Source organism: Salvelinus namaycush, chromosome 34 (assembly GCF_016432855.1).
Source record: "Salvelinus namaycush isolate Seneca chromosome 34, SaNama_1.0, whole genome shotgun sequence".
NCBI lineage: Eukaryota > Metazoa > Chordata > Actinopteri > Salmoniformes > Salmonidae > Salvelinus > Salvelinus namaycush.
Genome location: NC_052340.1, coordinates 9,053,283 through 9,176,468, shown reverse-complemented (window position 1 = coordinate 9,176,468; position 123,186 = coordinate 9,053,283). Strand labels below are relative to the sequence as shown.

The 123,186-nt window shown below is 43.9% G+C and overlaps 5 protein-coding genes and 1 non-coding gene across 10 annotated transcripts; all 6 read right to left on the bottom strand.

The window, feature by feature from the left end:
* Nucleotides 1-38,975: 38,975 nt before the first annotated feature.
* On the bottom strand, nt 38,976-44,957 carry dlc (deltaC). The gene is made up of 9 exons (XM_038973744.1): nt 44,670-44,957; nt 44,331-44,570; nt 43,712-43,772; nt 43,220-43,477; nt 42,464-42,825; nt 42,147-42,363; nt 40,855-41,557; nt 40,466-40,583; nt 38,976-40,343 (listed from the first exon to the last, which is right to left on the bottom strand). The coding sequence occupies exons 1-9, from the start codon at nt 44,718-44,720 to the stop codon at nt 40,338-40,340; spliced, it is 2,016 nt and encodes a 671-aa protein (XP_038829672.1). The 5' UTR covers nt 44,721-44,957; the 3' UTR covers nt 38,976-40,337.
* Nucleotides 44,958-53,619: 8,662 nt separating this feature from the next.
* timm50 (translocase of inner mitochondrial membrane 50 homolog (S. cerevisiae)) lies at nt 53,620-83,491 on the bottom strand. 3 transcript variants are annotated; one of them, XM_038973950.1, is made up of 11 exons: nt 83,282-83,491; nt 82,107-82,266; nt 81,522-81,553; nt 73,473-73,494; nt 66,514-66,572; nt 65,382-65,501; nt 64,368-64,472; nt 63,093-63,191; nt 55,335-55,491; nt 55,109-55,215; nt 53,620-54,868 (listed from the first exon to the last, which is right to left on the bottom strand). In XM_038973950.1, exons 1-11 carry the CDS (start codon nt 83,489-83,491, stop codon nt 54,770-54,772), a joined length of 1,170 nt encoding a protein of 389 aa, XP_038829878.1. In that variant the 3' UTR covers nt 53,620-54,769. The 3 variants fall into 3 exon arrangements, with proteins under 3 accessions (XP_038829878.1, XP_038829877.1, XP_038829879.1); XM_038973949.1 differs by having other exon boundaries at nt 73,473-73,539; nt 83,282-83,482; XM_038973951.1 differs by lacking the exons at nt 66,514-66,572; nt 83,282-83,491 and having other exon boundaries at nt 53,621-54,868; nt 82,107-82,213.
* A 1,314-nt stretch (nt 83,492-84,805) lies between these two features.
* Nucleotides 84,806-86,598, bottom strand: LOC120028852 (ras-related protein Rab-1A-like). The gene is made up of 6 exons (XM_038974100.1): nt 86,585-86,598; nt 86,056-86,128; nt 85,683-85,778; nt 85,466-85,561; nt 85,217-85,348; nt 84,806-85,030 (listed from the first exon to the last, which is right to left on the bottom strand). Exons 1-6 carry the CDS (start codon nt 86,596-86,598, stop codon nt 84,806-84,808), a joined length of 636 nt encoding a protein of 211 aa, XP_038830028.1.
* A 283-nt stretch (nt 86,599-86,881) lies between these two features.
* Nucleotides 86,882-90,626, bottom strand: LOC120028932 (myb-related transcription factor, partner of profilin-like). Of its 2 annotated transcripts, none has more exons than XM_038974203.1 (5): nt 90,429-90,626; nt 89,254-89,471; nt 88,575-89,039; nt 88,401-88,454; nt 86,882-88,309 (listed from the first exon to the last, which is right to left on the bottom strand). In XM_038974203.1, the coding sequence occupies exons 2-5, from the start codon at nt 89,390-89,392 to the stop codon at nt 87,831-87,833; spliced, it is 1,137 nt and encodes a 378-aa protein (XP_038830131.1). In that variant the 5' UTR covers nt 89,393-89,471; nt 90,429-90,626; the 3' UTR covers nt 86,882-87,830. The 2 variants fall into 2 exon arrangements, with proteins under 2 accessions (XP_038830131.1, XP_038830132.1); XM_038974204.1 differs by having other exon boundaries at nt 88,698-89,039; nt 90,429-90,625.
* Nucleotides 90,627-90,924: 298 nt separating this feature from the next.
* On the bottom strand, nt 90,925-90,997 carry trnar-ucg. The gene has a single exon. It is a non-coding gene; the product is annotated as a tRNA-Arg (tRNA).
* Nucleotides 90,998-91,035: 38 nt separating this feature from the next.
* Nucleotides 91,036-97,622, bottom strand: LOC120028933 (synaptosomal-associated protein 25-like). 2 transcript variants are annotated; one of them, XM_038974205.1, is made up of 4 exons: nt 97,286-97,622; nt 96,241-96,378; nt 92,104-92,248; nt 91,036-92,008 (listed from the first exon to the last, which is right to left on the bottom strand). In XM_038974205.1, exons 1-4 carry the CDS (start codon nt 97,501-97,503, stop codon nt 91,943-91,945), a joined length of 567 nt encoding a protein of 188 aa, XP_038830133.1. In that variant the 5' UTR covers nt 97,504-97,622; the 3' UTR covers nt 91,036-91,942. The 2 variants fall into 2 exon arrangements, 1 of the variants encoding a protein (XP_038830133.1); XR_005473547.1 differs by lacking the exons at nt 96,241-96,378; nt 97,286-97,622 and adding an exon at nt 92,587-92,827.
* Between the last annotated feature and the right edge of the window lie 25,564 nt (nt 97,623-123,186).

Genomic DNA, 123,186 nt, shown 5'->3' with positions numbered 1-123,186 from the left:
ATTTTATTTTAGGAATAAGGCCTGTTTTTCTTTTGAAGCCAGAAGGAGGCTAGTATCAGCTACATTTATGCCTTTACTAGACTATGGGGATATTTTATATATGAATGCTTCCGCTCAGTGTTTGAGATCAATTGACACTCTTTACCATGGCACTTTGAGATTTATTTTAAACTGCAAAACCCTTACGCACCACTGCACTTTGTATACCAGGGTTGGCTGGCCTTCTCTAGTCACTCGTAGGCTCAGTCACTGGTATACTTTTATTTACAAAGCCATTTTGGGTTTACTACCTTTTTATTTGGGCATTTTTATTGTTCAGAAATGTGGTGGGTACTCTCTTCGTTCACTGGACTTTATCCTGCTAACTGTTCCAAATGTCCGAACTGAATTTGGTAAAAGGTCTTTTATGTACTCTGCGCCATCGTCTTGGAACACCTTACAAAATAATTTTAAACTGGAAGAACTTGTCCCGATTGGTGTTTTTAAATCACTGATGAAGGATTTTGAGGCTGATTCCCTGACCTGTCAATGTTTTTAATTTGCTGTTTTTGATATTGTTATACTCTTGTGAATTCATGAATGGTTTTTACTAGATTACTTGTAGTTTTTCATGTTGTCTGTCTGTAATTTTTTGTAATGACTTGGTGCTGCCTATCTTGGCCAGGACGCTCTTGAAAAAGAGATTTTAAATCTCAATGAGCCCTTCCTGGTTAAATAAAGGTTAAAAAAAAAAAAAAAAAGGAAGAGAGAAAGGGGAGATGAGGGGAAAGGAGAAGAAAGGTGAGAGGAGAGAAGGCAAGGAGAGGAGGAAAGTCCTTGAAGTGGTTGTGAGAGAGGTGCTGCTGGGGAGGGGTTTGGGCAAGGTTGCTTGGTTACACTAATTTCCCAGTTTGAAGAAGTTTCTCTTCCCTGTGCCAAACGATGGATTATAAATCGACTCCTCCTTCCTCAACACAAACGCACCTCAAAGTCAAAGTGCTTAACATAACTGTGACGTGTACAAACCCAGCTACCCCCTCTCTGAGGGGACGGTTCAGTGCCAGGCTGAGATTCCTCTTCTCATTTGGAAGTTGGCGCTTAAAAAGTGTTAAAGAAACTGATGCATAATAGAGCTGAGGAGAGAACAATACGGAGCGGGCTCCTTGCTTGCCACGCTGACAGATGGCGGGGGAGGAGAACGTTTCTTGGAATAGGACCAGCTCTTAATTACTGAGCGTCTGAATGGAAGACGCTCGGCTCATTAGTGAGGAGCAGGCTGACATGGACCCTCCCCGCGCTGCGCTGGGGGCTGACAGCCCTGCCCTGACCCTAATTGCGCAAATTGCTGGAGCACCGTCACTGCCAACCCACCTCCCCACCACCACACTGGCCTACTGCAGAACGGGAGGTGTGTGTTGGAAGATGGGGGGGGGGGGGTGATGGTGGTTAGGGGGGGGGGGGTTAGAGTTACGCCCTTGTTTCCCCACAGGAATCAAGCCCTGAAGAAAAAGAGACGTTACAGAAAGTGATTGACCCTCAACTTATGTAACTTTAGGCCTTGAGTGTGGGATACTACTGGGTCAAAGAAGAGACAATATTGGATAAATGAGTTACGTTTGGAACCCAATGGGAGAGACAGCAAAAGCTGTGTTGCTCCTATAGTTTTGGTTCAGTCTGTTTAAACCAATGATTTATGCGCACATCATTGGTTTTAACACTGGCTAGCTTTCTGTGGCATGGTTTGTTCTCCACTAAAGGGCAAACTAGCGTGCGAAGCCCATTTCCTTCTGCTTTTCTAATCACTTAATTGTTGTTGTGTGAATAATGTATTAGGCGGGAATGAAACAATCCTCAAAGAGAAGAAAGGCCACTGATCAGCATTGCATCATGTTTAACGTCACTGTAAAACGGCCTCAGACTTCCAGTGATCTATTTCTTTCCAGAAATGTTTCCGGTCTGATTAGGCCCTTATCCAAGTCAGCCCTCCTCCATGGGCCAGATTGAATTACTAAACTAATGATCTACTCATCCGTAACCACTATATATCTGAGTAAATAGCATCTGTTCTTCATCCAATACACTGGCATTCCTTGCACTCTGGATAATTTCCCATGTCTGGATTGCTCCATGTCAGCACAGTACTGATATTCATGTTTGTTGCTCTCATTTGGATGTCTCAACGTTTCTGTAAATGTTTCAACACATTCTCAAAGACAGGTCCTCAATGTGGCCGAAGAAGCCCCTACAATCCCATCCACATCATTGGGTATTTGTGGTAGCACCTAGCATGTGGCGGACGTGGGTTTAGATCTGATGTTGAGCAAAGGTATTTGTCCCTTGATCATAGTACTGGGAAACCACAATGTTCCTTTGTAATGAGTCACACTGTGTATCTATCGTAAATTACACAGGTTTTTCCTGTTTGGGGCTTTTGGACACAATTAACATTGCTTCCACGTCATTTCAATGAATTTATGTTAAACCGATGTGGAACAGACGTTGGATTCACGTCTGTGCCTTGTGGGTGGGGACTGTATGTCAAAGACTTGGTCATATATGTTCTATTTTCTATGTGAAAAATGCATTTACAGTCACAACTTTGACCATCAAGTCTGGAAAAACCTATACTTAATTTTCAGCAAATATGTAAGCATCGACCAAGTAAACAGCGGAGTTAATGGCTTACATTTGAATGACAAAGGAGAAGTGTAGGTAGGATTGCATGTACTAGGGTCTGGTTTCAATCCGTAGCACTGAAGAGCTGCTCTACAGGGTGATAGAAGTTAAAGGCAATGTTCCAGCGTTAGCGGAGACTGCGTTCATGGTAAACGATGCACGTGTCGGCTCAAATCTAAAATGACCTTTACATTTCAATAGTGCGAGAGCGCTGAACATCAGCGATACGGATTGAATCCAGCCATAGGTCTTGATATTTTCTTGAGTTAGTGTATGTGAGTTTCTTATGATTAGGCATCTGACTTGAAGAGGTATACAGTCAGCCACATCTAACAGTGGGAGGCTACCGAAGCCACGAAAACGTACTTCCATATAGAGGCATGAAAACTTCTCTTCCTTTATCATCTACACATCAACCTGTTTAAAAAAAACAACCGACCTTACGAGAGGGATTTTCCAAGTCCCTTCAGATGAAACTGGTTTCTTTATGTAACGCTCTCCAGTCAGAGCTGTGGTTTACAATAAGTAGTAATTACGGGATACGGTTAGGAATCAAAAAACAAATGTGTTTGCAATGTCTCAGAAGACTAAACAACAACTTCCGGTTTAACTTTCTCTATGACTCCGTCAGCATTGACTCACCAGACTCTTTCCATCTAACAGTGGATGGGGAAAAGGACGAAAGCCCAGGGCAACGGGTGTTAAAACGTTGCTAAAGTGGTGTTGTTGAGGAATGGTTGTCCTGAAGGAACATGTCAGGACTGAAACTGAGACGCTCAGATTTCCTGCCAAGACTTCCTCCTCCAAGGAGAACTCAGATTGTTAAGATATTCTCTAAACAAGCTGCTGAAGGGAACATACTTAACCTAGACCTAATGAATACATTTGGCCACATTAATAAGTAATGTTGTTCCATGTCTGTTTAGTTGTGCCATACTATCATTACCTATGGCACTGTGTAACTATTCAAGCATATCATAGGGATTTCGTTGGACATTTAGTCCTACTAAAACAGGTATACAGTTGAAGTCGGAAGTTTACATACACTTAGGTTGGAGTCATTAAAACTAGTTTTTCAACCATTCCACAAATTTCTTGTTAACAAATTATCGTTTTGGCAAGTCGGTTAGAACATCTAATTTGTGCATGACACAAGTAATTTTTCCAACAATTGTTTACAGACAGATTATTTCACTTATAGTTTGCTGTATCACAATTCCAGTGAGTCAGCAGTTTACATACACTAAGTTGACTCTGCCTTTAAACAGCTTGAGACACTCCAGAAAATGATGTCATGGCTTTAGAAGCTTCTGATAGGCTAATTGACATAATTTGAGTCAATTGGAGGTGTACCTGTGGATGTATTTCAAGACCTACCTTCAAACTCAGTGCCTCTTTGCTTGACATCATGGGAAAATAAATAAATAAATATAAAAAATTGTAGAACTCCACAAGTCTGGTTCATCCTTGGGAGCAATTTACAAACGCATGAAGGTACCACGTTCATCTGTACAAGCAATAGTACGCAAGTATAAACACCATGGGTGTCACGTTCCTGACCTGTTTTCCCTTGTTTTTGAATTTGTTTAGTATGGTCAGGGCGTGAGTTGGGGTGGGCATTCTATGTTGTGTGTCTAGTTTGTCTGTTTCTGTGTTCAGCCTAATATGGTTCTCAATCAGAGGCAGCTGTCAATCATTGTCCCTGATTGAGAATCATATATAGGTGGCTTGTTTTGTGTTGGGGATTGTGGGTGGTTGTTTCCTGTCTCTGTGTTTGTGTTCTGCACCAGATAGGACGGTCTCGGTTTTCACGTTTGTTGTTTTGTATTGTTGTAAGTGTTCACAGTTCGTTATATTAAACATGTTGAACACTAACTGCGCTGCATTTTGGTCCACTCCTTCATCCCAGGAAGAAAGCCGTGACAATGGGACCACGCAGCCGTCATACCGCTCAGGAAGGAGACGCATTCTGTCTCCTAGAGATTAACATACTTTGGTGCGAAAAATGCAAATCAATCCCAGAACAACAGCAAAGGACCTTGTGAAGATGCTGGAGGAAACAGGTACAAGGTATCTATATCCACAGTAAAACGAGTCCTATATCGACATAATCTGAAAGGCTGCTCAGCAAGGAAGAAGCCACTCCTCCAAAGCCGCCATAAAAAAGCCAGACTACAGTTTGCAACTACACATTGGGACAAAGATTGTACTTTTTGTAGAACTATCCTTATGTCTGATGAAACAAAAGCAGAACTGTTTGGCCATAATGACCATCGTTATGTTTGGAGGAAAAAGGGGAAGGCTTGCATGCCGAAGAACACCATCCCAACCGTGAAGCACGGGGGTGGCAGCATCATGTGGGGGTGCTTTGCTGCAGGAGGGACTGGTGCACTTCACAAAATAGATGACATCATGAGGCAGGAAAATTATGTAGATATATTGAAGCAACATTTCAAGACATCAGTCAGGAAGTTAAAGCTTGGTCACAAATGAGTCTTCCAAATGGACAATGACCCCAAGCATACTTCCAAAGATGTTTCAAAATGGCTTAAGGACAACAAAGTCAAGGTATTAGAGTGGCCATCACAAAGCCCTGACCTCAATCCTATAGAAAATTTGTGGTCAGAACTAAAAAAGCATGTTTGAGCAAGGAGGCCTACAAACTTGACTCAGTTACACCCGCTCTGTCAGCAGGAATGGCCCAAAATTCACCCAACTTATTGTGGGAAGCTTGTGGAAGGTTACCTGAAACGTTTGACCCAAGTTAAACAATTTAAAGGCAATGCTACCAAATACTAATTGAGTGTATGTGTCACGATCGTCGTAATGAGGCAGAGTGGACCAAGGCGCAGCTTGATAGAAAGACATCTTCTTTATTATGAAGACGAAACAAACGAACAAAAAACAGACGACCGTGAAGCTATTCAAACAAATAGTGCTGACACTAAACACTACACATAGACAATTACCCACCATAGCCTACTGCCTATGGCTGCCTTAAATATGGCTCCCAATCAGAGACAATGAATGACAGCTGTCTCTGATTGAGAACCATTCAGGCAACCATAGACTTACCTAGACACCTACACTCAACACAAACCCATACACTCTACCAAAAACCCCTATACCATACAACCACCCAAGACGAAACAAATACACACAAACATCCCACCTGTCACACCCTGACCTAACCAAAATATTACAGAAAACAAAGATAACTAAGGCCAGGGCGTGACAGTATGTAAACTTCTGACCCACTGGGAATGTGATCAAAGAAATAAAAGCTGAAATAAATAATTCTCTCTACTATTATTCTGACATTTCACATTCTTTAAATAAAGTGATGATCCTAACTGACCTAAAACAGGGAATTATTTACTAGGATTAAATGTCAGGGATTGTGAAAAACTGAGTTCTAATGTGTTTGGCTAAGGTGTAGGTAAACTTCCGAATTCTACTGTATGCAAGCCAGACTTCATGCTAAGCTATAATCCTCTGCATCTCAGTTTCACGATGAGGCTGAATGTTTTCAGTGTGGCATGGTATTTTACCTCCTCGCTATCTTAACAGCTATGTTTATGTCATGTCATGTTTAATGGATATTTACAAGCACAGGGATGCAGTGTCTTTGTCTCACATAAACGATTTCTGGATTTTGACCAAGTTATGAGTCAGCAACACATTACTTCCTGTTTTCTACGATAAGTTACAAATTTGCATTGTGATAAGATCCCCTCCCTTCCCTTTTCTGGGAAGACCCTTACAAGTATTGGATTTTCCAGACACAATGTCAACATAAATGCCCTGCAAGCCATCACAGTCATTACACCACTATTAAAGCTATATGGTGAACCAGATAACTTTGAGGAATATTTGAGTAATATTACAGTATGTAATAATCACCTATTACACATCTATTAAGGATGTTTTAGCATTAATAGATGTAAAATGCCTGTTTTCGCAACCTTTATGCAGTTCAATGACACATGATATAATCAACCTTTACCGACACAGAAAATAAATGCAGCGCTTTGGTGCGATTTCTTCACTGTGACACGCAGGGTAAAGAGAGAATAGCGGAAAGTTAGTAGTACAGTCAGAGAGAAAACTGAGATATCAAGGAGCTCGGTGACAACCCTTCGCCTGTGGGCGATGTCTTTCCAAGGAACAATCTCAATGATGGATGCACTCTAACCTCTATCTCTCCATATCTGACTGGTTGCATATTGCAGAGGTGTGCTTCTAAAACTCAGGGCTATGTGTGAGGTAGCTGAGAACAGGTGAGGAGATGAAGAACGATGTTTTGAATGGCCATTGGAACAGAAAGGATATTAGGACTTAGATTGAATGATCATACTAGGTTACATTACATAACATGCAAGAGGCCATTACGGTACGTGGTTTGGTTTGGTATGGTATGTCCTCAGCTCTGAAACACACTCCGAACGCCTAAATAGATGATTCCCCTCAGTGGTCATCTATTTCATGACAGCATTTCGTGGGAGAAAATCACCAAAGTGTTTGTTTATGCCAAGCCTATCTGGAATTTCTGGATCTTGAAAGTAGAGGCAAGGCGTAGAACAATCAGAGTAATTACAAGGAACTTAACGCTGCTTGATATCAACTCGTAGGGCTTCACTGTTCTCCAAGACCAAAGGGTGAACCAAACAACTTATGTCACATCTGACTGTAGCCTATCTAGTCTTATCTGAATATATGCTGTTGTTGTTGTTTTGATAAGAACCACTAATTGCAACAACTGTGGAATTTAGATGATTCCCACATTGGCAGAGTTATACTGGTTGAACTATATTTAGAAATATTGTCCTGAGATTCATGATCCACATGGCGATTAGGTATTTAGTTTGTTTTTAAATGCTTGTCATGCCCCATATGCAAAAGTTAAAGAACATGTCATTGCATTAGGCTACTTATATGAATTACCTGGTTTATGTTAGATCAATCATCAATATCTAATTTATACAGTTGTTATTACCTCAAAAGTTGTTTCTTTACTGCTTGCATCCTGTAGGCCTAATTGGCAGAGTAGGTTATATGCCCAAGTTTACGGCCGTGGTTATGCCATAAAGAACTGTTGAGACCAAGGCCACAGGAAAACCCAATCCCAAGATCTCGAACATGGAATGTTTTTGAAATATATTGCCCTACCCTACACTTTGTTTAGGATGATTTCTGACACGTGTTATCTTCCTTGTTTATGTGACTCACCTCTGGCACGCGTGGTATGAAGATGTATTCAACAGAAGTGGTAAATTCACCTTGGCAGCTCCAACACAGCTACACCTCCGACACCTCCAAAACATCAGCTATGTGCATTATTCTACCGAACTACATGACCTTTGTTTTAGAGGTGTTCAGAACAAGGTTAAGGGCAGAGAAAGCTTGTTGAACATTAAGAAAACTTTGTTGTAGAGCGTTTAACACAACATCCGGGAAGGGGCCAGCTGAGTATAAGACTGTAACATCTGCATATAAATGGATGAGAGAGCTTGTTGTTGATTTAAATTGAGAAGAGCATGGGGCCTATGTTTGAGCCTTGGTGTACTCCTTTGGTGACAGGCAGTGGCTGAGACAGCAGACGTTCTGACTTTACACACTGCACTCTTTGGGAAAGGTAGTTTGTAAACCATGCCAAAGACCCCTCAGAGACACCAATATTCCTTACCCGACTCACAAGAATGGAATGGTCTACCGTATCAAAAGCTTTGCCAAGTTAATAAAAATAGCAGCACGACATTGCTTAGAATCAAGGACAATGGTGACATCATTTAGGACCTTTAAGGTTGCAGTGACACATCCATAACCTGAGAGGAAACCAGATTGCATACCAGAGATTACTATAGACATCAAGAAAGCAAGTCAATTGATTATTTACAAGTTTTTCCAACACTTTTGATAAACAGGGCAAGATATAAATTGGTATGTAACAGTTAGGATCAGCTTGATCTCCCCCTTTAAATTAAGGACGCACCGTCCGGATAGTCCATCTTCAGACTATCCAAATAAAGTGTGACCATGCGCATTCCTCTACTAACTGTTAGTAAAGGAACGCGCACTAACGCCCTGGACCAGAGCTATGGTCCATCCAGACCATACCAAGGAGAGGGCCTGTGTGCAACACCTGCGGCAGCTTCCCTGCATCTAGGAAGTAACTATTCAAACATGTTTGTAGGAATTGTTTAACAATCACAAAAGCATACATGAGAGTTTAGGAGACTATTGAAACACCAAGCAAAGACTGCTCTACATACAAGAGAGCCTGGTGGTAGTGTTCGGAGTAATAACAGTATAGTTGTGTTGGGAACTATAATAGCACTGGAATGGCTATAAGCAGCACCATCAACAGCCTACGTTTAAATAATCGGGTTGTGTCCACGTCCATGATTTATCAGTGTCGCGTCGTTAACTATCATTAAATGTGAATACTGTATCTTATCAAATCAATTATTTATGTGTAATTTAGTTACGCGATTAAACTAATTATGTAACTTTAATTAACTAGGAAGTCGGGGCACCACGGGAACATGTTGTTTATAGAGTTTAAATTCCCGAATATAACTCTTCAGATATTTTCTTATCTTATCGAGTACAGTCTTGTGTTAATGTATTATTATTACCTCATCAGTCATATTATTGAACATCGCAAACCCTTGGATTTCTGCACAAACCCTAGCCTAAATCATGAATCAGCGATATACAAATTGGTTCAATTATTTATTTACTGACGAACTTAATCAATCACAGAATTACATAATCACACACACAATTAGTTATACATTGGGTGCTACATGATACAAAGAAAAAGTCCATAGCAGACGAAACCGATATGACGGCTTGGTAGACAAAGGAAAGGGGGTGGGGACCGCTTAAGAGCGGGAAACTCATAGCTGATAACTACACTCACAGAAATTGCTAATCATTTGAATATGAACAACCTCTCATTTGAAAATAAATTGCAATTTACATATTTACGAGCTTATGTCTTGTTGTCTCTCTCTGTGGTTGCCGGTCCATCTGCTGGAGAGATTCGACCGAAAAGTATCTGGTTGCGTTCCCCAGGAGACACAGTCTGTCGTAGTTAGAATGGATACTTCAGAGAACCATCCGGAATTGTCCATAGAATCAGATGCATTTACCAGACTGAAGTATTTAAACAGCTGCAGTCTGAATAATTATTCTTTAGTTTGTAGATTTCTTCGCCATTTCAACGTGGGAATGATCCCTACGTTCTTTGGTCTTGTCCTTTGGTAGAGTTGTAGTTCTTAACCATTTCAACATGTAGCGTCAGCTCCATACTTTTCTGGTCTTGTAGTTTTAAACCATTTGTCAGCCGTGTAGCCACCGCTGCACGCTGTCTGGTCTTAGAAATTCAACTATTTGCAACCTTAGCTTACACCGTGGTTTGCGTGGTCTGGTGTGAATTGCGTCATGGGGGCTTTTATACTTGGGTAGAAAAGGGGCCGTCTCATCATGTTTGTGCACACCTGGGCGTGGCTACTGACTGTGCATAAGTTACCATAAAACAACCAATTCTCATTTAGAAGAGTAAATCACATTGTTATCTTTTCAAAAGTATTCTTATATTTATTAATTCATCTTATTCAACATTCAGATGTAAACCTGACTGCTGGGAAATGTACACTTTAAGAGATACAGCTATGTGTGTTTGTCACGCCCTGGCTATAGAGAGGGTTTTTATTCTCTATTTTGGTTAGGCCAGGGTGTGACTAGGGTGGGCAGTCTATGTTCTTTTTTCTAGGTTATTGGTTTTCTATGTGTTTGGCCTGGTGTGGTTCCCAATCAGAGGCAGCTGTCTATCGTTGTCTCTGATTGGGAGCCATATTTAGGTAGCCTGTTTTTCATTGTGTGTGGTGGGTGGTTGTTTCCTGTGTTTGTACCATATGGGACTGTTTTGGTTGTTTGTTTGTACTTTTGTTATTTTGTTCAGTGTTCTGTTGATTTATTAAATATCTCATTATGGGCACTTACCATGCTGCACATTGGTCCGATCCTTGCTACTCCTCCTCAGACGAAGAGGAAATCCGTTACAGTGTTTCCTGTCCTTCATGAGGTCACCAAATGAAACACACTCGACATGACTGTCCCTTAAGTGTCCACGGACCATTCCTACATTCTCAACAATAGAAATATTATATTTTCCCATTTTGGGGATTAGGCAAGAGAAGCTCTTTGTTCTCCCAGAGTTTTCTTTCCCCCCATATTCCATGGTAGAAAAGAGAGTTTCTACCAGGAATTTATGACCGTTGTAACACCTGAGGTGGAAGAGGGGGGAGCCACGATATACACCCAAAAGGGCCACGTCGTGACATCCGTGTTCAGAGGGTTCATAAAGACCGAGAAGCTAAATATGATTGGTGCAATAATAATTGAATAGTTCAATCAAATCTGTTACACCATTTCATGTGTTAGACCTTATTTGAAAAATAAAATTGTATCAAACCAACAGACCTGTAGATACAAAGTTTGCAAACAACATTCCCACACATAGAGGCTCTCATGGCTGCATGCGAACACTATTGAGACATTTAAACAAAACCCCGGGTTACACCTTCGATATCAGTGCCATTGCAATAAGAGATAGCTTGGAGTACGGAATGACAAAACAAAGCGGTGATAAGGAATGTTGCTGTATCAACAACCGTGTGTAATTGTTTCTTTAAAGAGCGCATGCAGGTTAATTCAGTGTTCCTCATTACAGACCGTTATTTTTCTAGAATTCAATGTTTTTTGGATTAATGGGATTTCAACAGCAGCAAACACATACATTGCTATGATTGACACGTGGTACATATTTCCTCTGACCTTTCCTTTTAGCCTTTTATCTCATTAGATTAGGTAAATATTGATAATGATAGGGGTCATAAGGATATAATGTGGTTCAACAATACTTAACAAGTTTGAACAGGTAATCAATTAACAAGCAACACCATCATCCTCTTCCTAGATCTGTAAAGGAAAAATAAAAGCATTGGCACCTGTCAATGTACACTGAGTGTACAAAACATAAGGAACATCTGTTAACATTGAGTTGCAACCCGTTTTGCCCTCAGAACAACCTCAATTCGTCGAGGCATGGACAAGGTGTCACAAGCGTTCCACAGGGATGCTGGCCCATGTTGACTCCAATGCTTTGCACAGTTGTGTCAAGTTGGTTGGATGTCCTTTGGGTGGTGGACCATTCTTCATACACACGGGAAACTGTTGAGCGTGAAAAGCCCAGCACCATTGCAGTTCTTGACACACGCAAACCGGTGCGCCTGGCACGTACTACCACGTTCAAAGGCACTTAAATCTTTTGTCCTAAACATTCACCCTCTGAATGGCACACATACACAATCCATGTCTCAATTGTCTCAAGACTTACAAATCCTTCTTTAACCTGTCTCCTCCCCTTCATATACCATGATTGAAATGGATTTACAAGTGATGTCAGGAGGGATCAAAGCTTTCACCTGGATTCACCTAGTCAGTTTATGTCATGGAAAGAGCAGGTGTTCCTAATGTTTTGTACACTCAGTGTATAAGTAGGCCACAGAAAGGGACAGTGCAGTATAACGTTCCAATGGCTCAGACCTGAAAGCTTCTCCCGACAGGAGTTGCATCAATGAGTGATACCTGGAGATGATCACCTAGTGTTGTATGTCATTGTCTACATACTGTTCCCACTCAAGACCAACATCAGTATGTGGCTCTCCAGACTGTTTCTGTGAGAACGGAGGTTATCCTTAGCTGGGTTAATAAGAGGGATCCTACTAAAGCTCTGGACACATGGCCACTGTCGCAAATCCCTTGTGTTCAATTACCACAATCAGATTAGGGACCCTAGGGCGAGAGTGGGGATTCTCCCTCCGTATACTGTCACTCATCCTGTTGACTGGTTCCCAGACTTAAGGCACATGGAAATACGGAGCTGTCAGATTGGTGCCAACTGAGGAGCAGTGGAGCAGTAATCCACTTACTGAACATATCCACCCTGCAAGCTACGAGGGAATGATTTACTCTACATAGCGGCTACTATACCTGCTTGTGATTTCCTTTGTTCTCAAGAACCAGTATAATAAATCAACTGTATGGTCATTTTATTGTTAACAGATGGAAACCGGGAGCAACACAGGGACGTTAGGTTAATAATTATTCCTCTTCTGGTCTTTAATCAGAAGAACCACTTTCACTTTGACACTTTGCCCATTTAAACTGTTACCAAGGACATAGTGGCAAAGTAGAACAGAAATATGCAAGGCTCGGATTTTCAGCATAGGTATCTGTATTGTGGCAATGCATAATAATTCCACTTAAATCATTTGCTGTCAGACTGATCGTTGATGTCCATCGATTTCCAACACAGCTGGGTGATACATGATGTAACGGGACCTACCGTTCATGTCATAAGATGACCACACAAAAGAGGACATGGGGGATGTAGTGTGATGTCATAGGCCCAATACTGATGTCAAAGGATGTTGTACTAGGTCACAGGATGGTCCATGATCATCTGCCATGTCTGTGGGTCTATAGGGCCAGAGTAGATGGCTGGGCTGGTGCAGGGTACGGAGTTGCCCTCTATCGCTGACAGGAAACGAGTCAACAGGAAGAGACCGCTTCCCAGTTTCTCTTCCAGTCCTATTTTAGGCCCCCTCTGCAGTGACAGGATAGAGACAGGTAAAAACTCTGTTAACCCTCTTTCCCGTAGTCTCCCTCCTAGAGAGAGCAAGTCTCCAGCTTCCTTTTTCTGACTGTTTTTTTTTTTTTTTTTTAACTAGGAAAGTCAGTTAAGAACAAATTCTTATTGACAATGACAGGCTACGCAGGCCAAACCATAATCCAGGCAGAGCTGGGCCAATTGTGCGCCGCCCTATGGGACTCCCAATCACAGCTGGTTGTGATACAGCCTGGAATCGAACCAGGGTCTGTAGTGACGCCTCTAGCACTGAGATGCAGTGCCTTGGAGCACGGCACCACTCGGGAGCAGGTTGTTTCAGCAGAGGTGGAAAAGAAAGTGAACCTCTTTGGTGGAGGAGAAAAGGACAAGAGGAGATAGGGGACAAAGAAAATTACACTTCCTATTGGCATGGGAGTGAAAACAAATAGTGTCGCATTCCTTTGTGTTCTGCCGTAGAGATATAGTAAAGCAAGTTACTGCATTGAGCTGCATAGCCATGTTTAATTATCGCCACAATAGCATAAAAAAATCATATATGAGAGTTCTCAAAACTAGTTGGATATGCTTATAAATCTCTCAGATATGTACGCACCTTATGTCTGGAACAAGCAGCAAGGTATCTCAGTGGATCAGAGAACAAACGCCTACTTGGTCCCTTGTTTCCACCCTTGAACGTCGCATTCACGTGGTATATTAATTTCTGAAACACAGCATGAACATGGCTATTGGAAATGTAGTACCTCATCCCACATAAAGATCAGTGTGAGAGATGAATGTTTGGAGTGATAAAAGCAAAGGAAGTCAAAAGGATTCGATATCCTTGTTCAGTGACGAAATCGCATCAAATCTATTGTAGGATACCTCCTTCCCATGGCATACCATCTCAGTGTATTTCAACCAAGTAGCTGAAATCATAGAAATTGTATTACTCTAATGGATATACACTTTCAAGTCAACATTTCATGATGGGTGGGTTGGCGGCCATATTGAGTGTACCACCCATGACGATGTAGTCAAACTTCCATGGTTCTAATGGTTCTATTTCTATGGAAACCCACTCAACAGCAGCATCATTAACTCCTATCCATTAGTACGGACCACTTCCCACCTATTCTGTCCTCCAGCCTCCACTGCCTCTTGTTATTTTTCAACATGCATCCTGTTTTGCCTGTGTGCGCCGAGGCTATACACATTCATGCAGGAAGCTGTAGGATGGGGGCTCTTTTCTCCTGTCTTGCCTGTGGTCTTCAGTTGCGTCTGGGGAGATGGCCAGTGGCCAACACAGCAGCCGCCGGGGCCTTTGCTCCACGAGCACATTCTCTGAATTCCTGTCTTGTTTGTGCTGAAATGACTGAAGGTCAAGGCCAAGTGGGTCTGCTGCTACACTACAGGTGGGGACAGGGACCCTTACTGTAGCAATAGCAAGGGCATGATGATTGTGAGGCTTCAACAGCTTCATAATAGTCGGCTATCAATAATACTATGCAGTGTGTCCTACCTTATCCGTTTTGGAAGAGAGAGGCTACTTAACCTTTCACTGCAGTGGGCTAAATCAGGGTCACACAAAGTGTTTCTTGGTAGTCTACAACAAATCTACTTTGAAATAAAAGTATACACCTCACACACATGGTTATGGGCTTAAAACATAGAAAACACCTGTACCAGATATAGAGTTGAAATGTATTCAATTTGGAGTTTGCATCCCAATATAATACTTTATACATCACAGAAGACTTAAAGAAAACTAAATTGTTTGACATAGAAGCATTGGATTTTCTGATTTAAAAAAAATCATGTTTAATCATTCTCAAATTCTGAAAAATATGAACAACATTCCACCCCTGAGGCCACTAAGTCATTTGAAAGGGCTAGTAGTTATACGTTCTGTGTGTGTTCAAGGTAATCTGGCACCATACGTGCCAAAAACATCCCAAATTGGAGAACTCACTGTCTGCTTTCCCAACATGTGTTTCTCAAGCAGTGAAACACTGATTGCTGGTAGATTTCCAATTTATTTTCAAAGAGAAATACGTGTTGCCTAATCCGCTGTGCAGAGGCTCTTGAGATAAACCGGTGTTTTGTCAAAGATCACTTAGACGTTGGGACAGTACTGGCGGTGTGTGTGTGTGCACGTGCGCTACGTGCGTGCGTGTTGTATATTTCTGTGCATGCTATGGACAAGCTGAGAAACGCACTGGGAGAGGATTTTAATCAGAGCTGCCATCTCTGCAAGCCCGTGGAATTTTATATTCTATCCCAACGGAAGTGTGTGACGCTCATATCAGACGTGACGAACAATGGCTTCCTGTGTTCTGATATCTATGCACCTGTCAAACGAGGGGGATTGCCAGCAGCCAAACCAGTTTAAAAGAGGTCATAATCAAAGGCAGGCAAGGTTACTGTAGGATATACTATATGTCTAAATGTCATTTCAATTCTAATCGAGGTAGAGGGCAGATGTGGTTCCTTCCGTGTGTCACCACACAAGCCCAACCGTATGGAAGTTGAATTCCCACTTCAACCCTCATTGGACCTAACAAAGTCACCTTCTTTCACCTATACCCATTCACTTCAAACCTGTTGATCGTGAACTCACTTTTGTTTTGACATTGAGGCTTATAATGTGCTTGTATGACCATTTCCTGTTCACTTCCTAAGGTCATTGTCCTATCATGTTAGTTTCGTATTGAGTCTAAAGAATACTGGCTTTAAATAATGGGTGTCGTAACGCCCAATAAAAGCCCATTATGTTGAAATCCCCCTTTATTCTATGTTTACTCTGGAAACTGAAGATGGAGTCCCCTTTCTCACCTTTCTCTTTCTAGCTGCTGTGTGTGCAGGATCCTGAACCCCAAGAGGATAAATCGCTTCCTCTGACTCCCGACGAAAGTTGGCAGCTTAGCACCCTGGAGAGAGGTCAGAGGTCACAGGGCTCTCTGTATGGCCCTGGACTGGCCAATCACAGCGCAGTGAGAGAGAAGCAGCTGTCAGGACTCCCGTTAGATTTTTACTGAGCGGGAAGGGCCTGTTTCGGGCCTGAACCCCCCAGCAGTGGTGGAAATGACCCCTGCTTTTCCTGTTATTAATCTCACAGATAAGAGACTAGGCTGCCTGGTTCTGTACTGGAGAGAGAGAGGCCACCTAAACTCTGTTGCTGCACTAACACTATGAGCCACCAAACAGGCCTGACTTATCATAACTTAGCCATGTCCTGAGTATCATAGACCGCAAACGATGATCTGGCCAAGCTCTGCTACTAAAGTCATGGCCATACAGCAAACCAAGTGTCATGACTGACATCTCATCCACTCTCACTGGAATGGTGAAAAAGGAGTGAACATTGTATTTTATATCGAATTACTGTAATATAATTACGTTTCTTATACTTTAACATCTTCTTGGGTAATTTGCATGATGTCAAATAGCTGTCAGTGTGATTTCCTCTTCCAGATTTACAAGCAGCTAGAGACTGAACCAACCTGCGATTTGAACCAGAGAGGCTACCTTATTACAAGCCTGTTTCCCAAATGTCTCATCATACTGCTGCTGGAGGAGATGATGTCATCACTACCTCCTGTGAGGTACAGGAAGGGTTCAGAGGAGTGGATTATGGGAGGAGGCTCCATAGCACTTGGTCAGTGTCTGCACCCCCTAATGGCTTGGACAGAGACTGGGGAAATAGGAGCCTTTCCGTTTCCTACAAGCCCTAAATACAAAGGATAACTTACGTTTTATAGGTTAGAGACCACAGGATTAGATTTCTGTGATCTAGGCGGCAGATAGCCTAGCGGTTAAGAACAGGTTAATGGTTCGAATCCCTAAACCGACTAGGTGAAAAATCTATTGATGTGTCCTTGAGCATGGTACTTAACCCTAATTGCTCCTATAAGTTGCTGTGGATAAGAAAATCTACTAAATCAGTGGTTCCCAAAATGTGGGGTGCACCCCCTAATGAGGGGTTGATGGGGGGGAGGGGATAATCGTGTCTGCTAAATTACTAATATGTTTTTTTTTAAATAGGTCGGGGATGAGAATGGGAATTCTGAAGCATGGTTTTACATAAAAAAAGGTTTAATTTCATTTTAGTCATTTATCAGACGTTCCTATCCAGAGTGACTTAAAGGAGCAATTAGGGTAAAGTGCCTTGCTAAGGGCACATCGACCAATTTATAACCTAGTCAGCTTGGGGATTTGAACCAGCAACCTTTTGGTTACTGGCCCAACGCTCTTAACTGTCATTGATTAGTGGCACCAGATACCAGAAATCATTTTCAGGTACAGTACCAGTCAAAAGTTTGGACACACCTACTCATTCAAGGGTTTTTTCTTATTTTTACTATTTTCTACATTGTAGAATAATAGTGAAGACATCAAAACTATGAAATGACACATATGGAATCATGTAGTAACCAAGAAAGTGTTAAACAAATCAAAATATATTTTAGATTTTTAATTCTTCATAGTAGCCACCCTTTGCCATGATAACACATTTGCACACACTTGGCATTCTCTCAACCAGCTTCACCTGAAGGCTTTTCCAACAGTCTTGAAGGAGTTCCCACATATGCTGAGCACTTGTTGGCTGCTTTTTCTTCAATCTGCGGTCCAACTCACCCCAAACCATCTCAATTGGGTTGAGGCCGGATGATTGTGGAGGCCAGGTCATCTGATGCAGCACTCCATCACTGTCCTTCTTGGTCAAATAGCCCTTACACAGCCTGGAGGTGTGTTGGGTAATTGTCCTGTTGTAAAACAAATGATAGTCCCACTAAGTGCAAACCAGATGAGATGGCATATCGCTGCAGAATGCTGTGGTAGCCATGCTGGTTAAGTGTGCCTTGAATTCTAAATAAATCACTGAGAGTGTCACCAGCAGAGCACCACCACACCATCAAACCTTCTCCTCCATGACGCACGGTGGGAACTACACATGCGGAGATCATCCGTTCACCTACTCTGCATCTCAGAAAACACAGCGGTTGGAATCAAAAATCTCAAATTTGGACTCATCAGACCAAAGGACAGATTTCCACCAGTCTACTGTCCATTGCTCATGTTTCTTGGCCCAAGCAAGTCTCTTCTTCTTATTGGTGTCCTTTAATCCTTTTTGGGGCGGCAGGTAGCCTAGTGGTTAGAGCGTTGGGGCAGTAACTGAAAGGTTGCTAGATTGAAACCCCAGCTGACAAGGTAAAAATCTGTTGTTCTTCCCCTGAACAAGGCAGTTAACCCACTGTTCCTAGGCTGTCATTGAAATTTTCCGGATTGACTGACCTTCATGTGTTAAAATAAAGTTGGACTGTCGTTTCTCTTTGCTTATTTGAGCTGTTCTTGCCATTATATTGACTTGGTATTTTACCAAATAGGGCTATCTTCTGTATACCACCCCTACCTTGTCACAACACAACTGATTGGCACGAACGCATTAAGAAGGAAAGATATTCTACAAATTAACTTTTAACAAGGCACACCTGTTAATTGAAATGCATTCCAGGTTACTACCTCATGAAGCTGTTGAGAGAATGCCAAGAGTGTGCAAAGCTGTCATCAAGGCAAAGCATGGCTACTTTGAAGAATCTCAAATATAAAATATATTTTGATTTGTTTAACATTTTTTTGGTTACTACATGATTCCATATGTGTCATTTCATAGTTTTTATGTCTTCACTATTATTCTACAATGTAGAAAATAGTAAAAATAAAGAATGAGTAGGTGTGTCCAAACTTTTGACTGGTACTGTACATTGAGAGGAACACAATCGAAGCCGTGAGCATTGGGATTCTTTAACATTGTGGACTTGCCCTGTAATAATATTTTATGGTACAGATTCCAGAAGACATGGAACATGTGGGTTCATAGCTGACGTGCTTGGCTGTGCTTTCCTCCCATGAACAATGCCCATAGCAGGATATCCTCTGGGAGCCCTGAACTTTCCCTAGCAACAGCTTGTTAAAAGGATTGAGGAGCCATATCACTCTGCAAAGTCCCTTCAATAAAAAAAATGTCTCTCTCCTTCTCTCTCTATATCGGTTTCTTCCTCTTTCTTATGGTCTAATATGTGTTGAAAATGTAGAACTGACAACCTCAATAATCCCTCTCTCTCTTCTTTCTCCTTCGTTGATGGTACACAATCAAGTCCTTGCGGCAACAGTGTTTCAATACTCTACATTTAAAGCCCAACCAAACTTTTGAACACAATCAGGTAGGCAAGAAAGGGAAAGTGTCTTAAATAGCAGCAGCAATGATGGGATTAGTTCGCATGCTAAATTAACATCCATTACCATGACTTGTATGTGTTTTAAAAGACCCTCTTTATATATCTTAGCTAAACTTCGCCATTACTTCTCATTTGAATAGCCTTTTGTATTTCTTCACACAGGCTCTGCTGCCTTTGAAGTTGCAGGTCTTTCCTCCATAAAGGGGCTGTGTTGGCCTGGGAAACAAGTTGTGGCTAAAGCAGAATACTGGATGAAGCCCTTTGATGTGGACAAGAGGTGATTCGCTTGCCCCCCCATTCTCTCCCCTTTTCCCATCATCTATGAGAATCACTAACCCCCCTCTTACTACTTGTTACCCCCGCCTCCCCTTACTCTTTGCCCCTGTTACATAAAAGGAGCTCCTCAGTCCTCACCTTAGGACCGAGGCTTTTGGGCCTGGCTCAGGAGAACTCAGCGTGAGAGAGCTGGCAGGAGTGTGTTGACAGCAGGCACACTTCATTATTTTCTTTAGGAATGTAGTGAAGTAAAAGTTGGCAAAAATAGAAATAGTAAAGTACTTAAGTAGTACTTTAAAGTATTTTTACTTAAGTACTTTATTCCACTGCTCAGTAGCCCAGTTTCAATCACATTTCCTGTACAGAAAAGGGGAAATTAGTTATATTGGCCTTCTGGTAACCACTTTGTCAGTTGCATGTAAAACCACAAATTATTGTATTGTCCCATGACAGAAGGAAGCATGTCACTGAAAATGTGTAGTGTACTCTTACCAGCACAGACTGTGTTGATTCTGGTGAACAAATAACCACAGTTTGCTTCCTGTTAACCACAACTGGCAGGCTATTCTTTGTTGAAAAGTCAGCCGATTTGTGGGACAAACCCACAACACTCAAACAAGTAAATGAAATAAAGAAAAAAAAATAAACTCGTGCTCTTGTAGAAGGTGACATTTGTCCTCTCACGAGAGGCCGTTCTGCTTGGGTGTTGCCGTCTGGCTGGCCTCCAGAAGGAAGGACAGAGGCACAGACTGGCACACTTTCACACAGTGCTGTTGATGACTGGCTGTGGCTAGCAGGAGGCCCCCAGACTCTGTGGTGGGGCCCTTTGAAGTCTCAGAAGGAGAGGAGGAGCGGTGGTGGCGCACATTGCTCAAACCTCTCCTTCCTCAGGCGCAGGGCCAAGAGGTAGCCTACCTCCTCTGTGATGTGTGAGTGTGGGACTGGGGACAGACAGGCAGATGGAGAACAAGGGGCTGCCACTGTGGGAACTTCTCCACCACTTCCCCATCGGGCTGCTATACAGCCACGGGAACACACTCCTGTCTGACCGTAATCCGCCAGCTGAACAAAATGTCTACGAGTGATGGGCTGCTGTCCCCTTTCACCTACATACAGTAAAACCGAACCTCTCTGCCATAGCAGAGGAAGTGGGGTGCAGTGCTCCCTTACAGGCCAAATCTACAGTATGGCCCCTGATGTTTACAGATTCACTGTCCAATTAGTGTCATGATACTATATGCCTTTCCCTTATTGGTCCAATGGCATAAGAAATTACATAATTTAAACTAATGCCTCTTTACAAAATTACTTGACTATTTTTGTTGAAAGTTGTAGTTTTTCCTACTGGTAAAACTCAATGGAGATAAGTCAGCCTGCCCTAATCACATAGCAATCCCCCATTGCCTGCCCATGTGAAAACGATCAACTCTGCCTTAATCTGACCTGGGATTGACAGCAACAACGTACATTGCGTTCATGGACATGATAAAATATGCTACCACCACACCTGTCATCCTCTCATGGACGACAAAGAAAATGGTGGCCATCATCACTCAGAGAGAGAGGCCGCATTCTCCTTTAGAGAATGGTCTGAGGCCGAGCTTGGCCTTGTACAGGAAGTGACCTCTCACCCTGGCGTGTGGGCTGTCAAGGGTGGCCTTCATAGACCAGGAGAGAGAGAGAGAGAGAGAGAGAGAGAGAGAGAGAGAGAGAGAGAGAGAGAGAGAGAGAGAGAGAGAGAGAGAGAGAGAGAGAGAGAGAGAGAGAGAGAGAGAGAGAGAGAGAGAGAGAGAGAGAGAGAGAGAGAGAGAGAGAGAGAGAGAGAGAGAGAGAGAGAGAGAGAGAGAGAGAGAGAGAGAGAGAGAGAGAGAGAGAGAGAGAGAGAGAGAGAGAGAGAGAGAGAGAGAGAGAGAGAGAGAGAGAGAGAGAGAGAGAGAGAGACAGACAGACAGACAGACAGACAGACAGACAGACAGACAGACAGACAGACAGACAGACAGACAGACAGACAGACAGACAGACAGACAGACAGACAGACAGACAGACAGACAGACAGACAGACAGACAGACAGACAGACAGACAGACAGACAGACAGACAGGTGTCACCATTGAGTAACTGAATCCTGGTCTGATGTGAGGGAGGTCAGTCCTCCCTGTCCCACTGTGTGTTTCCCCCTGGGAAAAGCCTCCTGCTCCTTTCTGCAGATCTTTATCACCACCCTCTCCCAGCGCGAATGAAACCAACTTCCTTCCTCCTTTCCCACACTTTGGCTCCTATTGTGCTGCGAGACGGAGCTGTCCATCATCGAACCGACTGCCCGTCGACAACATTTATCAAAGGTCGGGCGGTCAGTCCGCTAGTCTACTCAACCAGCAGGATACGTTCAGCAGAGGTCGATGTGGAGCGGGTCAGACTCACTACCGCCATCTCTGACTGGGGCAGCCTGGCTGGTACACAGGGCTGTCACATGGGAGTACAATACAATTATTTACATGACAAACTCCAGAGCTGGTTTCAAAGAGCTGATACAAAAACTGCCAATTAAATATTGGAACAGTCAGTCTGTGGGTGGTGTGTGGAAATGGTGAGTGCCATTGAGTGCTCTGTTGTTGAGTGTCACCGAGTATACTGTACATAAAGCAGCTGGACCCACTGCAGCAGGCTATTCCATCACCACCACAAGCAGCATTCTCCTAGCACTCTTACAGAACATTATAAACACAGCTATTCATTGTGACTCAATGAAATGTTGAAATTCATAATGGATCAAAATGGAGGAATTGCTTGAGAATCAATTCTGTCTGTTGGTAGTCATTTTCCAAGCAAATAAGACTCATAACAGTACAGATACAATATCTGATGTCATGTCAAGTACAGTAACAATGGCTGGTAGTTTAATCAGCTGCGGATGAGTGCTCTCTCTATAGGCCCTAAACTGAAGCAATGTTACCCAATACTCCTATGTGATTTCTTGCTTGTCCAGGTTTGCCGTGAGCCTTGTCTGCACATCTCTAAACCCCTGTGACCAGCTAAAAATGGGCACTCACCATTTCCCAGGGCATATGATTGATTACCCACAACAAATCCACCTTGTCATCTCCTGTTCCTATCAGGGGTGTCAGGTTTCACCAGTGCAGCTTCTGTAAGAGAGATGGGTGGGAGACAGGAGGCAATGGGGACTGTGTGGGTCTTTACCCCAGCAGTAGCCCATCCACTGCCCATCCCGCCCTCCCCCTCCTTGGGAAGCCTCAGTGAGAAGAGTCCTGTTAGAGCAGGGGGTGGGGACAGGTGTGGGGCAGGTCTGCTAGAGTCATCTGCACTAATGCCCAATGGTCACGCAGGTTCTCTCCTCGCACCCTTTCCCACGCTGCCTAGGGTCAAAGGGGAGTGCTTAGCCGGATGTGGGGTTCCCAGTCTAAAGCCCCCAAACACCAGACACTGGCCTCTACAGTCATACTCACCTCCGTATAGGGAACTTTCTGAGCCACCACCACATGAACCACTACGTAATATGTCATGTCAGTCCACTTAGAGACAGGGATCATCAACTAGATTGAGATGCGGGACCATTTTCTCTTGAGTGGATTATCAAGCCCGGAACATAATATAGAAATAATTTGTAGACTGCAAATTGACCAAGGAAGCCCAAACAGATATAATCCCTGACTAAAGCTGAATCAATTCAAACCTTGCTTACTTTGTATACGATCACGTATCTCTTAATTATGTGTGGGAATACTTGGAAACAGATTTACAAAATGTTTGTCACTTGGAGCTGATCTCCTTGTGTTTTTACAGTCTTTTATGTCCAACAACAACACTCCCACAAAATGTTATTTTAATTTTTTGGGGGGGTTTTGCGCAAATAAAACCACGGGTCGCAGGTTGCGGAACGTGGCTTAGACCATCTCTTATGGATGTTTCAAGTCTCCAAATGTATTTCACTCATATTTGTTCCTTGTCTCAGAAACCAGTGAGGACATTCTACACTGTGTGTTGTGGGGTGTGTGTGATGGTGTGGGATTGAAACAGTCATTTAAAACGGATAGAGAGCACATCTTGCTGCTGTTGTGTTGCTCTGCTTTGGCCTTGGGTAAGTGTTCAGTGGCACATAACAATGTATGCCCCTTGCGTCTCTAAGGTTAGGGCTGGGTTGAAACGGGTCTGCTACAGTGTTATCCTGCTGTTTAGGTTTTGTTTTCTGTGTGCGAGCAGTTCATGCTGCTATTGTTTTTCTAGGGAGAGCGAAGGAGGAGAGCCCAGGAGACAAGAACCTCCCATCTGTTCCACAGGGGAAGGAGGAGAAGTGTTTATTTTCCAGCTACGTGACTTGAGAAACCCCCATTAGTCCAAACACAAACCTCTCATGTCCTCTATGATTGATGGAAATGCTGGGAGATGATGTTCCCTACAGCCCCAACAATAGGCTGAGGCCTATGAACATGCCTCTATGGTTAGGTGATTCATCAATGCATCCTACTTGGCACCAAGTAGAAAGTCAACGGGGTGAACAAGCAGGTTACAAACTAACGATGCAGCCACCACTCGTTCTTTTCAAATATGCAAACCACTTGGCAAACGCCACTAGTTTGAATGGCGTTCTTCTTCAACCCCTCAATGAATGTTCTTAGGTCTATTCCCTTTATGTGTGGTCTCTCATGTGGCATATACCACCAGGCTTTGATAAATCTTCCACAAACATAACAGTATGTGTTAGAAGCAGATACTCTATTTTTGGGCTCCATAACCACACAGACAGAAATAAAGAAATTCACATGGACACAAAAACAAAAGCATGTAAACATGGAGGCTACATACCGTGCACGCACACACAGAGACAAACGTTCAGCCGTGCATACAATAGTAGTCTACAGGCTGTTTTGTTTTCATTTTTTCTGTAGATTTCACGAGACAAACAGTCTGGAAAGCCCAGGGATCTCAGCTCCATACAAAAGAATGCAATCAGAGAGGAGAGGGGGAGGAGAGGGGGAGGAGGAGGAGAGAAGATGCTCCGATTAGCTTGTTTTCCCTCTAATTGATTTTTGCTGGTTCGTTCTTTTGCTGTTTTGTTGTTGCAACTGCCTTGTCTCCTTCATAGCCTTCGCTTGAAAAACTCCCCCCCCGGTTACATCCACATTGAGAATCACCCCTGTCTGTTATATCTACATATTTGTGTTGGTCACTTCCTATTTGTCTTGACCTTTGACCTACCAGTCCTCAGCAGCTGAGGGGCAGAGGGTGGTGTCAGGGCCTGACCTCTTAAATAGCTTGGAAGGAGAGAGGGAGAGAGAGAGAGAGCGCGTGAGTTGGTGGGGCCCCGGCTCTACGCATTGCCCCACCAACCTACCACCCAGACTACAAGAAACACCCTTGGAAACGTGCTGTTTATTATGAAATGTTGTTTATCACAATGATGATGCTGTATGAAGGAATTTCAGCACATGTATATTACATACCAGTGATAAGTCAAAAGGAAATGGAACATCTTCCTGCCTGGCCACACACACACACACACACGCAAACCTATGCACACAAAACTTTGTGTGTGTGTGTGGCCAGGAAGACATTCCATTTCCTTTTGACTTGAAAATAAAGAATAGAGGCTGAGGAGTGACGCGTGTGTCAGAACAGGGTTCACTTCCCTTCCCATGTCAGGGCCTATAAATACATGGAAAACAGGAAGCTAACCGGGATGAAATAGTGGGCCGACTTCAATCCTAGATACCTTTACCTCAACACTAACACCTAACATTCACATCATACAAATACAGATATACACCCTATGCCCCTATCAAACAATAAAACAAAAACACATGCAGGCTCCTAGTGAGTGTGTCAAAAGATTAAGCTACTTCACCAGTGTTATGTGCAGGGCTCTTAATAAATACAAATAATTGTAAGTAGCGCTGCAAGATATGGCCCCAAAAATGTAACGATTATTCTAATTCTATGATTGTAATTTGGCATGATAAGAAATGAAAAATCCAGTTAGGAATTATGAATTATGAGTAGGAACCAAAGTTTTGGTCAGTGTTTAACAGGGGCCTTAAATCGCCTCGTTATCGTGAGATGAACGCACTAGCTGTGGGTCGCTCTGGATGGGAACATCTGCTAAATGACTAAATTGTGATGTAAATGTAGTGCTATGTATATTATACACACTATAAATAAGAAAGTATGTGGACACAACTTCAAATTAGTGGCTTTGGCTTTTTCAGCCACACCTGTTGTATAAAATCGAGCACACAGCCATGCAATCTCCATAGACAAACATTGGCAGTAGAATGGCCTAGCTGAAGAGCTCAGTGACTTTCAACGTGGGACCGTCATAGGATTTCACTTTTCCAACAAGTCAGTAAGTCAGTTCGTCAAATGTCTGCCCTGCTAGAGCTGCCCCGGTCAACTGTAAGTGCTGTTGTGAAATGGAAATGTCTAGGAGCAACAACGGCTCAACCGCGAAGTGGTAGACCACACAAGCTCACTGAACGGGAATGCTGAGTGCTGAGGCACGTAAAAATTGTCCGTCCTCGGTTGTAACACTCACTACCGAGTTCCAAACTGCCTCTGGAAGCAACGTCAGCACAAGAACTGTTCATCGTGAGCTTCATGAAATGGGTTTCCATAGCTAAGCAGCCGCACACAAGCCTAAGATCACCATGTACAATGCCAAGCGTCGGCTGGAGTGGTGTAAAGCTCGCCGCCAATGAACTCTGGAGCAGCGGAAATGCATTCTCTGGAGTGATGAATCACTCTTCCCCATCTGGCAGTCCTACGGACAAATCTGGGTTTGGCAGACGCCAGGAGAACGCCACCTGCCCCAATGCATTGTGCCAACTGTAAAGTTGGAATAATGGTCTGAGGCTGTTTTTCATGGTTCGGGCTAGACCGTTTAGTTCAGTGTAGGGAAATCTTAACGCTACAGGATACAATGACATTCTAGACGATTCTGTGCTTCCAACTTTGTGGCAACAGTTTGGGTTAGGCTTTTTCCTGTTTCAGCATGACAATGCCCATGCACCTCCCAGAAGAGTGGTGGTTGTTATAGCAACAAACGGGGGACCAACTCCATATTAATGCCCATGATTTTGGAATGAGATGTTCAACGAGCAGGTGCCCACATACTTTTTGTCTTGATGTGTATTCTATGTATATTATTTGTTGTGTTTAGTTTCCTGTTTGGACCCCAGGAAGAGTAGCCACTGCCTCTGCAGCAGCTAATTAGGGATACTAATAAATAATACTACTAAAAATCACTTGTGAATTGATGTTTAATTGGATTTTCTTTTAGTCGCACTGGTTCTCCCAAAATAAAACTCCAGGTCGCATAGCAAAATATTTAATCGCATATGCGACCAAATTGGTCTCACTTCAGAGACCTGGTTGTGTCACACAAGCCACTACTGTCCAAAGAAAGCATTGCTGCACGTCAGAAGTTTGCGAAAGAGCACCTGGAAGTTCCACAGCGCTACTGGCAAAATATCCTGTGGACAGATGAAACTACAGTTGAGTTGTTTGGAAGGAACACACAACACTATGTGTGGAGAAAAAAAAGGCACAGCACACCAACATCAAAACCTCATCCCAACTGTAAAGTATGGTGGAGGTAGCATCATGGTTTAGGGCTGATTTGCTGCCTCAGGGCCTGGACAGCTTGCTATCGTCAAAGGAAAAATGAATTCCCAAGTTTATCAAGACATTTTGCAGGAGAATGTAAGGCTTTCTGTCCACCAATTGAAGCTCAATAGAAGTTGGGTGATCCAACTTCTAACAGGACAACGACCCAAAACACAGAAGTAAACCAACAAAAGAATGGCTTCAACAGAAGAAAATACGCCTTCTGGAGTGGCCCAGTCAGAGTCCTGACCTAAACCCGATTTGAGATGTTGTGGCATGACCTTGGGGGGGTTCACACCAGACATCCCAAGAATATTGTGGAACTGAAACAGTTTTGTAAAGAGGAATTGACCGTTGTGCAGATATGATCTGCAACTACAGAAAACGTTTGGTTGAGGTTATTGCTGCCAAAGGAGGGTCAACCAGTTATTCAATCCAAGGGTTCACATACTTTTCCCACCCTGCACTGTGAATGTTTACACATTGTGTTCAATAAAGACATGAAAATTGTTTGTGTGTTGTTAGTTTAAGCAGACTGTGTTTGTCTATTGTGACTTGAAGATGAAGATCAGATCAAATTTTATGCACTCACTGTATATAGACTTTTCTTTTTCTTTTTTTTCCTACTGTATTATTGACTGTATGTTTTGTTTATTCCATGTGTAGCGCTGTGTTGTTGTATATGTCGAACTGCTAGGCTTTATCTTGGCCAGGTCGCAGTTGCAAATGAGAACTTGTTCTCAACTAGCCTACCTGGTAAATAAAGGTGAAATAAAAAAATAAAAAATGATGACCAATTTATGGAGAAATCCAGGTAATTCCAAAGGGTTCACATACTTTGTCTTGCCACTGTAGATGTATACTGACTCTACACACACCCACTCACATGCAATCACTATATAAGCTGCTGGCTATACATACAGTGCATTCGGAAAGTATTCATACTCCTTTCATTTTTCCACATTTTGTTAAGTTACAGCCTTATTCTAAAATGTATTAAATAAATAAAAAATCCTCAATCTACACACAATACCCCATAATGACAAAGCGAAAACAGGTTTTTAGAAATGTTTGCAAATTTATTACAGATAAAAAACATTTACATAACTATTCAGACCCGTTGCTATGAGACTCAATTTAGCTCAGGTGCTTCCTGTTTCCATTGATCACCCTTGAGATGTTTCTACAACTTGATTGGAGTCCACCTGTGGTAAATTCAATTGATTGGACAGGATTTGGAAAGGCATACACCGGTCTATATAATGGTCCCACATTTGACTGTGCATGTCAGAGCAAAAACCAAGCCATGAGGTCGAAGGAATTGTCCATAGAGCTCCGAGACAGGATTGTGTCGAGGTACAGATCTGGGAGTGTACCAAAAAATGTCTGCTTCATTGACGGTCCCCAAGAACACAGTGGCCTCCATTATTCTTAAATGGAAGAAGTTTGGAAACACCAAGACTCTTCTTAGAGCTAGCCGCTAGGCCAAACTGAGCAATTGGAGGAGAAGGGCCTTGGTCAGGGAGGTGACCAAGAACCCAATGGTCACTCTGACAGAGCTCCAGACTTCCTTGATGGCGATGGGAGAACCTTCCAGAAGGATAACCATCTCTGCAGCACTCCATCAATCAGGCCTTTATGGTAGAGTGGCTAGACGGAAGCCACTCCTCAGTAAAAGGCACATGACAGCCCGCTTGGTGTTTGGCAAAAGGCACCTAAAGGAATTTCAGACCAGGAGAAACAAGATTTTCTGGTCTGATGAAACCAAGAATGAACTCTTTGACCTGAATGCCAAGCGTCACGTCTGGAGGAAATCTGGCACCATCCCTACGGTGAAGCATGGTGGTGGCAGCATCAAGCTGTGGGGATGTTTTTCAGCGGCAGGGACTGGGAGACTAGTCAGGGTCGAGGGAAAGATGAACGGAGCAAGTACAGAGAGATTCTTGCTGAAAACCTGCTCCAGAGCGCTCACGACCTCAGACTGGTGCAAAGGTTTACCATCCAACAGGACAACGACCCTTAGCACACAGCCAAGACAACGTAGGAGTGGCTTTGAGACAAGTCTGAGTGTCCTCGAGTGGCCAAGCCAAAGCCTGGACTTGAACCATATCCAACATCTCTGGAGAGAACTGAAAATTATTGTGCAGCGACGCTCCCCATCCAACCTGACAGAGCCTGAGAGGATCTGCAGAGAAAAATGGGAGAAACTCCCCAAATACAGGTGTGCCAAGCTTGTAGCATCATACCCAAGAAGACTCAATCCTGAAATCGCTGCCAAAGGTTCTTCAACAAAGTACTGACTAAAGGGTCTGAATACTTATGTAAATGTGATTTCAGTTTTGGAAAAAAATATGTGCTTTGTCATTGTGGGGTATTGTGTGTAGATTGATGAGGGAAAAAATTATTTAATCCATTTTAGAATAAGGCTGTAACATAACAAAATGTGGAAAAAGTCAAGGGGTCTGAATACTTTCCAAATGCACTGTATATACACATCTACCAATCCAGTACCAATCTACCAATCCACATTGTGAATATGGTACTGGAACTGACCCTGTATATAGTATGCTTACTTACCTTATTTCTATATCTTGTGTGTTTTTGTTCAACCTTGTTATTTAGAGTTTTACATTGTTATTGATTACTACATTGTTGGGGTTAGAGCTTGCACGAAAGGCATTTCACTGTACTTGTGCATGTGACATTAAAACTTGAAACTTAAAACTTGATCATGCTTTTTAGTCCATGATTAGGCTTAGTCTGTGTCCGGGAAACTGAGATACCTGATAACCGTTTGGCCTTCTTACTCCTATGCTGCAAACATGTCTTAGCGTAGGAGACGAGATGACAGTCCCTGAGCACCTTAGTACCATCCCATATAATGGTGTCTGTCTGGAATGGAGCGTAGCATGTGAACGCACGATGGAAATCTCATTTGGAGCTGAGAAGGTAAGTGTGTATACAAAATGGAGGTCTTGATTCATGTCTTTTAGCCTTCCTGCTCCGCTTCCTTTTCTCGGTCACACAGGACTGTAGCCAGACACGGTGTAGCCAAAATAGGCGGAGAGGAAGAAGGGTCAGGCAAGTAATGATGTAGTGATGGCAGGTGTGTCTTTCATCTGTGTGTGTTCTTCACTCTCCCTCTCTCCTTGTTCCTCCTCCCCTCTCAATGCACTCTTCCATGTTTCTCCTTTTCCTCGCTCTCCCTCGTGTTCTGCCTCTGCTCCCTACCAACCAAAATGTCAAATGTTCTGATATCATCCACTGAAACAAGATGTTGCACAAAACATTGTATTTCTAAACATGTTCAAGCTGGTGAGAGGAAAATGATGGAGACATTGCAAGGCCTAGAGGGAGTTGCCATTTTTATGGATAACATTTTGGTATATGCAAATACCATGGAGGTGCACGACGAGCGACTAAAAAGACTACTGCAGAAGATAGTCAACCGGACTAAAGTTGAACAGGAAAAGTGTTTCCTCAGGGAAAAAGGACAGACACACACACGTGCGCCACAGCAGGCGGCGTTCCTCAGGGAAACACAGCTACGCTTCCTGGGACACCTCATCAATCCATCAGAAGTTAGGCCGGATCCAGAGAAAGTGGAGGTCATCAGGCAGCTATCCCCACCAGAGAACTTGCAGGAGCTGAAGAGAGTTCTTTGGATGGTTAACTACCTAGGGAAGTATGGCCCCGACCTTTCCACCCTGGGCCAACCACTGCATGAGCTCCTGAAGTCAAAGACAGCGTGGACATGGGACTACACACAGCAGGTGGCGTTCCAGTGCCTCAGAGCTTCCCCCGTCCTGACGTTCTACGACAGCAACAGAGCCACCACAGTCTCAGTAGACGCAAGCAGCTATGGTCTTGGCAGTGTACTACTATAGCTCCGTAGAGAGGAGGGGAAAGCCAGTGGCATACTGCTCTAGGTGGCTCACAGAGGCAGAAACCAGATACGTGCCGATCGAAAAGTAGCGTCTGTCGACTGTTTGGCCCTGTGAGAAGTTTGAGAAATACATGTACGGCCTGGAGCACTTCAAATTAGTGACAGACCACAAGCCCTTGGTCCCACTAATGAACAGCAAAGACTTGGATAATGTGGCTTTACCATGCCAGAGACTACTCATGCGGTTCATGAGGTTCAAACCCACAGCAGAGTATGCACCAGGAAAAACCTTGGTCGTGACGGACACGGTCAGGGAGTCCGTTGACACGCACAAAAAAAGGACAGACACACACACGTTGAGCGTTACGTCGCAGCTAACATCAACAACATACCTGCTACACAGACAGAAATGGAAAACATCAGAGTTGCCCTCGCAGCAGATGATCAAGTAAATCAGGTCAGACTGGTTTGAGCATGTGAGTAAAACCCCAGTCACAGTCAGTGTTTATCCCAGTGAAACAGAACTGTCAGAGTACAATGGTGAAGTCACAGGGGGGAACCGCCACAGGAGGCTGCTGAGGGGAGAGCAGCTCATTATAATGGCCAGAACGGAAGAAATTGAATGGCATCAAACATCTGGAAACCAGGTTTTTGATGTATTGGATACCATTCCACACATTCCGTTCCAGCCATTACCATGAGCCCGTTGTCCCCAATTAAAGTGCCACCAAATCTCCTGTGGGAACCGCATAGTAGTACCACAGACAAAGAGGGCAGACATTGTTGATAGAATACACAATGGACATCAAGGTCTGATCAGTGGTGGAAAAAGTACCCATCGTCATACTTGAGTAAGAGTAAATATACCTTAATAGAAAATGACTCAAGTAAAAGTGAAAGTCAGCCAGTAAAATACTACTTGAGTAAAAGTCTGAATTTGGTTTTAAATATACTTAAGTAATAAAAGGAAATGTAATTGCTAAAATATACTTAAGTATCAAAAGTGAAAGTATAAATAATTTCAAATTCCTTATGTTACGCAAGCCAGAAGGCACAATTTATGTTTTTTAGTTTACTTACGATAGCCAGGGGCACACTCCAACACTCAGACATAATTTACAAATGAAGCATTTAGTGAGTCTGACAGATCAGATATGTGCGTAAATTGGACCATTATCATGTCCTGCTAAGCCTTCAAAACGTAACGAGTACTTTTAGGTGTCAGGGGAACGTATGGAGTAAAAAGTACCATATTTTCTTAAAGAAATAGTCAAATAAAGTACAGATACCTCGAAAAACTACTTAAGTAGCTCTTTAAAGTATTTTTTATGAAGTACTTTACACCACTGGGTCTGACTAAATGGTGAGAGAAAGCCTCAGTATGGTGGCCGGGGATCTCATCAGTGGTAAAGAAAAAGATCCTGTCTTATCAGTCTTGTTGTGAGCTTAGAAAGGCACAACCAAACGAGCCACTAATCTCTATGTCACTCCCCGACAGACCATGGAAAGGAGTTGCTCTGGATCTACGTGAGCGTGAGAAACAAAACTATCTGATCATGTGGGGCGGCAGGTAGCCTAGTGGTTAGAGCGTTGGACTAGTAACTGGAAAGTTGCAGGATCAAGTCCCCAAGCTGACAAAAAAATCTGTCGTTTTGCCCTTGAACAGGAACCCACTGATCCTAGGCTGTCTTTGAAAATAAGAATTTGTTCTTATCTGACTTGCCTAGTTAAATAAAGGTACATTTAAAAAAAAATCATATCAGACTACTACTCAAGGTTAATCAAGATACTACACATCTACAACTACAAGCACACAGGTCACCATGAAGATGAAAGGAACCTCCACAAGGTATGACATTGCAGATGAGTCGTTACTGACAATGGGCCCAAATTCTCGAGTAACTGAGAAATGGCAAAGCACATCACTTCCCGGCCCGCACCACCCTCAGTGTAGGTGCAGGCCACGAAGAAGATTCTAAAGCAGAAAGACCTGCTGGTTGTTCTCCTGTGCTACAGGTCAATCCCATGCAAAAAAACAACAACACAACTCCCAAATTAAGAGGCCCGACAAAAAAACGCATCAGGCTAAAGGATGCATCGGAAAAGAGGAAACAGAACCTTCTACTACAACCAACGTCACAGTCGCTACCGCCGGGAGACACCGTGGTGAAAAGAGAAGTGTACATGTGAAATCTTGCATCGCTTTATTGCTCTTTCAAAACCTTTACAGTAACTGTGTTTCTGTTAATTGCTGTTGTGAAGTACAGTTGTCTTCATTGTGGTTACACTCATTTGTAGAAAGTGTTCAAAGGAAATGTGTGAAAGTTAAAGGAGAAGATATCATAGTATGCACGACAGTGTCACGGCATGTTGTAAGGGAGTTATCTTCGGGCATTCTTGTGAGACGTAAAACAAACGTACCTGGAAAGTTACTCCTCGGATTGGACATTCACTTTATATTACAGCCCTGACCATGTCTTAGCCTGCTGAGCTAAAGGCCACTCCACACCACGGCAGTAATACAACAGGAACAAATGAGGATGGGGTGTAGCTCCCTCTTCCTCATCCTCTGACCGTGGAAGAGGATACAAGGAAAAGACAACAGTGGCAACAATAGAGTCCCTGCCCTGGTGCCTGGTGTCACCCAAAGCCAGGAGCACAGAGAGATGGCTGGAGTTTTTCACCAGTGTTTAGCTAACTCACCAACCCCCCCGCTATTGACCAAGAGGAAAGGGGAAGCCGGAAATAAACACTCACTCATTCAGGAGTTGTATTTATCATTTGAATTGAACTTGAGACCTCCCTGAAAACCATTTTCCCAACCAGATTTCAACCACTTTCTGAGGAAATGATTAGCGAGTGGTCTTTCGTTCATGCACAGAAACCAAGCTGTTCTGTTGTGACCAAACATTTGAAAGAATGTTGAACAAACATAAATACTAAATAAATAGATGGCTAAAAACAGGGTGAAATTGAAAGAGCTTTTAGTATGTTGATAGGAATCGCTGATTATCTTAGTACCTGCATAGAAAACATCTCCATTTAATTGATAGGAATGAGCATGAGTAGCCCATTGACAGCATTCGCCCCGTCCCAAGATGAACATAAGGGAAGTAGAGAATCACGTGCAGAGGGCTCTGTTTTCTGAAGAGATGGCTTTTGACAAGTAGCGCCACAATCAGTTGGCACAGGGCGCAATCAGCCACAGGAAACTAGGGAAGGCCACTTTTGAGGGGCGCAGGCAGGCCCCCTCTCTGCAGCCTTTGCTCTGCGGGGTAAACAGGACGCAGAGTTACTCTGTGACTCCAGCTGCGCGTCTCAGCCACTCCCAGACCTGGGTATACAACCACATCCTGTTTTGACCCAGCACTCTGGCCAATCCAGAGCAGCCATCTTCAGACGGCCACCACTCAGTCAAACCCTCTCTCTTCCACTCCAGTGGCAGGCAGTGTCAATGGGAAAGAGTTGGTTGGTCTTCCTCGCTCCTGACATGACAAATGTTCAAAGTTCAAACTTTAGTGCAAGATGGTTTTTGAATAAAGCCAGGTGAACAGCAGGTAGGCCTGAGGTCTGAAGTCTCTCCACTCCCCTGCTGTTTTCTAACAGGGTCTGAGCACGTGGCACTTGGAACTGATTAACTATAATGATGGTTCGGTTGCCCCTGTTTGATGTAACAGAGCCCCTTGACAGTTAGGCTGTGAGCGTGCACACAGCTATCTGCTCTGTGCATGCCCCCTTTCACTATAAATGAAAGTCATGTACAGTACTATGACATGTTGGGAGGGGTTTCTTCTCTACACAAGCAGTTTAGTGGCATGACTGCGACTTCCTATCATTTTGATACACAGTCATGTTGCTTTCTGTTTTGGTTCCGCTCGCAGAGTGCGATGAAAGGAGCCACACGCCCCTTTGCAATACCCCCTCACCCATGACACACACACACACACACTCTCTCTCTCTCACAGTTCAGAGTGTACTCAACAACACCATGTCCAACGAGCTTAGCAGCTTGCTCATCTTAACCCACACTTTTAGCACCAATGGACAAGAGGATTTGTTAAGATTTTCCTCAGTCTGGACAGCTGCAGGGGGAGAAAAAGGAAGGGAGGGGTGTTGTGATAAAAAGAGAGAAGGAGAGTATCAGGCTTCAGATAAATAATGGTTCATTGGACCATGTTTAGATCGGATTATTTCCCACTGGGCACACCACTTCATTTCAACGTGGAAATGTGGGTAATATTTGGTTGAGACGCTGATCAATGAGATTTCAACCTTTATTCACCCACTCAAAAAGACAGCCAGAAGTTTGTTGTATACCCAATGTGTTATCACTATGCTTTCAACCAGCTAAAAGCACAACACATTTCCAATGGAAAACCAATGTCAGATTTTTGGTTTAGTTGTCATCCAAATGGGTTATCACTGCACTTTCAACCATTTAAAACACACAACAAATTCCAATGGGAAAACAGTGTCAGATTTTTGGTTTAGTTGTCATCCAAATGGGTTATCACTGCACTTTCAACCATTTAAAACACACAACAAAGTTCTAATGGGAACACAAGGTCAGATTATTTATTTGTTTATGTGCTATCGCTGTGCTTCCTCTAATAGCACAGCCAAATGACCTGGATGGCTGTTGAGACTACATAGTACATACTGCAAGTGATCAGGCAGCCTAGCGGTTGAGTCGCTGGCTCGAATCCCTGAGCCGACTAGGTGAAAAATCTGTTGATGTGCCCTTGAGCAAGGCACTTAACCCAAATTGCTCCTGTAAGTCTCTCTGGATAAGAGCATCTGCTAAATCAGTGGTTCACAAACTGTGGGGCGCACCCCCTGACGGGGTCGGTGGGGGGAGTAGAGTTTTTTGGGGGGGTCCCAGTCCGGCTTTCACTTACTCTTGAAAGTTGTAATAGTAGAATCCACAAGGTGCAATTTCAAAATTGTCACTTTTCCTCTTGACATGTCAGTCATTGCATACCTTTGAGGACTATTTATGACTTGTCAGATCAACTAGCCCATGTCAGCTCATGTTTTTTAAGCAAGGTTTTTTAGCCCATAGACTTTTTTGTAACATTTGAGTTACTCAAATATCACACGAATTAGACATGGCAAGATGGACAGAATTTCACAAACATTTGCTTTCAAATTGAGAAATTCTCTGCACCCCATGACAAAATGTGTAGAATTGCAGGAAATAACCTTAAACCTGCAACATTTTCTCTCCACTAACAAGAGGGGTGTGAACAGTTTGTCATAAATAGTGCCTGTGCCCGTAGAAGTAGACGTAGGGTGCGGGATGTTCCCCAATGCTGAAAGAGACCGAGTGAAAAAGTTTGGGAACCACTTTGCTAAATTACTAAAATACAAGATTCTGTGCAGATTATTATAGCAATTGTGAAGATCTCCACAGACCTGCGACTGAAATATCACATTTACATAAGTATTCCAACCCTTTGCTCAGTACTTTGTTGAAGCACCTTTGGCAGCAATTACAGCTGCGAGTGTTCTTGGGTATGACGCTACAAGCTTGGCACACCACGCTTCACCGTAGGGATGGGGCCAGGTTTCCTCCAGACTTGATGCTTGGCATTTAGGTTAAAGAGTTCAATCTTGGTTTTATCAGACCAGAGAATCTTGTTTCTCATGGTCTGAGAGTCTTTTAGGTACCTTTTGGCAAACTCCAAGTGGGCTGTCATGTGCCGTTTACTGAGGAGTGGCTTCCGTCTGGCCACTCTACCATAATGGCCTGATTGGTGGAGTGCTGCAGAGATGGTTGTCCTTCTGGAAAGTTCTCCCATCTCCACAGAGGAACTTTGTAGCTCTGTCAGAGTGACCATTGGGTTCTTGGTCACCTCCCTGACCAAGGCCCTTCTCTCCCGATTGCTCAGTTTGGCCTGGAGGCCAGCTCTAGGAAGAGTCTTTGTGGTTCCAAACTTCTTCCATTTAAGAATGATGGAGGCCACTGTGTTCTTGGGGACCTTCGGTGCTGCAGAAATGTTTTGCTACCCTTCCCCAGATCTGTACCTCGACACAATCCTGTCTCAGAGCACTACAGACAATTCCTTCGACCTCATGGCTTTGTTTTTGCTCTGACATTCACTGTCAACTGTGGGAACTTATATAGACAGGTGTGTACTTTTCCAAATCATGTCCAATCAATTGAATTTACCACAGGTGGACTCCAATCAAGTTGTAGAAACATCTCAAGGATGATCAATGGAAACAGGATGCACCTGAGCTCAATTTCCAGTCTCATAGCAAAGGGTCTGAATACTTATGCAAATAAGGTGTTTCTGTTTTACATTTGCAAAGATTTCTACAAACCTGTTTTTGCTTTTGCATTATGGGGTATTGTGTGTAAATTGATGATTAAAAAACAAAATCAATTTTAGAATAAGGCTGTAAAGTAACAAAATGTGGAACGTTGAAGATCTGACATTGTTTCAAAGGTACAAATTCAACATATTTTATACAAGGTTTGTCTATATTGAAAATTGGTTACACTGACATAATCCTGAGGTTGAAATTTCACTCTGAAAACAGTTTATTTTGATGACTTTTTTCAAATTCTATGTATTTTCCACACAGATTCCACATCACAATAGGTTGACATATTACGTTGATTCAACCAGTTTGTTCCCAGTGGGTTGAGATCCTTCACATTTGATAAACAGCATGGACAATGGGGATGTATCCCCCAAGTATAAGGTTCAGTGTGGTGGGCTAGCATGAACTACCGTAGCTTAGCATCCTGGTTTGGATGTTTGGGCTGGCACATGGAGGCTAGCAGAACCAGACAGAGTAGGGGTAGGATAGGGGCCCACAGGGTCAGGTGCTGAGTGGGACCTAGCCCACATGGCCATGCTCCCCATGGGGGGCCTCTTTGCAGAAGTGCTCCCCTCCCCCCATTTATACCGTTTCTTCTCCCTAACCATCACTTTTTTCTGAAAGAGGGGGGAGGTGGTACTTGAGGCAGGTTATTCTCAACGGATCTTCCAACACAGGAACACTCCATTTCAGTTTCTCATGAAGCTTATTGCTTGAGTAAAATACAGAAAATTAAACTGATTTCAGAACTGATGTTAGAAATCTGATCTCATGAGCGGTCAGCAGATGTGGTCACACGACACTAGGAGCAGTGGTGCAGATTTGTTAACATACGCTTCTCCTTGAATCTATTTTGCACAATACAGGGTCTCATTGAAGGGGGGGTGGAGAAAGTGATAGAGAATTAGCATATATATATACAGGCATCAGTGAGATGGATTAGAGCTGGTCTTTAGAGCCAGATAATGTATGCTGTGGGAACTACGCCCCAGGCTTTAGAGAAAACACCCTGTAGGATCTCTCCCTTTTCTAGCCTGGCACATGAATCCCTAGATGATGTATCTCCAAACAGCACCGCAGCCTCCTCCTAGGCAATAATCTGCTAGCTAGTGTCATCCACGTGATTCCCTTTCTGTGATAGGCCAACCCCTGCTATCTAGGAGGGTTCAGGGGGCACAGCAACAAAAGTAAATGGGCCCCATTGACTTGAGCCCCATGTCCCATCTACTTACCATAAACATCAAGCGAGCAGCCCAAAGACCCCAACCCCCAGTGGAAGACAGACAACACATGAATTACTGTTTTCTCTGATTTATTATGAAAAAAATATATTTTTTGGGACTTTGTGACAATAGTCACATAAGACATATATACAATTCTCTTCATAAATACAAATGATGTACAAAAAAATTAAATAGAAAGAATATCTCATGGTTATGTACACATTGCATTGTTAAATTAAAGAGGACAATAACACAAATATAAAAAATAAAAAATCTATTTGGTTTCAAATTAAAAAGACCAACCTCTCTTTTGAGTCCTTCACTCTGTAAAAAATAAACATTTTTAAAGATCCAGAACTGTCGGTTAAAAAAAAGAGAGGATATTTTGTCATCGGGGAAGCAGACTTTATGCACAACGCACTTCATTCAAGTCAAGGGAATGCCATAAAAGCACTGGGTGTTTGGCAAGATGGAAGCTGTAAATTGAAAGGCATTGAGAAAATCAAACTGTACAAATTACATGTACTACGACTTTCAACTGGTTCAAATAAGACTTTCTGGTGTGTTTGTAAAAGATATACTCCGAAAGAGACTGAAAAAACATGTACAGCATCAAACAAACACATAAAAGAACACATACAAAATGTCAGTGTAAGATCAGTACCATTTTTCCTTAAGTCATAGTGTAATTTAAAGATCAGGCACTTGATAAGATTGAGTTTCCTAAGTATACTGTACATGTAATGCTCTGAAAGATAGGGCACATTGGTGATTTATTTCCATAGAGAAAGGGAGTCCAGTTTAGGGACCAGAAGGCCTAGATATGACATACGGCCAATATAAACTCAGATATTTATAGACAACTGTCCATCTAAGCTTTCAGTAAATCTTCATCTTCAGTTCTTTGATAGCTTCAACATTGTTTCTCACCTTGACACCAAACAAAACTAAGCCAAATAGACCACAAATGTCCTTGCTGTTCATTTTGATTCTCAAGTGGATTGCAGTGATATCTTATTCATTGTAAAAAAAGGCCCTTCTAGATTATTTGAGATGTCGTTTTCTTTTCGATAAGGCATCAGGAGAGAAAAAGGTCCTGCTTCTCTGTGATTGGTGAATCCTTGGCACTCTTCCGAAGAAAGTTTTCTTTTTGTTAAAATTTAACACAAAGCAAATTATATTAGATTTAAAAATGTAGTGCAAATTATGCCGGAACATTCTTTCTACTCTCCACCCCCACTTTTCACGTATTGTATCCAAAATTGTCAATGTTGTCAAAAAGTTCATTTTTAATGAGCAGCATGAATAAATATTAAATAATACATGTTGATTTAATATATCCTCTTCAATTCTTTGAATTGTCTTTGAAAGATTGTAAACATGATCAGGCAAAGCCCTTGTTGGTCACAGTACTCTTGGTGTCGGAATACTGTGTTAAACCTAAAAGGTGGGAAAATTATAGAGGGAGAAAGTTACCAAACAAATCTTGAAAGAGTTAGTTGACAATAACTTCCTTCCTAAACTCTTAATAATAACCTGTTTGAATGGGAGGAGCTGCTTACCTCAGTAGCAAAGACACACTGTTCAGCTTGCTGTTCTGTCTGGATGATGAAGACTGGGTGGTACAAGCCTTCTTTAGGGAAGCTCATTGGTGGAACCATTATGCTGCCCTCTGATTTCCTGTTGAAAAGAGATAGAGGGAGGAAAAGGAGGTCAGGTTCCATAGTTGCAATGGAATCACACAACAGCAAAAACAGTGGATCCCCATGATCTCCAATACAAAGTTGAGGGTTTCAAAAATCTGATAAAGCCTGAGCGTCACACAGTGAGAGATCAAGTTGTAACATCTTGCTGGGTTCAATACAAGCAATCCAAACTCTAGGGCACTGGTGATCACGCACTCTCTGCTTCATTGGCACAACGCCGTTTGAGTTTGACGAGGCATACTTACTGGTCAAATTTGTTCTTGGCATGACGGTCCTCCTCCTTGGCCAAGTTGTAGTCAACCATCTTCTGCTTGTAGGCCGCCTTGTCTCCGTTTTTGTCTGCGGGGCCCGAGGTCAGCGCTGCGTCCTTATTGGACACCTTGTAATGGCCGCCAGGGATGAGGAAGGCTTCCTTCTCTCGGAGGCTGGACAAGGGGTTGGAACCACCTATGGGCCGGTTGTTGACCGTCTCCAGGTCGTTACGGACAGAAGACGCCATGGCCTTCCGCCCGCGCCTTATCTGGCTTAGGACCACGATGGCAGCACACACCACCAGGGTGAGGGTGACCAGGCCCAGGGCGAAGGAGACAACCAGGACTGCGGGCAAGCCGTCTGCCTTGGGCTTGGCGGTGGGTTTGAGGCTAAACTCGCATCGGGAGCCCATGAAGCCGGCCGGGCACTGGCACACAGGTCCGGTGAAGTGAGTGTAGCAGGTGCCTCCATTCTGGCAGGGGAAGACGGAGCAGGCATCGGCGCGGACGCTGCAATCCTTCCTGGTGAAGCCCAGGGTGCAGGTGCATGTAAAGTCGTTGACGCCGTCCACGCAGGTCCCGGCGTTGTGGCAGGGGTTGCGGGCGCAGTCATCGATGTTGATCTCGCAGCGCGGCCCAGTGAAGCCAGGACGACAACGGCACATCAGGCTGTGGCCCAGATCCAGGCACTGGCCACCTATCACAGAGATAGACAGACGAGGGGGGGAGGGGGTTCAAATCACTGCACACTCAACATGTTTATCAAAACTTGAAGTGCAGGTATGAGTGTCAAAGCTTCTTATGGAAGGCAAATATATACTGTGTATATTTTCTTCCTACACCAACAGGAATTTAGCCAATTACAGATAAGCTTGTGCTCATTCCCACATGATGTAGAGTTACAGTGTAGCTAATGAGGACCCAGGGGGTACAAAATAGCCCACAACATTCTAAGACTAGTTTTTTTCCACCTCATAATGACAGCTATATCTCACCCCTTATATCAGTCTGAGCCAAGAGCCAAGTGTCTGTTGTACCGTGCCTATGCTGCATTTTTTTACATTTTAGGCATGTCAAAACAAAACTGAGTTTACGTGACAAGAAGAAAACCATTTCTAAAAACCCATGATGGTAACTGCCAAAGAATGTGTCCGCATCACAGTCGGTTGAGTTTTGCTGTTAGGCGGACAGATAAGAGTTTGTGAGCGGCTCCAACATAACAATCAGAAGTCCTGGTAGGTTTCCCTCACCAAGACAGTGGTTGTGCTGTTAGGGGGATGCTTTACCGTTAGCACAGGGGTTGTTGCTGCAGCGGTCAATCTTCTTCTCGCAGTTGGAACCCATGTAGCCGGAAGGACAGCGGCAGGAGTAACCACCGGTCACCTGCTCCATGCAGGTGCCACCGTTGAAGCAGGGCCCGTCGGCACAGGTCATCGCACTGATCTCACAGTTCTTCCCGTAGAAGCCTTGGGGGCAGGTGCAGGTGTAGTCATTCTCCCGATCCTGGTAATTTAAAAGGTTGCATTTCATATTGGACAATTAAAGACTTGGACTGTGAATAGCAGCATTTAATCCTGAGATATAAATGCAACACAGAACGTACATTGCAGCTGCCTCCGTTCTTGCAGGGGTTGCTGTCACACTCGTTGGTTTCGATCTCACAATTGTTGCCACTGAAGCCCGGCCTGCAGGTACAGGTGTAGCTGCCCTGGCCTGTGTTGGTGCAGGGAGCATCGTTCATGCAGGGCTTGTGGTTGGTGCAGTAGTTGAGATCCTGGTTGCAGAACAGTCCTCCCCAGCCCTCTTTACAGTCGCACTGCCACGGCTGGCCGCAGGTGCCATGCAAGCAGCCAGGATAACGGACGCACTCGTCGCAGAGGGGTCCCTGCCACCCAAGGCGGCACTTGCACTCGCCAGGGGCCTCACAATAACCATGCTTCTCACTACAGCCTGACCAGCAGATGGCTTTAGAGATAGGGGGAAAAATTTGAATGAGTGTTCCCCTTTCTAATCAAAAAACAACCACCCCTTCACTGAGCTCAGACACATCAAGTATTTGTTAAGTACTAAACTAAGCAGCTGGTACGCACACAAAAGGAACACATGCCATATTTGTTCACGCAAGGGAGCGCACATTAAGTTCCAACGCGTGTCCCTGTTAAACCATACACTCAGCTCCCATTGTTGGCCCGAACAAAGGACGCAAATTCTATATTTGAATAGACAGAAGCAATTTTTATTTAACAGAATATGTCGTTGAAATGTCTGAATTAACTATTTCGAGAATTCTGAATAACAACCTTAAAAAAAGATTTGGCCTTATCATTTAAAAAACGTTGTAGTCCTTCTGTACACTTACGTTCTGAGCAGTATTCTCCTTTCCAACCCGACAGGCACATTCTGGTGCCCGCGGCATCACAAGTGTAGTGTCCGAATGGGTCGTTACGGGGACGGCAGTAGTCTGAGCAGCTGTCACCGTGGTAGTGTTCATCACAGACAACGTGGTAAGAAAAACGAAGTTCACTTTGCTCTTCAAAATGCACATCCTGTGACCAATCTTCGCCAATGTCTAGTCTTCTACGGGTGGCCAAGCGGCTGATCAAGTTATTCTGGTTTTCTATTAAAGAGAGAGACATTGAGCAGACGAAAAATAAAATACATTCCTAAAATCCAATCTTGTGAGGTAATTGCTTTAAAAAATCTATATGAATTGAGTAATCAAATATTACCGAATTTTTGCAAATACGTAAAACGTGTTGATACTCAAACGCTTGTGCTGGGAATGACTGTTAGAGGAATATCAAAGCCACTTTCCGCCCCCTAGAGGGAGTGTGCACTGAAGGCTACCTACCTGTGGACTGGCCGTCGGAGGACTCTGCGTTCCAGGCTTCAACAATGAGCGAGAATGTGCCCTACAATCCACACAGGAAAATATATATACTTTGTCAAAAAGCTGTAAAAGGCGAGATTATTTAAAGTGTAAACTCTTCATGAAAAGCTTCATGCCATTACCCAATCTATGAAATGTACCACCAGGCATTAACCATTAAAGACACAGTGCTGTAAAAAAAAAAAACGTGATTTCCCTGCGTTTTAAATATATTTCCATAATACAGTGACATTGTGAAAATGATGATAATGCCATTTTAGTGTAAGAGGTGTTTGTAAAGACTGCCTGAAATTTCAGCCTGTTTCGGTGAGATGGAGTTTTGGCCTGCCTGATGACATCACACCAGGTGGTACATTAGTTAATAGACAAATAAGAGAGTTCCCTCAGTCCTAGCAAAATTCTCACATGCGAAATTGCTCTCATTTTTGTTTCTTCTTGACCATTTATTTGAAAACAATCACAGTAAGGCACTTAATTGTTACCCAGAAAGGATTTGATATTGAGACAAACGGCTTCATTGGACCTTTAATTTCCCATCAGCTCTATGGTATATTGAGTATGTGTACTGTAGACTACTCACCGGCCACTTGAAATGGAAAGGCACTCTGATGGGTGCGCTACTGGAGATGGAGCTCGGGTCGGCACTGAAGATTTCGGTCAGTCCCATGCCGTAAGTGCAGGGGGGCTCAGGTGAGATGACATTTTGGGAATGTTTAAGGCAGACTCGGAAGAATATTTGGCAGTCCCTAGACCGTTTGCAGACACTACGGGTACTACTAAAGGAGTGTACTTTCAACTCAAACACACCGGACGACTCGACCTACAGGAAAAGAATAAGTACATATCAGTGCGTAAAAGGCGCGACTGCACAGGTTACCAACTCATAACATAACTCTATGAATCTTGTATGTGTACTCACCAGTTGCGTTGATATCAACGCCAAAAAACACGTTAATAACAAATGAGCCATTCTGGGAAGTGTTTCTTCGTCTGCTATGAAAGTTTAGCAGACAGCGCCAGATATCCAATATAGAGGGGAAATGTATTGTATCCCCAAAAAAACAGAAAAATATCATGTGCGAAATGTAAAAATAGAGCGCACTTCTTGTCAGATTTTTTTAGTCTTCAGACAATTCTTAATAGAAATGGAGCTCACAACGAAAATAAAATCCCTTTGCTCTGCGGAGCAGTTGCACTCTGGACTTCTACCTTTAGTTACGTGAAGTGGAACGTGCACCAGGGATTTTATACCGCCTTCCAGCATCAGAGGGGGGAGGAAGTGGGCGCGAATGAGGGGAGTGTGTCAAAGGCTGTGCAGACTTGGATGCAATTTGGGGACTGTTTACGATGTGCTTTGATTCTGTGTCACCAAATTGGATAGGGTAATATAACGAAATGCAAAGTTTAAGGCTCTATGGATAATTCAGCCACATACCTGAACGAAAATGTGAAGAAATAGGCTATATATACACGTTGAAAGAACTGCGCACCTTGATTGCGAAGAGACCTAACCTAAACTCGTGTGATTTAAAAAACAAACATATTTTGATCTATGATTAGACATTAATTTCAAGACGTAGTAAATTAAAGGACTGGATTCATGCAATGTTGAATACACTATCGATGGCGAAATGTAGGTTTGCTGTGTAAGCGTGATAGGGTCATAATGTGATTGGCCATGAAAAATCCCCAGTGACTTTACTTCTATTAAGCAGTGGTTACTTTTCTCCTCTTTTTGTTTCCTTCCGCGTGCCGCGTGCCACCCTAGTCTTCATGGATGTTTTCATCCTTTTCTCCTGGGAGGGAGGACAATGGCCGTGTACGGTGGAGGGGAGGAGGGGGCTTCGCGCACACCACTAATTCAGCCCCAGAATTGTAATTGTTCTGACGCGTGTGAGGCCTCAAACCGGCAGACTTCGGAGCGAGATATTTTATTGTGTCATCGAAAGATTCGGAGGGGTAACACTGGAAATGTCAGATAATTGCTTTTGTATGAAGGGGGGGGGGGGGGGGGGTCATGACTACAGCTGTATGATAATCAACGGCACCTGGCTATGCAACCCACCTTCTCCTTCCATAGGCTGGGCTACACGTCTTCGCTGCGTGATACGCACGCAATAAGCACGCAATGTCAGAGAAGGGAAAAATTAATAATTTCCATAGGTAGGCACTTTAATTGTCTCAATAGCATTGTTTTTGACTGGACAGATTAGGGGGTAGCCTATCCTACAGCACAGCTAATGATGTAGGATAGGCTGTGTAGGACTGGTCACTTTAAATAATGTTTACATAGTGTTTTACCCACTTCATATGTATATACTGTATTCTAGTCAAGGTCTATCATATTTAACAATTGCTGTATATATGCTATTCTTCAGATATACTACATATTCTATCCATATACTGTCCATATATATATATATATATATATATATATATATATTACATACATACATACAGTATCAGTCATAAGTTGACACACCTACAAGGGTTTTCTTTATTTTTACTATTTTCTACATTGTAGAATAATAGTGAAGACATCAAAACTATGAAATAACACTTATGGAATCATGTAGTAATCAAAAAAGTGTTAAACAAATCTATTTTATATTTTTCAAACTAGTCACCCTTTGCCGTGATGGCACTTTTGCACACTCTTGGAAAGAATTCAGACCCTTTGACTTTTTCCACATTTTGTTACTTTACAGCCTTATTCTAAAATTGATTAAAAACAATCTACACACAATATCCCATAATGATAAAGCAAAAACAGTTTTTTTCTAAATGTTTGCACATTAAAAATAAAACACTGAAATATTACATTTACATAATTATTCAGACTCTTTACTCACTACTTTGTTGAAGCACCTTTGACAGCGATTACAGCCTCATGGATATGACGCTACAAGCTTGGCACACCTGTATTTGTGGAGTTTCTCCCATTCCTCTCTGCAGATCCTCTCAATCTCTGTCAGGTTGGATGGGGAGCGTTGCTGCAGAGCTATTTTCTCCAGAGATGTTGGATCAGGTTCAAGTCCGGGCTCTGTCTGGGCCACTCAAGGACATTCAGAGACTTTCCCCGAAGCCACTTCTGCATTGTCTTGGCTGTGTGTTTAGGGCCGTTGCCCTGTTAGAAGGTAAACCTTCACCCCAGTCTGAGGTCCTGAGCACTATGGAGCAGGTTTTCATCAACTGTCTCTATGTACTTGCTCCATTTATCCTTCCCTCAATCCTGATTAGTCTCCCAGTCCCTGCCGCTGAAAAACATCCCCACAGCTTGCTGACACCACCATACTTCACCGTAGGGATGGTGCTAGGTTTCCTCCAGACGTGACGCTTGGCATTCAGGCCAAAGAGTTCAATCTTGATTTCATCAGACCAGAGACTCTTGTTTCTCATGGTCAGAGTCCTTTAGGCGCCTTTTGGCAAACTCTAACCGGGCTGTCATGTGCATTCACTGAGGAGTGGCTTCCATCTGGCCACTACCATAAAGGCCTGATTGGTGGAGTGCTGCAGAGATGGGTGTCATTCTGGAAGGTTCTCCCTTTCCACAGAGGAACTCTGGAGCTCTGTCAGAGTGACCATTGGGTTCTTGGTCACCTCCCTGACCAAGGCCCTTCTCCCTGATTGCTCAGTTTGGCCGGGAAGCTAGCTCTAGGAAGAGTCTTGGTGGTTCCAGCCTTCTTCCATTTAAGAATGATGGAGGCCATTGTGTTCTTGGCGACCTTCAGTGCTGCAGACATTTTTTGGTGCCCTTCCCCAGATCTGTGCCTCGACACAATTCTGTCTCGGAGCGCTACTGACAATTCCTTCGACCTCATGCCTTGGTTTTTGCTCTGACATGCACTGTCAATCGTGGGATCTTATATAGACAGGTGTGTGCCTTTCCAAATCATGTCCAATCAATTGAATTTACCACAGGTGGACTCCAATCAAGTTGTAGAAACATCTCAAGGATGATGAATGTAAACAGGATGCACCTGAGCTCAATTTCGAGTATCAAAGCAAAGGGTCTGGATACTTATGTAGATAAGGTATTTCTGTTTTTTATTTTGACTAAATTTGCAAACATTCCTAAAAATAAAGGTGTCCAAACTTTTGACTGGTACTGTATATGCTGTATATACACCGGTCTACTGTCCATTGCTCTTGTTTCCTGGCCAAGCAAGTGTCTTCTTATTGGTGTCCTTTAGTAGTGGTTTCTTTGCAGCAATTCGACCATTAAGGCCTGATTCACGCAGTCTCCTCTGAACAGTTGATGTTGAGATGTGTCTGTTACTTGAACTCTGTGAAGCATTTATTTGGGCTGCAGTCTGAGGTGCAGTTAACTCTAATTAACGTATCCTCTACAGCAGAGGTTTCCTGTGGTGGTCTTCATGAGAGCCAGTTTCATCATAGCGCTTGATTGGTTTTTGCGACTGCACTTGAAGAAACTTTCAAAGTTCTTGACATTTTCTGGATTGACTGACCTTCATGTCTTAAAGTAATGATGGACTGTTGTTTCTCTTTGCTTATTTGAGCTGTTCTTTCCGTAATATGGACCTGGTCTTTTACCAAATAGGGCTATCTTCTGTATTCCACCCTTACCTTGTCACAAAACTGATTGGCTCAAATGCATTAAGGAAAGAAATTCCACAAAATTAACTTTTAACAAGGCACACCTGTTAATTTAAATTAATTTCAGGTGACTACCTCATGAAGCTGGTTGACAGAATGCCAAGAGTGTGCAAAGCTGTCATCAAGGCAAAGGGTAGCTACTTTGAAGAATCTCAAATATAAAATATATTTTTTATTTGTTTACCACTTTTTTGGTTACGACATGATTCCATATGTGTAATTTCATCGTTTTGATGTCTTCACTATTATTCTACAATGTAGAAAATTGTAAAAATAAAGAAAAACCCTTGAATGATTAGGTGTGTCCAAACTTTTGACTGGTACTGTATGTATTGTATGTGTGTGTGACCAATAAAATGTGATTTTATTTGATTATAACTGTTCCAGCTTCAACTACACATAGCAGGTAGGCATATAGAATCTGTGTTATACCGTGAAGGGAGTGTAGTCTAATAGCTTTAGCCTAGAACATTTCCTTGTTGATGCTGTATTGCCTAGTTTGAATAAAGGTTCAATAAAGAAACAAAAAATGAAAATGAACATTTTAAGGCGTAATTAAAAACGTGAAGGAATAACAAAAATAACCATAAATCTGAATTCCACACGACAGCGATATTATCTGTAGCCTACAATCTAATGTGTGTCAGTAGACTGCGTGTGCTTGCTGTTGCGGGGATCTACAGAGACAATGGGTAGCTTTGCAAACTGTTGCTCATCTTCGGCGCTCGTCTATTGTAATGCTAATGAGGGCAGCGCGTGCCTCGGCTGGCCCTAACTACCCCGGGCACGCTTCGGCTGAAGCGCGTCACAAAAAAAGAGGGTACAGATGAACCTCTTGTCATTATTTTGTTGGATAATTATCCAGACTGGGTGCTTTCACGGCTTGAGTTCCAACTCGGGACAAAAGACTGGATAAATAAATATGAACTGTTCTCTGTAAACAATAAAAGTTGCCATCATGCGTATCCACAACCGGACGGAATGCATACTTTGTATGAGATTGCTTTAACCAAAACAACAATGCAAGTTGTGTGGTTTTAGTACGACAGCATGTTGTGTTATGACACTTTTGATAGGATATGAATGTCAACAATGACCTTTTTATTAGGTCCATGGCACTAAGCCTTCTATCCAAAACACATTTGAGTCAGTGAAAGCAGATAATTCCCTGAAACAGTGACAACATATGTAACATCCAATGCACATTTTGTTTTACGTATTACGCTCTCATGGGACCTATAGTCAAATGCGTCAAACACTATAGTCGGAAAAATTGCGCCCAATTCTTGACACGCATTGATTTTGTTGCAGAGAAGGCGGTGTGCGTGCGTAGAAGCATGGTATTATGCAGTGCTTAACTTCGGCGGAAGCTGTCCGGAACGTCGTACCGGTACTTCCATTTTGGGGGGAATTGCGTACTGGCTCTTCTATAAAAACAAAGTAGCCTAATTCTGGCACAGATTCACACACCGAGGCAAAAAAGGTTGATCAATGCAGAATGAAGGCGGGATCTTCATGGAATAGCAATGGAGGATGGATATTAATTTCCTGATTCCGCTTTGACTGAGTATAGGCTGTTCGAGATTGCGCAGATTGAAAATGTACCAGCATGAATGGTATGATGCTCTGTTACAATTTGCCAACTGATTTGGTTTGTAAGGTCATGAAAAGTCAAGGAAATTCGTTTTATAATTGTCATTAATGTAACTCATAAAAGCACACTTAAATAGGATCAATCAATTTAAAAAACAAAACAATTCAAAACATAACTTGTAGCAGTTATCTCGGTAGGTAACTATAGCTAATTAAGCATTCATTTTGTTGTTGCCTTTCCACCAGCACTGTAGAGCCTAAATAAATCTGCACCGTTGGAAAACTGGGATTCCCAAGATGAAATAGTAGCCATGCAATTGCGGCAACGTTAAACATATTCTAAGAATAGCCTAATTGACAAATAACTTGCTGTGCATAGATCTCCCATGAAACATGAATATTTGAGCCTTATATATAAACATGTCTAGATAGATACCTTGATTTGAAATAGCCTACCTTAATGTTGAAAAATCCTGCACACCCAGGACCTCTCCAGATGGAGAGTTGACCACAGGTTACATGTGACTATAATAGTGCAGTTCTGTGGGGGACTAAGTGCCTTGATCAAGGACACAACGGCAGGAGGTAATAGGTCTACATGGGATCAGACACAGCAGCTTTCCAGTGTCAATAATGCTTACGTTTTCATGTAGGCTAAAATAATAGTCATGGAAATTTGGTTAAAAGCCATGGTCATGGGAAATGTGTATAAACCGTTAACAGTGAATAATCAGAGGTCTCTCTCTATACCATAATGCCATTTGTGAATTTCGGTGAACAAATGGACAGACTTGGAAAGACAGCTCCTGCACTTCTTCCTTCCCAAGTCAAGCACTAGTATTATGCAAATGAATATCAGATACAATTGTTAGGGATAGGCCTACGCAGGTGTCGCGCGCGTGGCTTGTCATGAAAGGAATTCGACGAAGGGAGAAAGAATGGTAAAATAAGTCGATGACCAGATGGCACGATCGAATATGTGCATAATTGTAATTTGCCTGTGTTTGCAGAGGCAGATATTCGACCGGACATGACACAGCACGCATTTAACAAGTATTTAGCATGCATAATGTCCATGGAACGAGCTTGTCAGAAATGTGAATGTTATGGAATTAAAAATATTTGGTCGATTTGCATCTAAATGTTGTGCTATTTCTTCAACCATATTGGAACAGCTTTTGGGCAAATGTTCTAGCACTTGCCACAACTCGCCTCACGTGCCCAATGTCCAAATGGTGTAGGACTCGTCGCTTTTGCCATAGTGTGGCGTGTGTCTGACCTGTGGTGCTAAAACTGGGTGGAGAAAAAGAGGGGACAACCTGGAGGAGCGGAAAGACGCACTGCGAGAACATTTGGAGAGGTGTTACTCGGTGGCAGAAGGCATAGGGCGCCTATAAATGTGAATTTGCTCATTCTGTAGAGGTGTCAAGTGCAACACCACAGGTCGATTCCCAGGCTTTCTGCCACGTGCATGTTCATTAAATAGCAGTTTAAGGTGGCACTTTATGTTCGTAGAGTTTGGTCGCACCTTTCCACGAGCAGATTTTGCTTGGTCCAAATGAAATAGCACATTGCCCTTTGCAGGACACATGGACAGGCCTATTCATTTCTTACCCCCCCCAACTTGTCCCAGCCTACTCAAATAAGGTCAAACTCTGCTGGTAATAAAAATGACCTCACTAAAGCAGACAGAAAAAATACTAACTTTTGTCCAGATCTATGTAAATGACCTACCTAGTGCATTACGTAATTGTCACTTCAAATTAAATTGTATTTGTCACATGCTTAGTAAACAACAAAACAATATGTCACTATAGTAATTTCAGTGGTAGTACTAGTTCTTTATTACTTGAACTATAACGCATGGGAAAGTGTAATTCAATTTAAAATGTGACACATTCAATCGAATTTCGTTTTCTTCCAACCCAGTAGCCTACTTCTGATAATTCTACTAATTATTAAGATATTATTCTATTAAAATATGCAGATTAAATCAATACTTCGTTAAATATATAACTAAATAACCATGGTATTTCTAATAAATATGAACTCCCAGCATGAGGTAGTCTCCTCATTTTCACAAGAAAGCCTGTGGCCATTTGTATTTTGGCACGTGTGCGTCTGTCTGGGGGGGGGGGGGGGGGTAAACCAAAAAGCCCCGACACCTCACAATTTGCAGGTATTTGTGAATTGAGCCATCACATGCTGCTCCCTTCACACCTTACTCTCAAACGGTGGCATCATCTAGTTGTATTCCAATTGGCGTCACACAAAGTCATGCGTTTCTGTAAAGTCTATTCAAACTAATTTTTCTCCCTCTTGATGAATTTTCTATTAATTGCCCACACTATGCGCAATGCTATTTTACAGTAACAGGCTACAGCAAATATGTTTTGACAATACAATAAAACAATACACTGTCAAACGAACCCATTTTCTCCTAGTTTGTGCAAAATCAAAGAACAGGGACTTCAGGTTTAGTGATTTCACAAATGATGTCCAATCCCTAAAACAAATATATTTTAAATCCTCGCTTAAACAAATATCATTCTCAAATAGAGAAGTAAAGAAGGATTTTAGACACCTTAAAACCAAACATAAATATCCATCAGAGGACAAGGCGCATTGATCGACCCTAATCTGGTATTGCAAATATTTGTGCCGAGATCAGCTGCGCTTAAACTGCAAATCCCCTAGTGCCAAATACTGAAGATGCTCATTGTGTTTATCAGGAGTTAATCGTCACAATACTCACAATACTTAATTACGACCTTATTTGTCATTTACTAAAGTCCTACATGAGATGCTCTGGCACATGGCCATTGACTACCTCCAGCCCATTGTCTGACCCACAACTGTAAATAGGAGTTGAAGGCACACTCACTCAATCCGGCCTATGGTTAAAAAACGTTCGATGTCCTTCCAATTTACCAGAGCCATATACAGTACCAGTAAAAAGTTTGGACACACCTACTCATTCAAGGGTTTTTCTTTATTTTTACTATTTACTATGGGAACTCCAAGACTGTTGGAAGAGCATTCCAGGTAACTACCTCATGAAGCTGGTTGAGAGAATGCCAAGAGGGTGCAAAGGGTGGCTACTTTGAAGAATCTGAAATATAAAATATATTTTGACTTAACACCTTTTTGGTTACTACATGATTCCATATGTGCTATTTCATAGTTTTGATGTCTTCACTATTATTCTACAATGTAGAAAATAGTAAAAATAAAGAAAAACCCTGGAATGAGTAGGTGTGTCCAAACTTTTGACTGGTACTGTAGCTATATTGGGCTCCCGAGTGGCGCAGCGGTCTAAGGCACTGCATCTCAGTGCTAGAGGTATCACTACATGCTCTGGTTCGCTGCCGGGCGTGATCACAACTGGCTGTGATCGGGAGTCCCATAGGGCGGCACACAATTGGCCCGGTGTCGTCCGGGTATGGCCATCATTGTAAAATAAGAATTTGTCCTTAACTGACTTGCCTAGTTAAAGGTTAACTAAATAAAAAATATTGAAATGTGGTGTAAACATTTCCATGATGACCTCTTTCACAAACAAGAGTCAAATTGTAAATGTCTTCTACCAGTTGTAAATGCATTAAATATCTCAGATTTTATTTGGTTTATATCATCCCATGTAACAGTGTGCTGCTAACAGTGTAGCTTCCTCCACTGTCGAACTGCCCCATACTGGGCTCAAACCAGTGATCCTCTGGTCTGAAAGACACTTGACTGCCCTCCTTGACAACATACAAACCGATTGGGCCATACAAAAAGGTACATTTTGGATGGCTCCATCAGCAACATTTCAAGCTAGCTTTGGAGTGAGTCTATGGTATGTTCTTTATACTGAACAAAAATAAAAATGTAACAATTGCAAAGATTTTACTGAGTTACAGTTCATAGTAGGCTTTATTACAGACAGAAATCCTCCTCCTCCTTTTTCTTTATTTGCGACTTTGTGAATGGTTCACAAACTGAATCTAATAGAACATTCAACAAGTATATATTCAGACATGTCGATCCATTTTCACTCAGTATGTGTGGCATCAGCCCAATTTCTCATGGCTTGCCTTGGCTTGATTTGCTGAAAATGTCTCTCCCACTCATTCTTACAGCGCAAGCTCCAGCCTCTGTTGCACACAGTCCGGTTGGCATCGGCAGTGCCTGTCCAAGGCATGACTTCTCATTGGTGGAGATAAGCTTAGAGAGTCTCAGAGTGCAACATGTTTAATATCCTTTACCCTGACCAGCTCAGTCTTAGATATACACGAAGCAAAACAAATAATTCACTGTTGTTCAAAGCTGATCAAACTCCATTCCAGAGCACCAAATCCAAGTGCATGGGAGTTGCAGATAAGCGCACTGTTCTCTGGTCAGTTCCCTGTATGACCGGCTGGTGGGTAGAAGTGGATGAACTAATGTGGACTGAAATGGTTCAATCAATAATGTCTAACCACTCAGCACCAGTTTGTATACGTCAGTGCCAACAGAAGACCGATGGGGGGGTGGGGTGGGCTGCACTGCCTACACCAGAGCATCTGAGATCCAGGAAGTGATGTCGCTGCCGACAGAGGTACCAGAACATTCTTTTGGAGCCTTGCTCCTTTCCAGCTCATTCCCCCCAAAGACATGCTTGCGACAGTCAAAAGTCCAGCTGATTGGATGGTCTCGCCTCCTTGTCTCCTCCCCCACGTGTCCAGACGCCCGCCGCCCGCCCCGCCGAGTGACTGTGGCCCGCCATCCTTTTGGCCTGACACTGTGGAGGGGTGGGCTGCGATTGGTGGGTGCGAGTGAGAGGACCACTCACTCTTGTTTGGAACGCCAGAACCTTCCGGCGATGGAGCCCAAGGACATGCCCTGCTTCTTCTGCTTGGTCAGCTCTGCCAACCTCTGCTCCTCGTCCTGTCCCCACACACAAACAACAATATCTAAAGTTACATCAGTACAATGGACTACTGCGCCAAAGCTCTCGCAAAACAGTTGGAGAAAGGGCATCAAGTTATCAACAGTGAAAAGGCTTTTTCCTCTTCAGAAAATGTCATGTTTCTTGAGGATGAGGACACTTCTCTTATGTTAATAATGTTCATGTATTTGTTAGTTGTCATCCATTGCTCCTATATATTGGGTTTGTTTAGACTGTACCTGTGCTAGCTGCGCTTGTCTTCGTTTGAAGGCCTCTACGGGGTCATCTTCCAGTGCATAGTTCTCCAGGACAGAGCGGACGTCATCCACTCCACTGAGAGCAATGGCTGCCGGAGAGAAACACGAGTGAATAGCGTGACTGGGAAGGAACAGGTTGGTCGACACACACTGACCATACACGCCACTGCGTGCACACACACACACACACACACACACACACACTTACTCTTGAGAAAATGAGCTAGGTCGTAGAGTGTTCGGTCCTCTGAGTTGCCGTCCCATTTCGTCAGAGCCATGCCGTTGAAAGGCTGCAGGCTGAAGGCTTCCCTCTTACAGTCCACCACTATCACCTTGGAAGTGTCCCGGTTCAGACACGACACGTCCTACAGGGGGTGGAAGAGTTGAGTTACAAGACACTGAAGGAATTTATCTAAAGTTTCGATTAAAAAAAATTTAATCTATCCCTTTAATGGTAATTGTGACAATTGGAAGAAATACACAAATGGCTTGCAATCATCTTTTTTCATCAATGAATGTAATGTTTGCATATGCAAACATTACATTCATTGATGAAAAAAGATGATTGCAAGCCATTTGGAAAGTATTCAGGCGCCTGGACTTTATCCCCCCAAAATTTGTTACATTACAGCCTTAGACTAAAATTGATTAAAACACTTTTCCCCCCATCAATCTACACACAATAACAACAAAGCGAAACAGGTTTAGACATTTGCAACCGTATTAAAAATTTAAAAAACTGAAATACCTTATCTACATAAGCATTCAGACCCTTGATACTCAAAATTGAGCTCAGGTGCATCCTGTTTCCATTGATCGTCCTTAAAATGGTTCTACAAATTGGAGTCCACTGGTGATAAATTTAATTGATTGGACAGGATTTGGAAAGGCAGACACACCTGTCTATATAAAATGTCCCTGACAGTGCATGCCAGAGCAAAAACAAAGCCATGAGGTTGAAGGAATTGTCCATAGAGCTCCGAGACAGGATGGTGTTTAGGCACAGTTCTGGGGAAGGGTACCAATACATTTCTACAGAAACAAATACACCATGACAGCGCAATAAACAAGGGGTGGAACAGTGGCAAAGGTACCCTCAATATTAATAATATTAGTCTGAGGAGAGATTAAATAGCATTAATACAACAAAAATAATTCTAAACACACCTTTAGTTTACAAAGTTAAACAGATGTATTTTTTCTTCATATTAAGCAGGAGTAATATTCTTAGATCAGAATGACAGCAGACTGTACTTCTATCCATGTCACTAAAGACTAACAGAAACAAAAGACAAAATTAACTAGAATGGCTTATCTTTTCTCCCCAACCCACCAAGAGGTAACATGTAGATATACACATTTACTTTCAAAGCATACACACGAAACACCATAGTAGCAATAAAAACAAAAAATAAACTGAGGTACACTTGCGACATGTACTGAGAGTAATATTGCTTGTACTGGCAAGAACATAGTGGCCTGCATCATTCTTGAATGGAAGAAGTTTGGAACCACCAAGACTCTTCATAGAGTTGGCCGCATGGCCAAACTGAGCAATCAGGGGAGAAGGGCCTTGGTCAGAGAGGTGACCAAGAACCTGATGGTCACTCTGACAGAGCTCTAGAGTTCCTCTGTGGAGATGGGAGAACCTTCCAGAAGGACAACCATCTTTGCAATACTCTACCAAATCAGGCCAGACAGAAACCACTCCTCAGTAAAAGGCATGCCAGCCTGTTGGACTTTGCCAAAAGGCACCTAAAGGACTAACAAGATTCTCTGGTCTGATGAAACCAATATTTAACTCTTTGGCCTGAATGCCAAGCATCACGTTTGGAGGAAACCTGGCACTATCCCTACGATGAAGCATGGTGGTGGCAGCATTATGCTGTGGGGATGTTTTTCAGCAGCAGGGACTGGGAGACTAGTCAGGATCGAGGGAAAGATGAACGGAGCAAAGTACAGAGAGATCCTTGATGAAGAGTGCTCAGGACCTCGGACTGGGCCGAAGGTTCAACTTCCAACAGGACAATGACCATAAGCACACAGCCAAGACAACGCAGCAGTGGCTTTGGGACAAGTCTCCGAATGTCCTTGAGTCACCCAGCCAAAGCTCGGACCTGAACTCGATCGAACATCTCTGGAGACCTGAAAATAACTGTAGCAACGCTTCCCATTCAACCTGACAGAAATTGAGAGGATCTGCAAAGAATGGGAGAAACACCCCACATTGGCAGAGATTACAGCCTCCAGTCTAAGGTGCTTCAACAAAGCACTTAGTAAAAGGTCTGAATACTTATGTAAATGTCAATTCTTTTATACATTTGCTAAAATTTCCAAAAACCTGTTTTTGCTTTGTCATTATGGGGGTAGTGTGTAGTCTGATGAGGGAAGTAAATAATTTAATCCATTTTAGAATGAGGCTGTAACATACCAAAAATGTGGAAAGTCAAGGGGTCTGAATACTTTCCGAATGCACTGTACACATTTGTAGAGGGGAGAACACACCCACTTCCGCTGGCCTGCCCTGTGCAGTCAGTTTCAGTGGTGGACCTGGGGAGCAGATGGAGGGACGCTCTCCACCTAACTGAGGTTATCTGGATCCCCCCCCCCCCGAGGTGCTGCTGACTAGCCTGGCAGAGCAGTGGGAGGGGCCCGCAGTGTGCGTGTGTCCCAAGAGGTATAGGAACGAACCAGCACACTCTCAATAAATAATCACCATCTGCCTTTTGAGACAGGGCTCAATCCCCAAGAGAATGTGTGTGGATGTGTGTATATTGACTCGTGTGCGTTTCTACATTAGCCCTCGTGTGAGGTGCAGTAACAAGTTTGTGAGTGATGTATTGACGTCTGTGCTTACAGAGTTGGTCAACCTTTATGATAGCTTACTATTTCAGTCGGATAAATATAGTGTGTGTGTTTGGCACGTGCGTAGTTGAGAGTTGGGCTGGTTGGCCGTGTGATGCATACAGTGCTTCAGAAAGTATTCATAACCCTCGACTTATTGCACGTGCGTGTTACAGCCTAAATTCAAAAGATGTGCATTTCTCACCCATCAACACAAAATACCCCATAACGACAAAGTGAAAACATGTTTAGACATTTTTGCAAATGTATTGAAAATGAAACCCAGAAACACCTTTGCTATGACACTCCAAACTGAGCTCAGGTGTATCCAATTTCCTTGTAGCTAAAACTTAGAAGTCCACCTGTGGCCAATTCAATTGTTTGGACATGATTTATAATGAAACACACCTGTCTATAAGGTCCCACAGTTGACAAAGTATGTCAGAGCAGAAACTAGACCATGAAGTCCAAGGAACTGTCTGTGGATCTCAGAGAAAGAATTGTGATGAGGCATATATTTGGGGAAGGGCAAAAAAAAATTGTTTTTAACTTCTAGAGTGTTGAAAGTTTCCAAGAGCGCAGTGTTCTCAATCATTGGGAAATAAAAAAATAACTAAAATCGAACTACCCACTCTGCCTAGAGCTGGCCGTCTGACCAAATTGAGCAACTTGGCAAGAAGGACCTTGGTCAGGGAGGTGACCAAAAACCCAAATACCACTCTGACAGAACTAGAGTTCTTTGGCAAAGATGAGAGAACCTGCCAGAAGGACAAGTCTCTACAGCACTTCACCATCTGTGAGTGACCAGACAGAAGTCACTCCTGAGAAAAAGGCACGACAACACACCTGGAGTTTGCAAAAAGGAACGTGAAAGACAGATCACAAGCCAAAAGAGTGGTGTGAGGACACAAAAGAAATGGCCTGAATGCAAAGCGCTATGTCTGGAGAAAACCAGACACAGCTCATCTTCCCTACCGTGAAGCATGGTTGTGGCATCATCATGCTATGGGGATGCTTTTCAGCGGCAGGTACAGGGTGACTGGTAAGGATAGAGGGAACAATAAATGGAGACAAATACAGGCAAATCCTTGATGAGGACCAGCTTCGGATTGCAAACGACCATAGACTGGGGCAAAGATTTATGTTCCAACAGGACAATGACCCCAAGCATACAGGCAAAGCAACACTGGAATGGCTTCAGAACAAGAATGTGATTGTTTAGGCCAGGTCATCTGATGCATCACTCCATCTTTCTCCTTGGTAAAATAGCCCTTACACAGCCTGGAGGAGTGGAGTGTTGGGTCATTGTCCTGTTGAAAAACAAATGAAAGTCCCACTAAGCCCAAACCAGATGGGATGGCGTATCGCTGCAGAATGCTGTGGAAGCCATGCTGGTTAAGTGTGCCTTGAATTCAAAATAAATCACAGACAGTGTGGGGGCGCTTTGCTGCTGACACGATAACACCACCTCCTCCATGCTTCACGGTGGGAAATACACATGCGCACATCATCCGTTCACCCACACCACATCTGACAAAGACACAGCGGTTAGAACCAAAAATCTCAAATTTGGACCAGACCAAAGGACAAATTTCCACCGGTCTAATGTCCATTGCTCGTGTTTTCTTGGCCCAAGTATGTCTCTTCTTATTGGTGTCCTTTAATAGTGGTTTCTTTGCAGCAATTCGACCATGAAGGCCTGATTCACACAGTCTCCTCTGAACAGTTGATGTTGAGATGTGTCTGTTACTTGAACTCTGAAGCATTTATTTGGGCTGCAATTTCTTAGGCTGGTAACACTAATGAACTTATCCTCTGCAGCAGAGGTAGCTCTGGGTCTTCCTTTCCTGTGGTGGTCCTCATGAGAACCAGTTTCATCATAGCGCTTGGTTTTTGCGACTGCACTTGAAGAAACTTTCAAAGTTCTTGAAATGTTCCATATTGACTGACCATGTCTTAAAGTAATGATTGACTGTTGTTTCTATTTGCTTATTTGAGCTGTTCTAGCCATAATTTGGACTCGGTCTTTTACCAAATAGGGCTATATTCTGTTTACACCCCTACCTTGTCACAACACAACTGATAGGCTCAAACGCATTAAAACTTCTTCGGGATCGTTGTCCCTTCCACGGGACGGTTGAGCTAACGTAGGCTAATGCGATTAGCATGAGGTTGTAAGTAACAAGAAAATTTCCCAGGACATAGATATGTCTGATATTGGCAGAAAGATTAACAAGAATTTAAGCTAAATCCACTGTCCAATTTAGAGTAGCTATTACAGTGAAAGAACACCATGCTATTGCTTGAGGAGTGCACAAATTTGAACACGAAAAGTTATTAATAAACGAATTAGGCACATTTGGGCAGTCTTGACACAAATGTTTTAACAGAAATGCAATGGTTCATTGGATCAGTCTAAAATGTTGCACATACACTGATGATATTTAGTGGCCAAAATCTAAATTGCACCTGGGCTGGAATACATTATGGCCTCTCTTGCATTTCAAAAATGGTTAATTTTTTTTTACAAAAGAACGGTTGGTTTTTTCTTTGTATTATCTTTTACCAGATCTAGTGTGTTATATTCTACTTCACTCCTTTCACATTTCCATGAACTTCAAAGTGTTTCCTTTCAAATGGTACCAATAATATGCATATCCTTGCTTCAGGGCCAGAGCTATAGGCCGTTAGATTTGGGTATGTCATTTTAGGCAAAAATGTGAAAAAAAAGGGGCTAATCCTTAAGAGGTGTTTAAGAAGGAAAGAAATTCCACAAATGAACTTTAAAAAAAGGCACACCTGTTAATTGAAATGCATTCTAGGTGACTACCTCATAACGCTGGTTGAGAGAATGCCAAGCTGTCATCAAGGAAAAGGGTGACTATTTGAAGAATCTCAAAGATAAAATATATTTTGTTTACATGATTCCATATTTGTTTTTATAGTTTTGATGTGTTCACTATTACTCTACAATGTAGAAAATAGTAAAATAAAATCCCTTGAATGAGTAGATGTTCTAAAACTTTTGACAGGTAATATACATTTCTGTATTACATTTTTCAATAAATTAGCACAAAAAAAAACCCTCCAAAAATATGTTTGTTTTCACTTTGTCATTATGGGGATAGTGTGTGTAAATAAGTGCTATTATTTTTTTTTTTTAAACCATTTTGAATTCAGGCTGTAAAACAACATTTGGAATAAGGGGTATGAATACTTTCTAAAGGCATTGTAGGGCTCCGGTTTCACAGCCAGCCGTGCTCCGTGATCCCCTAACAAAGCAACAGGCTGTAAGCCAGAGTAGGCCAACCCACACACACCCTCACAGGGTGACACACCCCTACCCACATGTTAGGTGAACAGATAAACACACTGTGCACTAGTATGACAACTGAAATCTGACTCTCCCGTGGAGAATGGAACGACAATTTGAACTGAAAATAAAATACATTTTTAACAACTGATCTCTGAAACGCAAATTTGTCGAGCACTCAACAGTCTTGTTCAACTCCATCCAGTCAGTCCACCTGTGACAGAAGGTCGTGCCCTCCACTAACTGCCCTCTATCTTCAAGGGTTCCCTCGAAGTTGGACTTGTCATCAACATCAATGGCTGATTCTACCACAGCCTGGTTCTATCACAGTCAATTAGACAGACCGGACGATAATGCGAGTCGTCAGATAAGTCTGCTGATTTTATTGGCACCTCGCATCTGTGGCTCCACATTGTTTGAAAACTTTTTTTGGGGGGGGAAAAAACACCATCGAAATTCACCATTGGACAGACGCCTGGGGCCTCGGGGGACTCGGCTCTCTATTCAGACCTCCCTTTCGCTCCCTCACTCTCTTTCTGCCTCCCTGTTGCTCTTCAGAGGGCCAGATGGAAGGCGAAGGAGGGGAGAGGAAGGGGGAGGAGAGAGGGGGTGAAGAGAGACAGAGATGGGCAGAAGAAGGTCACCAAAGGAAGGGGATGAGGACAGGAGACACGTGAATTCAGGTGAGTACACAGGAGAAGATCCTCTATGTCACGTTAGAATCGGGACTAAATCACCAAATAAATACATTCAAGTTCTGTATAGCAGGGGGTAGCAGGTCACCCTCATCACATGTTTCCCGATGAATACGAGTTTTAGTAGTGAGTGATTAACATGGAAAGAACTGACCCCGATGAATAACCCATGGCCATGCATCATCACATAGGAAAGGTATACCTATAAACCTACCCACCACTTCAGCCATACACATCACAACAGCTAGGCCACGTAGGGACCATAACCACTTTCACTACCAGGCCAATCTAGTTTCCCCATGCATTACAAAAGCCCTCCACTGAAACATGGTGATGTAGGCTAGCCATGTTACAGTCTGATACAGCCAGTAATATACAACCATTTAATAGATGCTGGATAGGAGTAAAGCAACAGTAGCCATCTTAGAAAGTATTGCGTTAGAAGTTCCCTCAGATGACAAATTAGGTTAACTTAGTTTAGCAAAGTCGTTAACACTGCTGTACTTCAGCCATGCATGGAGACAGACTCTGGCTGTTGGAGAGAGGCAGGCATAAGGTTAATGAGGCCCAGAAAGGGGGTGGAGAGAACCCCCCTATTGTCAGGGGGCGAGGACGAGAGAAAGAAAGAGGGATGGAGTCGGAGCATAGGAGAATCAATGCTAGAGCAGAAGGCGGCTATGCAGCGGAGACACGGGGGGGGTATGGCTCCATTGTGCAGACTGGGTCACAGTGGAGAGGGGAGCACCGGGGGATCTGGGCTGGGGGCTTGGCCCAAGAGGAGCGGGGTTGAAAAGGAGCACACTAACGTCTCAGTCTTAAACTCAACTCACGTCTTAGATAACAACAAAGAAACGGAGACAGTGAAAGAGTGAGAGAAAGCGAAAGCGCATACACTGGTCTAGCCAAACTAAAGCAAATCCAACAATAAACAGGGCATTTGTCTGAACAATGATGGATTTTATACACCAACATGACATTTATTTTATATTCAGAAATATGGAAAACATTCAATTCACAGAATGCTGTGTTATTGGAGGCTTATGCAGTGTACATTAAACTGTGTGTACACACACACGGTGGCCATGGTGGAATGTCAGCCTGATGATTTGTTTACCTTGACGTGATGTCCCTCCACGTAACGCGTGGCGTCCCTGAAGAGGCGGTACATGACAAAGCCCTGGGGGTCGATGCTGTCAATCAGAGGGTACGCCGTCTGGTGAGAGAGAACCCGCATCACATCACAACCTGCTTCTGCATATGCATGATGGCCATCGGTTACATGGCTAGAGTTGGGCTGAGGATTGGGACAGACCTTTGATTGTTTTGTATGGGGTCTAGCTTCCTGGTTACTACTCATAAAAGCCCACTTATAAGCTCTTCGCATTAGAAAATCTGAAGTAACAGCTTCTTATAGTACTATATGGTTTAGTCAGCACTAATGCAGTGGGCAAGTGGAGAATACGTGTGGCAATGTGAAGCACAGGAAACTTGGATGGGTTAATGATCCATACTCCGTAGGGCAATCTGCAGCTAGCGGAGTTACAGAACAGACTTCAGTTTGACTTGGCACAGTCACTGCTGCAGGTCAACAACACTGAGGCTGACCTTCACCGAGAGAAAACAAAACACAGTCCCACATCTAAACAAGGGGCCAATTAGACCCTGAGCGGAGCATGGCTCATTTGCATATACATGTCGGCATGAATAAAAGGGGCCTTTGGAGCCCAAAAGGAAACCCATTCTGAGCTCGCCTGTCGGCCAAGACGTAGGTTATTAGGACAAACAATAGGGGCGAGGCGTATTGGTGCCAAAACAAAAAAAGTCAAAACGCAACAACACTAGGGATGTTGTTTGAGATGAAGAGTCAGTGAGAGTTGAGTGGTATAACACATTCAAACGTCATGGATTTGTTTTGAGGTGACCATTAGAACAAAGGTCTACAGGGGAATCGAGGAGGTGACAGGTGCAGTCACAACAAACGTTACAAGCAACACCCAGCGGTAAGAGCGGCCCTGATTGGCTGTGGTGGAGGGAGGCTGTGGCAGGTGTCTGGTAGGTAAGTGAGGCAGGCAGGTCTACACCTTAACCAATCCAGAATGCTTCTTCACTGAAATGTGACATATGGTAGCAGTTAATGATTTGTCCGTTGCAACACCTATAGAATTGCAGTGTTGATTGGCACGAGAAGGTCAGAAAGGTACAAAAGGGTGAGTGGGGGATTTAAGGGAAATTCTGGCTCAAAGAAGACTATTCGTCAACATACGACTTGCAAAGTGTTACTTGAAACAATGACGGTACAATAACACTGTGACAAGATCTTGTAAAAGTCCTCATTGGCCCGGGCCAGAACAGCGTTCAAACCCTCGTGTTGCAGAGTGATGTCACTCACCATGCCTGTTTCTGCAGTGAAGATGACTATCTCGTAGAGAGGGGCTAGCTGCTGGAACAGGTAGTCGATGCCTGGCCTCTTCTTGAAGCGCCAGCCTGTAGCCAGCTGTGGGGAGAACAAACCAGTCCACTTCACATGCTAAAAGACATACTAACTACTCCCAACTACAATGGGTTACGTGTATTATGGCTGGAATACTCACTGAAAGCTATCCACAAAAATAGTCAGTGAATAATCCATTTAAAAATCAGTTTATCATGTTATAGAGCGTTATATTTAGAGTATCTTTTGACAGCCACTATCCAATCCACATAAATGCACAAATAACCAGTGAACGATTGATTCATTAGTTTGTCGTCACGTTATAAAGTGGTATATTCACAGGCATACATTTTTGTTTTTTCCACAGCCTAAACGGAGCAGCTTATGGCAGATGAAGCGTTTGGATGACCTCCTGGGCCACTTGTGGTCTTTTCTTCAGAAATCAAAGCCTGTGCAGGGCCGCCAGGTGGCTGTCTGCTGGTGTCGGGTTACGTCCGCACCTGTCTATGCACGCGCCACTCGTAGGGGGGAGTCATAGGGGGAGGGAGTATGATACCACTCAGGTAAGGACAAGTAGGTAAGGTCTCAGGTAGGAGGGTCTCAGGTAGGAGGGGCAGGTGGTGTTAGAGTAGGGGTGGGACAGGTTGAGGGGGCAAGGTGGAAGCCACAGGTAATGGGAGGGTCTTTACAGATAGTGGAGGTAAACAGGTGGTGGGCCCCCAGCGACCCACAGGCCAGATGGCCACCCACAGAGGGACGGGGGAGGCTGAGGTAAAATCCTAAGTAAACAACAAAAAAACGATTCTACTTATGAATGATTAATGTACTATCAAAACCCAAGGAATGAGATGATACATGTTTTATCTTGTTGTGTTCTTGGCTATACTGAGAGAAGGCATCCAGGTCACCCAACTAGTCACTGGTACCAGGAGGCCAGGGTGAGGTGCTGGGTGAGATGGAGGTGGTACGTACCGACCACTCGGGGTGCAGCAGGACATCTGTGAGCTCCAGGACCAGGGTGTAGGGAGGCTGGTAGTAGGGCTCCCTCAGGGGGTCAGGAAGCAGCTTGGGGCTCGTGGGCTCAATGATCATCTGGGGGGGCACAGATATGACGTCGTCACACAACTACACAAAAACACATGGCTGCAGTGGGAGGAACAAGTGGCACATCAGAACTATGTGGGTCAATTGACAACAGCCAAGCTCCAATAAAAAAAAAAAAAAAGTAGGCAATTTGTATTTTGTGGTGAACGAGGCCTATCCCTTTAATACTTGAGGTCCTTCATAAGGGTGTTTTTCCTAAGAGTTGAAGACTAGTCTAATGTCAACATGGTCACAAGCAAGTTGCAGTAAAACACACGGAGGCCATCACTCCCGGCTCGCAGGAGTAAAATTGGAGGGGATTGTATTTGGCTGCTTATGTGGGAATGTAGGAGCGTTATAAGATGGTGGTCCGCTTCCTTATTTCATTAGTTTGCTCTTAGCTGGCCTCATCACTGCAAACCCCAGAAAACCAGAATCCTGTAAGAACCAGCTGCAAGAGGGAGATGGAACGCGTGGAAGAGAGAACTGACATGTTCAAGAGACCAGAGGCCAGGAAGGAGAGGGTGTGTGTTGTCAATATGCAGGGGGGGGGGAAAGGGTGTGCGCTCGTGTGTACACACACACACGAAGGAGACAGGGGGCTGTTCACGCTCCATTGAAGAGATCAAAGCGCTACGAGGGAGATGGATTTTGGTGTGTGCGTGTGGGTGGGTGGAGGGGGGTCTAACTGAACGGCAGCTGCAGGCCCATGCAGAGAGGCCTTCCTGCTCTAAGCAGTCTGGCTGCACCTGCTTCAGTAAAGACAGAAAAGCAGCCTAACATGGCTCCCAGTGTAACTATCCCAATCCAGCGGTTAACCCAGGGGTTTAGTGGAAAAGGACCTTCTATTCTAGCACCCTGAATCAACCACACCAGCCTCAGGAGATAAAGGCTGACTAGATCAGCCACATAGCAAATACTACCAACTGTAGAGTGGTGCCATCCATTGATCAGGTTACATTGAACAGTGGGAGTGGCAAAGGCCGTTTTAACCGTCTTGTGTTCGTTTCTTATCACCCACCTGTCTGTAGTCTTGGAAATACTTCAACGTCCTTCTCAACTGCTGGATAACCGGTGTGTCTGTAAGAGAGATCAGCTATAAACAGTGTGGAGCGAGCATCGTTTCTCAACACGCCATACTCAAGACTGAACACTTAGCCTAAGGGGAGTTGTGGTGCATGTATGTATTGGCCATAGGAGTTATTGAGCATCTCAAGCCAACTCCGGTGCTGGTAGAATGTACATAGCTGTAGTCCTAATGAATGACAATAAAAAAAAAAAAAAGGGGCAATCAGCAGTTTCTACATACACTGAACCAAAATATAAAACATGTAAAGTGTTGTCCCATGTTTAATGAGCTGAAATTTTTAAAAAATCTAAGAAAATGTTCCACAAACACAAAAAGCTTATTTCCCTGAAATTTGATGCACAAATTTGTTTACATCCCTGGTAATGAGCATGTCTCCTTTGCCAAAATAATCCACCCACCTGACAGATGTGGCATATCAAGAAGCTGACTAGACAGCATGATCATTACACAAGTGGACCTTGAGCAGGGGACAATAAAAGGCCACTAAAATGTGCATGTCAGAAGTTGAGAGAGCGTGCAGTTGGCAGGAATGTCCACCAGAGCTATTGCTAGAGAATTGAAAGTTAATTTCTCTGCCATAAGCCGCCTCCAATGTCATTTTAGAGAATTTGGCAGTACGTCCAACCGGCCTCACAACTGCAGACCACGTGTGGGCGAGCGGTTTGCTGATGTCAACGTTGTGAACAGAGTGCCCCATGATGGCAAGTGGGGTTATTTGCAGGCATAAGCTATGGACAACGAATACAACAGCATTTGATCAATGGCAATTTGAATGCACATAAATACAGTGACGAGATCCTGAGGCCCATTTCTTTTAAGTATCTGTGACCAACAGATTTTTATTTATTTACCTCTTGACGCTAGGGGTCAGATTTTTATTTTATTTTTTAAAATAACGTTCCCAAGGTAAACGGACTATTTCTCAGGTCCAGATCATAGAATATGCATATATAATTTACAGATTAAGATAGAAAACACTCCAAAGTTTCCAAAACTGTCAAAATATTGTCTGTGAGTATAACAAAACTGATTCTGCAGGTGAAAACCTGAGGAAATCTAACCCGGAAGTGATTATCTTTTTAAAATGTGTGTTTCCTTGCCCGTCTTTCTTCCATTTAAAGGGGTATCAACCTTTTCCAATGGCTTCCTCAGGCTGTGACCAGGCTTTAGACATAGTTTCAGGCTTTTATTTTGAAAAATGAGCGAGATTTTTCAAAACGAGTCAGGTGTCCTTTGATTAGTTCCTGCGTGCGAGAGGGGTAGCGCTCCATTTTCTTTCTCTCTTTTATTGAATAGGTTACGGTCGAAATATTATCGATTATGTTTGTTAAAAACAACCTGAGGATTGATTATAAAAAACATTTGACATGTTTCTACGAACATTACGGATACTTTTGGGAATTTTCGTCGAACGGAACGAGGCTTTGGTTTTCTGAACATAAAACCGCCATTTGGGTTGCGCGTTTTGTTATAAAAATAATATTTATCGAACAAAAAGAACATTTGTGTAACTGGGAGTCTCGTGAGTGCAAACATCCGAAGATTATCAAAGGTAAGCGATTAATTTTATTGTTTTTCGTGACCATGCTAATTTGGGGCTAGCTGTTCTAGCATTGATTGATACACTCACAAAAGCTTGGATTTCTTTCGCTGCAAAGCATATCTTCAAAATCTGACACGATAGGTGGATTAACAACAAGCTAAGCTGTGTTTTGGTATATTTCACTTGTGATTGCATGATTATAAATATTTTTAGTAATATTTTGCACCCTGCAATTCAGCGGTTGTTTAGGAAAATGATCCCGCTAAAGGGATCCGTAGCGCAGAGAAGTTAACCTTTATTTAACTAGGCAAGTCAGTTAACCTTTCTGAACCACCCATCCCGGATCCGGGATAATTGTCATCAGAAACGCTGACTAGCATAGCCTAGCGCCACAGGTATATAATTTCATGAAATCACAAGTGGAATATTGCAAAACACAGTTTAGCCTTTTGTTAATCCATCTGTCGTCTCAGATTTTGAAATTATGCTTTACAGCGAAAGCAATACAAGCGTTTGTGTAAGTTTATCGATCGCTCTACAAAACAATAAGTACACCTAGCATCAGGTAACTTGGTCACGAAAATCAGAAAAGCAATCAAATTAATCGTTTACCTTTGATGATCTTTGGATGTTTTCACTCACGAGACTCCCAGTTAGACAGCAAATGTTCCTTTTGTTCCATAAAGATATTTTTTATATCCAAATACCTCCGTTAGTTTGATGCGTTATGCCCAGGAATCCACCGGAAAGAGCGGTCGCGACAACGCCGACAAAAATTCCAAATTATATCCATAATGTCCACAGAAACATGTCAAACGTTTTTTATAATCCATCCTCGGGGTGTTTTTCAAATATCTATTCGATAATATATCAACCGGGACAGTTGGCTTTTCACTAGGACCGATAGTAACAATGGCTGCCTTTCTCTTTTGCGCACAAGTCACTCTGAGAGCCCCACCTATCCACTTATGCAATGTGGTCGTTCACGCTCATTCTTCAAAATAAAAGCCTGAAACTATGTCTAAAGGCTGTTGACACATTAGGGAAGCCATAGAAAAAGAAGTCTGGTTGATATGCCTTTATATGGGCAATAGGGATGCATAGGAACAGAGAGGTTTCAAGAACAGGGGCACTTCCTGATTGGATTTTCCTCAGGTTTTAGCCTGCAATATCAGTTCTGTTTAACTCAGACAACATTTTTACAGTTTTGGAAACTTCAGTGTTTTCTATCCTAATCATATGCATATTCTAGTTTCGGGGGCTGAGAAATAGGCAGTTTCAAATGGGTACGTTTTTTAGCCAAAAACGAAAATATCGCCCCCTAGACTTAAGAAGTTTTTTAAGAACAAATTCTTATTTACAATGACGGCCTACACTGACCAAACCCGGACAACGCTGGGCCAATTCTGTGCCACCCTATGGGACTTCCAATCACGGCCGGTTGTGATACAGCCTGGATTCGAACCAGGGTGTCTGTAGTGACGCGTTTAGCACGGAGATGCAGTGGCGCAGCGGTCTAAGGCACTCGGGAGCACAGGGGGTGTTACCCAGTCATGTGAAATCCATAGATTAGGGCATAATGAATTTATTTAAAATTGACCGATTTCCTCATATGAACTGAAACTCAGTAAAAGTCTGAAATTGTTGCGTTCATATTTGTTCAGTATACATTTTTAGACATAAATGATATATACCCATTGATTCTTGAGGAATATAACATACAAATACGTCATGAGCTAAGTTCAGTCATTTCAGAATCTAAAATAAGCTTGGTTTTACTCCAATGTTAGTAAACAAAATCTAAAATGACAGTTTTAACCATGTTTTGAGGCTATCATTTTAATATCATGGATGGTTAGTCCTCGCATCCATAGCTGAATTTGAGTGGTTAAATTTCTCCAGCTTTTTAACAAACCAGGGAGACTGCTTTATTGTATCTACAGCGGATTGCTGCTTTAAGAAAGGCATCTCTGTAGGGGACTGCAGCATTGGTCCCAACAGATAACATCTCAGCAATTTGATGGCAGATGCTATGAGGTTAGTTCTCCACTCAGCTAAAGCATGCAGCCAGGGACCTCTGGGATGTGAAGTCCTTTGGGACAGAGACGGAGTGAGAGAGATGGAGTGGCTCTCTATGGGCCTATAGCATCCGGCCAGTGTGTATAACCAGGCAGGCCCCTCTGGGTCCCCCAGCCCAGTAATAGCAGGCCTGGGAGTGGGTGCGCTGGTGAAACACCCCCTACCCCTCCGGCCTGCCTGCGTATGTGTGTTTTTATAAGGCCTGGGCGGAACATACTCCTCCAGAGAGCGTGGGACTGTGACCGGCCCTGTTGACAAACCTCTCCCCTGGGAAAGCAGAGCCAAGCCAGGCTGGGGGTGGGTGGTGATCGTTACAACCCCCTGGAGAGGGACGGGGGTTGCCGAGGCGTGTGTATGTGTATGCATGCAAGTATGTGTGCGCAAAATGTGTAATACGTTCATGTCTGTGCGCGTGCCCCTGTGTTTGTGCCTCACTGTGAGGATAGGATGGATCAAGGAACGCTTTTATGGTAATAAAGGGGCTGGGGGTAGGTAGTGGTGGGATGAGATTGAAAGGAGGATGACAGGTAAAGGATGGTGACGAGATTAATGTGTCAGCCAGGCCACAGTGGGTCCTCGAATGATGTGAGAGGTGGGGAAGCTACCTCTAAGGGGCAAAGGATCTATATGGCTAGTCAGGGACATAGGCATTCCATTTTCTCCGTTGGTAACTGTTGGCTGTCACTATGACTGTGATCACATTCAGTCTTATCAAAAGCAGAACTCCCATTATGGCAAAAACAGTTGGGACTGACATCAACTCTGAAAGGAAGACCGTTACAAACAAAGGCCCCCAGAAAAGGCTTTGACAAGCAGCAGCACTCTGGTCAGGCAGCCTCTTGTCCTAACCTTGTTTGCCAGTGTAATAGAGGCAGGCCATTGCGGCCAGTGGAAAGGCTACGTTGCTCTCGGAAGGGATGTCCATTTAAACAGGCGAGAAGTAGGGAGGGAATGAGGGAGGAAAGGAGGAAGGGCGAGAAAGATCGATGGCCGTGCCTCCGGACACAACAATGGCCTCCTTTAATGCACGACCGGGGTGGCATATGCTCCGCTAGTTTGCTTAAGGCCATTATTACTCAATTGCCTTTCTTCTCCCTGGGGGGGGGGGGGGGGGGCTCTTGCTTTTCTTTTTCTCTTTTGGCCCGCGCTGTCAATCGCTTCTTTCTTGGGCCGTGACAAACGGTCATCCGGGCCTCGCTCTTTGCGGTGGGGCTCTATTGGAGTATCTGTTTAGGGACATAGGCTATTGGTTGGGCCAGTAGATGTAGGAGGCAGGCTGGATTGGTTAGTTTGTTTGTTTGGAGCACTGGTGGTCTCTATCCTCCTAGGGGCTGTAAGTCTGTCAGAGCGAGCAAACATGGAGGTCGTACAGAACGGCCCCTCATCAAGTCAAAGCCAAATACGGGCTCTGAGGATCCTAGCTGCAGGATACTAACTGGTGGGAGGATGAATGATGTGATAAAATGGACCGAAAGAGATCCGATCTTCCAAGTCTTGATACGCTTCCCAAAATTACAAGTCAGTTATTTAAGCCTAATAATAGTGCTTGAAGATAAAAATGTATTTTCTCTCCCCCTAAAACACAAAACATCTGGTGTGTGTACTGATTGATTCCATACTGCATCAAGACCGTTTCATAGACCCACAGTACACACTAGGAGAAATCAACAACTTCCAACCTCAGTGAGTATTTTGAAAGCAGTCCTGCACTTGTCACACCCCAGTGTGACCTCAACAGCGTGGTCTTTGGGGAGATCATCACCGCCACAGCGTCCAACGCTCCTCCTCAGCATAACGCCCCTGGCTCTGAATACCATCACTTGGCATGGCGACACGGATCTGGACGAGCACGCCTGACCTCATCGCCCCGGGTCCCTGAGGACCCATCCAGCGGAGGCGTCCAGGCTGCCCCCCCAATCCCCTCCACTAGCCTTCTGCCACTTGGGGTGGAGGGGCGCGTGGGCAGGGGGCTGGAATGCTCCCTCTACGCTCCCCCGTGGGCCCCTTATACCATCAATGGCCTTCATTAGGGGTATTGAACGCTGTGGGTGCATCAGGGCTGGCCAATAACAGCAGCAGCCGAAGCAGCACTCTGGACACTGATGGAAATAAAGGGACGCAGCAGCAGTGCCAGATAGAGACAGAGGACTTTGGGGAGCGTGACAGTGTGAAGAATTAATGAAGCAATTATTGGTATAACAGGGTGATTGTTAAGCATTTATAAAAATCAACACTTCTGGAAAAGGGCCACAGCTGTCCCCAGCATTAGCATAGCTTTGAAGCAGGGAGGGGAGGCACCTCGCGACTCAGTCCCCCCTCGCGACTCAGTCCCCCTGCTCTGTCATTTCAACAGCATAGCCAGTCCTAGAACGCTACACATTCCCTCTCAGCTCCACACTGGCCAAACGTGCACTCAGAGGGGAGAGAGAAGATGTCAATCAAAATACCAATGAAACACACAGCTAGGACTACAAATCTATTGGGGAAACCAATGTGTTTTAATACTATTAAATTCAAATGGAGAGACACAATCAAATGTCCATTTTCCTGTTTGTCGGTCTTATGAGGCCCTTTTCACCAGGTTGTCAGCCTGGCAGTTTATAGGGATGACAGAGGCATATGGGGGAGTTGGTTATCGGCTGGGTGGGTACAGGGTGGTAGTCGCACACAGAATTGGGGGGGGGGGGGTGGTTGGCATTGCCTGTACGTTGGGTGTGGGACGCCTGCAAGGTGGCATTTCTCAGTGGGTTGATTGATCATACGCCCCCCTCCCTTCGTCCTAGGCTAACAGCAGAACAGGCAAGCCGGGGGGGGGGGGGGGGCTCATCTGGACCACTGTCAGTGAATGGGTGAAAATCGGTGGTCAAGTTGTAAACGATGTATGGATATGTTGGGTATTAGAATGCTAGAGGTCTGCCTGAGGGTGCAAACAAACAGCACTCAACATCACACATTTTTATTGACAAATCTAAGGTGAAACTAAATGAGGCGAAGACTTCACAAGTTAACCACCAACAGCTGTCTGAACCTTGTTACTCCATGTTTACGTAGCCTTTACATCAGCTATAAAAGATTACATCAGTTATGTGACTCGAGATCCATTTACAGCCCAGGACCAGATTTATGGGAAGGCAGAGGTGTGCCAAAAGCCTCGGAGAACAAGGGGGAATTAATAAAACGCTTATCTCTAAGCTAACTCAACTTTGAGAAAAGAAAACCTCTCCAAAATACCACAGGTAGTGTCAAACAAAATAGGAAAACAACTCACCGTTATCAAACTCATCTGGAATCTGTAAAAGACAGAAGGAAGATGAGAAATAGTCCACTTCACACACCTGTGAATGCAAAGTCAGTGTCAGATGGTACTGTTGACAGAACTTGACATGCATTACACTATGGCCTAATGCATAAGGTAAATAACATGACATCTCTCTATGCATCTACACCGCGGGTAGGCAACTAGATTCAGACGCAGGTCGATTTCTCAGCGCAAATGGTTGAGGGGACCAGAAAATTACAATCATTTGTACACTGCAAATTGACCACAACTAAGCCAAAATAGAGAGTATTTGAAAATAATAATTTCATACCTTGAAACACGATCACATTTTGTTTGTGGGGATACTTGGGAACAGATTACCTCAATTAAAAACACGTTTTTAGCTGAATTCCTGCTGATTTTAGTCTTTTGAACAAAAATGTTAATCACTCGCAGACCGGTTTCGGCCCAGGGGCCACCTGTTGCCGACCCCTGATCTAAACATCAATACTGTACCCATGTTTGACATACTCTCTTATAAACAGTTCTTAAGCAGGGACTAAGGTACCAACATATTTAAAAAGAGACCGCCGTTTTCTCCTTGAGCGCACAGACACCAAGACCGTCCAAACCACTCACGTTCTACTCTCCACACAGATGCTGGGCTGTCCAGGCATCGTGCACTGTGTAGTAGTGTCCAGTATATATTTTTATTTAACTAGGCAAGTCAGTTAAGAACAAATTCTTATTTACAATGACGGCCTAACCCGGACGACGCTGGGCCAATTGTGCGCCGCCCGATCACGGCCGGTTGTGATACAGCCGGTCTGTAGTGACACCTCTAGCACTGAGATTCAGTGCCTTAGACCGCAGCCCCACTCGGGAGCCCCTGTCGCTTGTCTCTGTGCATTACATGCTGTCATGCTTACGTGTTAGACCTGGCCCCTCCCTCGCAGTAACACTTTCAGCAGCACACCCACACCAGCCCACCAATTAATCTCCCAGCTGATGAATATTCAGCTGCATCTGCCAGCAGGTCCCTGGCCTGGCCCACCTGGGGGTCTGCCTTCCCAAGACAGAGAGAGAGAGCCAGCCGGGGGCCGAGTGGGACACCACATGCTGCACGCTGGGGCCACTACATGGGAACCGATGGGGTAGGCTGGAGCTGTTTCATCCCCCTCAACACCCCTCCCTCCCTATCAAGGCTGTCCTGAGGGGTTTGCAGTGGTTGAAGAGACACTGCTCAACTACGCCCCCTGCTGCCTGTGCATGGTTCTGAGTTTTTCTTATATAAACGTAGATCATTTGATCAGTGATCCAGTTCACTGTGTTGGTCATTACTGCGTTGGGGAAGGCCGACACCTCTAGCACTGAGATTCAGTGCTAGAGGTGTCACTACAGACCCTGGTTCGATTCCAGGCTGTATCACAACCGGCCGTGATCGGGCTGCGCACAACTGGCCCAGCGTCATCCGGGTTAGGGTTTGGACCCCATGTCCCTTAATATTGATGTGGTTGTTACTGACAAGAAAGAAGCACATGGCTGAGCTCTTTAAATCACCACTTTATTAAGTCAAGATTCCTATTTGTCTCAAGCCATGCCTCCTTGCATGTCCAACATTTCCTCATCTCCCACCCCTTCCAATGTGACTATCCCCGATGCTTCTCCCTCTTTTTCCCCTGCCCCGCTACAAAGTTTCTCCCTGCAGGCAGTCACTGAGTCCGAGGTGCTAAAGGAGCCCCTTAACTTGATCCCCCCCAAAAAACATCTGGGTCAGATGGTTTAGACCCTTTCATTAAGGTTGCTGCCCCTATCATCGCCACGCCCCTCTCCTTTCTGGGGAGGTTCCCATTGCTTGTAAGGCAGCCACAGTTCGTCCTTTATTTAAAGGGGGAGATCAAGCTGATCCTAGCTGTTATAGGCCCATTTCTATTTTTCCCCGTTTATCAAAAGTGTTGGAAAAACTTGTCAATAATCAACCCGCTTGCTGTCGTGATGCCCATAGTATTCTCTCGGGTATGCAATCTGGTTTCCGCTCAGGTTATGGACGTGTCACTGCAACCTTAAAAGGTCCTCAATGATGTCACCATTGCCCTGGATTCTAAGCAATATTGTGCTGCTATTTCTATTGACCAAAGCTTTTGATACGGTAGACCATTCCATTCTTGTGGGCCGGCTAAGGAGTATTGGTGTCTGAGGGGTCTTCGCCCTGGTTTGCTAACTACACCTCAAAGAGTACAGTGTATAAAGTCAGAAAATCTGCTGTCTCAGCCATAGCCTGTCACCAAGGGAGTACCCCAAGGCTCAATCCTAGGCCCCACAATCTTCTCAATTTACAGCAACAACATAGCTCAGGCAGTAGGAAGCTCTCTCATCCATTTATATGCAGACGATGCAGTCTTATTCTCAGCTGGCCCCTCCCATGATTTTGTGTTAAATGCTCTACAACAAAGCTTTCTAAGTGTCGAACAAGCTTTCTCTACCCTTTAACTGGTTCTGAACACCTCCAAAACAAAGGTCATGTGGTTTGGTAAGAATAATGCCCCTCTTCCCACAGGCGTCATTACTACCTCTGAGGGTTTAGACCTCGAGGTAGTCACCTCATACAAGTACTTGGGAGTATGGCTAGACGGTGCACTGTCCTTCTCTCAGCACATATCAAAGTTGCAGAATAAAGTTAAATCTAGACTTGGTTTCCTCTATCGTAATCGCTCCTCTTTCACCCCAGCTGCCAAACTAACCCTGATTCAGATGACCATCCTACCCATGCTAGATTACGGAGACGTAATTTATAGATCGGCAGGTAAGGGTGCTCTCGAGCGGCTAGATGTTCTTTACCATTCGGCCATCAGATTTGCCACCAATGCTCCTTATAGGACACATCACTGCACTCTATTCTCCTCTGTAAACTGGTATCTCTTTATTCCTGTTGCAAGACCCACTGGTTGAGGCTTATTTATAAAACCCTCTTAGGCCTCACTCCCCCCTATCTGAGATATCTACTGCAGCCCTCATCCTCAGCATACAAAACCTGTTCTGCCAGTCACATTCTGTTAAATGTCCCCAAAGCACACATCCCTGGTTCGCTCCTTTTTTCAGTTCGCTGCAGCTAGTGACTGGAACGAGCTACAACAAAAACCAGACAGTTTTCGCAATCTCTTCTTTCAAAGACTCAATCACAGACACTCTGACAGTTGTGGCTGCTTTGTGTGATGTATTGTCGTCTTTACCTTCTTGACCTTTGTGCTGTTGACTGTGCCCAATAATGTTTATACCATGTTGTGCTGCTACCATGTTGTTGTTGTGTTGTTACCATGCTGTGTTGTCATGTGTTGCTGCCTTGCTATGTTGTTGTCTTAGGTCTCCATGTTGTGTTGTGTGTTTTGTCCTATATTTATATTGTATTTAGTAATTTATTTTAATCCCAGGCCCCCGTCCTCGCAGGAAGCCTTTTGGTAAATAAGAATTTGTTCTTAAGTGACCTGCCTAGTTAAATAAAGGTTAAATTAACAGCTGATAAAGCACACTGGCAATCAGCTTAGTTTCATAATGTGCCAGGTAAACCTGTATATTAGGGCAAAGGTAAGGGGATGGGCCAGTGGGGAAGAGGTAAACACAGCCATGAAGTCGGCCAAGTGTGCCCTCTTGTGGCTGTGTAAGGAGAATGAAATAGGCCTAGAGTTGTTTTAAGAGGATCGCCCCGGATTCCAAGGTTGGCTGCTGACAGAATCTTTGGAATGTGACGCAAACGGATCTCCTTCAGCTCCATTTACGTAGACTGTGTAGAGCCCTTTAGATGTACTTTGCTGGAAGCCAACCTTGGAATCGGGTGCTATCCTCTTAAAACACTAGACATCTCAGTCAGACATAAGCTTATGCTTAGGAAAGGAAGGCAGGCAAATGACTGAGTCGTATCAACCCCTATGTCGGTAGTGTCTAGCACAGTGTCCAGCATCTCCGGTCTCCTTTCCTAAACCAATAGTGTCACGTAAGCTAGTCAGGGTTTGAGTCAGTTCAGGAAATTTGTTGAAATTCATGAACAAATCATTCATTAATTGATCTTATGTAAGTGCCCTGTCTCAGATAATATAATTTGCCTAATTAATGTAATTGCATGATAGTCATGGTTAATCGCAAAGAGCTAAATATGGAACTATAAAAACACATAGAATCTTGCTAGAACAGATTGTTTTGCCCATTAAACCATCACTCTCAAGAACCACTTCTTATAACACAGAGCAGTGAATTAACTTATAACAAGACTTGGGTCTTCCAAATTGGACTTTCAGAGGAGGTTGACAGGGTACGAGGTGTGCGAATGCTCATTTAGGGGTAATTCACACCTTGGCACAACAATGGGGCAGAGGCCCGGGAGACCAGGCACAGGCCCTGTTCCCAAACCAGCTACAGGATGGCCATGGGAACTCTCACCAAACAGAGGTGGCCACTCATTGCTCTGAGAGATGAAAATAGTTCCCACACTGATAGCCGTGTACAATATGGATGCATGAGAACATAGACCCTCACAGCAACACACTGGTGAAGGGCAAATCCCATTATAAAAGATGTTGCTCTAGCTAGTGAAATGAATGAGAATTTGTTGTCACTACCAAGTTCCAAAATGCACTCATCTGTTTTGGAAATGCAGCACAACCTAGTCCAACCTCTAGAGCAGTGGTCACCCAGTCAAGATCACCTTCGCAATCAAAAAGCAAGCAAAGATCTACTGCTCAAAATTATTAAACATGACTTAACATGAACCTAATAAAAACAGTTCTGTAGGCATGAGGTTTGTGCAGTAGGCCTAATACATTGCAGCATATTGGCTATATGCCTGGCCTATCAATATTGTTCATTATAGACCATATTATATTTCAAAACTCAAGCGTTGATAAAGTAGATCAGTTGGTGTAGCACTTGCGAGGCACAGCGGAGGGTAAATTGAAATCTGCAAATAATTTGCTGGACTGATGGTACCTGCAGCGGATGGTCATGGTGGTTTCAAGACAAATGGGAACTCTGTTAAAAAAAAAATTTGAACATGGCATTAGTCTAAACAGGGGTAGACTGACCAGAGACGACACCGTCTTCCACCTGATGGCGAAACTCAAATCGCACCACATCAGCCTCATGCACAAATTCATGTTGTTCCTAGGACCAGAGAAAGTGAAATATTTCTCTTCTCGATATTAAAAGACACAACGAGCTACAATTAATAAAAATTGCAGGGCTATCAATACCCTTGTAGTAGGGACAAGCACTTTTATGTTTTGTAATAGTGTTGAACAAAAACAGTGTTGACAGTGCTGAATAAAAACTTAGACATGAACTCAATCATTAAAACAGCAGTTCTTTGCTGTATTTGACACTCTCTGGTCATTGGCCTCAGCTAATAGGGATCATAATCATTTTTATTTATTTATTTTAAACAAGGAATGCCTTGAAGAACGTGATTGACCGGTTGGTGACCACTGCCCTGGAATGACAAAATTGTTCTCATATTCCAAGACAGTTTAATCTAATTTGAACAGGGGAAAATGGGAGCCAAACAGAACCCAATCGAAATGCTACTTGACCTACGATAAGGTTTTAGAGATACTGATGTCACTCAGTACAAAAATGAGCACCTCCTTATTTTATCCCCCCAGACACTCGGTGTAGATGCTAGTAAAAGCATGACTAGTCACGTTCAGCCTTAGAACCTTGTGGCAACTGCATTAATCCAAAGACAAAAATATGCTGATGTTCAAGACTGGCCTTGAAATGTAGCTGCATGAATCTACCTGTGCACTCTAATGTCTGGAACACCTGTCTGATGTTAGTCTCCTCTGGTTCCTGAGAGGAAGCTATAGAGATGAGAACAGGGTCCAGCTCCTTTTCTCACAGTGATACCCAAACACCTCAAATGAACACAGCTCCTCCAGTCTGAGGGGACAGGTGTGGGATCCAGCACCAAGAGGCCTGGCACACTCCACTCACAGCAGCCTAACAAGTGTGCACACAAGAGCCCTTTGAAGTGGGTGATGGGTGAGGAAAGTGTACTCTTAAGTGCCCACCTACCCAAAGTTCCAAACCCAGAGCTCTAACCCCTGGCAGAGGGCCACAACTCACAGCAGCCTAACAAGTGTGCCTTTTGAAGTGGGAACAAGCTTCAACTGTAAAGTGAACAACGGGGCATCAGAAGTGAAATAAGTGTGCTCTTTGAAGTTCCCTATTCCCACAGACCACAATCTCCTGAAAAGTGTGCCCTTTGGAGACTTAGTCTCACTTAAGGCAGGACATGGGCAACACTTCATGAGGAAGTGTGCCAGAGGTGTAGAACCGCAGACCAGGATATCATCTGACCAAACAGGACCAAATCCAAAGCGACCACAACCTAAGACTTGGCTGTAGAGCTACTGATGTCACACAGGCAGAATAAACACCTCATTTCCTCCCCACTGAAACTCGAGGGTAGATGACTAGTCAAGTTTTCACTAGCATGTTCAGCCTTAGAACCTACTGATGAATGCAAAGCCCAAATATGTGGCTGTACAAGACTGGCCTTGGTATGTAAGTGCCTTAATCTACCTTGGGACTCTTCCATTGGACAGGTGGGCCAGACGTTCACGTTAGGCTCTCCTGGTTCCTGAGAGGAAGCCATAGAGATGAGAACAGGATCCAGCTCCTTCTCTCACAGTGACACCCAAAGACCGCCAATTGACACAGCTCCTCCAGTCTAAGGGAACAAGTGTGGGATCCAGCACTAAGAGGCCTGGCACACTCCACTCACAACAGCCTGACAAGTGTGCCCTTTGAAGTAAGATAACTGGGCTCTTTCAAGTGCACACCTTCCCAAACCCTCACCTCTAACCTGTGGCTGAAGGCCACACATCACGTAAGGCCTACATCCCTCAAATCACAGCAGCCTGAGAAACGTGCCCTTTGATGTGGCCACAGGTATTTAACTTTGAAAGACCAAACTAGGGTCTTGGTGATGAGGGGGGCCAAAAGAAGTGTCCATGTTCCAAAACCCACAGCTCTAACCCCTTGCACATATCAGTTACCTGAGACATGTGCCCTTCGGAGGACGTTGCCCCAAATCCTGTTCTCATTCCACAGAACCTGGCTTAACAAATGCCACTGAAAAATAGACAGTGACCACAAGAGTCATCTCAGCCAACTACAGTATGTTCACCTTGCGACAGGCTCCTTTGGTGGCTTTTAGATTATATTTTACCCTCTTATTATGGGTGTAACTTATAGTAAAATTGTGATGCATTGCTGTAAGCACAAAAAAATGTAATATTAGGTAAGTAGCCAGTCATCTCATAAGGTTTTCATTCAAAAAGTGTTGAGTAAATGGACATCAATTCACTCAGAGATCGACAATTCACATCATGAAGGCTGAGCCTTGGAAAGGTGTTCCAGACCTTAGGCTCCTCTGGTCCCTGAAAGGAAGCCATAGAGATGAGAACAGGATCTGGCTCCTTTTCTCACAGTGACACCCAAACACCTCAAATGAACACAGCTCCTCCAGTCTGAGGGGGACAAGTATGGGATCCAGCACCAAGAGGCCTGGCACACTCCACTCACAACAGCCTGACAAATGTGCCCTTTGAAGTGAGAGAAGTGTGCTTTTTCAAATGCCCATCTTCTCAACCCCATACCTTCAACCCCTGGCAGTTAGCAGACTATTTACAGTAGGCTGACAAGTGTGCCCTTTGAAGTAGACAACGGGACCACACCTGAAAGTTTAAAGAAGTGTGCTCTTTGAAGTAGCCACCTTCCCAGACTCACACCTCTCGTCCCTGATGTGCCTTGTGAGAAACAATTCACACCGCAAGCACTAGCTTGAACCAATTAACAAGCTACATGGGATCTACCTGAGAAGTGTGATAAGTGTCACTTGAAGTAACCACCTTTCATTTTGCACACTTTAAAACCCACTGGCACAAGCCAGTCTGCTTAGAATTTTTACATAACGTCATCTGGCAATCTTTCACCTCTACTTTTCAATAATTGGTCCTACAAAGCAATAAACCACATGCACCGAAACATGTTTTAATGAAAACATACCGTGTTTCCTTGTTCATCCACTGAATTGCTACCTGTAGACAGGGAGAAATACATTACATATGATAATATTACACATCTATTTGCTTTGAAAAAACATGCACATTTATTGCATTACATGCATCAGATGCCATGTATTCACAATTCAAATTACTTCTGAAAAGCATATGGCACAGCAGCGTCAAGCTTTTCAGAAAGAGACAGACTCATGAAACATTCAACCATTCCTTTTGACAAGTACGGTCATGTCTTCTACAATTCAACCATCCATCTAGGCTGACAGCAATGACAGTCTGGCATATTTTGAGAAAACACATTTGAGAAAGACGCGAGTGCAAAGAAACAGCCAATCAAAAATCTACACCATTGAGATGAGAGGCGAGTAAGTATACAAATCTGCCCATTCACCTAAAGCTCAAAACAAGTTACCAAGAATGCCCTCCTAAAAGGAAATATTCCACCGAGCAAGGAGAGGGTGCCCCAAATCTCTCCACTATCTTCAGTATGACCTTCACTAGTGCTGCTGGTTCAGTGTCAGCCCTTGACACGCTGCTGCTCTGACAGAGTGGAGGGAACAGGCGGACTCACCGAATACGTACACCATGCCGACCGCACCCCCTACCCCCATCAGGCCTGCTAGCCGCATCACCATCTTCTTGGCATAGGCTGTGTTCTCCTTCCGTTTCTTGTCCTCTCCCTGGTCCTGCTTCTGTTCCGAGTCCCCATCCCCTTCTGGAGGGAGCTGGCCCTGTCAGAGAAAATAGCCAGGTCAGATTCCTTTTTATTTCCTCACACAAGTCAGCTAGACATTATATTAGGAATACATAGCTATAATACAGAATAGCTTGGAAAATAAGGAATTTAAATAATTTAAAGGGAAATTAGATTATGTGCACACATGCAGGTAGTGCCAAATCAATAAAAACAAACTCAGTGATATAAGACCGTGATCGTAGATTCAAAAGATTGAGATTCAAGTTAAAGTAAAATATCCTGCACTGTTATTAAACTGTGACAATAAGATTAATCAGTGTGTCTGCAGGAAATGCATTGGGGGCGTGGAGGGTCTGCCTGACCTTCAAAAATCTAGAAAAACCTTGACAGATAATGTTACCATATATATAATGTAATGTTAGCCTTGATGTGTAAAAAATAAATAATAGACGGTGGCTGAACATGGGAGTATAAGTGCTAGCTAGCTGGATATCTAGGTAAAGCTAGTTATCTACTTGGCTAGGGGATGAATCCACTACCTCCTTGGTAGCTGGCTGGCTAGTACATCTCCTGGAATATGCCTCGGTGTGTGACATGTGAAAGTAAGCTAACACTAACTCACTGGCAATTGATAAATGATATGCAGCTAGCTAATTATTACGGCGAGTTGCAAAGACACTGTTGGTAGGCTAGCTAGCTGACTGACAGGGTCCGTGCTATCCGGGGTCCTCCGGACGTCACTACCCAATTGAAGGTGAAATTCAAATGGTTTAGTTAAGGGTTAGGGTATGGTCAAGGATGCTAATCGGACGAGTTCGTTCATTCATTCATTCATACAAATAATAGGGTGTAAATGGAAAGTGTCGTGAGAGACCGGAGGTTCAACAAACTGGAAATTACAACATGAAAACCAAACCAGCTGATTTATTGAATGTCACTTTGGTTTTTCTGTAGCCTTGCATGATTATGGCGGTCTAGCTAACGTTACCCAACCAGGCAGCGGGGGATGTCATTTAGCTAGTTAACGTTACCTAGCCTGCTTGACTCACCTGACTCTTCTGTTGCTGCTTAAGCCTCTCTTGCAAGATTGCTTGAGCGAGTCCACCTGTAGCACTGCCCTCTCCTGTTGGCTTCTCCGTGGAAATTGCCCGAATCAAGTCCACCACTGCAGGGGTTGAACCACGTCTGCTCCAGCTCCTGAGCGTGAGGAGGCCCCTACTCGCCCGGACACACATGGGGAACATCGACGTCGCCGACATCTTGAATGGGAAAGAGCCGGTGAACATAGCGCGAGTGAAAAGGACAAAGGCGCCTGATTGGCTTATGCTACTCTGAGCAACATCCATAAGGTGCAATAAACATCGTTAAAGGTCATGTGGAACAAAATAGGGCGGTACTTACAGCTTTTTCTCCAATCGAAACTAAGATTTCATTGACCTTCGAATGCACCCCAAAATGTCCATCATTACTGATGGCAATGCCCAAAGTATGTTAAAAATATATCACCTGCCCTGTAGGTTTTTACTGTAGCCTAATACACACAACTTCGACCAGTCTGAATTGTATAAAATTCATTTGGTATTTTATAAGACATGGAAGTTTGCACTGATTTGTCTTTCAAATGTTAAACTTTTAGGCCCCTATGTAATAAATTATGATTTTCGTAGAGCATAGCAACAATCATTATCATAATTTCATCCTTTCATGTTGGTTATTTTGCTTTTCTATACCTAATATTAATGACCACTAGAGGGCAGCCATAACAACACACAGCATCTGCTTCAGATTTTGGGTGTTGCACCCGCAGGACTAGAACGATTCTATTTCTACGGTTGCACCGACGGTACCAGAGTGACCTGCCACAGTTGTACCTGTGCACCACTCTATTTGTGGACATTACACATTACTCATCATATTATTTTAAGTGTTCAGTTGATCAAATTGTTCATATACAACAACAAGTTTCATGCAACAACAGTGCATTCATTATGGAACAACAGTGCATTATGCATAAAAACAATCTGGAAAACAAATTAAGACACAAATATATAATTTATTGTCATCATTAAACAACAAACGTTAATCAAAAAGTGTTTAACATTAGAAATAATACTTTTTGACCACCGATAGTAACCAAAACAATCAGTTCTTCACAAATGGTACAGATAAAATGACACCCTAAATTCACCTTACAAGTTCAAAGCATCAAGCAAACATTCACCTATCCTGGATCCCCACATGGGTAAATCAACTGTTGATTTTTGTCACATGTCCGATACCCAGGCCATTCAAAGATAGCATGGTTGCTGTCTCTGTTCAGCTATTACATTCCACTCCTTGCCAAACACTCTTTGGAATATAACAAGGAGTGGAATGTTACATAGACTAGTACCCACACTAATTCAAAGGGTGCCTTTCAGCGGGTCACATTCTCTGCACTGTTGGAACAGGCTACTGCATAACTATTGCATAGCTGTTCTCACAAATATCAATTACCATCTCTGAACAAAACAAAAGGAAATGCATAGTGTCCAAACGCATTGATTCTCATATGCTGTAGTTTGTGTATGGCACTAGCAACAAGAATTCCCCTCCTCTGCAGCAGCCTCGTCTTTCCCCCCGGGCCAAAGGGGTGCACTGTTTATCTTGTTGCCCACTTTAGCAGCCTCACTTTGAACACCATCACTTCCAACACGCTTCTGTATTTCAGAGGCCATGGTTAAAAATGATTTCTCTACATTATCAGCATTCTTTGCACTGGTCTCCAGGAATGGAATCTTTAGGGATGAAGCAAATTTCTGAAGCAATTGTACCAAGAAAAAGAGAGAGCAGAATTGTATGACATTTATCACGACACACCAGAACAAAAGCACAATAATGTGTGATTAGCATGTCTATCTATGATTAACAGTGATTTGTAGTTTATGAAGAATCGATTGTGCATTGGTGGCACAAGCATTTTATGAGTGAGAACAGACACTTACTTGACCAGTGGCAGAGTCCACTACCTTTTTAGAGACCAAGTCACACTTGTTTCCCACAAGCAATTTGGAGACATTTTCACACGCATAGCGGTCAATCTCCTCCAACCACTGCTTCACGTTGTTAAAGGACTCCTGGCAAAATAGTTGAAATCTCATACATATAGTTTTATCTCTAACTCCAGTACATTTTGATGCAATAGATGGTCAATCCAGCCCATAGAGAGGAGGAGTTCAAATACACTGTATTACCTGATCAGTGACATCATACACAATGATGATCCCATGTGCTCCTCTGTAGTAGCTGGATGTGATGGTCCGGAACCTCTCTTGTCCGGCTGTGTCCCACTAGGAGAGAGATCAAACAGTTAGAAATTACAAACAAGCCTTACCACATCCCCATTACCAAAATCTACAACTATACATTTTACAGAGCTATACAGAGTTTGTCTTATAAACATGTACTTACAATTTGTAGTTTGACAGTCTTCCCATCCTTTTCAATGGTTCTGATCTTAAAGTCGACCCCGATTGTGCTGATGTAGCTCTCTGTGTAGGTGTCATCCTGAGGTGTAGAGACAACTGAGCAGTGTTATTATTTACAATGGGAGAATGGCTGAACAAACCTTCACAGTGGTTAATTACTGGTTTGGATGACGTTTTGCAGGGTCCTTTCCACAAAGGAAATGGCCTTCGCTTTCTGTTTACTCTAGACTCCTTGCCATATGGGACAACACAAAGGATTGTGTGTATTCTGTTTTAACACAATCAAATAAAAAATGTATTGGTCACATACACGTTTGGCAGATATTATTGCGGGTGTAGCGAAAAGCTTTGCCTACCGCAAACCGCAAGAGCAGGCAAGACTTGCCGACACCAGAGTCTCCAATAAGAAGCAGTTTGAACAGGTAGTCGCTGAGGAATACATTACATTATTATTTAGGTTGATTATATATCATCAAGTAGGATAAAGAAACACACCATTGATAAATGGAAGATGCACTATTGTTATTGCATACAAGCTCTGCAGAAACACACACACACACACAGCTGTCGGCCTCCCATCTCTTTAGTATTGGTTGGTTCGGCCAAGTTATCGAGGGCCGAAGAGTTTCTTTGTGCTTTTCCAAAGCAACAAAATAAAACATTTGTTTGGGTTGACTCCCATTGCACCACATCCATTGCCCTAAGTGGGAAAATGTGTCCCAAATTCAGAGGACCTTTTATTGTCCCACAAACCTAAAAGGGCCTTTAAATGTAGCTACAATGTTATCCAAGACAATTGCCCACTTAAACATGACACATCATGCTTCAACAACCGTACAAATAATACTACAACACCATTGTCACTGACAACTCATCACTACTTACTATTCAGGATTCATGGCCAGATAGCTGGATCCAGAGGGCAGAATATAAAAGAAAATAAAAACAACTGTGAACAGAATGCCTGTTATCTTGGGCCTTTCACAGATGCTTTGTGTTGACGTTCTTCAGACAGCACCTTGAATGATGAGCCGGGAGTCCTATCATTTATTAAAACCTAAGATCATGTTTCAATGCTGTCATTACCCGAGTCTTAAAGCTGTAGCCTGGTTTAGCTTGGGAACTGACTGATCACAAAACCCATACATTCATTCACTGCCTCCAGGAACAAATAAGTTCAAAACAGGTTGTTTTATTCTCAAGATTTGGTTGAAGGAGTCACATATTACATGTTACAGTACAGTAGTCTAGAGAATGTTTTAAAAATCATTCAGTCTGGAAAAACAAAAGTTAATTGAAGTTCAGTGAAAAGGTTACTTTTTCATAAAAACATTTCTTCACACAAAATATATCTAAAATATTCTCAAAACTTTCCTAAAAAGTTGGACACTCAATATAATTTAAACTCAATACAAAATGAAAATACATTAAATTGAAGTGCAAATGCTACAAATATGGCCAGTTTCTATTTAGTCGTCTCGTAGTTGTAGTGGGATTTATTGCCAGTTTAAAAACCAAACCACCTAACCTTTGGATAGTAATATGAGAGGTTGGCAGACGAAAACTCATTCATACTTTCCACATGTATGTGCTGCTCTTTTTTTTTGTAATCTAATCGATATACCCAAATTAATCTAGAAATGTGGCTGGTTATGCTTGAAGTGTTTGGATGACCAGTCTTTGCATACTTGTTAGAGGAAACCTACAAATGAGGCCATGTAAAACAAAACAGGCTCAGATAAATTTCGCTTACCCTCAAAAAGCATTTTTAGAGTATTGCACAAGTTTTTCTTTGACAGACATCCTTGCTATGTCCACTCTTGTTCCATTCAGTAATTTATTTTATTTTATTTACCATAGTTCTGGAACCATGACACGTGGATGCATTGCTCTTTATCATCAAAAGTATCACAAAACAGTCACTAGTTAGAAAGCTCATCTCCAGTATATAAAGCTATTCATAATTTTATTTTGGCTTCCTGCTATTCAGTACTCTATACTAGTGGCAGCATACTCATTCTCTAGGTGAATCCGCAAACAGTATTAATGACATGATCTCAGTCCACGGGCAAGCACTTCACAGGTAGGGTCCGTGTGTATGTTGTGTTGGGTTCTGTAGGTGAACTGGGAGTTAAGAAGGCGGGTGGCCATTGACCTTGTCCCGCAGGAGAGCCAGGGCATTGGTGGAGAAGTCTCGCAGGACGCTCACAGTCTCTCGCTGCATCTCCAGGGAGTCGCGAACAAACTCCTGCTGCGACTCCACCAGCTGCTGCACGGACTGGGCCAGGGCCCCCAGAGACCCCGACACGGCCCCTAGCAGGGCAGTAGTGGCCTTCTGCTCCTTGAGACTGAGGGAGGCACTGTGGGCTAGCTGCTTCCGGATTGCCCCCTGCCCCATGACTGACCCTGGAGAGGTAGAAGAGGAGGGAGCAGCAGGGAGAAAGGAAGAGGAGGGAGCTGGGAGGGAGGACGAGGAAGTAGCCATGGAGGAAGACACAGCGGTGGAAGAGGCGGCGAATCTGGAGTAGGTGCGACGAGGTTCAGCAGGAGGGCGGAAGGAGCCCATGTGCCGCAGCTCCTCTTCTAGGTCCTCAAATCCTAGACTGTTGTCTATGGGTAATACACAAACAATGTGATACACACAGAAACATGGGTGCAAACACATTTACCAACAATAAAGCGAGAGAGAAAAGAGTTTTACCTTCATCGACTGGTGTCATGAATGAAAAATCATGAGATGACTGAGAAGGATCCCCTAAAAGGACAAAAATCAATAAAAATATGACAAGGGGAGATAATAAAAATCAATACAACATATTGTGTTGAGTGCGAAGAGAAGAGGAGAAATGTTGTTGTGAATACAGGAAAGACTCACGGCCAAATGGCATCCGAGAAAACATGCCAATATCTTTATCTTGAGTTGAGAAAGGTGACATAGACAAGCCCATGGCGTGGGGGGTGGTGCCAGGCATACCCATATGATGAAGGCCAGCCATACCATTAGAGGTGCCAGAGGAGCGAGTCGACATTTCTGACATGTCACCAAAGTCATTCTCCTCAGGTTCATGATTCATACTGCCCATGGTGGCCTTGTTCGGAGGGGACGTGGCTAGTATTTCGTGCACCATTTTCTCCACCGGCGACAGGTTCTGGGAGATACGGACACCATTAGGCCCTCGCATGGCCACCATCCTGCGCTTGGCGTCGCACTTTAGGTCCGCCCACTTCTTGACGATCTCCATGACCTCCCGTTGGCACTCGCTGATTTTGTTGATGCAAATCGCGATGTCCGCCCATGTTCGCTTCCTCAGGTCTGACGAGGCGCCTTGGTTGAACTTGCCTGTGGCGATGAATAAAGGAAGATAATAGCACTCCAAGGAATGAAAGGCAAGCAGAAAATAAAAGAGACAAACAAATGTAAAGTGAACATATGTCTATTGAGTGCTTCATGCTGATCATGACCAAAGGCCTCACACAATACCACGCATAAACTTCGTAAATGATCAAATCCATGTAATTTGTGCACACAGTACACACTGAGTGGAGGTACTTACTTACGAGGATGTGCCTGTTTCTTTTGACCTCAGACAGCAACAGATGGACTTCATCGAAGGTGAAGCGTGACTTCCTTTTCTTCATGGGCAAGTTGCCCCCAAGTTCCTCTATTTCGCTATAGGTGAATTTGAAATTCATGTTGCACTCCTAGGCCTGTTTACACACCCAAGAGATAGCCACCTATACCTATGAGGGCACCACCCCTGGCACTGCCAGCCTGCAGGAGAACAAAATGTAAACCACACTGCACTCCACTGATAGGAATCCCTGTGTAAAGACGTTATGGTTATAAAAGACCATGTAGCTCAGTTGGTAGAGCATGGTGCTTGCAACACCAGGGTTGTGGGTTTGATTTCCAGGACCATAACTTAGTAAAAATGTATGCACGTATGACTAAGTTGCTAAGGATAAAAGCATCTGCTAAATGGCATATAGAATGTTTTGGGGGAGATTTTATTCTGTGGGAAAAGAATATGCCGTAATCTGTGGGTATTCCAGGGATCCATCCCTAAGTGTGCCTAAAACAATACTTCTGTAATGAATCAATCACTTTATTAAAGAAATGTAGGCTAGGCATACATTTCAGTAGTGAGGACGCCATGATTTACTATTGACGAATATACCTGACAACAGTTCATTGTAAAAAATAAAAATACAACTCTGCATGGGAATTAAATGTGGGTATTTGTCTTTAAATTAACCATTTGTATAATTAGTAGCTTCAATCTCACACGCTCTTGCTAGGCCAATGAGCATTATGCTTCCTGGTTCTTTGTTGAGCCCCCTTCTAACCAGCTACAGTAGCTATTTTGCTTTGATGTTTTGCGGAACAACGTCGAAGGCCAGTGTTTTCAACCACGGTAAACGTGCATCCTGCCATGCAACGAAGGGGACAAAATACAAATTAGAAAACGAACGCAGATCTTTACCAATGTGTTATAGATAAACTGATAAGACAATTGCGAGCGTTTTATGCATTCTGCCTAACTATAGTAACTAACATTTTGAAGGAACGTTGCCTAATGTCGGTCGCTAGCTAGCTAGCTAACGTTGGCTGGCTAGCTAGGTCGTCCGCGTTTTGTTTGCAGATTGTTTATATATATGAATTTAACTAGCTTAGTAATTAAGAATAACAAATGTGAAGTTTTGTTTCATTGGATATAGCAGGAATTACCAATATTGACGAATGTTTTTTTTTCCTCTTGCAGTGTAGCTTCATAAACTTCGCACAGACGACGAGAAGAACGCTGAGTTGCGCAGACTCTGATCGCGCTTTTTCCATGACCCACGGCGGCCACGAGCGCAACATGTACGAAATCTTACCAGAATAGGAATTTGGTATGATACCAGGAATGGCCACATTACAGTTCAACGTGCATCAATCACTGCTACTGTTGTTACAGAATAACGCACATTCATTGGTTGAACGAGTACACAACCTGTGGTGACATTTCTCAACCAAGTCATGTTGCTACTAAAACACACGAAGGCTTTAAATACTAGGCTACTTAATTATAAGAAAATAGCGTACAGGAGCGGAAATAGTCCATCTAAAACAAAGTATGTTTTATATGTCAGAGATGCTTCCTTTTGGCTACAAGAAACATGACACGTTACCTATGTAATCACATCGGGAACCTGTTCCAATAAGTAAGACTTGAGAAATTAAACGACCACGAAGGGACTCGAACCCTCAATCTTCTGATTCGAAGTCAGACGCCTTATCCATTAGGCCACGCGGTCTATGAACTTTGGTTTCTTTAATCTCAAATTAACCGTACCTCGCTATGTAACAAAAACATACCTGTGTTAACATAAATAATTATGCATTTTAATATTTTATATACAGAATTACAATATAAGTCCATATTTATCTTGTATACAAAATTATATGAATTATATAGTTGAACACCACAACATCAGGGGAGGGGGATGTGAGTCTACTTGATGTTATGACAATTAGGAAATTGTGTGATGGAAACCAAGTTTGACATCAGCTATATTGAAGCGCTAATATAGTCTAACCAAAACTAAAACATATCAATTGCTAGACACATGTAGATGTTAAATCCAGTTCACAATCTCAACACAGCCTACATGGGAGAATGTGTTTATCATCATGCAACTGTTGAGTTAAATAAATAAAAACGAAAACTGAGCTATAAAGTGCATTTCAAAAACTATAGTCATCATTGACAGGCAAACCTCATTCAAGTGTTAAAAGCAAAGCAGAGACAGAATGTTGATTCTTTCCTATTTACTTTAGTCTTCCTGGTGACAACAAGCATAGCAACCCAATTCCACTGGTGCTCCATTCTGCATCGAAGGAGGAAGGATAGCGGAGGATGGTGAAAGAGCGGAGAGGATGTGCATCTAGTTTTTAGAAAACAATCTAGCCAACAGATGGCAGCAGTGTGGTCTCCAGGCTATCTGGGTACAAGTCTCGGTAGCATTCCACTCCTTGTACTCTTCTTCGTCATGTGGCAGAGACTGGCAAACAGGCTAGGGTCAATCTAGAGCCAGGTATGAATAATGATGTGTACCCTGCTGCTCAGGCTTTATGATACGGCATACACAATCATTTGGCAGGTTTTCTATGTAGTTGGATGGTCACTGGACGCATATTGGCACAGAAAGACAGACAGGGAGTAGATAAGATCACACAGCAGAGAAGGACAATCTTCCTCTTTATCTTTTCATTAGATTGTTAGCTTTCTGATTGGCAGCATCAATGCGGTAGACATTGTGAATGGCCTGTAAAAACAACACATTAGATTAATGTTCAATACAGAATTGGTCATCTATTGTTATTGAATAAATGGCTGTATGGCAGGTACTTTAGGACTGACCTTGCCCTGAATGCGGTCAATCTGGACATTCTGCGTGTCGATCTCATTGCCCATGTCAAGTGCCATGCTCTTCAGGTTGCCTATGATGCTGCCTACATGTCCCAGATTCTCCTCCATCTCATCTTCGCGTGCATCATTTGTCACCCTGATAGATAGACAGACAGACAGATATAGATAAAGAGAAAACACATCAACAGAATGTATAATTTGCAGTCGTCAGTGTACATTTAACAAAAGTTTACGGTACATTGTTGTTTTTGCAAGGAGTATTCTCCCTGCATCCAGGGAAGTGCGCTAGGTTTTTATAAATGTCGTCTGTTTGGCCAGGTGCTCCTACAGAACATGACCAGTGACTGGTTCTACATGTCAATGTGTTATAGACAAGAGTAAATATCTCCTGGCTGCCACACACAGCCTCTGTTATGTACATAGTCATTGAAGCTATACAATAAATGAGCAAGTTGTAGTTGTAGAGATTCTAACCTGTTTTGGGCATAGCTGGATTATCTCAAATCAATGCAAGTGTCACGATCGTTATATGGTGGAAGAGAGGAGGACCAAGGCGCAGCGTGAAGTGAATACATTTTCCTCGTTTAATGACACGAAACGAAGAACACTTTACAAACTACAAAAACAACAAACGAATGAACGTGACGCTATAATCACATAGTGCTGACACACACACTACACATAGACATAGACAATAACCCACGAACTACACAATGAATATGGCTGCCTAAATATGGTTCCCAATCAGAGACAACGATAGACAGCTGTCTCTAATTGAGAACCAATCTAGGCAACCATAGACATAAACATACAAAACCCCTAGACAATACAAAACACATACATCCCCCATGTCACACCCTGACCTAACTAAAATAATAAAGAAAACAAAGATAACTAAGGCCAGGGCGTGATAGTACCCCCCCCCCACCCCCAAAGGTGCGGACTCCGGCCGCAAAACCTGACACAGAAGAGGAGGGTCCGGGTGGGCCTTCTTACGGCGGCGGCTCGGGTGCGGGACGTGGACCCCACTCCACCATAGTCAATACCCGCTTTGGTGGCGCCTCTGGAGCGGGGACCCTTACAGCGAGTCCCGGACTGAAGACCATCCTAGAGGGCGCCACTGGACGGAGGGGCAGCTCCGGACTGAGGGGCGGCTCCGGACTGAGGGGCGGCTCCGGACTGGCGGGCGGCTCCGGACTGGCGGGCGGCTCTGGACTGGCGGGCGGCTCCGGACTGGCGGGCGGCTCTGGCGGCTCCTGACTGGCGGGCGGCTCTGGCGGCTCCTGACTGGCGGGCGGCTCTGGCGGCTCCTGACTGGCGTGGGGCTCTGGCGGCTCCTGACTGGCGGGCGGCTCTGGCGGCTCCTGACTGACGGGCGGCTCTGGCGGCTCCTGACTGGCGGGCGGCTCTGGCGGCTCCTGACTGGCGGGCGGCTCTGGCGGCTCCTGACTGGCATGCGGCTCTGACGGCTGAGGACAGACGGGCGGCTCTGACAGCGAGTCCCGGACTGAAGACCATCCTAGAGGGCGCCACTGGACGGAGGGGCAGTTCCGGACTGAGGGGCGGCTCCGAACTGAGGGGCGGCTCCGGACTGGCGGGCGGCTCCGGACTGGCGGGCGGCTCTGGACTGGCGGGCAGCTCCGGACTGGCGGGCGGCTCTGGCGGCTCCTGACTGGCGGGCGGCTCTGGCGGCTCTTGACTGGCGGGCGGCTCTGGCGGCTCCTGACTGGCGTGGGGCTCTGGCGGCTCCTGACTGGCGGGCGGCTCTGGCGGCTCCTGACTGACGGGCGGCTCTGGCGGCTCCTGACTGGCGGGCGGCTCTGGCGGCTCCTGACTGGCGGGCGGCTCTGGCGGCTCCTGACTGGCATGCGGCTCTGACGGCTGAGGACAGACGGGCGGCTCTGACGGCTCAGGGCAGACGGGCGGCTTTGATGGCCCAGGGCAGACGGGCGGCTCTGGCGGCTCCTGACTGGCAGGCGGCTCTGGCGGCTCCTGACTGGCGGGCGGCAGACGGGCGGCTCTGACGGCTCAGGGCAGACGGGTGGCTCTGACGGCGCTGGGCAGACGGACGGCGCAGGCGGCGCTGGGCAGACGGACAGCTCAGACGGCGCTGGGCAGACGGCAGACTCTGGCCTGCTGAGGCGCACAGTAGGCCTGGTGCGTGGTGCCGGAACTGGTGGTACCGGGCTAAGGACACGCACCTCAAGGCTAGTGCGGGGAGCAGCAACAGGGCGTACAAGGCTCTGGAGACGCACAGGAGGCTTGGTGCATGGTGCCGGAACTGGTGGTACCGGGCTGGAGACACGTACCACAGGGCGAGTGCGTGGAGGAGGAACAGGGTTCTGGAGACGCACAGGAAGCCTGGTGCGTGGTGTTGGCACTGGTGGTACTGGGCTGGTGCGAGGAGGTGGCACCGGATATACCGGACCGTGAAGGCGTACAGGAGCTCTTGAGCACCGAGCCTGCCCAACCTTACCTGGTTGAATACTCCCCTTAGCCCGACCAGTGCGGCGAGGTGGAATAACCCGCACTGGGCTGTGCTGGCGAACGGAGGACACCATGCGTAAGGCTGGTGCCATGTACACCGGCCCGAGGAGACGCACTGGAGACCAAATGCGTTGAGCCGGCTTCATGGCACCTGGCTCGATGCCCACTCTAGCCCGGCCAATACGAGGAGCTGGGATGTACCGCACCGGGCTATGCACACGTACAGGAGACACCGTGCGCTCTTTCGCATAACACGGTGTCTGCCCGTAGTCTCGCTCTCCACGGTAAGCACAGGGAGTTGGCGCAGGTCTCCTACCTGACTTCGCCACACTCCCCGAGAGCCCCCCCCCCCAAGAAATTTTTGGGGCTGCCTCTCGTGCCTGTTGCGCTGCCGTGTGCGTTTCGCCAACTCCATTCTCCTGTAACCCTCCTCGCACTGCTCTAGCGAATCCCAGGCGGGCTCCGGCACTCTCCCTGGGTCGACCGCCCACCTGTCTATCTCTTCCCAAGTTGTATAGTCCAGATCTTCCCATGTCCAGAAATCCTGACATCGCTGCCTCTCCTGCTCCTGCCCGTTACCACGCTGCTTGGTCCTTGGTTGGTGGGTTATTCTGTCTCGATCGTTATATGGTGGAAGAGAGGAGGACCAAGGCACAGCGTGAAGTGAATACATTTTCCTCATTTAATGACACGAAACGAAGAACACTTTACAAACTACAAAAACAACAAACGAACGAACGTGACACTATAATCACATAGTGCTGACATAGACAATAACCCACGAACTACCCAATGAATATGGCTGCCTAAATATGGTTCCCAATCAGAGACAACGATAGACAGCTGTCTCTAATTGAGAACCAATCTAGGCAACCATAGACATACATACACCTAGACTAGACACTGCGCCATAAACATACAAAACCCCTAGACAATACAAAAAAACACATACATCCCCCATGTCACACCCTGACCTAACTAAAATAATAAAGAAAACAAAGATAACTAAGGCCAGGGCGTGACAGCAAGGGCCAGATTCATCATAAAATATTTGTAAGCCAAGAAAATATGTGCAGACTGCAGGCAGACAGTTCAGGGTTTTTTCTGCATCAAAAAGGGGCTTTGGTGGTGGGTATGGTGGGGCATGGCAATGGGTGTGGTCAGTCTATCGGTCAAGGCCCTGGGCAAGAATTGTTATTAGGCTATCTTGGTGGCGGAAAGGATTTTGGTGTTTTAAAGCCACTTTCCAGCGATTCTACACATTTTTCCATGGAGCTGAGAGAAATTTAGCTGATTTAAAGCACATTTTTATGTTCTTATGCTCAAACATTACAACAAAATCAATACTCCAGAATTCATTATTTTTGTCTAGATTACTTTCTTCTTTTTTTACACTGTTTGGAATTAGCGTCCCAAAAAAAGGCTTAGGTGGCCCGCCCAAGACTTTTCTGTGCAAAGAAACCCAGCGATTATTAGCCCATATCCATAATGCTGTGATATATGCCTACTGTGGGTGTACAACAATAATAAGCTGTCGTTCTCTTAGGAATTGTGAGGGCACTTGCACGTCTTTGAGTATATTCCATTGGTTGGGATTTGTTGCCTTGCTATTGGGTTCGTCATGCCTTTGACCATTATTACTTGCGTATGTAGCCTCCGCTCATGATCATCTGCTCTCTCTCATCCACCACGCGTGAGGACGGCTGGCCGGACACCACCCCATCCTGGTTGTTCCCCCACACCTTCTTATAGGCCCCACTCTCCTCAAAGTCCTTCAGCCTATGCAGAGGCAGAGCCAGACAGGATAGAGCACATCACACAGCCATACACACAGAGCTTCATATCACAGTACATTGTGTTAACTCAGAGTACAACAAAGGGTCACCTGCATGAAATAAACAAACTCCTGATCTAAGCCCTGGCATGTTGAGGAAGGAAAGCGAGTAGGAGTCTGATGCGTGGCAACTGGCAAACAAAGTGTAAAGACTGGCACACCAACATGCGCATTAATACTTGAGGAAGGAACCATGTATTCCCAATCTGCTCCTGACACTCATGACCCCTCCCACCTGCCAACACCTACTTATCACAGGAGCACAGACCGCAGCATTGGCCCAGGTCTGTGAGGTTCTTCTCAGCCTCCTTCATATCCGAGTTGATCTGGTCCAGGCCCTCCTCAATCCGCTCCAGTTGCTCTGGACAACGCAAAACGCGAGGGAAGGGTAGGAATGGGAGAGGTGGAGGAAAGTGGGGAGAATGAGGGAGAACGTAATATAACACAAAACTGTTCTATCACCAAAGCACCCAACTGACCAAAGCCAGCGGTCAAATATAATGCAATTGCGCAAATATGGTGCAAACCCCAAAACTGGGAACAGGACACAAATGATTTAATAATGGTCCGCACAAGTCCATAAAATGCCTGGTATTGTGTGGGTAGAAGATGTACCGTTTGTAAAACACACATATTTTGGGACATGACCATCATTTTCCTGTGGTTAACTTTGGTGCAGACTTCTAGTCACCCAATCTCACAATGGAGCAAAACACAAAACAAAATAAATCATGGCCTGGAGCAGAGGCCGGATGGATGGATGGACAGACAGACGGTCTAGTTGCCGGTTGGCCTGGCGGGCACTCAGGTGACACACAGATGACAGATGTCCTCAGAACAGGCCAGACCTACTTGATGCGGGGCCAGATGCACAGGCCACATTTGGCCATGTCAGTTAGGTTTTTCTCAGCCTCTTTCATATGCTTGTTGATTTGATCCATCCCCTCATCGATGCGGTCCAGTTGCTCTGCCCATATGGGGAAGGTGGGGAGCATGAGCAGGGTGGATAGGAGAGACACAGAAGGGAACACACACATACAGTACATACACACAAAAGCAAACACACACATAGCTTACACACATCTAGTATACTGACAAAAACATGAGCACTCACTTATGGATATATATACAAGAACAAGGACCATCTAAGGTTGCTGTTGTACGATTGACCTTGATGTTATGTCCACATCTTCCAATGAGAGAAAACGATTATATAACGTCCATTCCATTACCTCCTTGTTCGTCCAGCATGACCAGGGCCCGGATTCCCGAATCTTTGCTCTGTTGAGATCAGAAACGGCATTAGATTCACCATAATGTTGTTGTTCATGATTTTGCATTTCAACTGAATAAAATGAAGACTCTTCAGTTAAAATGTAGTTCATTATCAATAGGCAGCCTCCCCCCCAAAAATCAACCAGAGATAATGTGATTATAATGACGACGACGTGTCATTATTAGGGCTTGGTCAACAGAGGCAGAGTGAGTGGCAGGTGCTGAGACTCCCATACCTCCTCTACTAGCTGCATCATACGACGGGTACTCTCCAGGGACTGGATGAGGAGGGACAGAGAGACAGGACACCATTAGAGGATTGAGTTACCTTAGATACAGGACTAAAAACATTTCAAATCCTGAAGGTGAGGCTGAAAACCTGTCCACTTCCACAGATGAAAGGCACTAATCAAGATCACTCCGCGTGAGTCATATTTAATACTATACATGTTGCACTGTCTTAGGGCTCTGTCTTTAAAGCTACAACAGTATTTGTATTGCCCAAATATGGAACAGTAAACAAATTACAACACTATTCTCTCGGTGAAAGTATTTCCATTGGTAATCAATCTTAGAAGACACACTGTGACATCATCTCATTGAATTCTGCCCCTTTCCCCTGTTTTTCATAGAACTTCTGTGGAGATTGAAACATCCTGTACTGATCTAATGGCCTGTTATATTTCCACACAACAAGGCTTAGGCTATAAACAAACAAACTAATTTCAGTGGTCTGTGTGCCAAGAATGTGTTTGTACAGATAGCTGGGGACATTCTCCACGGTATTTCCTGATGCTGAGGTAATGGGACTGGGAAATGGCTGTGATGTGCAGTAAGTAACCTTTATCCAAAGGGGAAACCCTCTGGGAGAGAGGCTTAGGGTGATGTCACTGTGTAATCTCTGAATGTTCAAACTCTGAAAACAATGCCCGGGTATGGCAGGTAACCTTTTCTATAGCTCCTGGCATGATTTACCCTTTATTGTGGGGGCCAATGGTCAACAGCCAATGGCTATGGGGACATTGTGTATTGATCTTAAAAGTTCAACTGAACCTTCTGTTGTTGATATTTCAAAGTTAAATAAGTGTGTGCTCTTTAGACGATATGTGACATTACCTCATCTGTCACCTGGTTGGCCCTCCTCTGCAGCTCCTCATGCTCTGTCCTCACAGGTGAGTCGGCAGCCATCTTGCCTGACATCTACAGCAGCCGCGAGAGGACAGCACAGTCTGGTTTGCTCAGTAGCCTCTTTCCCAAGAGGCAAGGCTAGTGCATCAGGTGGCTTTGACAACAGTCCTGGTTAAGACAATGAAAACAGTGCAACAGTACAGAGTGCAGTAAATAGAAAATCTAGGCAGTATCATCCAGAAACTCTGACATGGTAACCCTAACACCCAGTAATGTGGTTTAACATTGACTCAGGAAGGGAATGACATTAACTGAATGAAATTTGCCCTCTAATTACCATTGCTCTTTGAGTGAGCTTGAGGACATGGAACAGTACTATTAAGGACACATGGGATCAATCATGATTTCAACATGGTCTGTTGGTTCAACTCTGTGGCTACACAGTCTTTCTGTCGTGCGCAATTGGAGCCCCATAGTTCTGAAAACCTGAACATTTTCACCTGGCATGTCAGTTTGATGACTGAATTTTCAACCCTTTGTTTTCTCCTCACCCCTCCCATCCCCACTCGACTCTGTGCCTCTGCTGCCAACCCTTTCAGATCATGTTCCATTCATTGCTTAACATAATTACTGCTCATTTCACAAAACCTCTCTTGTTCCTCAGACCCTCACACCTACATGCATCCCACCTACACTCCTTCCATTCTGTTGTGAGGGAGTTGACAGTGCACCATGGAGCAGCATCCTTATAATTACCATTAATCACCACCTGCCTCACCCAGGCAACATGCTGAGAGGCAAGAGGAGAGGGAGAGAAAGAAATGGAGAGAGAAGAAGAGTGAGAGAGGTGGGGGAGGAAGAAAGACCGAAGGAAAGAAAAGAGACAACCAGAAGTAACAACAGTATGTTTTGTCTCGTACTGTATAACACGTACTGTATATATGATGACGGCTAGTAGTTGTTGTATAAGGAGACCCACAGGAAAAGCTGGTTTTCTGGGGAGTCACACCTGGAAGGAGACTTTGAGAACTTAATTGCCAAAGAAAAACCAGAGCTCTTTTATCTCAATGCAGATTCCCCGTCTCCTGCCATGATTCAATGAGAACGGTATCTGCTGTACCAGATAGACAGATGAGAGTGAGACATACAATACATCTTGACCAAAGGCTTCCTGTTGCACTCCTACTGCACCACCTACGCATCACATCGTTGATGGTAATGACAGCCATTTCCACAACTCATGAAGGAGACATAACAGGGTTGCCTATCTTTCAGACACAGAACTTACTCTATTAAATAAACTGAAGTATTGTGTGTAACGTGCCTGTTTTTGTATGCTTAAATAGAAGGAAATAACAAATATAAAAGAAAAGTCACAGTCGCAAGCAGCACAGTTATATGACAAGCAAAGGTAGTTATTTTTTTATTTGATTTATTTAACCTTTATTTAACTAGGCAAGTCAGTTAAGATAAAATTCTTATTTACAATGATGGCTTACCAAAGTGCAAAAGTCCTCCTGCGGGACGGGGGCTGGGATTAAAAATGTAAATATATGACAAAACACACATCACAACAAGAGAACCACCACAACACTACATAAAGAGAGACCTAAGACAACAACATAGCATGGCAGCAACACATGACAACAACATGGTAGCAACACAACATGGCAGCAGCACAACATGGTAGCGGAAAAAACATGGTACAAACATTATTGGGCACAGACAACAGCACAGTGTGTAAAGTTAGCGTGTCCTCATTACACGTTTGACGAATGAATAAAACAGAAGGATTGAAATGAGACAAGCACGCTGATTCATAGCTTAGCCATGGGGAAAATTGGTACCGTGGGGAGGGCACACTTTTGATGCCTTTTAAAAAGCTGATTCATTGGTAGTGTAGCGTGTATTATTATCTTCCATGAGTGCACAGTTGCTTGATGAAGTGCAAGTTGTCATACCACCCACCAGCCACCTGTAACCAACACCAAAGAAGACCCCTAGCCATGCTCTATAAACTGAGTGACAACTATGGATGCATAGCCAATGTACAGTCGTGGCCAAAAGTTTTGAGAATGACACAAATATACATTTTCACAAAGTCTGCTGCCTCAGTTTGTGTGATGGCAATTTGCATATACTCCAGAATGTTATGAAAAGTGATCAGATGAATTGCAATTAATTGCAAAGTCCCTCTTTGCCATGCAAAGGAACTGAATCCCCAAAAAACATTTCCACTGCATTTCAGCCCTGCCACAAAAGGACCAGCTGACATCATGTCAGTGATTCTCTCGTTAACACAGGTGTGAGTGTTGACGAGGACAAGGCTGGAGATCACTCTGTCATGCTGATTGATTTCGAATAACAGACTGGAAGCTTCAAAAGGAGGGTGGTGCTTGGATTCATTGTTCTTCCTCGGTCAACCATGGTTACCTGCAAGGAAACACGTGCCGTCATCATTGCTTCAAGAACTTCAAGGAGAGCAGTTCAATTGTTGTGAAGAAGGCTTCAGGGCGCCCAAGAAAGTCCAGCAAGTGCCAAGACCGTCTTCTAAAGTTGATTCAGCTTCGGGATCGGGGCATCACCAGTACAGAGCTTGCTCAGGAATGGCAGCAGGCAGGTGTGAGTGCATCTGTACGCACAGTGAGGTGAAGACTTTTGGAGGATGGCCTGGTGTCAAGAAGGGCAGCAAAGAAGCCATTTCTCTCCAGGAAATACATCAGGGACAGACTGATATTCTGCAAAAGGTACAGGGATTGGACTGCTGAAGACTGGGGTAAAGTCATTTTCTCTGATGAATCCCCTTTCCGATTGTTTGGGGCAACTGGAAAAAAGCTTGTCCGGAGAAGACAAGGTGAGCGCTACCATCAGTCCTGTGTCATGCCAACAGTAAAGCATCCTGAGACCATTCATGTGTGGGGTTGCTTCTCAGCCAAGGGAGTGGGCTCACTCACAATTTTGCCTAAGAACACAGCCATGAATAAAGAATGGTACCAACACATCCTCCGAGAGCAACTTCTCCCAACCATCCAGGAACAGTTTGGTGACGAACAATGCCTTTTCCAGCATGATGGAGCAACTTGCGATAAGGGAAGAGTGATAACTAAGTGGCTCGGGGAACAAAACATCGATATTTTGGGTCCATGGCCAGGAAACTCCCCAGACCTTAATCCCATTGAGAACTTGTGGTCAATCCTCAAGAGGCAGGTGGACAAACAAAACCCCACAAATTCTGACAAACTCCAAGCATTGATTATGCAAGAATGGGCTGCCATCAGTCAGGATGTGGCCCAGAAGTTAATTGACAGCATACCAGGGCAGATTGCAGAGGTCTTGAAAAAGAAGGGTCAACACTGCAAATATTGACTCTTTGCATCAACCTCATGTAATTGTCAATAAAAACCTTTGACACTTATGAAATGCGTGTAATTATACTTCAGTATTCCATAATAACATCTGACAAAAATATCTAAAGACACTGAAGCAGAAAACTTTGTGGAAATTAATATTTGTGTCATTCTCAAAACTTTTGGCCACGATTCGTACAGCTAAATGCCTTTCTTGCTTGCTCTTTCAAAACAATGCAGTAATGAAAATCAGTAGTACTATAATAAATAAATAAAAAGCCAAATAGAACAAAAACACACAAGAAATAGAACTGTAAGTACTGTAAACAAAATGTAGCCCTACAATGTTTCAGAATGCGTGGGCAGTCCATCATAAAACATTGTTGAATTCAAACGTTCTGCTGACAGATCCCCGACAATTTGCCATTGTTTTCTCGTTCAGAAATGGACACAGTCCTGTTCCAGATACAGCATAAATTACTGGTTAAGATTAAAGCATTCTGCCAACACAGTAAATAGACCGGTAGCTTATGTAATATTTGACAGTATGAGTAGGTTACAGTATTGCTGTGTCGATAGGAGCGCGACATCATTGCCTATTTCATCTCAGAGTCTATACCAAGGCAGGAAATCCTGCTTTGTGTCATTCTCAAAACTTTTGGCCACGACTGTACATTACATAACCAATGCATAACCTATCAGAAGGGACATATCTGAATATTTGATTTCCCTCAAACTTAACAGCTGACAAACTTGTGAGAGTATCATACAGTATCTGAATCTGATCACAAAGTGTGTGTTTGTTTGCCAACATGTGTGTTTGTCAACATGCTCAGAGCGATATATTCATCTAACGTTAACCTGCTTTAAATGTCAACCTGCATGGCCCCTGAAAAGGGCAGAGATGATTGGTCACAGCATGACCTGTTTTCTGACATCATGGATCATGGTTACCCGCTGAAGAGGACTGCCGAGTGGAGGGCGCATTGAAAATGCTATGCCACAGTAATTACCACTGATGAGTAAATACCATTCATTGTACATCCCCACTAGAATACTAATCTACCCCCTACACTAAAACACTAATAAGAGAATATTATGTTATCAAAACCTGTTTTTTTTTCAGGAAGAGCATTGATAACAGGACGGGGTGCAGCTACAAGGCATGGGAGGATTCAACACATTGTTTTGTGCAAGACCTATTACTGTAATGTTTACATAATATCAAGTAACCTGCATGTTTGTTTACATCAATACTAGATACTGATATTTTAGATTTTCTATATAACTTTCCCTTTATCAAACAATAGATTTTGCCATACTTTGTTGTAACTGTTTTAGGCTATAAATAAATAGCTAAACAGTGTCAATGTGATGGGTCAAGCTTAGCCTCCACATAGCCTATATTATAATATAAAAATCACGCAAAACTTAGGCCTACGTCTATAAAGTGATAAAAACAGTTAAACAAACCTGTAACTTTACCTTTAACTTAAATGAGAGGTCGTGTTGGCCTCGAATTTGCCCAACAATCCACTGGAACATCCGTCACCTGTTTGTTCATTGATCTACAAGGTCCCTCAGCATCATCTCGGAGGTTTTTGTTCCTTCCTTCCAAGTCGGCTCTGCCCGGAGGTAAGTCCAATCACACGCCCCGATTACCATCCGCTCACCCAATTGGTGGCTCTGTCTACAACTTTACACCCCGACAAGGGACTCTCTAATTCTCTTGGCTCTGCTCCAAGTCCTTCTTCTTCGATCACGCCCTTTTGAACAGCCGTTCTCTCGTTGCTCTGGAAACGGCCCTGGTACCTGTGCAAATCATCAGCCGCTGTTCTTCAGTGTCCTTCTCCTTTTTCCGATGCAGTGTGTAAATAAAGTTAACAGGCAGCCAAGATTTGATTATTAGTCGGCAGAGGGGGAAGTCAAGAGTGGTGCTGATGAATAACTGAATAACAATCAGCTTTATTATTGACTTGGTTTGTAAAAGTCAATCAAATAAGTACAATAAAAATAAATATTAAAGTTATTTACAAACATATGACATAACATTTCTTTAATAAATTATAATAAATTACAGCTTTAAGTATTAGGTAATATTACACCAATATTGAGCACTATAATTTATATATTACATTACATGACATAGCAGTATGGAATGTTTGACCAAAAGTGTGTTGCCGGAAAAAAGGAAAACACAAAACTTTAAAATATTTGGAATCTAAAAAGGGAGTTGAGTATGGCCTATTGGAGAGAAAGTAGATTTGTGTTTTCCCTGTGTTGCTGCAATTCTGCCATCTAGTGATGAATTTAATTAACATTCAAATCAAATCAAATCTTATTGGTCACATACACATGGTTAGCAGATGTTACTGCGAGTGTAGCGAAATGCTTATGTCTCTAGATCCGACAGTGCATCTAACAGGTAATATCTAACAAATTCTACAACAAAACCTAATACAGACAATCTAGTAAAGGAATGGGATGAGGATATATTCGTGCAAAATATATGGATGAGCAGTGACAGAGCCGCGAAGATGCAATAGATAGTGAAGGATACAGTATACAGTATATAGAAATGAGATGAGATGAGTAATGCGAGATATGTAAGCATTCTGGGGCCCCAGTGTAGAGGATCAGTGGAGTGGAGATGTTGTTTCCTACCTTCACCACCTGGGGGCGGCCCGTCAGGAAGTCTAGGACCCAGTTGCACAGGGCGGGGTCGAGACCCAGGGTCTCAAGCTTAATGATGAGTTTGGAGGGTACATGGTGTTGAATGCTGAGCTGTAGTCAATGAACAGCATTCTTACATAGGTATTCCTCTTGTCCAGATGGTATAGGGCAGTGTGCAGTGTGATGGCGATTGCATCATCTGTGGATCTATTGGGGCTGTAAGCAAATTGGAGTGGGTCTAGGGTGACAGGTAGGGTGGAGGTGATATCACTTCATGAAGAAGTGAGTGCTATGGGGCGATAGTCATTTAGTTCAGTTACCTTTGCTTTCTTGGGAACAGAAACAATGGTGACCACCTTGAAGCATGTGGGGACAGCAGACTGGGATAGGGATTGATTGGCTGGTAAACACACCAGCCAGCTGGTCTGTGCATGCTCTGAGGACGCGGCAAGGGATGCCGTCTATGCCAGCAGCCTTGCGAGGGTTAACACGTTTAAATGCTTTACTGAAGTCAGCAGCTGAGAAGGAGAGCCCACAGTCTTCGGTAGCGGGCCGTGTCGGTGGCACTGTATTGTCCTCAAAGCGCGCAAAGAAGTTGTTTAATTTGTCTGGGAGCAAGATGTCGATGTCTGCGACGGGGCTGGTTTTCTTTTTGTAATCCGTTCTTTTTGTAATATGTCTCGTGTTTGAGCCATTGAATTGCGACTCCACTTTGTATCTATACTGACGCTTTGCTTGTTTGATTGCCTTACAGAGGGAATAACTACACTGTTTGTATTTTGCCATTTTTCCAGGTGCCTTGCCATGATTAAATGCGGTGGTACATGCTTTCAGTTTTGCGCAAATGCTGCCATCAATCCACGGTTTCTGGTTAGGGAAGGTTTTAATAGTCACAGTGGGTACAACATCTCCTATACACTACCTTATAAACTCGCTCACCGAGTCAGCATATACGTCAAAGTTATTGTCTGAGGCTACCCGTATCATATCCCAGTCCATGTGATCGAAGCAATCTTGAAGCGTGGAATCCGATTGGTCAGACCAGTGTTGGATAGACCTAGGCACGGGCGCTTCCTGTATTAGTTTCTACCTGTATGAAATAACACTTAAGGTTTTCTGGGCTAACAATGTAAGAAATAATACATAAAAAACAAAAAAATACTGCACAGTTTCCCAAGGACTTGAAGCGAAGCTGCCATCTCTATCGACGCCATCTTACAACTGAATGACCTATGAACATCTGTAAACAATAATAACAATGGTAATATGAAATACACATTTTAAATGAGAGAGAATGAAGAAATGAATGCAGCCTTTTTGTAGGCTTTCCCTAATGCTTTATGAGTGCATGGTCAACTGAAGCCACTGCAGAGAAAGCAAAATACAATAAGAGGTGTGGTTATTTAGGTTTAATTTCAGTGCCTATATCCAGTCATTAATCTTAAAAATGGTCCCTAAACCTAAACACACCATTTAAATATAGAGGAAATAGTGAAAACTAATTTACCTCCTGGATGTTGACTTTAATCCTTCCATTATCATCTTTGTCTAGAGTCTTGAAGGCTCCTGGAAATGCACAAAACACTATTACTGAAGGGTAATGAAAAGTAAATAGTCTGAAAACAAGAACATAATCGGACTGAGGGGAGTATTGAGGAGGAGTAATTTATGAAGCATGGCGTCCAGTCTGACCAGGCACCCAATGAAGTTGTCAAAGTCCATGTTGCCCTGTTCGTCACTGTACCTGCGAACGATCAACTGGAAGAGCTGGTCGTTGAGAGGGAAACCTGCACACGGACATAACAGGAGAGAAAAACCAATGAGACCAAACACGTACAGTACCAGTCAAAAGTTTGGACACACCTATTCATTCAAGGATTTTTATTTATTTATTTTTTACCATTTTCTACATTGTAGAATAACAGTGAAGACATCAAAACTATGAATTACACATATGGAATCATGTAGTAACCAAAAAAGTGTTTTTAGAAGTCAAAATATATTTTTATCTTTGAGATTCTTAAAAGTAGCTACCCTTTGCCTTGATGACAGCTTTGCACACTTTTGCCATTCTCTCAACCAGCTTCATGAGGTAGTCACCTGGAATGCATTTCAATTAACAGGTGTGCCTTGTTAAAAGTTAAATTATGGAATTTCTTTCATTCTTAATGCGTTTGAGCCAATCAGTTGTATTGTGACAAGGTAGGGGTGATATACAGAAGATAGCCCTACTTGGTAAAATACCATATTATGGCAAGAACAGCTCAAATAAGCAAAGAGAAATGACAATCCATCATTACTTTAAGACATGAACGTCAGTCAATCCGGAAAATTTCAAGAACTTGGAAAGTTTCTTCAAGTACAGTCACAAAAACTATCAAGGGCTATGATGAAACTGACTCTCATGAGGACCGCCACAGGAAAGAAAGACCCAGAGTTACCTCTGCTGCAGAGGATAAGTTCATTAGAGTTACCAGCCTCAGAAATTGCAGCCTAAATAAATGCTTCACAGAGTTCAAGTAACAGACACATCTTAACCTCTACTATGGGATCGGTGTCCCATCCCACGGGACGGTTGAGCTAACGAGCGCTATTGTGATTAGGATAAAGTTGTAAGTAACAAGAAAAATTCTCATCACATAGACACATAGACAAATTCTTGTTAATCTAACTACACTCTCCAATTTACAGTAGCTATTACAGTGAAAAATACCATGCTTGAGGAGAGTGCACAACAACAAAGAACTTTTAACACGGCAACTGGTTTGATACATTCACCTCTGAAGGTAAATAATGTACACTACCAATCAAAAGTTTGGGGTCACTTAGAAATGTCTCTTTTTTTTCTTTTTTTTTTAAAGCACATTTCTTGTCCATTAAAATAACATCAAATTGATCAAAAATACGGTGTAGACATTGTTAATGTTGTAAATGACTATTGAAGCTGAAAACACCTGATTTTTAATGGAATATCTACATAGGCGTACAGAGACCCATTATCAGCAACCATCACTCCTGTGTTCAAATGGCATGTTGTGTTAGCTAATCCAAGTTTATCATTTTAAAAGGCTAATTGATCATTAGAAAACCCTTTTGCAATTATGTTAGCACAGCTGAAAACTGTTGTTCTGATTAAAGAAGCAATAAAAGAAGCAATAAAACTGTCCTTCTTAAGACTAGTTGTTCACCGGACGTGCTACATGTGCTGTTTTCAGCTCTCTAGAGACCGCAGGAGCGGTAGAGATACTCTTAATGATCGGCTATGAAAAGCCAACTGACATTTACTCCTGAGGTGCTGACTTGCTGCACCCTCGACAACTACTGTGATTATTATTATTTGACCATGCTGGTCATTTATGAACATTTGAACATCTTGGCCATGTTCTGTTATTATCTCCACCCGGCACAGCCAGAAGAGGACTGTGTCACGTTCCTGACCTTGTTTTCCTTTTGTATAGCTTTGTTTTGTTGGTCAGGACGTGAGCTGGGTGGGCATTCTCTGTGTTTGTTCCTTGTTAAGTGTCAGGGTTAATTGACCTTGTATGGCTCTCAATCAGAGGCAGGTGTTTTCGTTTTCCTCTGATTGAGAGACATACATAGGGAGGTTGTTTCACATTGTTTGTCGTGGGTGGTTGTCTCCTGTGTCCGTATATGTTACCACACGGGACTGTATCGTTTGTTTGTAGTCGTGTACCTGTTCGTGCGTTCTTCGTTATATGTAAGTTCTCTCGTTCAGGTCTGTCTACGTCGTTTTGTTGTTTTGTAATATTATTCAAGTGTTCTTCGTGTGTTTAGTTTCGTCTTGTGAATAAAGTCATTATGTCATCATACCTCGCTGCAAATTGGTCTTCCGATCCCTCTCTCCTCTCCTCGTCCGAGGAGGAGGAAGAACTAGAGAACCGTTACAGAACCACCCACCAAATTACCAGGATCAAGCAGCGGGGAAAAGGGCAGCGACAGCAACCGCAGAGATCCCAGGATTCATGGACATGGGAGGAGATCCTGGACGGCAAAGGACCCTGGGCTCAGCCAGGGGAATATCGCCGTCCCAAGGCGGAGCTGGAGGCAGCGAAGGCAGAGAGGCGCTGGTATGAGGAGGCAGCGCGGCGACGCGGTTGGGAGCCCGAGAGTCAGACCCAAAAATTTCTTGGGGGGGGGGCACACGAGGAGTGTGGCAAAGCCGGGTAGGATACCTGAGCCAACTCCCCGTGCTTACCGTGGAGTGAGAGGGCGTCGTACTGGTCAGACACCGTGTTATGCGGTAAAGCGCACGGTGTCCCCAGTACGCGTGCTTAGCCCAGTGCGGGCTATTCCACCTCGCCGCACTGGTAGGGCTAAGTTGGGCATCGAGCCGGATGTCATGAAGCCGGCCCAACGCATCTGGCCACCAGTGCGTCTCCTCGGGCCGGCATACATGGCACCAGCCTTACAGATGGTGTCCCCGGTTCGCCAGCATAGCCCAGTGCGGGCTATTCCACCTCGCCGCACTGGCAGGGCTACGGGCACCATTCAACCTGGTAGGGTTGGGCAGGCTCGGTGCTCAAGAGCACGTGTCCTCCTTCACGGTCCGGTATACCCGGTGCCACCTCCAAGTACCAGTCCACCGGTGGCAGCCCCCCGCACCAGGCTGTCTCTCCGGGTTCTCTCTCCAGCTGCTCCCACCTGTCCAGCGCTGTCAGAGCTTTCCTCCTCTCCAGCGCAGCCAGTGCCTATACCACGCACCAGGCTGTCTCTCCGTCTCCTCCCTACAGAACTGCCCGTCTGTCCCGAGCTGTCAGAGCTGGCCGTCTGCCCAGCGGCGCCTGAACTGCCCGTCTGCCCAACGCCGCATGAACTGCCCGTCTGGACTGAGCCTGCAAAGCCGCCCGTCTGCCATGAGCCTTCAGAGCCGTCCGCCAGACAGGAGCCGCTAGAGCCTTCCGCCAGACAGGATCAGCCAGAGCCTTCCGCCAGACAGGATCAGCCAGAGCCTTCCGCCAGACAGGATCAGCCAAAGCCGTCGTCCAGCCAGGACCAGCCAGAGCCGTCCAGCCAGGACCAGCCAGAGCCGTCCAGCCAGGACCAGCCAGAGCCGTCCAGCCAGGACCAGCCAAAGCCGTCCAGCCAGGACCTGCCAGAGCCGTCCAGCCAGGACCTGCCAGAGCCGTCCAGCCAGGACCTGCCAGAGTCCCTCAGCCAGGACCTGCCAGAGTCCCTCAGCCAGGACCTGCCAGAGTCCCTCAGCCAGGACCTGCCAGAGTGCCTCAGCCAGGACCTGCCGTCCCTCAGCCAGGACCTGCCGTCCCTCAGCCCGGAGCTGCCGTCCCTCAGCCCGGAGCTGCCGTCCCTCAGCCCGGTGCTGCCCTTTATCCCGGTGCTGCCCCTTATCCCGGTGCTGCCCCTTATCCCGGTGCTGCCCCTTATCCCGGTGCTGCCCCTTATCCCGATGCTGCCCCTTCATTTAGGTGGGTTTAGTTGGAGGGTGGTCATTGGGAGGGGGATACGGAAGCGGGGAGTAACTATGGTGGTGTGGGGACAGCGTCCAGAGCCGGAGCCACCACCGTGGACAGATGCCCACCCAAACCCTCCCCTTGAGGTTGAGTTTTGCGGCCGGAGTCCGCATCTTGGGGGGGGGGTAATGTCACGTTCCTGACCTTGTTTTCCTTTTGTATAGCTTTGTTTTGTTGGTCAGGACGTGAGCTGGGTGGGCATTCTCTGTGTTTGTTCCTTGTTAAGTGTCAGGGTTAATTGACCTTGTATGGCTCTCAATCAGAGGCAGGTGTTTTCGTTTTCCTCTGATTGAGAGACATACATAGGGAGGTTGTTTCACATTGTTTGTCGTGGGTGGTTGTCTCCTGTGTCCGTATATGTTACCACACGGGACTGTATCGTTTGTTTGTAGTCGTGTACCTGTTCGTGCGTTCTTCGTTATATGTAAGTTCTCTCGTTCAGGTCTGTCTACGTCGTTTTGTTGTTTTGTAATATTATTCAAGTGTTCTTCGTGTGTTTAGTTTCGTCTTGTGAATAAAGTCATTATGTCATCATACCTCGCTGCAAATTGGTCTTCCGATCCCTCTCTCCTCTCCTCGTCCGAGGAGGAGGAAGAACTAGAGAACCGTTACAGACTGGCCACCACTCATAGCCTGGTTCCTCTCTAGGTTTCTTCCTAGGTTTTGGCCTTTCTAGGGAGTTTTTCCTAGCCACCGTGCTTCTACACCTGCATTGCTTGCTGTTTGGGGTTTTAGGCTGGGTTTCTGTACAGCACTTTGAGATATCAGCTGATGTAAGAAGGGCTATATAAATAAATTTGATTTGATTTGAGTATCTGGAGAATCAGCATTTGTGGGTTCGATTACAGGCTCAAAATGGCCAGAAACAAAGAACTTTCTTCTGAAACTCGTCAGTCTATTCTTGTTCTGAGAAATGAAGACTATTCCAAGAAACTGAAGTTCTCGTACAACGCTGTGTACTACTCCCTTCACAGAACAGCGCAAACTGGCTCTAACCATAATAGAAAGAGGAGTGGGAGGCCCCGGTGCACAACTGAGCAAGAGGACAAGTACATTAGTGTGTCTAGTTTGAGAAACAGACACCTCACAAGTCCTCAATTGGCAGCTTCATTAAATAGTACCCGCAAAACACCAGTCTCAAAGTCAACAGTGAAGAGGCGACTCCAGGATTCTGGCCTTCTAGGCAGAGTTCCTCTGTCTAGTGTCTGTGTTTTTTTGCCCATCTTACTCTTTTCTTTTTATTGGCCAGTCTAAGATATGGCTTTTCTTTGCAACTCTGCCTATCTCTGGAAGTATGTTAACAAAGGCTTTTCAGCTGTTGAACTATGGCAAGGTCGAACTAATTTCTAAATCTACATTTATTTTAGTCAAGAAGTGATGAGTCAGAGCAACCAATCAGCGTCATTGTAGCTGTTCTACCTACCACCCACACAGCACTCCCTCCACAAGAAACCACATCCTCTTCTCCTGTTCAATTAATTTCCTGCCACACTGAAAAGGACTGTACATACATACCTCTGTGCCCATCTCATTGCAACATGATCCATCCAAGGCCAAAGCTGGATGCCTGAAATGTGGTAAATGTAAACAAGATGCCACAGTAGTGTGTGTGTGTGTGTGTGTGTGTGTGTGTGTGTGTTTTTGTGTGTGTATGTATGGATGGAGTTCCAAGAAAAGACATTAGAAGATAGCAAATGGAGATAGTGATGAGAGTGAGGGCATATAGTATGAAAATAAAGACCCGTTGGGATCTAAAATGTGTGTGAGATGCCCTCTTGTGTCTCCTTTTTGTCCGTTTGAGGACACTACAGTCACCCCTGGTGGAGGTTCTGGTATTTAACACTGCTATTTAAGTCTGAGCAGAAGTTGACAAAACCTTCAAAGGTCTATTTGGTTCTATGTAGAACCCTCTGTCGAATGGAGCCCAAAAGGGTTCTACCTAGAAACAGAAGGGGTTCTACCTGGAACTAAAAAGGGATCTCCTATGGGGACAGTGGAAGAATCCTTTTAGGTTGCACCTTTTTATCTGAGTGTAGGCCAATATTGCAGTGATGGTTCTGTGGTTTTCTGTAAAAAATAAAAAATAAATTGTTCTTTGGTGGTGGGGAGTTAAGATAATCGAAAATAATATGAAACATCCCCACTTTTAGCACACATTTGCAAGCTGGCAAGTAACCTTCTTTGTGTGCTGAGACGTGTGATCACTGAACATTGACAGGACCGACAAAAAAAAAGACATGCTCACATGCAAACAAAAGATAACATGTGTCTAACTTGCACCGTTATGCAATTATTAAGAGACTAGATACAAACAGCTAATCCTGGCTGTTCTATCATTCATTTATTGATGCAAGCATATCAGAGATGTCAAGGTGGTACCCAAGCATATGCCATGTGTATATGTGACACACACTAATATGTATGGTCATATTTTTTGTTTTATTTTGTTTGTTATTTTATGGAGCCATCCCTTGTATTATTTTCTAGGCCTCCCAGGTATTTACATTTAATGTATGTATATGATTACTGTCGCTAAGGGGGAGCTGTGACATCAATTGAAATGCGTTAGTGAGAAATACGTTAGTGAGATCGTTAGTGAGATCGTCAGGTCTTGGAGGTTTCTTCTTCAATTTTGGAGAATGACTACTACTGAAAACTAACTATAAATTTAACCTATTAATTCAGGTATGTAATGTACAAAAGTGCAATATGACTCTCAAAATATTGAGGTAACATGGTTAACTACATAGTCCATGAGGTTGGTGACGTTTGAAGGCAATTGAGGGGGGTTTTAATGTGAAGTGAAAAACTGGTTGGTATTTTCCCCATTGTAAGTAATGGAGTTTGGCTAGATTGCTAATGGTTTACATGTAACGTTAACTTTTTAACTTCTTATGGCTGCAGGGGCAGTATTGAGTAGCTTGGATGAAAGGTGCACAGAGGTGCCCAGAGTAAACGGCCTGCTCCTCAGTCATAGTTGCTAATATATGCATATTATTATTAGTATTGGATAGAAAACACTCTGAAGTTTCTAAAACTGTTTGAATTATGTCTGTGAGTATAACAGAACACATATGGCAGGCAAAAACCTGAGAAAAAAATCCAAACAGGAAGTGGAAATTCTGAGGCTGGTCGATTTTCAACCAAGATCCTATTGAAATCACAGCGAGATATGGATGAGTTTGCACTTCCTACGGCTTCCACTAGATGTCAACAGTCTGTAGAACCTTGTCTGATGCCTCTACTGTGAAGTCTGCCATGACCTGACCATTCTTTGACCATGCGCGTTCACATGAGAGGGAGCTCTGTTCCATCGCTCATCTGAAGTCAATGTAATTCTCCGGTTGGAACGTTATTCAAGATTTATGTTAAAAACATTCTAAAGATTGATTCAATACATCGTTTGACATGTTTCTACTGACTGTTATGGAACTTTTGGACATTTCGTCAGCTTTTAGTGAACGCGCTTCCTGACGTTGGATTTGTTTACCAAACACGCTACAAAAATAGCTATTTGGACATAAATTATGGACATTACCGAACAAAACGAACATTTCTTGTGGAAGTGGGAGTCCTGGGAGTGCATTCCGACGAATATCAGCAAAGGTAAGTGAAGATTTATAATGCTTTTTATGAGTTTTGTTGACTGCACAATTTGGCGGGTAACTGTATGGCTTGCTTTTGTGGCTGAACGCTGTTTTCAAATGATTGAATATTGTGTTTTGCCATAAAGCTTTTTGAAATCTGACACAGCGGTTGCATTAAGAACAAGTGTATCTTTAATTCTATGTAAAACATGTATCTTTCATCAAAGTTTATGATGAGTATTTCTGTTATTTGACGTGGCTCTCTGCAATTTCTCTGGATATTTTGGAGGCATTTCTGAACATGGCTCCAATGTAAACCGAGGTTTTTGGATATAAATATGAACTTAATCGAACAAGACATATATGTATTGTGTAACATGAAGTCCTATGAGTGTCATCTGATGAAGATCATCAAAGGTTAGTGATTAATTTTATCTCTATTTGTGCTTTTTGTGACTCCTCTCTTTGGCTGGAAAAATGGCTGAATTTGTCTGTGAGTTGGTGGTGACCTAACATAATCGTTTGTGGTGCTTTCGCTGAAAAGCCTATTTGAAATCGGACACTTTGGTGGGATTAACAACAAGATTACCTTTAAAATGGTATAAGATACATGTATGTTTGAGGAATTTAATTATGAGATTTCTGTTGTTTGAATTTGGCGCCCTGCACTTTCACTGGCTGTTGTCATATCACCCCGTTAACGGGATTGCAGCCATAAGAAGTTTTTAAGAGAAGGGATTAAGATGTCATCTGAATTTACGAAAATAGTGTTTATCAGTTCGCTAATTTGATGCTAACCAAATTTAGCCTGGCTAAGCACCAGTTAGCTCTAGGCTAGTTTGTTTCACTCAATGTTAGCTTACATGTTAGTGGTTAATAATGTAGTGGTTGATGTATTGTTTCACATAGGTCTCCAGTAATTTATATTTTTTTCTAAATTGACACTGATAGCACAGTGAGTTATATATAATGTGAATGTGTAGATGTATGGTGACTCCAGGTTTGGATGAAAGGACCAACGGGACCTGCCATGGGCAAGTCCCTTGGCCTTGACGGGTACCAGGAATGGTGAGAGGACAGGCAGCGTCCAGGTCTCCAGAGTACTCACCCTATCGCCTACGGGAGCCGCAGCTTTTTACTGAGGTAAACAATGCAATTGTATATCAAATGATTGCATATACTGTAGTGTAAAACATGTGTGATTGACTTAGTGTTTGTGTATTGCTATTTTGCATAACGTACTTTGAGATCACTGAAACTCCACCTAAAATGGCGCCAGAGCAGAAGGCAGATGTTTTACGTGCCCCCAACCGATTGTGTTTTTTTGTTTGTTTATCTGCAATGTTTGTCACTTATTTTTTAAACTATTTTTGTACATAATGTTGCCTCTACTGTCTCTTATGACTGAAAATAACTTCTAGACATCAGGACTGCGATTACTCACCACGGACTAGCAGAATACTTTTTCTTCTTTCACGACTCTGACGAGCACCAGGCGGAGGATATACAGTTGGCTCCCTCGCGAACAGGCCCCGACCCCAGTGATTTGCCGGAGAATGAGAGGCCGGAGGGTGGGCTGCCTTCTGAGGAGTAGGAGGTGAAAAAATAAACCTCCACTACCCTCAATTCTGCTCGCAAACATGCAATCTTTGTACAATAAAATGGATGAGTTATTGGGAAGATTAAACTACCAATGGGACATTAAAAACTGTAACATCTTATGCTTCACGGGACAGGGGGACGGTCTATGTATTTTTGTAAACAACAACTGGTGCAGATCTCAAAGGATGTCTTGAGCCATTGCTCGCCTGATGTAGAGTTTCTCATGATAAGCAGCAGACCACATTACCTACCGAGAGAGTTTTCGTCTATATTCTTTGTAGCTGTTTACACACCACCACAGTCAGAGGCTGGCACCAAGATAGCATTGAATGAGCTGTATTCCGCCATAAGCAAACAAGAAAACGCTCACCCAGAGGCGGCGCACCTAGTAGTCGGGGACTTTAATGCAGGGAAACTTAAATCAGTTTTACCGAATTTCGATCAACATGTTAAATGTGAATCCAGAGGGAGAAGAACTCTGGACCACCTATACGCCACACACAGAGATGCATACAAAGCTCTCCCTCGCCCTCCATTTGGCAAATCTGACAATAATTCTATCCTCCTGATTCCTGCATACAACCAAAATTAAACCAGGAAGCACCAGTGACTAGATCAATAAAAAAGTGGTCAGATGAAGCAGATGCTAAGCTACAGGACTGTTTTGCTAGCACAGACTGGAATAGGTTCCGGGATTCCTCCAATGGCATTGAGGAGTACACCACATCTGTCATTGACTTCATCAATAAGTGCATCGATGACGTCGTCCCCACAGTGACCGTACATACATACCCCAACCAGAAACCATGGATTAGAGGCAGCATCCACACTGAGCTAAAGGCTAGAGCTGCCGCTTTCAAGGAGCGGCAGCTTATAAGCTTATAAGAAATCCTTATAAATCCTTATAAGCTTATAAGAAATCCTGCTATGCCCTCCGAAATCCTGCTATGCCCTCCAAAGCGTCAAGACAGGACTAAGATCGAGTCGTACTACACCTGCTCTGATGCTCGTCGGATGTGGCAGGGCTTGCAAACCATTACAGACTACAAAGGGAAAAACAGCCACGAGCTGCCCAGTGACACGAGCCTACCGGACGAGCTAAACTACTTCTATGCTCGCTTCGAGGCAAATAACTGAAACATGCATGAGAGCACCAGCTGTACCGGAAGACTGTGTGATCACGCTCTCCGCAGCCGATCTGGGTAAGACCTTTAGACAGGTCAGCATTCACACGGCCAGGCACGACTCCAACACCATCATTCAATTTGCAGATGACAAAACAGTGGTAGGCCTGATCACCGACAACAACGAGACAGCCTATAGGGAGGAGGTCAGAGACCTGGCCGTGTGGTGCCAGGACAACAACCTCTCCCTCAACGTGATCAAGACAAAGGAGATGATTGTGGACTACAGGAAAATCAGGACCGAGCACACCCCCATTCTCATTGACGGGGCTGCAGTGGAGCAGGTTGAGAGCTTCAAGTTCCTTGGTGTCCACATCACCAACAAACTAACATGGTCCAAGCACACCATGACAGTTGTGAAGCGGGCATGACAAAACCTATTCCCCCTCAGGAGACTGAAAGGATTTGGCATGGGTCCTCAGATCCTCAAAAGGTTCTACAGCTGCACCATCGAGAGCATCCTGACTGGCTGCATCACTGCCCGGTATGGCAACTGCTCAGCCTCTGACCGCAAGGCACTACAGAGGGTAGTGCGAACGGCCCAGTACATCACTGGGACCAAGCTTCCTGCCATCCAGGACCTCTATACCAGGCGGTGGCAGAGGAAAGCCCTGAAAATTGTCAAAGACTCCAGCCACCCTAGTCATAGACTGTTCTCTCTGCTACCACACGGCAAGCGGTACCGGAGCACCAAGTCTAGGTCCAAGAGGCTTCTAAACAGCTTCTACCCCTAAGCCATAACACGCCTGAACATCTAGTCAAATGGCTACCCAGACTATTCACATTGCCCCCCCCCCACCCCCCCCCCCCCCCTCTCCACACCACTACCGCTACCCGGTGTCATCTATGCATAGTCACTTTAATTAACTCTACCTACATGTACATACTACCTCAACTAACCGGTGCCCCCGCACATTGACTCTGTATCGGCACCCCCCTGTATATATTTTTTTTTACTGCTCCTCTTTAATTACTTGTTACTTTTATCTCTTATTCTTATCCGTATTTTTTGAAACTGCACTGTCGGTTAGCGGCTCGTAAGTAATCATTTCACTGTAAGGTTTACACCTGTTGTATTCAGCGCATGTGACTAATAAAATTTGATTTGTTGTGGTGGAAGTTGTCAAACCAGATCAGAACTCCTTCGAGGACCACCTTCAGGCATGGGCTGAGAAGGATGTGGAAGTTTTTGACCAGGTAAAATTTTTTGTCCGCTGTTAATTTATTTTCTGAACCTCCAAGAGACATGTAAGAGATGCATTTGTAATAATATAAAATATAATTGCATTTATTTCTATTATCAATCAAGGTGAGACTGAATTTGGACAAGGCACAGGAAGAACAGAAGGAGAGCCACCGGAGGAGAATCAACGGGATCAATTGATTTGACATCCGGGCAGATGACTTGGCTTGGAAGAAGGACGAAAGGAAGGCGAGACCTGGGAAACGCATACTGCTCTTTCGCTCCTAGCTGGCGTCACCATCTGTTAACGTGAATATAAAAATCTCAGATGATAACTACAGGTGAAGTCGGAAGTTTACATACACCTTAGGCAAATACATTTAACTCCGTGTTTCACAATTCCTGACATTTAATCCTATAAAAATGTCCCTGTCATAGGCAGGTTAGGATCACCACTTCATTTTAAGAATTTGAAATGTCAGAATAATAGTAGAGAGAATGATTTATTTCAGCTTTTATTTCTTTCATCACATTCACAGTGGGTCAGAAGTTTACATACACTCAATTAGTATTTGGTAGCATTGCCTTTAAATTGTTTAACTTGGGTCAAACATTTCGGGTAGCCTTCCATGAGCTTCCCACAATAAGTTGGTTGAATTTTGGCCCATTCCTCCTGACAGAGCTGGTGTAACTGAGTCAGGTTTGTAGGCCTCCTAGATCGCACACGCTTTTTTAGTTCTGCCCACAAATGTTCTATAGCATTGAGGTCAGGGCTTTGTGATGGCCACTCCAATACCTTGACTTTGTTGTCCTTAAGCCATTTTGACAGAACTTTGGAAGTATGCTTGGGATCATTGTTCATTTGGAAGACCCATTTGCAATCAAGCTTTAACTTCCTAACTGATGTCTTGAAATGTTGCTTCAATATATCCACATAATTTTCCTCTTCATGATGCCATCTATTTTGTGAAGTGCACCAGTCCCTCCTGCAGCAAAGCACCCCCACAACATGATGCTGCCACCTCGTGCTTCACGGTTGGTATGGTGTTCTTCGGCTTGCAAGCATCCCCCTTTTTCCTCCAAACATGACGGTGGTCATTATGGCCAAGCAGTTCTATTTTTGTTTCATCAGACCAGAGGACATTTCTCCAAAAAGTACAATCTTTGTCCCCATGTGCAGTTGCAAACCGTAGTCTGGCTTTTTTATGGCAGTTTTGGAGCAGTGGCTTCTTCCTTGCTGAGCGGCCTTTCAGGTTATTTCAATATAGGACTTGTTTTACTGTGGATATAGATACCTTGTACCTGTTTCCTCCAGCATCTTCACAAGGTCCTTTGCTGTTGTTCTGGGATTGATTTGCACTTTTCACACCAAAGTATGTTCACCTTTAGGAGACAGAACGCGTCACCTTCCTGAGCGGTATGACAGCTGCGTGGTCCCATGGTGTTTATACTTGCACACTATTGTTTGTACAGATGAACGTGGTACCATCAGGCATTTGGAAATTGCTCCCAAGGATGAACCAGACTTGTGGAGGTCAACAATTTTTTTCTGAGGTCTTGGCAGATTTCTTTTGATTTTCCCATGATGTCAAGCAAAGAGGCACTGAGTTTGAAGGTAGGCCTTGAAATACATCTACAGGTACACCTCCAATTGACTCAAATTATGTCAATTAGCTTATCAGAAGCTTCTAAAGCCATGACATCATTTTCTGGGATTTTCCAAGCTGTTTAAAGGCACAGTCAATTTAGTGTATGTAAACTTCTGACCCACTGGAATTGTGATACAGTGAAATAATCTGTCTGTAAACAATTGTTGGAAAAATTACTTGTGTCATGCACAAAGTAGATATCCTAACCAACTTGCCAAAACTATAGTTTGTTAACAAGAAATTTGTGGAGTGGTTGAAAAACTAGTTTTAATGACTCCAACCTAAGTGTATGTAAACTTCCGACTTCAACTGTACTGTAGCTACATGTAGTTGTTACCAAGCATGAGTTCCCCACATTGTAGCCTATACATGGAATATATTCACTGATCATGTAGTCTATTCTCTGTGTTACATGCCATTAATGAGTTTCAGATATCACCTTGCATTTACATGTCATTCTTCGGTGAGAACATATGCTCAACCTATTACCATAATAAGAATCATTTAGATCATATAATACATCTGGTAAAATATTCAGTGCATTACATTTGATAATGTTATACTTTCATTTAATTACATTTTTCACCTGTTTTCGTTAGAGGAACTTTGCAGGAGCGAGTGGAAGAACCTCAGGGACACTTTCGTCAAGGAAAGAAACAAGGAGGAGTTGAGGATGAGTGGGGCAGGGGCAGTGCAACACCAGTCATGGCGCTTCATGGCTGTCATGAGTTTCCTCAACCCCTTCCTTGAGTCCCGCCAAACCACTTCCAACATGGCTGAAGGGGGTAGGGGAGCAACGGACAGCCATGGAGCGTCAGGAGGAGGACAAGTAAGAGCAGCAGTAGCAGTGGCAGGGAGAGGAGGAGGAGGAGAAGTAGGAGCAGCAGTAGCAGGGAGAGGAGGAGGAGGAGAAGTAGGAGCAGCAGTAGCATGGGCAGGAGGAGGAGGAGGAGAAGCGGCAAGGCAAAGAGAAAAAGAGGGAGAGACGGTAGAGAAGCCGCAGCATCAGAGAGTGAGGATAGTGATGATGAGGGATGTGGTCAACCACAAGCAACTCAGTGCTCCCTCCCAGTTCTGAGCCACAAGCCTCTGTCAAGAGACGAGTCCCACCCCAGAAACCAATGACTCTTTTTCATGGTTTCACGAGAAATGGGGTCCTTGTTGTAGCAAGGAAGGCATCGGAGGGTCCACTATCAACACCACCCACCCAGGACCCTATCCAGGCCCCTCTGGATGAGGACAAGCTTTTTTTTCTTTTTAAAGCTTACTCCCATCCATGAAAAGGCTGACCATTGTCAAAAAAGCAGCCATCAGGTTCCACATCCATAGGATCATTTATTAAGCAGAGGCCAAGTAGGACTAGGTGTGCGTGTGTGTGTGTGCGCGCGTGCGCGTGTGTGACCCCCGACTATGGCCCCCGACTATATAAACTTCCGAAATAAAAACTTAAGAATCAATGATTTGAATGTTTACAGAAGGGAATGGTTACAGAAGCAATGTTAGTTTAATGTAACGCTTGGCTACCTCGTGGTGATCACTCACTGTCTGAAATGTTCATTAAGGATAAAAGGATACAATTATTGCACTGTAATACACTATGACCTGTTACAAGTTATTCTGCCTTTTTTTGCAGTCTTCAATGCACATCTGGTGTGCATTATAAAAACAGATGGGGAACTGATGGAGGATACAGACATCTATGTTGACACAATAATCGAGAACTTACCTGCGAGTGGTCACTATCTGAGGGAGCTCAGGGAGCAGCACATAGCCAACAGTGTCTGCTCAGAAGTGATGAAACACTGCATAGAGGCATGGCAGCAGACTGGACAGGCCACTAAAGCACTACTGGAGTGAGGGAGCTCTGTTGGCTGAGCATGAAGCTCTTCTGTTACAGGGCACTAGGTTAGTGAGCTTTGAGCATGTGACGAGCAGCCCTCGGTTTCCCCAGAGCAACGGGGAGGCTGAACGAGCCTTTCAGACGGTCAAAAACCTGCTGAAGTGTCACGTTCCTGACCTGTTTTCCTTTGTCTTGTATTTATTTAGTTGGTCAGGGCGTGAGTTGGGTGGGTTTGTCTATGTGTGATTTTCTATGTTGGGATTTTGTGTTCGGCCTGGTATGATTCTCAATCAGAGGCAGCTGTCAATCGTTGTCCCTGATTGAGAATCATACTTAGGCAGCCTGGGTTTCACGTGTGTTTTTGTGGGTGTTTGTTTCCGTGTTAGTGTTTTCACCACACGGTACTGTATAGGTTTCTGCACTTCGTTTATTTGTTTTGTATTTCAGTGTTCAGTTTTCGTTATAATATATCATTATGAACACTAACCACTCTGCGTATTGGTCCGATCCGTCTCGCCTCTCCTCGTCCGAGGAGGAGGAAGAATATGACAGCCGTTACATGAAGAAGGCTGCTGATCCATATCTGGCATTGCTCGCCTACAGGCCCACACCTCTGAGCAACGGATACAGTTCAGCAGAACTTCTTATGGGGCATCGCCTACGCGCACTACCTTACCTACTGATGGATTCTGGGTTCTGACTCCTAAAACTTGGAATAGTGTTAATTATCAGGTATCCTATTGAAACATTGAGTGCTATGGTCTAGAGGGTTTACATCAGAAGTGAATGGTTATCTGTAGGAGGAAGGTAAATGGTGTGTGCAATTAAGCTTGGAATGTACTGAGTGTAGGAAAAATGATCACATGTGGCAGGCACTGATAAGGGGAGAAAGCCATGGATTAGTGATGGATGGGGTCAGGTCACATTAAGGGAGAAGGAACAGTTTATTGCCCGTATCACTTAATTTCCTGCCTAGCAATAAAGATGCAATGTTTAGCGAGAAGAAGAAGACTCCACCCCAAATTGGGGTATATATACCACCACTGGTAGAACCATGTCTTTGTCTGTTCAGCTGTTCGATCCTTTGGGATGAATTAACTTGGTTTAAGCTTTCATAGTGTCCATCGAGTTCTTACTCTGATATTCAGAACCTAACACTACCTTTCCAGCTACATTGGAACCAGTACTTCCAGACCTCAGGAAAGTTAAACTCAAGGAAAGAGAGAAGAAGTGGATGGATGCAAAATGCTATGACAAGAGACATCGGGTGAGAGACCTTTCCAGACTGTCACCAGGAGACAATGTATGGATCATTGAAGCAAAAGCACAGGGCTCAGTGACATTTGCACATCGCAATCCCCGCTATTACCTTATCAGCGAGCCACAAGGCACCCTCAGGAGAAACTGCCATCATTTGGTGCCTATGCCTGCTTCAAAGACCAACTGTGAAAACAGCCAACAGTTGCAACTACCTTAGGAGGACATGCCTACCCTTCCCAGGCAGACTCAGGTGTCTACCTCTATGTACTGTCAGGTCACACCTGCCTCTGTGAGAACGAGATCAGGCAGAGAAGTGATAAAACCAGAGGCTTGATTTTTGAGTGACTGAAAGTAACTTGTATAAAAGTTTGTAGTGCTGGGGACAGTTCAAGAGAAATAGTTTGCTTTAAATGTTCACCTGATACTGAGTTTTAGTTAAAAAGCCAGACTAGGAACAGGCCTGTTTTACATGGGCAGAATAACCCCTTATGACCTGCTGAGACAAAGCTAGACTACCCTTTGTTGTCCAGAAAGGG

What these genes read in the sequence shown, in the direction of transcription:
- dlc (XM_038973744.1), bottom strand. Translation starts at nt 44,720, where the DNA reads ATGGCTCATTTGTTATTAACGTGTTTTTTGGCGTTGATATCAACGCAA. An exon ending in AGGAGAATACTGCTCAGAAC is followed by an intron (nt 42,826 to 43,219) that starts GTAAGTGTACAG and finishes CTATCTCTAAAG; the next exon opens with CCATCTGCTGGTCAGGCTGT. An exon ending in GCCAAGAACAAATTTGACCA is followed by an intron (nt 40,584 to 40,854) that starts GTAAGTATGCCT and finishes TCTTTTCAACAG; the next exon opens with GAAATCAGAGGGCAGCATAA.
- timm50 (XM_038973949.1), bottom strand. Translation starts at nt 83,476, where the DNA reads ATGTTCCCCATGTGTGTCCGGGCGAGTAGGGGCCTCCTCACGCTCAGG. An exon ending in CGGCATGGTGTACGTATTCG is followed by an intron (nt 81,554 to 82,106) that starts GTGAGTCCGCCT and finishes CCCTGTCTACAG; the next exon opens with GTAGCAATTCAGTGGATGAA. An exon ending in TCACTGCAGAAACAGGCATG is followed by an intron (nt 63,192 to 64,367) that starts GTGAGTGACATC and finishes CTCTCTCACCAG; the next exon opens with ACGGCGTACCCTCTGATTGA.
- LOC120028852 (XM_038974100.1), bottom strand. An exon ending in GCCTGCTCTTGCGGTTTGCG is followed by an intron (nt 85,779 to 86,055) that starts GTAGGCAAAGCT and finishes TCTACACCTCAG; the next exon opens with GATGACACCTACACAGAGAG. An exon ending in TGGACTCTGCCACTGGTCAA is followed by an intron (nt 85,031 to 85,216) that starts GTAAGTGTCTGT and finishes CAATTGCTTCAG; the next exon opens with AAATTTGCTTCATCCCTAAA.
- LOC120028932 (XM_038974203.1), bottom strand. Translation starts at nt 89,392, where the DNA reads ATGAATTTCAAATTCACCTATAGCGAAATAGAGGAACTTGGGGGCAAC. An exon ending in TTCTCGGATGCCATTTGGCC is followed by an intron (nt 88,455 to 88,574) that starts GTGAGTCTTTCC and finishes TTGTCCTTTTAG; the next exon opens with GGGATCCTTCTCAGTCATCT. An exon ending in CATGACACCAGTCGATGAAG is followed by an intron (nt 88,310 to 88,400) that starts GTAAAACTCTTT and finishes TATTACCCATAG; the next exon opens with ACAACAGTCTAGGATTTGAG.
- LOC120028933 (XM_038974205.1), bottom strand. Translation starts at nt 97,503, where the DNA reads ATGTGTGTGTTTGCTTTTGTGTGTATGTACTGTATGTGTGTGTTCCCT. An exon ending in AGCGGAGGCTACATACGCAA is followed by an intron (nt 92,249 to 96,240) that starts GTAATAATGGTC and finishes TCTATCTATCAG; the next exon opens with GGTGACAAATGATGCACGCG. An exon ending in TTGACCGCATTCAGGGCAAG is followed by an intron (nt 92,009 to 92,103) that starts GTCAGTCCTAAA and finishes TTGTTTTTACAG; the next exon opens with GCCATTCACAATGTCTACCG.